General features: G+C 55.6%; 5 protein-coding genes across 22 annotated transcripts in view; 2 read left to right on the top strand and 3 right to left on the bottom strand.

The window, feature by feature from the left end:
* The window catches only part of MFSD3 (major facilitator superfamily domain containing 3), a 2,023-nt gene extending 1,048 nt beyond the window's left edge, over positions 1–975 (top strand). The window contains exons 2-5 of one of the 3 annotated variants that reach the window (XM_044244718.1): positions 56–203; positions 325–428; positions 496–605; positions 709–975. In XM_044244718.1, coding sequence (XP_044100653.1) covers positions 56–203; positions 325–428; positions 496–605; positions 709–882 — 536 coding nt within the window. In that variant the 3' untranslated portion in view covers positions 883–975. Of the gene's footprint in view, positions 1–55; positions 204–303; positions 429–495; positions 606–708 lie in introns of all 3 variants that reach the window. The other 2 variants (XM_044244717.1, XM_044244719.1) reach the window with 2 other exon arrangements.
* Positions 976–988: 13 nt separating this feature from the next.
* Positions 989–7,372, bottom strand: RECQL4 (RecQ like helicase 4). The gene is given in 23 exon segments (XM_044244716.1): positions 989–1,316; positions 1,408–1,516; positions 1,665–1,812; positions 1,896–2,076; positions 2,159–2,328; positions 2,408–2,537; positions 2,630–2,906; positions 2,997–3,259; positions 3,337–3,478; positions 3,551–3,730; positions 3,807–3,986; positions 4,062–4,145; positions 4,597–4,733; positions 4,813–4,905; positions 4,990–5,121; positions 5,224–5,319; positions 5,435–5,579; positions 5,653–5,826; positions 5,828–6,421; positions 6,710–6,853; positions 6,990–7,090; positions 7,191–7,224; positions 7,289–7,372. Coding segments are annotated over 23 exon segments (3,723 nt in total). The 3' UTR covers positions 989–1,191.
* Positions 7,373–7,604: 232 nt separating this feature from the next.
* On the top strand, positions 7,605–11,550 carry LRRC14 (leucine rich repeat containing 14). Of its 7 annotated transcripts, none has more exons than XM_044244709.1 (5): positions 7,605–7,640; positions 8,040–8,175; positions 8,291–9,647; positions 9,852–10,432; positions 10,525–11,550. In XM_044244709.1, exons 3-5 carry the CDS (start codon positions 9,201–9,203, stop codon positions 11,090–11,092), a joined length of 1,596 nt encoding a protein of 531 aa, XP_044100644.1. In that variant the 5' UTR covers positions 7,605–7,640; positions 8,040–8,175; positions 8,291–9,200; the 3' UTR covers positions 11,093–11,550. The 7 variants fall into 7 exon arrangements, with proteins under 7 accessions (XP_044100644.1, XP_044100649.1, XP_044100643.1 ...); XM_044244713.1 differs by lacking the exon at positions 7,605–7,640 and having other exon boundaries at positions 7,967–8,175; positions 8,291–8,336; positions 9,294–9,647; positions 9,848–10,432; XM_044244714.1 differs by lacking the exon at positions 8,040–8,175 and having other exon boundaries at positions 7,617–7,640; positions 9,294–9,647; positions 9,848–10,432.
* Positions 11,551–11,972: 422 nt separating this feature from the next.
* LRRC24 (leucine rich repeat containing 24) lies at positions 11,973–17,433 on the bottom strand. Of its 3 annotated transcripts, none has more exons than XM_044244705.1 (5): positions 16,732–17,433; positions 14,401–14,736; positions 13,983–14,261; positions 13,657–13,825; positions 11,973–13,014 (listed from the first exon to the last, which is right to left on the bottom strand). In XM_044244705.1, the coding sequence occupies exons 1-5, from the start codon at positions 17,362–17,364 to the stop codon at positions 12,080–12,082; spliced, it is 2,352 nt and encodes a 783-aa protein (XP_044100640.1). In that variant the 5' UTR covers positions 17,365–17,433; the 3' UTR covers positions 11,973–12,079. The 3 variants fall into 3 exon arrangements, with proteins under 3 accessions (XP_044100640.1, XP_044100641.1, XP_044100642.1); XM_044244706.1 differs by having other exon boundaries at positions 14,401–15,023; positions 16,732–16,791; XM_044244707.1 differs by lacking the exon at positions 16,732–17,433 and adding an exon at positions 15,336–16,470 and having other exon boundaries at positions 14,401–15,023.
* A 3,244-nt stretch (positions 17,434–20,677) lies between these two features.
* ARHGAP39 (Rho GTPase activating protein 39) lies at positions 20,678–113,885 on the bottom strand. 8 transcript variants are annotated; one of them, XM_044244704.1, is made up of 12 exons: positions 72,799–72,859; positions 70,951–71,128; positions 58,814–59,248; positions 45,226–45,309; positions 37,165–38,515; positions 35,155–35,716; positions 26,904–26,996; positions 23,765–23,838; positions 22,400–22,599; positions 21,694–21,785; positions 21,121–21,290; positions 20,678–20,927 (listed from the first exon to the last, which is right to left on the bottom strand). In XM_044244704.1, exons 1-12 carry the CDS (start codon positions 72,857–72,859, stop codon positions 20,733–20,735), a joined length of 3,495 nt encoding a protein of 1,164 aa, XP_044100639.1. In that variant the 3' UTR covers positions 20,678–20,732. The 8 variants fall into 8 exon arrangements, 7 of the variants coding, with proteins under 7 accessions (XP_044100639.1, XP_044100636.1, XP_044100633.1 ...); XM_044244698.1 differs by lacking the exon at positions 70,951–71,128 and adding an exon at positions 113,801–113,885 and having other exon boundaries at positions 20,679–20,927; positions 21,121–21,356; positions 72,799–72,963; XM_044244700.1 differs by lacking the exon at positions 70,951–71,128 and adding an exon at positions 113,801–113,885 and having other exon boundaries at positions 20,679–20,927; positions 72,799–72,963.
* Positions 113,886–138,098: the final 24,213 nt, after the last annotated feature.

Below are 138,098 nucleotides of genomic sequence, written 5' to 3'. Positions count from 1 at the left end.
CTAAAGGCCCCAAGGTGAAGGGAGGTGGGAGCCCCCGCTCACATTCTCCCCACAGGTGAGCAGGGTGCCAGCAGCTTGTTTCCGCTCTTCCTGCTGGACCACGGCATCTCCACGCCAGAGCTGGGGCTGTGGAACGGTGTGGGCGCCGTGGTCTGCTCCATTGTAGGCTCGTCCCTGGGCGGGGCCTTGCTGGCCAGGCACAGGTGAGCCCTCCCCAGCCTGGCTCACTCACCTGCGCCCACCCGACCTGGGCCCCACTCCCTGATCCCCGCCCTCCCACCCCCCGCCATCTCCCCACCTCAGGCAACCACTGGCCCTGCTCAGGTCAGTGCTACGGTTCCGTCTCGGGGGTCTGGCCTGCCAGACCACCCTGCTCTTCCATCTGGACACCCCCGGGGTCAGGTTGGGCCCCAGCACCGTCCTGAGAGGTGAGGGGCTGGTTGCGGGAGGGGAGGGGCCCCGTGTCCTGGGCCCCGCTGACCTCGGCCCTTCCAGGGGCAGCCCTGCTGAGCCTGTGTCTGCAGCACCTCCTCGGGGGCCTGGTCACAACCACCACGTTCACCCTGATGATGCGGTGCAGCCAGCGGGCGCCCCGGGCCCTGCAGGTGAGGGGGCTGCGGCGGGGACGTGCAGGGGGGCTGCAGGGCTGGCTGCGATCCAAGTGACCCCTCACCTGACCTCCTGCCCGGTCCCTCCTCATCCCCACAGGCCACACACTACGGCCTCCTGGCCACACTGGAGCTGCTGGGGAAGCTGTTCCTGGGCACGCTGGCTGGAGCCCTGGCTGACAGCCTGGGGCGGCCTCTCTGCTTTGCCTTCTTCCTGGTCCTCTCGGGCATGCCCGTGCTCTACTTGAGCCTGGCCCCGGGCAGCCTGGCCTGAGCTGGGTGCCCACCGGCCTAATAAAGCTGGGTGTGCCCGTGGCCCGGCTGGCTGGGCTGTGACACGGGCAAGGCTGTCCTCAGAAAAGAGCTACTATGAGTGACTTGAGCATTTTTTATTCTCCATTTTGGGGCCTCCTTGCCCTTGCACTTCTGATGGTGGGTTTCCCCCAGGGTAGTCATTGTCGTGGCCACCAAGGTCCCTGTCTCCTGACGCACAGCCACACCTGACCCCCTCCACACCGTGGCCAGGCCACAGGCTGTCTTGGCGTCTGAGGTGGGGGAGCAGGGCCGGCCCACAGCCCAGCGGTCAGTGGCCCCAGCGCAGGATCTCCTCTGTGGCCAAGCGCATCAGGGCGGGGAAGCTCAGGCACAGGTGTCTCCTCCAGAAGCGCCGGTCCCGCCCATACACCTGCGCTGGGAAGCGGGGGCTTCCTGCCGGGGAACAACGGGGCGCAGCGCCCTGAGGACTCTGGGCCAGGCCCCACCCCCACCCCCGCCAGAGACCAGCCTCCCGGGCCCTCACCGATGCCGTGGAAGATGCGGGCCACAGCCCTGCCTGAGAACTGCTTCTCCGGCCACGAGGACAGAAGGTGGCGCACGTCCCGGCGAACCTGGTCCTCCCAGTCCTGGATCTGTGAAGGGTGGGCACGTGAGGCCACTTCCACGGGGCCAGGTTGCACGTAGCCCACCGTGCTGCGGGCCAGGAGGCGGAGCGTGCGTGTGTGTACACGTGCGCGCGCTGGCTGGGCTCCCTGCAGGCCAGGAGGGGCGAGCTCTCACCCCTGCCTGTCCTGGCTCCGGGTCCCGATCGTCTTCCGTGTCCCCGGGACTCTCTTCCTTGAAGTAGCGGCCGAGCAGGGCCTTGAGCCTGGCGCTGTGCTCTTCGCTGGGCTGCTCCAAGCAGGGCCCGCAGCTGGGGAAGGCCACGCTGGGGCGAGAGGAATCTGTCAGAGCCGCCCCCCCTACAGGGCGGGGTGGAGGTGGCCCCGGGCCCTTCCACCCCTCCTGCACCTGTGAAAGGCCCGGAAGGTGCGGCGCAGGCCGGCCAGGGCCTCCCGCTCCCGAGCTTGTATGTGGCCGTACAGGAAGTCACAGATCTGGTCCCTCTCGGGGGCGGTCAGGTCTCCAGGACTGCGCAGACAGAAGGCGAGCTCCCGGAACTCCACCAGCACCCCCGTGTCCCGACGCGCACCTGCCAGAGAGCTCGTCACATGCGGGCAGGCTGGCGGCAAGCAGGTGCGGGGCCGAGTGGGCCGGGCGGGGGGAGGGCGCACCTGTCGTGGGCTCGGGCTCCCACCGCAGCTGACGCAGAGCCCGCTGTGCTGACGCCAGCTTCCAGCCCGCCGAGTCCGCCAGCTTCACGACGTCAAACTCCACGGAACAGCCTCCCCCGCCGGTGTTCTCCGGCGGCTGCTGGGCCAAACACACAGCCAGGAGGGGACACCTGTCCCGGGACGAGACACGTAATTAGCCATCCTGGCTCCAGGTCTTTAGCCCCAGCCTGGGGCAGGACGTGTGTTCACCTGTGGGCCAGGGCCAGGAGCTGGGGGGCACCCCCAGGGCAGCGCAGGTGGCACCGGGCGTAGGTGGGTCCCAGCAGCTCCAGCCAGCGTCGTGGATGTAGCTCCAGGTAGCACAGCAGGGTCTCAATGGCTGGGGGTGGGGGGCGTAGGGCAGGGCTCAGGGACATGGGCACGTGGGGACGCAGGTGTGTGGGGACGTGCCCACCGTCCCCAGTTCCTCACCCTCCTCGGGCAGGTCCAGGGCCTGCACCAGCGGCTGTACCGGAAGTGCCCGCTGGTGGCCTGGGCACCGGGCTGCACGCTGGCTGCCAGGCTGCTCAGCCTCCCTCAGGGACCCGGCCACAGGTGTCTTCTGGCTCCCCGCTCCGTCCCTCTCTGGAGGCCGTTGGGCTTGGGCACAGGTGCAGGGGGGGAACGCGCACTGGACCAGTTTCTTCACGGCGAGAAAGTCGGCTGCGTCGGCATACACGTGTCTCCGCAGCTCCTGCAGGTCCTGGCCCTGTGGCATGGAAGCCGTGACCGTGTGGCATAGTGGGGGGGGGGCTGTGGGGGAGACCGGGTGGGGGGCTCGAGCGGGGCAGGCAAGAACCTGGGGTTGTAGGAAGAGGTGGCAATGTGCTGGCTGGCCGTCACGCCCAGCCCGGCCCACAGCCTGCACGTAGGTCTCCAAGCTTGCGGGCAGCCCCAGGTGCAGCACAGCCCGCACGTCGGGCCGGTCCAGCCCCATCCCGAAGGCCACCGTGGCCACCACCACCCGCAGCCGGCCATCCATGAAGGCCTGCTGCACCTGCCGCCGCTCCCGGTGACACATGCCGGCGTGGTAGGCTTTGGCTATGGCCTCAGGGACCTGGCCTGCGGGGAAGACACAGACGGTTAGGTGCACTGTGTTTCTGGGGCAGGTCTGTGGGGCACAAGCCTGCTGACCTCACCTCTGGGCCCCAGGTCCCGGGACGCACGCAGGCAGGTGCGGAGCAGTGCGGCGACACGCTCCGTGTCCTCACGTCTGTTGCAGTAGACGATGACGGAGCTCAGAGCACGAAAGCGGTCACTCTGCAGCAATGTCACCAAAGCCTGGTGGGTGACAGCGGTCAGTAGGGGCTGTCAGAGGCCGTGCCTCTGGTGGGCCCAGGTGCGTGCACCTACCTGCTCTGGGTCCCTGTCCATGGACACAGAGAGGTACAGGTTGGCAGGGACGGTGACCGGCTCGCTGAGGACAAGCTCCTCGGCCACGCCTAGATGCTGGGCCACATCTCTCGAGGTGCTGCGTGTGGCCGTGGCCGTGAGACCCAGGAAGCAGCGCACACCCAGGTGTTCCCGCAGCACCTATGTGGGAGCAGAGCCGGAAAGGGTGCCCAAGCCATCCTCCCTGGCCTGCTCCCTCACCCCGACTCAGGCTCACCTTGCAGAGACGCAGGTAGCAGGGCCGGAAGTTGTGGGACCACTGGGAAAGGCAGTGGGCCTCATCGACACAGGCAAAAGCAACCGGAGGCAGCTGAGGGAGGCAGCCAGAGGGCCCCAGCCCAGCCCCAACCAGCGCCTCGGGCGACAGCATCAGCACGTGCACCTGGGCCGCCTGAACCTGAGAGCAAGGTCAGGAGCATCACGGGAGGGCCGGGCCGGTCCCCCGCCCGTCTTGCCAGGCCAGGCCCCTCACCTTCTTCAGGGCAGACTCACGCTGCTTCCTGGTCATGCCCGAATGGATACAGGCCACCTTCAGGCACGGGGGCAGGCCAGACACCTGCAGGGTCGGGGGAACAACCAGTGACAAGCCACCCTTCCTTGGTTCTCCCTCCAATGGGCTCTCCGAGCTGCTCAGCTTGACGGCGGCCGCCATCTCTGCTTTGGGCTCTCTGGGGAGAGAAAGCCCAGATGGCGGGGCCTACAGGACTCAGGGTCAGGGCTGCCCGTGAGCCTTGGCTCAGAAGCACTAGGAACGGACAGGCCCCATGGGGATGCCCACCTTCCCCAGCTGCTGCTCCCGGGGCTCGAGTCAGGTCAGCCCAGCTGCCAGGTCCCTGCCGCCCTCGGGCCACCACTAGACCCGGGGCTGTGGACAAGCTGCCGGGCTGAGAACAGCGGAGCTCCTTACGGCCCTGACTAGGTGACAGGCAGCAGCCCGAAGGAGCCAGAGGAGCTGTGGGCACCGGTTCCTGCCTTCTGTGTGGGGCCCAAGGGTCCTGCCAGAGCACCTGGTCATCCATGAGAGACAGGAGGGGAGACACGACCAGCGTGAGGCAGGGGCTTCGCCGGGCGTAGAGCAGCGCAGGAAGCTGATAGCACAGGGACTTGCCGGAGCCAGTGGGCGACACCAGCAGTGTGGACATGCCTGGCGGGACCGACAGTCAGTAGTGCCACCCTGTGGCCAGGCCTTGGTCCTGGCCCCTCCCGGCAGGAGCCAAGCTCACCAGAAAGGACCTGCATGATCACACGCTCCTGCCCAGGGCGGAAGGCTTGGTGCCCCAGCTGCTCTAGGGCCTGGAACACCTCAGCCGGTGTCTCTGTGGACACAGGTGTTGGTCAGGAGGGCCCCAAGTTGTCCCCATCTCCCAGGAAAGGCTCTGGGCCGGTCAGCTTCTGCTCACCTGCCACTTGTCCCGAGGGCCCCGGTGGGTAGAGCGGTGGCACCGGGCGGGGCCGGCAGGGTGCCCAGGGCACAGGCTGCTCCACAGTCCCCAACAGCTCAGGCCCAGCAGGCTCCGGGTCCTTCTCACTCACTGGGGTGAGACACAAAAAGGTGGTGTGGGAACTCTAGGCTAGACTAGAATCTTCCCGGATAAAACACAAGTGGCCACAGCCCGCCCTCCTCCTCCACTCACCGGGTTGCTGGCAGCCGGCAGTGCCCGTCCTCTGCACCGCCCCGTCTGTGGCGTCGTCTCGATCCTCACGGCTCTCCGGGGGACCCTGAGCAGGCTCTGTGTCAGGTGTAAGGAGCTGTTAGCTTCTTCTGTTGGAGGTAGGTGTGCTCCCCTGCCCCCATCCCCCCAAGAGTACCGCTGTCGTCCAAACAGCGCTAGGGCAACCCCTCACCCAGAGTAGAAGTTCCACTTGACTGGGGGCACTGGGATGACCAGTGGCCCAGCTGTCCACACCGGAAGCAAGAATTCTTGGCTGTGGCTCTGGGCTGACCACCTCCAAAACACTCCCCCTTCTTCTGCCACTTCTGCTTCCACATCTGTGGGGGCCGCAAAAGACGGTCACATGGCAAAAGGCGGTAGGGATGAAGGGAGCGGCCCCCGGCTCCTCACCTGCTTTCGCAGCAGCCTGCCGCGGAGCGCCGGGCCCCGCACGTAGCGTTTCTGCTTCATGTTGAGCCTCACGAAATTACCTCCGCTCTGGACAGCTGGCCTAGAAAGGAGGTACAGACAGGCGATGGCCAAAGCCGCCCCACCGTAGCCCGTGTCAAGGTGACCCTACCGGGAGGCTGAAGCTGTGGTACCCGGTGGCTGTGGGGCCACTGGGGGGCTGTGCCCCCACGGGTTCTGCTGGGCAGGCTTCTGCGTGTTCTGGAGCCCCAACTTCCTCCGGCAGCGGTCCCGCGTGACTGCTGTCCTGCTGGGCCTGTGCAGGACTCCCTTCTGGTTCCCCATTCCACGTCCACTTCTTGTCTTGACTGTTGCCAGGTTGGGGGCTCTCTGCATGGACTCTGGCTGTCTGTAGGGCTTGAGTCTCAGGGCCAGGGCCGGGACCAAGGACAGGCGGGACACCTGAAGCCAGAGGTTGTGAGTCCTCCACACCCAGGTTAGGCTGGCAGGCCTTGGAAGCCCCCAGGAAATCTGGGGCCCCGTTTTGACACCGCTGTAGCCAGTCAGGGTCTAGAGAGCACAGTCGTAGGCTCAGGGATGCCTGTAGCTGCTGGAGGCAGCCTGGCCTCAGCCGAGGCCCACGAGGCTGGAGGGGGACCTCACTGACTTCTGGAGAGACCGGGGCAGCCCCTGCGCCTGGTGGCCCTGGGGAGGGCGTCTTGGACGAAGGTCTTTGTGGAAGTCGGGGTATGCGGCCCAGAGCTGGCCCAGCCTGAGGGAAGACAGACCAGCAAGCGGGAACTCAGGTGTCTGGGCTGCTTCAGACTCTGAAAGCCGCCAGAATGTCCACCCTGAAGCACCGGTTGAGGCGAGAAGCCCCAGGCCGGCCCTGAGGCAGGAGTCCCACCCTGGTTAAGGCTGGAAGGGCACGTGTGACCCCGCGGGTAGAGCCGCACACGTTTGGAAGGGTTGAGGAGAAAGGTTCTGCGGGGACCCTGTGGCTGGGCGGAGACCGGCTCCGCATCCAGGAGGGGCGCGCTGCCTGGCCGGTGACTCTCACCTGCAGAGTGGCCTTCAGGTTGGCCTTGAGCCTCTTCCCGTAGTCCGGCACAGACCCCGCAGCGCTTGTCCCGCGGAGAGGAGCGGGTGGACTCTGGGCCGCAGCACGATTCAAGTGCGGCCCCCAGCAGCTGGGCTCCGGCGCCTGCAGGAGAGACGGTGGGCGTCCGCGCCCCCCGAGCCCCGCCCCTCCCCGGGTCCCGTCCTCCCCCGGGCTCTGCGCCCCCACAGAGGCCTGGTCGCGACTCCCGGCTCTGCCACAGGCGCCCGACCCTGGGTACCTGCGGCGCCGCGGCGGGAAGCGACTGCTCGGGGCTGCGAGGTCCCACGCCGCCGGCCCCGCCCAGGGCCCCCTTCAGGGCGCGGTACTCCCGGTAGAGCGCTGGGGGGTGCGGTCAAGGGTCACCGGGGGCCGCCCGGCTCCCTGCCCGCCCGCGCCCTCCCGGCCGCGCTCCCTCCCGCCGCGCTGTCCGCGCGCTCACCGCGGGTCTCCTCCGGCGCCGCCTCCACGTCCTCCTGCGGAGGGAGCGCGTCAGCCCGCGACCGCACCCTCCGCCCCCCGCCCCCGGGCAGCCCGCACCTGGCCCGGCCGCCGCCCGCACCGCCTCCGGAACGCGCGCTCCCACTCCCGCAGCCGCTCCCGCACGTCCCGCAACCGCTCCATGGCTCCGGCCCGGCGGCCCCGGGCCCCGCGAATCTCCCGCCTCGCGGGCGACGCCGGCCGCCGGCCAATGGGGGCGCCCGGTAGGGTCGGAGGCGGGGCGGCCGGGCCGCCGCCGCCGGGACAGCCAATCAGGGGGGCCCTGGTGGGGCGGCCAATGGGTGGCGGCCACGTCATCGCGGCGCGCGGAGGCGCTGGGCGGGGCGCCGCGGACGGCGAGGCGGGGCGGGTGGCGGTGGCAGCGGCGACGGCGGCAGCGGCTGTGGGGCCGGTGAGCGCGGGGCGCCGGCCGGAGAGGGAGCGGGGCGGCGTGCGCACCCCGGCCCTGCCTGGCCGCAGGAAGCGGGCGCGGGAGCTTGGGGCGGCGCCGCCCGGGAGGCGGGAGCCGGTCGGCTCGTCCGCGGAGTGGGGAAGGACCTGGAGCCCTGCGTCGGGCACAGCGACCTCGGGCCCCGGGGCGCGACGCACCGGCTTCGAGAGGCAGATCGCGTCGGGGAGGCGGAGGGCGTCGCCTCGAGGGTCTCCCGCGGCTCGAGGCCGGGAGGACCAGGGCGGGGGCGTCTTCGGGGAGACGCCGGGACGCGCGGGCCGGGCGGCAGGGGGCGGCGGCCCCTGCACGGAGGCTCCTCCCAGGGACCACACCGGCTGCTCTCGCTTCCTCTCGTGGCAGGTGCTGCTCGCTCGGTCCCGTCACAGCGAGGTATGAGTCGTCCTCGCGACGTTTGTCTCCAGGCAGCGCAAGGCCGGGGGTTGGCGTTCCGGGCGCCTCCAGAACCAGTGCCCTGAGGACTCGCGTTGTGCATGAGGTTGGGAAGCGCGGGGCCTCTGGAGCCAGACTGCTCCCCCTGCCCCGGGCTCATCGCCCAGGCTGTGACCTTGGGCTGGCAAAGCGTAGAGCTTCGTTTTCTAATCTGTTCCCAGGGGTAGGACCGGGAAGCGGTTTTGAGGATGAGGTGCTTGGCGCGCAGTAAGTCCGCTGAGTGTTGCTGCCGCCGAAGTCAGGAGTAGAGCCGGGGTCCAGGTGCCCCGCAGCCCCAGGCATCTCCTGTGTGCCTCTCCTTAGCCTGGTGCGCATTCCACGCTGTCTCTACGCCTCTGAGCAGCTCTTGGTCTGGGGCCTACTGAGTCCCGTGGGTCTGAGACTGGGTCTCTCACTGTGGATCTCGGAGGGGAGGGCGATGTTAAGACAGGTGGCGAGGACCTTGGTGCAGTAACAGTGAGGTTTGCTGTCCGTGGGTCTGTGGGGTCTCCATGCTGGGCTGTACTGCTGGACGGTAGTAGTTAGGACCTGAGGGTCAGGCCTGTCTGGACTCAACGTTCCCTGGGTGCCAGCCTTTTTTTTTTTTTTTTACCTTTGCTGGTGCTTACTAGACTGCACTAGTGCTGCTCCCTCCTGTCCAAGGACAACCTGCCAGAGCTGGAGGAGAGTGGGGAGGTGAATTGTGATGCGGCTTCCCGCCCCCTCGCAGTGTCCTGCCTCCTCCACTGCTCGTGTAGTGGGGGAAGGGCCTGAGCTCTATTCTTCTTTTGAGGAAGAGAGTGTTTCTGATAAACAGCTTTGTGATTTGGGAGGCTCAAGTACAAGTCGGGCGGAGGGAGGTTGTGCAGAGCAGTAGCCCTGAAAACCGCGCCGAGGCAAGCCGGTCCTCGCCGATGCCGTGCTGTTTATGTACTGTGTGGAGACTGCATTTCCGTAGAGTCCCCATGCTTCTAGAGGGAGGGAGCTAGGGGGTGGCCTTGTTCCCGTTTCCACTTCGCCCATCGCTAGGCACCTAGCACTTGGCCTCAGTGCCACGGTCCTCCACTGAGTGCTGGCGCTGTGCCAAGTGCCATGCTGGGCTTGCTCAATACCAGTGACGGAGGAGGCCGTGGCTGGGTGGTGGCCTGGGGTCTGTCCTCCCCGCTGAAGGGCCCTTCCCTGCAGGTGGCTTCCTGCCTGGCCCAGCACGATGCACACGCTTGTGTTCCTGAGCACGCGGCAGGTGCTCCAGTGCCAGCCAGCTGCCTGCCAGGCCCTGCCCCTGCTGCCTCGAGAGCTCTTCCCCCTGCTGTTCAAGGTGGCCTTCATGGACAAGAAGACTGTTGTGCTTCGCGAGCTGGTGCACACATGGCCCTTTCCGCTGCTCAGCTTCCAGCAGCTGTTGCAGGAATGTGCCCACTGCAGCCGGGCCTTGCTGCAGGAACGCCCCAGCACAGAGAGCATGCAGGCTGTGATCCTGGGGCTGACGGCCCGGCTCCACACCCCAGAGACGGAGGCTGGCACACAGCCTCTCTGCAGGTATGAGCTCACCTGAGGGGCCCTCAGGCCCTGGGCTGGGGCGGCATTGCGGTGGTGGTGCAGAGAGGTCCCCTGTGAGGCTCCAGGTTACTGCAAGAGCTCAGTGCAGTAACGGTCCTGTTGCTCCTGTCCCAAGACGGCTGGGAGTGGGTGTGGGCTCTGCTCCCTTGCCTCCTGCTTCAGCCTACCCGTGCTCCCAGGAAGCATGCCCTGCGAGTGCTGGACATGACGGGCCTCCTGGACGACGGTGTGGAGCAGGACCCTGGTACCATGAGCATGTGGGATTGCACAGCAGCGGTGGCCCGCACGTGCATCGCGCAGCAGCAGGGCGGGACTGTGGAGCCTGGGCAGGCCCCCCTTCCTGTGGAGGTTCGTGTGGATCTGCGGGTGAACAGGGCCTCCTATGCATTCCTGCGGGAGGCGCTCCGAAGCAGCGTAGGCAGTCCCCTGCGGCTCTGCTGCCGGGACCTGCGGGCCGAGGACCTGCCCATGCGCAACACTGTGGCTTTGCTGCAGCTGCTGGACGCGGGCTGCTTGCGCCGTGTGGACCTGCGCTTTAACAACTTGGGTCTCCGTGGCTTGTCTGTTATCATCCCCCATGTGGCCCGCTTCCAGCACCTGGCCAGCCTGCGGCTGCACTATGTACACGGGGACTCCAGGCAGCCCTCTGTGGACGGTGAGGACAACTTCCGTTACTTCCTGGCCCAGATGGGCCGCTTCACTTGTCTGCGGGAGCTCAGCATGGGCTCCTCTCTCCTCTCGGGACGGCTGGACCAGCTGCTCAGGTGAGCAGGCCCCACTACCACCCTACCCTTCCTCCTCTCCCCGAGACCTATTCCTGGTTCTGCCTGTCGGTGACCTCCTGTGTCCCCCATAGCACCCTGCAGAGCCCCCTGGAGAGCCTGGAGCTGGCCTTCTGTGCTCTGCTACCTGAGGATCTGCGCTTTCTGGCACGGAGCCCACATGCCGTCCATCTCAAGAAGCTGGACCTTAGTGGCAATGACCTGTCTGGCAGCCAACTAGAGCCTTTTCAGGGCTTACTGCAGGCAGCCGCGGCCACGCTGCTGCACCTGGAGCTGACCGAGTGCCAGCTTGCGGACACGCAGCTGCTGTCCACGCTCCCTGTGCTGACGCGCTGCGCCAGCCTCCGCTACCTCGGCCTCTACGGCAACCCGCTGTCCATGGCGGGCCTCAAGGAGCTCCTCCGGGATTCAGTGGTACAGGCTGAGTTACGCACGGTGGTGCACCCCTTCCCTGTGGACTGCTACGAAGGCCTGCCCTGGCCGCCGCCGGCTTCTGTCCTGCTGGAGGCTTCCATCAACGAGGAGAAGTTTGCTCGTGTCGAGGCTGAGTTGCACCAGCTGCTACTAGCCTCAGGCCGTGCGCACGTGCTTTGGACCACAGACATTTACGGGCGCCTGGCAGCAGACTACTTCAGCCTATGACCTCCAGGCAGTTCTGGGGTTCAGGGCTGCTGAAGACCCCTCCTTGCCTTAGGTAGACAGACCCTTCCCTGGCACCCTGCTGGAGGCCTGACACGAGGCCCTGGTCTCAGGTTTCCTTGCTCCTGGGCGCTGTGAGCCTTCTTTTGCTTTGGGCAGCACCGTGTGGTTTGCCTTGAGCCCGTGCCCCTGACTGGCTGACTGTCGGCTTCGGGGCTGGATTCCAGGCCTGCAGGGCCAGATTTGGTTTGGGTGCACTTGGCTACCCTTGGTGTTGTGGCCCTCTCAGAGCGTGTTCTCTCTAGGCCCTTCCCAAGAGTGGACTGCGCTGGGGCTGAAGCTGGAACACGGACCTGCTTCAAGGAGCGCTGGGTCTCCCTGCCCTGGCACCCAGGAGACCTCCTGGCAGGGCTTTGGAGCCAGAAGGTGTCGTTAAGGTACAACGTGCAGTGTGTTCGGAACTCGAATTTGTGGTGGTTTTTCTGTCCCGATTGGTCAGAGTGACTTGTCGCGGGCTCTGCGTCATCCCCAACCTGGCCGCTGTCTTCCGGTCCGCTGCCCGCGCCTTCCCTTCCCTGGGCACCCCACCCGCCTCACAGCCGGCCCGGGCCTTTCCGCAGCCCGTCGACCCCCCACCTGCGGGAGACCCCAGGTCCTGCGGCGGTCGGGCGGGGACCCCGCGGAGCTAGAGGGGAGGGCGGTTCTGGGAGGGCTTTTTTCTGGAGCGCCTCGGTAGGGGTGCGGGGACCCCCCCCGTCTGGCTGCCGTCCGTCCCCATCTTAGGCCTCCCGTGTGGCAGAGCTGGGGTCGGCAGGTGTCCGCGCCCCGGGGTCCCCCACCCCCCCACCCCACGCCTCGTCCCCATACACAGCGCGCCGCACACTGCGCAGCTTCCAGCCTTTACTGACTGCGCCTGCGCGCGGCGAGCCCGGGAGCCGGCCAACCCGCGCGGCCCACGTCATCAGCTCGCGCCCGCCCCCTCGGCCCGGCTCAGCAGTGAATCTCGTAGGCGGCGGGCGGCTGCAGCGGCAGGCCCGGCCCCGGCCCCGGCCCAGTGGCCGCGCCGTCCGCCGCCTCCGTCGGGCCCTCGGCGAAGAGCGGCTTGGAGCGGTCGATGACGAACATCTCGTGGCCTCGCTCGCCGCGGAGCTCCTCGAGCTGCGCGAAGCTGCAGGGCCCGTCCGAGTAGTCGTTGACGAACAGCGCGCCCTCGCCCGGCGGCCCCGGCGCCTTTTTCCGCTTGCGCCGCCGGCGGCAGATCATGGCGGCCAGCAGCAGCGCCGTGAGCGCCAGCAGCGCGATGGCCGCGGCGACGGCCGTCTGCGTGGCCAGGCCCAGCGCGCGGAAGGCCATGCTGCCCGCCTCCTGCAGGGGCTCGTGGCCGGCGGGGCCGGCGGGCGGGGGCGGCGGGGGCGCGCGCGGCGGCGGCTGCTGCTGCGACAGGTTGACCAGCAGCCGGAAGGGCACGCGGGCGGCGCCGCCGGCGTTGGAGGCCTCGCACTCGTACTTGCCGGCGTGCGCCAGGGTGATGTTGCTGAGGAAGAGCATGCCGCTGCCCGTGTCGGGGGCGCCGGGCCCGCCTGCGCGCGGCGCCCCGCCTTCCGGCCGCACCTGAGCCCGCGGCTGCCCTTCGCGGGGCTGGGCCACCTTCCTCCAGGTCACCAGGGGCTGCGGGTAGCCGGAAGCCTGGCAGGCCACGCGCAGGTCCTCCCCCAGGCTGGCCGTCACCTCCAGCGGCTCCACGTGGACGGAGGGCGGGATGCAGATGAGGCTGCTGCCGGATATGTCCAGGAGACTCTGGAGGGCCAGGCGCGGGGGCTCCGCGCACGTGATCTTCTTGTCCCTGGAGCTGAGCAGCCGCTGGCCCCCCTCCTTGATCCAGGCTCCCAGCCAGTGCAGGGCGCAGTCGCAGCGCCACGGGTTCTCTGTGGGCAGAGCAGGGCGGGCAGGTAGCTCGGGGGTGGCTGGCCAGGACGCGAGCCCCTGTCCCGCCTCCCACAGGGGGCCCCTGCCGCCTTTTCTCTGACCCCAAGCTCCTTGGCCTGTGGGCAAGCTCTTCCCTCCCCCTTCCTCAGTTCTGTGATGCAGGTTCCGGTTCTCTAGTCTCTAAGAAAGCTGCTTTTCTGAAGTCTCTCCTTGCAACAAGTCCCATCATTTTGGGGGAGCCCTGGTGTCCACATAGACGTCCCACACACTAAAACCTCGCGGGTCCTGTCAGCCTTGTTTCATTCAGGCCGTGTGTCTGGGAAGGGCAACCCTTCCAGTTCCTGCCCCGATAGCCCGAGTGTGCACGTGCGAGCCCCTCAGCTCCTCCCAGGGACTTCTACTTTAACTGTCTTCCGGAGGGAAGTTCCCTGAGCTGTGCCCCTTCCGGCACCCGCGTTCCCATCAGCCTCCTTCCACGGGTGCAGGCTGTGGTGTGGCCCTTCAGAGTGCTCCTGGATGGGATGCAATTCAGAGCCACCGAAGCCAAAGCCTGCTCCACGCCTGGGCCGGTTTGTTTCCTCCGGCCACCACTGTGACCAGGAATAACCCTTCGCGTGAGGCCCCTTCCCCCCAGGAGGTACCTGTGAGGCGAAGGACTTGCAGGCTGGCCAGGGGCTGTAGGGCCTCACGGCTGATGGTGCCCAGCTGATTCCTGCTGAGGTCCAGCAGTGCCAGTGAGGAGAGCCCCGCCAGGGCCTGGTCCTCCAGCAGCTCAATGCTGTTTTCCTGCAGGTGCAGCTCCTGCAGTCGCTGAAGAGAAGACACAGATCATCAGGGAACGGGGGCCCCGGGAGGCAGGTTCCCTTCTGGGCAGGCCAGACTGGGTTGCCTCTTCTCCCTCTCACTACTCCGGCCGCACAGGGCAGTGAAGGGAGGACCCTTGCCCCTGCCCGCGTGACCCCCTCACCGGGAGGTGCAGGAAGGTGAAATCCAGCAGCTGCACCAGCTGGTTGCCCGCCAGGTAGAGCGCGCGCAGCTGGCCCAGGCCGGCGAAGGCGCCGACGCGCAGGCCGCGCAGCCGGTTGCCGGTGAGCGCGAGCTCGAGCAGGCGTGGCTGCGCGCGGAAGGCGCCGGGCTCCAGGGCGCGCAGGCTGTTGTTGTGCAGGTAGAGTCGGCGCAGGGCTGCGAGAGGTGCCAGGACGCCCGGTTCCAGGCGCGCGATGCTGTTGTCCTGCAGGAACAGCGTCTGCGGGCCGGAGGGGGGAGGAAGGAGGAGTCTTGACCCCGCGGACGGAGTCTCCCTCTTCCCGAGAGCGCTCCAGCACCCTCCCTTCGTGTCGCGGGCACCTCTGCCCCGCGGCCCAGTGGCCCCGCGCGGTGCCCACCTGCGTCCCGGGTGGAATTCCGGGCGGAAGGACGCGCAGCCGCAGGGCGCCGCACTCCACCGTGGCGCTGTAGCAGCGGCAGGCGGCCGGGCAGCCGGCAGCGCCGGGCGGGAGGTCAGGGAACCACAGCAGCCATAGCAGCAGCAGTATGGGCGCCCCCGTGGCCATCTCCCGCGGGACCGGCCGCGGGCCACGAAGCTGCAGCCTCCTGAAGGGCTTCCTTATAGTCCACCCCGGATGTGATGGGCCTCCTGGAACACAGGTCGGCAGGCCTGCCCCTAACACTTGAGGGCCAGAGAAGGACATGGATGAAGGCCCACACCCTGTGTGTAGTTTCTGAAAAGTTATAAATCAGTTCAAGCAATTGGTTAAAAAAAAAAAATGTTGACTTCTTTCCTTTACAAAAACAGTCATGAAGATCTGGCTTCAATGTGGAATTTCAGGTTTCGATTTGGAATTTGCACTGTTCTTGGTCTTACTACACAGGCCATGTGGGGAGATCCAACCCTGCCTCACTCCCTTGTCTTCCCATCTATCTCCATGCAGCTCTGTAAGGGGCTTCCTGCTCATGCGTGTGCACGTCCGGATCGGGCTTCCCTCTTCATTCTAGCAACCGGCCACTCCTGGAATCCAAGGTGCAAGAGGCCCGTGTAAGGTGTGAGCCTGGGAACATGTAGCTGGTGAAGCCTCTTGCCCAAGCACAGGCTAAAAGGGCAAGAATGGGCTCTGGGGAGGCCGCCTTCCCCTCGTCCACATGGACTCCTCTCTGACACCTCCAAAAGCAGAGTCCATAACAAGTGCGCCCCATAAAAGGCCCGAGGCCGCACCCTGCCAGTGTCCTTGTCTTCACCTGCCCCTGACCCAGCCATTAAGTCTAGTCCTTTTATCCCTGGAACTTGTGCTGTGTTACCTGACCCTGGGAGCACCTGACATACCTTGACGGGTAACATGGGCAGAACTGATCCTGGAAGCCACCAGCTGTAGGAAAACGGAGGCACAGCTGCCCCTGCCCTCCTGGGGTGATGAGGTGGAAGAGTTTGCAGAGAATTAGGGGTATTTCTCAGGGAACTTGCTGGAGAATTGGGGGAATGTGGCACACAATAGGAAAGTCAGTTTAGAAGCCATGGCCTATGTTCGCCCTGCTGGCTTCCAGCAAGGTGCTTCTGCGTTTGGGCTCTGGAACAGCTGAGTCGTAAATGAGGGCCCTTGGGCGACCAGCTGGGTTTCTAGGGTGGTTTCCCCAGTGGGCTGTGGGAGCAGTGACCTCCTGAACTGTGAAGGAACATAGTGTGTTGGGCTTTATGCTCGTGCACCTGTGATCCTACAAAGATGGGAAGGCCTGGGTCCAGTTCTGGGCACAGGAAGTTGAGTTTTAAAGGTGGGGACTGGGGCTAAGAAGCCAGCTAGTCTGGGCCAGGGATGGCAACCCTGATGGGGTTCTGTCATCCAGCCTCCAGCCCTTTCCTCCAATGTCCCACTCTGAACCCCTGCCTGTTTACCAGGTCTCCCTGCTAGCAAGAGGGAGTCATGGGGAAAGGCACCGAGTGGCCTTGGTGTCTGTCCAAATCTTGCTCTAAATTGTAACACACATGATTATTTAAAGTCACTAGAAATGAGGTAGGCACAGCAAAAGTTTTAATGAAATATAGCTTTGGCCCAGGCAGAGGCAGTTCCCAGGTGTCTCAGGATGTGTGTGAACCCCAAGGACCTGAAAGCATACTTTGGGCTCCCGGGAGCCATTTCCCTGAGCCAAAGGGCTGGCCAAGACTTGCGCACCCAGCCTCCCCCCGCAAGTCCTCTCAAGTGGAGGAGCTTCTTGGCTTCCTCCTTAGGATTCAAGGCACTGCGGTTCACAGGGACACCCCCTAGACGCTGACTGGAATAAAAGGGCCGGCGTGAGCGGGGATGAGGGCCCAGGCGGGAAGGGCAGAGAAGGCCCGCCCAGAAATCCTTCTACCCAGCGGACAGCCCTCTAATCCTGTTGGGCAGGGGCGGGGCGTCACACACAGGATTCTGCGTTGGCTGTCACCGTCTCCAGAGCGCCGTCCGTGCGGGGACTGGAGGGGCGAGGAATGCGTTGGCTGTCACCGTCTCCAGAGCGCCGTCCGTGCGGGGACTGGAGGGGCGAGGAATGCCTGCGAGCCGCATGCTTCGACTCCCCCACGGTGTCACCTGCACCCCCTCCAGCGTGGGTCAGTCCTGGGCGGGTTCAGGGCAGGGCGTGGTCCCCGCCAGGTCTCCTCCCCTTCCGAGTGCGCGCGGGGCACAGAGCCGGGACGGCCCCCGATCCCGCCCCCAAGCCCGCTGACCTCGGGTCGGGCGCCCCCTCACCTGACGCTCCCGCGGCGCGGCTCCCCCGCCGAGCCCGCGGCGCCCCGGCCCACCGAGCAGCGCCGGGCGGGGGAGGGGGCGGGCGCCGCTCGCGCACGCGCACTGGAGCCCCCGCGCCTCCGGCCCGGCTTCCCCCCGCGAGCGAGGGCCAAACCAAATGAAAGGACGCCCCCGGCCCGAGGTGTGGGGAGGGGAGCAGAAGGGCCCGCGACCCCGCCCTTCCTCGCGGTCGAGGCTCCGGAAGGCGCAGCAGCACCTCGGACAGCGCCGAGCGGACCGGGGCCGCGGTGCACCTCTGCCGCGCACGCGCATTCGGCCGGCGCGCTCTTCGGGTGCGCGTGCGCAGCGATGCGCGGCCGGGACCCGCGAGGGGGCGGGGCAGCGGGGGGCGGGGCCAGGGGCATCTGCGACCGCCCACGGTCCAGCAGGCGGCTCAGGGCGGCGGGGTGACGAGCAGCAGCGGGGCCAGGTCCATGGTGAGGGCGAGGCGGCGGCCTTGCCAGCGCACGTGTGAGGGCAGCGCGGACGCGCCGGGCGGATACTCGAAGCAGGCGCTAAGCTCGAAGGCCAGGGCTGAGCGCACCAGGCCCACGCCGCCCGCACGCTCCGGCGCCGGGTGGTAGAGGCGCCCATTGGCGGCCAGGGGCAGCAGACGCGCCGGCTCGAAGGGCACGGTCAGGGCCTCCCCGCCGCCGCAGTAGGAGAGACGCGGGGGCCCAGGGCCCGAGGCCAGCAGGTGCGTGAAGACCACGGGCCGGTCTTCGCAGCGCAGGAAATTGCGCTCCCTGCCGCAGGGCGAGAGGAAGGGGAAGGAGGTCTCGTAGCGACCGCTGCGGTTGGGTCTCAGGCGGGAGAAGAAGGTGACCAGGAACTGTGGGTCTGCAGGTGAAGGGGCACGGCTGCTTACCATGCCACTCTGCGCGGGGCTCTGCTCCCCCAGGCAAGCGGCTCGCCCTGGGCAGCGCCAACGACGGGCACCGTTGTCGGTACGCCACCTTGGCCTCGGTCTAGACAGCGGGGCTCTTGGGCGCGGGATGCCCAGCGTCTGCTTCGGGCGGGCCAGTGGGCCAGTGGGGAGGCTGGGGAGCAGAGCGCACCAGGGCCTTGCCAAAGGGACTCGGAAGGTGGGGAAGAGGGTGCAGCAGTACCTTTGAAGCAGGTGATGAAGTTCTTCATTTTGGAGTCATCCAGGAAAAGCTGCGGACAGAGGGGCAGGCCATGGCCCATGAGTCCCCCCCCCCCCCCGGGAGCCAGACAAAGCCGCCCTCGGGCGGGGAGGCCTTGGGCAGGCCTGAGCCGGGGCTACGGTCCGCCTCCCTTGCTCGTCTGCACACCGTGTGCAGAGAGGCGAATGGAAAGTAAACCCGGGGCTCCCACCAACATCGCACGCCGGGCCTTGCGGGGGCCTGAGCTGCCGTGCTTTACCCGAGCCTCTCCCTTCCTCCAGTTTCTAATCAGGTGTGCCACCTCCTCCGCGGAGGCTCCCCGACTTGCTTCCTCCCGACACGGTGGATGTCCCAGCCAGGGCTCGCAAGCCAGGCGGGGCGGCCCCGGGGCAGGGGACCCCACGGAGGGGCAGGACCGGGGGTGCGGCGCGCGCGCGACGCAGCTGCAGCTCCGCGTGGCAGGCTGGCGGCGGCGGAGGCCGGGCGCCCCCAGCTCCAGGTCGCCGACATGGCGGGGCAGGCCCGTTTACTAACCTCGGGGACCCCGCCCCTCGCAGGCCCGCCCTCCGGCCCCACCTCTCCGACAGGTGCGCCCCCGCCGGCCCGGCTCCAGGCCCACCTGGCCCTGATGATCCACGTAATAAAAATACTCTCGCGTCCGGGGCTCCGGGGCCTGGCCCTGCGTGTAGGAGACGTCCCCGCCCCCGCCGCAGGCCCGGGTCCCCGGGAAGCGCGCCCAGGCCCGGGCGCCGCCCCGGAGCGCCCCGCAGGCCCGCCACATCTTCCTCCCGCGCCGGAAGCGGCGGGCCGGTCACGCGGGGCTGGCGCTGCGAGAACACGCATCCCCCGGCGACTGCGGCCTCACACTTCGGGTTCCGGAGACCAGCGCGGGGCTCGCTTTCCCCGGGCGCGGCGGACTCCCGCACGTTGGGGGCGCCCGCTCTGCAGTCCCGCCGGGCAAAGGTCGCCGGACGGAACCGCCGGGCAGCGGGGCGCTGGCGGGAACGCAGGCTCTGTCCCTCCGCCCTCGGAGGCGGCAGCCGGCACGGCACGGGGACGAGGTGGCCCTCGGAAGGCCAGCCCGGCTGGCCGGCGGCTGCGCGTTCGCTCTGCCTGGAACCAGGGCAGGTTGGCGGCAGGACGCGGCCCAGCCCGCTCTCCGCGCAAACGGGCAGGGACTTAAGGGTCGACACATAGCCCAGGTGGCCGCAGACGGCCCAGGGGACCTGACACCCAGCTGGTGCCCCCTCCCTGGCTCAGCTGCTCTCCCCCATTCCCAGGAAACAGCCTTGCTCGTGGCTCACACCCCTACGCCCCCTCTCCGATCCCCCATCTTCCCCTGGCCTGTCCACGTAGGTGACCATACTAGCAACAGACTGGCTGCTGGAATGGGCTGCCCAGCCCCCAGCCCAGCCCCCTGCAGAGACTGGACAGCACGAGGCGACAGGCAGTGACCACGGCTCGCAAGTGTCCATATGTATTTTATTCACACAAAGTGTCATCACCTCTTGAGTCCATGCGTCAGAGCTAGAGTGTGGCAGGGCCGTCCACCCAGGCCCGGAGACCACCCGACTGAGGACACGACCTCAGGGGACTCCCGGGCAGCAGCAGGGCTGGGCTTTTTTGTTTTTAATAATAAATAAAAACTCAACTCTAAAAAATATATATATATATATATATATAAACTGGGGAGAAATTAAGTTTTACAATTGGAACTCAAAATTCCAAAATGGAAAATGTACAAACTGAGAGTCTAGGTACCTCCTACCCCCAGCTCTGGCTTTGAGGAAGGGCAATCCTGGGGGCTCCCTGGTTCCCCAGCTTGGGGCTCCTTCCCTCTGTTCCACTGCAGATCCCAGAAGGGGATGGGGCAGGGCTTGGTTTTTGGTCGAAGCCAAGAAAGTGGCGAAGAAAATGAAGGAGTGATACCAACTTGCTCTGCACAGAGGACAGGCTAGGACGGCTCAGAGATAAATAGCATTTGGGTTAAAACTATGTCATTAGCAAATTTAGTTCTATCTTTTCCTCTATATCTTTATACACAGGCGGATTGGTGTGCTGGATAGAATCTGAATTTATAGTTACACGAAGAAAAAATACTCTTGCCCCTCCCCCACCCTGCCCCAAGAATGCCTGCCCAACAACCCTGCCCCCCACCCCAGGGGACTTTGGTTTGGGGGCCCCTCCCCACCCAGAGAGAGCCTGCAGGGCTCTACTCTGGTGGACAGTCCAGTGCCCTGGGACCCCCCAATTCCTGTGCAATCTCGACGATGGAGGCCACAGGTGCCAGGGTGCAGGGTGCGGGGTAGGGGGTGGGGTCGGAGGCTACGGGCCAGGAAGGAGACCGAGGGGAAGCGCCGGGCAGAGGACAGACGGGCAGCCAGGCCTAGCGCAGGAGCCCCGGCCTCCTGCGAGGCAGCTCACGGGGCGGGGGGGGGGGGGGGGTGGCGGGGAGGGGGGCGTGTGCTCTCAGGCCGGCCGGGAGGGGCAGTGTCGCTTGGCTCCAGGAAACAGAAGGCACTTTCTGGGGGCTGACCGGCCGGCGGTGGGCGGGGCGGTGCCCAAGGAACTGGCCACTAGGCAGGGGCGGGAGGGGGCCAAGGGGCGCCCCTCCCACCCGCCCTCTGGCCAGGCCGCGTCCACAGGCCCAGGGCCTGGGGTGGGGGGAGAGGGTGGGGGGGGGGTTTCCAGGGCTGGGGCGGGCATGGGCGGAGCCTGGCATGCTGCCTCCGCGGCTAGGGCGTTCCCTCCCCCCTCCCCGCGTGCTCCCCTGCCCGGGCGCCCCCCGAGCGTCGGCTCTGTCCCCACCCTCGGTCCTTGGGCCCCTCCCCCGCGCTATAGCACGCCCTCCATGAAGCTGGTGTCCAGGTGCTGGATGAGCACGCGGAGGAACGACATCTCCTTGCGCGTGTTCTCGAAGATGACGCGCGGGTCGTCCGATCGGCAGCGCAGGCAGTTGGGCGCCATCACCATGGCGAGGTTGCTGACGTCCATCTTGGTGACGGCCACGTTGGCGGGCTGCACGAACACCTGCGCGGAGGGGGCAGGAGGGTGCGTCGGGCCGCGGCGCGAGGCGTGCCCCGGGTGGCGCGTGCCCCGGGTGGCGCGTGCCCCGGGTGGCGCGTGCCCCGGGTGGCGCGTGCCCCGGGTGGCGCGCGCGCGTGCCCGTGCGCACCCCGGGGCAGTGTCCCAGGTGGGCGCGCGCGCCCCGGGGTGTGTGTACCTGAAGGAAGCGGATGAGGTAGCACAGCACCAGGCGGTTGATGCGCGGCAGCGCGTGCACCACGGCCACGGCGGCCTCGGGGTTCTCGTAGTGCGCGATGCACCGCTCGTAGAACTCGTGCGGGATCAGCGGCTCCTCCAGCTCCCGATACCACAGCTTCAGGAGCGAAGCTGCGGACACGGCGGCGGCGGAGGGGGGCGCGCTCAGCACAGACTGCTGGGTGGGGCTCCCCTGGGCTGCTCGGGAGCCAGGGAGTGGCCGGAGGGTTAGGGCGACACAGGGCGCGGGCAGCGTGTGGCGCGAGCAGGGGTGGTGTCGGGCCAGACTGGAAGCACCAGACCCTGGCGAGCCGGTGCTCCTGAGGACCTGGATGGACCCCGGGGGGGCTGGGGGTGATGCAGGGAGTAAGGGACAGTGGCAGGCGAGGCCCCAAGGACACTGTAGGAGGGGCAGGGGTTGTCTGTGCTGGAAACAGACCGGGAACCATGGCATCACTGGGGGAACGAGGGGGAGCCCAAGTGCTCCAGCTGCCTGCACCAGGCGGCTCCTGCGCCCCGGGGGATGGGGGCTCACCAGGGACGTGGGGGTCCTCCAGGCCGGTGGGCACCTTCCACTGGTCCACTTGCAGCTTCAGGGCGTTCACCTCATCAATGTCCCCAGGGACTCTGTGGAGGGGGGGGGTCTCACTAGGGAGGACTGTCTGCACCCTGACGGCTGTCCCTCTTCCCTCTGCTGGCCTCCCCCAGGCAGAGGCCTTCATCAGCAGGTCGCCTAAGTCTCAAGCCCACAGGCCTCAGCTTCCCCAGCTCTCTCCTTGGGGCCTGGGTCGGTGAGTCCCGGCAGCAGGTTGCAGGCTTGTGCTCCTCCCCACTGTCGACCCTGTCCACAGGTGAGCACCATCTCCTGGCTGCTGGGTGTCTTTCCAGGCTCACGGCTCAGGCCCTGCCTATGGCTGATGTGCAAGTGCCCTCTGGGACCCCGGTGGCCATTTTTACAGAGGCGCAGTCCCCAACCGACCCTCCTAAGTTCAGGCATACTGCCATTCGGGGGGGTATGATTCTCTGACTTGCCTCCATCATGGGCCCTCCCCGTCCACATGATGGCCTCTTGTGTGTGTGGGGGCGTCCTCTCTGGCTATACCCAGGCAGAGGCACGAGTCTCCTGGCCCCCAAACCCAGGGCTGGGGCATGGAAGTTGGCTCAATGGTCCCAGTGCCTGCCAGAGACACATGGTGGAGACGCCCACGGCCCCCACCCCCAGGACCCAGGACGCAGAGCACCTGAAGATGCCTTCTGTCTGGTCGCCGTTGAGTGCCAGCACCTCCTCAGACAGACGTGTCTGCACCCAAGGCAGCTGCCGCTCCGGGTACCGCTCCTTCTGCATGTTCATGACCTCCTGCAGGCCGCTGCCAAACATGGATGGGCTGAACACAGCGTTCTTGGCGTGCCGGATTTCCTCCACGTTGGGCTTCTTCAGCCCCTGCAAAGACAGCCCAGCTCTCTGTCCTGGTGCGGTCCTGCTGCCCTGCTTCCAGCCCCCCCCCCACCCCTGCCCTCTCACCCCTGCTAACTCCAGGCGCCTAGTCCAAGCTGGAGGCACCCCCAACCCCCTGGCCCCCAAATCACTGGGCGGGGGCACCCTGCGGAGCCACAACAGTGTTCTAGATCGTCAGGTGGCTCCACTGGCCGCCCAGGAGGAAGGTGGGAGCGACTCCTGGAGAAGTGCCTGGGGACACAGAGGGGCCAGGCTGGCTGATCTCGACCATGTGAGACCTCCGGGGGTGGAGGTGAGGGGAGAAGCCTGAGTGGGGGACATGCAGCTCCCAGGCACAGGATTAGTGCATTAGGAAGGAGAAGAGGAGAGGGGAGCCAGGCTCTGGGACAGTGGGGGAAAGTCCTGGGAAAGGAGGGCCCCAGGGGCTTCTTAGGTATGGGTGGTGGGCCGAAGTGGCCGGGGTGGGGGGACAGAGGGGAACATGGCCCAGAGCCACACATCCTAAGACCAGGGAACAAGGTCCAGCCGCCTGGTGGGACCGGCCTGTTCTCCAGAGGGGCTGCGGGAGGGGTGTGACTAGCAAGCTCTGGCGGACACTGAGAAGGCCCAGGGGCAGAATGGGTGTCCCAGAGGACCACCTGCCCGTGCGGCCCACCCTGGCTACCAGCGTGGGAGGAGCCCTGTGATGGGCCGGGCTCCTGGCCAGGACGGTGGGGCCGGGTGAGTGAAGGGGGCCATGCTGGTCTTCGGAGGCTGCCCTGCAGCCCCAGGCTTGGCCATCCCTGAGCCCAGGGCCGTCGGCCAGGGGGAGGGTCCCCGCTGGCAAGAGTCGTCTCTTGGCCTACTCACGGGCTGTGACCCTCCGCCAGCCCTCCCTGCAGCAGCCCTCCCTCGGGCGGCCACACGCCCCTCGTCGGTACTGGGTCCTGAACGGGGGTGCAGCCCCAGCCGGCCCGGGCTGCCCGCCTCGGTGGGCTCTCTGGAGCACCCTCTGAACCATGAGCCGTCCGCTCCCCCTCCGCGGCCAGCTGGGCCCGAGGAAGGCAGGGCACCCCCGCTGTGAGGGCCGCCTGTCAGGTCTCCCTCAGACCCAGCCAGGTGTGGGCTCTGCCCGCCCAGCCCCGCCGGCCATCCCGGGGGAAGCGCGTACCTTCTTGGCCCCGGTCAGGGCTGCCTTCTGCAGCTTGTGGTAACAGTACTTGGCGTAGGTGCTTATTGCCACCCCTGCAAGAGAACGGAGCCGGTTGGCTGGGGTGCGGGACGCAGGCGCCTAGAGAAGCGGCGGCAGGAGAGGGGAGGACAGGCGGCTCCAGCAAGAGCCCTGAGCGCCTGGGCCGGCCTGGCCCGCTCCTGGCTATCGCTTGCCTGGGGACAGTGCGTGCTCACACTCCTGGGCTACGTCCTTCAGAGCAGAAGCCCCCATGGACAGGCAAGGGGCACTTCCCTCCCCTCAAGGAGCCAGGCTTGGGAAGGAACTCCCCTGCCGACCCGCCCGCGTTTCCCCACCACCAGGAAGGGCAGGCCGTGGGCCTCCAAAACCCCTGCTCCCCCGGCAGGCTAGCCCTGGGGAGGAATTTCCACAGGCAACAGGCGTAGAGGTGCCCAGTGCCCTCGGCCTGGTGCTGGGGAGCAGGCCTGGGCAGCGGTGGGGAAAGGGAGGCCGAGGGCATGGGCGGCGTGTGGGAGGGGGTGGCCGCACCCGGGCCTAGGGCTCTCTGGGAGGCCCACAGCACAGGAAGACACCTTCGGGTCCTGCCCAAGAGGCTGAGGGCGACGGGGAGAGGACTGGGCTCCTTTCCCAAGGGAGGAAGCGTTCCTAAAACTCAGTCCTGCACAAGTTCCGGCTGCCGGTCTTGGGGGTATGGCCAGGGTGGCATTCTGAGGGCAAGGACCTCAGGGACCTTGGCTGGGAGGTTCTCCAGACACAGAAATGAGGGGAAGGAGAGAGAAGCCGAAGGGGGGTGAGGGGAGAGGGAGCGGAGGAGCCACTGCCACACGGAGGGGGGGCGTCCAAAATGTGTGCGGCATGGTCCCTGGCCGAGGCAGGGGAGAAGAGGGAAGGAGCGGCAGCCCGGAGACCGAGGCTGTGCACACAGGCGAAGGCGGAGGAGCTGTCCGGCCCAAGGCACCACAGCCCCCCAGAGACAGAAAGGCTGGAACGAGTGCCCCCAGGCTCAGAACCGGCCCCTTGTGGGCTCTGCCCCCACGGGGCCCACCTGCCCCAGGGCCTCCAGCCAGAGGGAGGCCAGGTCTCTGCACTCAAGTCCCCCATCAAAACGCCCCCGTCTTCTTCCAAAGGAAGCACCTTCTTGCGGACGGCTGAGCACGTGGAGGTGCTTAGACCCCAGTGGGAGCAACATACCATGACTCAGCCCCTCGGTCTGTTCATTTTGGATGATCACAGAGCAGCGTTGTTAATATATGTGGCGAGGGGATTCTTTTTTTACAGTGACCCAAGTGAAAACCAACACTGCCCCTTCTCCCTGGAGACGCTGCTTCAGGTCCCGGAGGAGCCGCAGACCCTGGCAGCGAGTCCAAGCGGCAGCCTCTGCTGAGCCAGGACAGGGCGTGGCCCCGGGACCGGTTTGCCCCAGGCTGACCTGGCCATCCTCGACAGGCTCCCGGGGACCTGGAAGGCAAAGGGGGCCGTGGGCTGCCCGCTGGCCGCGAGGAGTCGGCCGCAGACTGGGGCTGTGCCTACCCGTCCCTTGGGTGGGTGAGACCCGCCCTGACCCCCCATGTGACTGGGATCCGAAGCTCCTGGGGCTGCTGCCTCTCGGCTGGTGAACCTGGTCATGAGGCAGCCTTCTGGGGCCCAAGCTTCCTCCCCTGTAGGATGGGGACAGGGAAGACACCGACCACAAGCCCTTGTGAAGGGCTGATCTTGGAGGTGGCGCACAGCTCAGCAGATGGCAGCTGCTGGTACTGGCTCCTGTGGGTGGACTAGGACTGAGTCTGCGTGTGCCCAGAGTCCCAGGAGCTCCCCTATGCCCTGTCCTGCCACGGGTGTAGCTTCCTGGGCCTGACTGTGGGATGTCTGCTGAGGGCCTGCGAAGGCCAGCCCCGTGACACCCCCACAATGGTGTGGGGCGCTCCACGTCAGGACCACTGACCTGTCCAGGCCTGTCCAGGGCAAACCCATACCCAGTCTTCTAGGTGGGGAGTCAGCAGGCAGCACTCCCTGCTGAACCACTGTGCCTGGGGCCTGCGTGCCCCTGAGCCCTGCCTGGCTTTAAGCCTGAAAAGGTGGGGGGTGTGGCCACAACCTGCTGGTGCTCCAGGACACGGCTGGGTCCAGGACACGGGGGGGGGGGGGCGTCCTGGGGCTTCTAGCTCCCTCCTCACTCCCCAGCACTATCTGGGGCCGCAGTGTCCTGCTCATCCCCAGGCCAGACCAACCTCCTTGCTGCAACCCACCTCCTGGACAGGCTCCAGAGGGTTCAGAGCCTCTTGCACTCCTGTTCGAGATGGGTGTGGCCTGAGGGCAGCTGGGGATCCTGGACTCCAGCTGCCCACTCTTGCCGAGGGCAGTGGGCAGCCGGACAGCTTCCCCGGAGAAAGGGGTGTCAAGGCAGAGTGGTATCAGCGGGCGAAAAGTAGGGCACGTTTGGAGAGTGAGCTGTGTCCGAGGCTGGGGAAGCGCCAGCGGGGGCTGGTCTCAGAGCCCCAGTGCCAGGAGGGCAAGTGGACGTGGCAGCGGTGGGATCACCAGCTCCCGCAGCAGGGAGGGCACAGTCCTGTGTTGACAGGGCTTCCCTGGAGCTTGGCCGGCGCTGCGATGATGGTGTGGGTCTTTTCTGGGGGTGTGTGGGTCTTGAGCCAGGGCCCAGGGGAAGGGTACGGCTGGTGGGGGAAGTTGGGAGATCCCGGGGCTCCCACCAAGGAAGCAAGGCCAGACTCTGCGCCCCAGCCCAGGGCGGCCTGGGCTGGAGGTCAGGGCAGGAAGGCCCGAGGGCACTTCCTCCGCCCGCACTCAGCTGGGGGTGCACCCAGCAGGCCTTGCCCGGTTCGTCCTCACGCCCTTCCCCGCCGAGAGCCCAGGGTGCAAGCTGGAGACTGTCCCGAGCACCACAGAGAAAAGAGGCACAGGGCAGGTGTGGCCTGCCATGGAAGCCCCTTCGGTGACCTGCGCACCCGGGCGGCACAGAAGCCCGCAAGCCTGGTGGTTAGTACCACCCACCAACACCCTTCCAGCCCAGAAGCGGTTAGAGAAAGGAGGCCAGGCGGCCGAGGCCGGAGAGCAGAGCTGTGCAGACACAGCGCACAGGGGCTCTGGGGAGAGGCCCTACCATCCGGTTCCTCAACATAAGGCTTGGGTTTCTTTCTCAACTTGGACTTCTTCTTAGTGTTCCTTTCCAGGAGCGCTTTCATATGCCGCGTCACTGGGGAGCAAACAGAGCCATGAGGACCACAGAACGCAATGCCGGGAGTGCGCGCCCACGCGGGTCCCCATGCGGCTGGCAAGGAGGCCCCTGGGCCTGCAGGGGGCCGGCCCCAGTGGGCTGAGCAGGTATCGCACCCCTGCTGGGTTCCTCCAAGCGAAGCAGGGCCGTGGCCAACACCCAGCTGGGGCTGAGGAGGACGCAGCCCGGGATGCTGTGCTGTGTGTCCCCGTACGGACGTGCGGCTGTGCACGGGGGCAGGTCTGGACCACGGGGCTGGGGAAGTCCTGGGGCCCTTCTGAGCACTGCCGACCAGAAAGCTGGCTCCCCTCAGACGGGAGGTGGGCAGGACGATGCAGGGAAGGGCAAGAGGGAGGAGCCGCTTCGGCTCCGCGGGCAGGCTGGGTCCTGAGCGGTGCTGGAGGAGGTGCTGGGTGAGACAGCATCTCGGACCCACGTGGGCCGACCTCCCACCCTGCACAAAATCTCAGCACTGCTGACAGGCAGCCCTGTGTCCCCTGTCCGTCCTGTGCTCTCTGGAAGTCAGCCCACGCTAAGGCTGGGAGTCACGCTCTACTCTGGCTGGACCGTCTAGAGAAATCGGCTGTTACTCTTCTGCACGGGAACCGCGGCCTCATCTACCGGATCGTTTACTCTTAATCCGCACAGACTTGTGCATGCACCATTCTACAGTGTGGGTGATGATCCAACACAACTTCGTTTTTTCCTCAAACGGCTCCAGTTTTGGCCACCGGGAGCCCGTTCAGTCGGCTCCTGTGTCCTGTGACAGTCTCTGCCCTACACCCAGCTGTTTCTCCGAGGGGCCCTGGTTCCTTGAACGGAAAAGGAACCAAGCCCTGGGGTGAGGTGTGCTCCCCGTTGCTGGGGCGCTGACGGAGCTGGGTCAGGTGCGCCCGTGTCCTACGTGGACACGCGTCCCCCAGACAGCCCCGCGCCAACACCCCCAACTCTGACACGCCCCCACAGGACACTCCAGCCTCCTCTTCCTGCTTGTCTGAGACGGCTGCGTCTCTGCCTTCTCTTGACAGCGCCTCTTGACGAGCAGGAGGTTTAACTTTGCTCAAGTCCAACGGACCAATGTTTTCCCTTGTAGACAGTTACTGTCACACATGGAAACCTCGCCCAATTCAAGAAAAAACTTCTTTGTTTTGTTCTGGTTTTATAATTCTAAGTTTTATATAGTTTTATATAGTTTTTGCACTGTGTACAGTGCATACCCATACAGCGCATACACTGTGCAAAGCATGGCCGGAAGCTCATCTTTCTTTTGCATCTGGAATGTCAGCTGCCCTAGCAGCACCCGAAGAAGCTTCACTGAAGTGCCTTCGCATCTCCGTGCAAAGCTAACACCCCGTGTACGTCTGGTCCCGTTCTGGCCTCTGTGCTCCAGCCAACACTCATTCTCCTGCTACTGCAGCTTTACGACAGGAGTTGAGGTAAGTGGGGTCAGTCCGCCAACTTCGCTCTTGCTGTTCAAGCGGTATTTGGTCTATTCTAGACCCTCTGCATTTTCTATGGATTTTAGAATCCGCCTAATTAATTTATAAATTAAAAAAAAAACTATTAAGATTTGGTTAGCATTCCATCTACACATCAGTTTGGAAGGAAGTAAGAGGTTAACACTAATGAGCCTTCTGATTCATGAACGTGGTATTTCTCTCCATTAACTTAGGCCTTCCTGACTTTCAGTAATGTTTGGGAGTTTTTAGTGTGGAAGCCTTAGACATCTTTTGTCTGATTTATCGCTAAGTATCACATTTTTAAATGCTACTTTGGATTTTTAAAAAGATTTTATTTCAAAGTAATCTTACACTGAACGTGGGGCTCGAACCCACAACCCCGATACCAGAGTCTCATGCGCCTCTGTCCAGCTAGGCACTCCCAGACGGCATTTTAAAATGTTCCATTTGTGTGTTGCTATTACATGGGAACGCGCTGAGCTTTTCCTTATTGGTCTTGCGTCCTGCAAACCTGCTCAGCTCACACGGTATTTTTATGCACCTCACAGAAGACCGTGTTGTCTATGAATAAAGACAATCGCACACTTCCTTTTCCAGTCTGGATGCCCTTTATTTCTCCTCCATGACTCTGCCCTGGCAGGCCCTGCAGCATGACTCTGAGTTGGTGCAGTGCGGCTGGAGGGCCTTGCCTTGTTCCTGAACTTGGGGGAAAGCACTCCGTCTTTCCCCATTACACACGATGTTGGCTAGAGGGGCTCTTCGTTTTAATTGTGGTAGAATAAAAACATAAAGATGTAGCCATTTACCCATTTTTCAGCGTACAACTCAGCGGCATCCAGAACATTCACAACATCACGCAGCCTCCACCACATTTATTTCCAAATTTTGTACGTCACCACAGACGGAAACCCTGTCCTCACCAAACCAAAACTCCTCATTCCCCTCCTCCAGCTCCTGGTAACCTCTAATCTACTTTCTGTCCTATGAATTTCCTTATTTTAGATATTTCATATAAGTTGTACAGTATCTGTCCTTTTGTATCTGGTTTCTTTCACTTAGAGTAACTTTTCAATGTTCTCTCACGTTATAACATGTATCAGAATGTTACTCCTCTTTTTTTTTTAAGATTTTATTTATTTATTTATTTATTTGACAGAGATAGAGAGAGAGATCACAAGTAGATGGAGAGGCAGGCAGAGAGAGAGAGAGAGAGGGAAGCAGGCTCCCCGCTGAGCAGTGAGCCCGATGTAGGGCTCGATCCCAGGACCCGGAGATCATGACCTGAGCCGAAGGCAGAGGCTTTAACCCACTGAGCCACCCAGGTGCCCCGAACTTTACTCTTTTTATGGCTGCAAAACCTCCCCCTGCACGAACAGACCACATTTCGCTTATTCAGGTACGACTGGGCAGGGCTGTGCAAGTATCTGTTGGAGGGCTCGCCTTCCGTTCTTTTGGGTACTGTAGGGTTTTAAGAAAAAATATTTGCCTTTTGTCAGGGTGAAGAGGTTCCCTTCTGTTCCTAGTTTGTTTAGAATTTTTATCAGGCATAGAAATGTTGGATTTTTGCCAAATGCTTTTTCTATGCTTTCTGGAATGATCACATGGTCTTTCCCTTTTACTCTGCTGCTGTGGCAAATTACAGTGATTGATTTTTTTAATGTTAAACCAACCTTTCCTTCTTCAGATAAACTTCACTTATTCAAGATACATTATCTTTTTAATATATTGTTGGACTCAATTTGCTAAAATACTGTTAAAAATTTCTGCTCTCTCAGGGTGCCTGGGTGGCTCAGTGGGTTAAAGCCTCTGCCTTCGGCGTGGGTCATGATCCCAGGGTCCTGGGATCGAGTCCCGCATCAGGCTCTCTGCTCTGCAGGGAGCCTGCTTCCTCCTCTCTCTCTCTGCCTGCCTCTCTACTTGTGATCTCTGTCAAATAAATAAATAAATAAAAATCTTTAAAAAAAAAATTCTGCTCTACGTTCAGAAGGGATACTGTCTGCACTTTTCTTTTTTTGTAATGTCCTTTTATAATTTTGGTATGGAATGAATGGGGACATATTCCTTCCACTTCAATTTTCTCAATGAGTCTGTGAAGAATGGCCGAACAATGAACTTTCGGTAAAATTTACCAGTGAAGCCATACGGGCCTTTACATTTCTTTGCGGGAAGGTTTTAAGTATCAATTCAATTCCCTTAATAATTATACATTTTTTTTCTTGGTTGTCTATTTCTTACTGGGTCATCTCCCGTAGTTGGTGTCCTTCAAGGAATCTGTTTTCCTCTAAACTGTTCTATTTACGGGCATCAAGTTGTTCATCTGATCACCCTTTGACGTGCTGAGTCGGTAGTGATGCCATCTCTCATTCTTTACATTGGTAACTTGTGTTCTCTCTTTGTCCTCATCAGTCTGGCTAGAGATTCATCAGTTTTATCAATCTTCTCAAAGAATTAGCTTTTTGTTTCATTGATTCTCTGCAGTATTTCTGTTTTCACTTCACTGATTTTTTACTCTGATGTTTAGTATTTTCTTTCTTCTGCTTGGTTTTAGTAGAAATTATTTTTTGAGTTTCTTAGAATAGACACTGAGGCCACTGATTTGAGATCTTATTTTAGAATACAGATATTAAGGGGCGCCTGGCTGGCTCAGTGGGTTAAGCCTCTGTCTTCAGCTCAGGTCATGATCCCGGGGTCCTGAGATGGAGCCCCGCATCGGGCTCTCTGCTCAGCAGGAAGCCTGCTTCCTCCTCTCCTCTGCCTGCCTCTCTGCCTACTTGTGATCTGTCTGTCAAATAAATAAAACCTTTAAAAAAAAAGAATATAGATATTAAGATACTATGACTCTCTCTCTAAGAACTGCCCTGACTGCATCCCACAATTGATACATTTTGTTTTCATTTTCTTTCAGTTCAAAATACTTCCTAACTTCCCTGCAGGTCCCCTTGCCAACAGGTTTTTATTTGACCCCTGGGCTCTACAGGATACACTCTTTAGTGTCCAGATATGTGGGGATTTTCCAGATATCTTAGTGTTACTGATTATTAATTCAATTCTGTTGGGACTAGAAAACACACTTTCTATGATTTACCTTCTTTAGCATTTACTGAGATTTGTTTTACTGCCTATCTTGAAAATGTGGCTGGGATCTGAGTCCAAATGCTCTGGGTCCGGAATCTATGCCTTTACCTACTCTATGGTAGCTGCTTTGTTTCTTAAGCAAGACTCACTAGTCCTTCTGTTTTCAGCTTCCAGATCACGCACTTCCCAAAGCGCTGCTGGAGGAAGCGGGCGCCGCCCACGACGAAGCCACCTGCTTCCGCTGCTTGGCCAGTGTCTGCTCGGGATCCGTCTTTCTTGGTCTGCCAGGCCAGCTCCTGCCACTTGTTCATGGACTTTTCCGCTTCCAAAACACAGTGCTCACTCTCTCTGTCCTTGTGGGTGTTCTTATTTTTATTGTGGTAAAATAAACACTAGATAAAATTTACCACTATAACCATTCATCCTTGTAGAGTTCAAAGGCATTAAGGGCAGTCACTGTGGAGGGACTGGCAGCGTCCTCTACCTCCAGAACGTCTCATCAGGCCAAGTGCAAACACCTGTCCTTCCCCTCGCCCCGGCACCCACCATTCTTCTGGCTTCCATGAACAAGGATATCCGAGGCCTCTTAAGAGTGGACTCGTAACAGCACCTTTTCTGAACTGGCTTATTTCACGGACCATAATGTCCTCTGGTTTCATCCATGTTGTACATGTGTTAGAATTCCCTGCATTTTTTTAGGTTGAGCAATACTGCCTTGTAGGGACGGAGCACCTTCCGTTTATCTGCTCATCTACTGATGAACACCTGAGCCGTGTCCCCCCACTTAGCTGTTGTGAATCTGAGTGTACAAGTATCTATCTGTTCAAGTCTCTGCTTTCAATTCTTTTAGGTAAATACACAGAAGTGGAGTTGATGGATTCTACGGTAATTCTGTGTTTCATTTTTGAGGAGCTGCCAAACTGTTTTCCACAGTGGCTGCACCACGGTACATTCCCTTGTTGTTTTTCCCTCTCTCCTTAAAAAAAAAAAAATCCTCCCTGTTCATTTAGCAGGACTTCGGAGTAGAGTCCGAATAAATGTATGTGTTCCATCTGATACCTTTCCGTGGAAACCCGGAGTCTCACTGAGCACATGGATGGCCAAGGACCCTTCTTAGGGTCGGTGCCCCTCCACAGTGCTGCTGCGCGGGGCACGCCGTCTGCGATGTCTGCTGACAGCCTGCAAAGGGAGCCCTAAGGACACAAGTTGGGAAAGGGCCCCGCTGGCCGCTGGCACAAAGGTGTGGCCACGTATGAGGCAAGGCTGAGCCAGGGGTCCACAGACATGGGACCTGGGGATCACTGCATTGGTGCCTTGGTCCCTTGCAATGGTGACCACACACACAGTAGGTATCACACGTGTGACAGCAAAAAAAAATCAAAGACTTTTGAGGCCCAGAAGGGCAGCACCACTAGGGATCTGGGCTCAGTTCTGCCCTTGCCCGTGACCCTGAGATGAGCTGCAGGTTCCCTTTCTCCAAGAACAGGCTCCATCCTTGTGGGCCGACGGGAGGTGCCTTCCTGACCACCCGCCAGAGGGCCTGTTCCTGGCGTGCCGATGCGAGTGAGCACGAGGCCTCCCTCTGGCTCAGCCCCGAGCAGGGGCTACAGCACAGGCCTACCCAGCGACAGTCCTGGGGCTGGTTTCTGGCTGTGAGATCCGATCCCACAGCCTAGAAGCAGGCTCCTGTCGCTGAGACCACACAGACCCACGGTCCCTCTGCAGGCCGAGAACATGGGGTGCTGAGACCACCTGGGCCTCCCTCGGGGGGCAGATGCTCAAAGCCACATAGGTCCAGGATGACTACCAGCTCCCTCACATACTCCAGTCCCATCCCCGTGGTACAGACACTAGGACCAAGGCCCACAAACCTCCTGCCGGGCCCAGCACAGGGCCTGGAGCTCTAGCCGCCCCCCAGGAGCCCCCGCTGGCTGGCAGGAATGGCCTCAGGAGGCTCTGTCCACTCGCTCTTCACTCACCTTTTTCCTGAACAAGTGCTCCCTGGGGCCCCAAAGGCCATGTGCTGAGCAGTGGACACTCACTTTAAGGCCCCCGAGGAAGACTGACATGAACCATGAAGCAAACCGGGGCCCGCCCTCTCCTGGGAAGGCCTGAGAGACTGAGGCAGACGAGGCAGACGAGGCAGCCCCTCGGGCTACATAGTCTGCATGTCGGGAGAAAGCACCTGGGGCCGCCCACCAGCTGTGCTCAGAGCCCCTGCTTCAAACACCACACGCCTCAGTTAAGGGCGTCCGGGTGGCTCAGCTGGTCAAGCATCCAACTCTTGGTTTCGGCTCAGGTCATGATCTCAGGTCGTCAGAGCGAGTCCCACGTAGGGCTCTGCACAGGGGGAGATGCCGGAGGATTCTGGCCCTCTGCCTCTCCCCTACCCGGGCACTTTCCCTCTCTCAAAATAAATAAATCTTAAAAACCAACCAACCACCCGCAAAACCACATGCCTCAGTGAAAATCTCCTGGCTTCTAAGATCTGTGGCCAACTGGCCGACGGGATGGCCGGTGCCTGTGCTTGGCCGACCTTCCCGAGGACCCACCGATGCCTGGGCCACCACAGCAACCATGCCTCTGTGCACCCACCCGGGCCCAACATCCCTGAGCCGGGGCAGGGCCCTGGCTGGATCAAGGTAGACAGTCACTCCCATGGAGGAGCCCAGAAAGTGCGTGAGCGCGTGCATCCGGACACTGGCTCCATGGCCGTGCCTTGGGGACACCCGTGGCTGTCTGGGTGGCGGGCAGGTGTTGCAGATGCAGCTGTTGCCTAAGGCCCTGTCCCCATGCTCTCTCTAGTGGCACAGGACTGGGGTCAGCTGTGCAGCCGCTGTCCGGTTAGCAGGGCCGTGGCCCTGAGTCCTCCCTGAAGCAGCCAAGTGTGGGACCACACCAACCTAACCACGGCTTTCAGGAGCCCTTGGCAGAATCTGGCCCCATACTTGGCCCCGGACAGCCACTGGCAGGTGGCTACCCATGCTGGGCCAACCTCTGACTTCTTGGGGTGGCTCAGGGCGAGGTCAGCTTGCGGTGCCCTGAGGGCCCACTGCTCTAGCCAGAGCTGGTGCTGGGCTATGCCCGCCTGGCCCCCCAGGGTCCTCCCTGCTCTCAGGAACCCTGCTCTGGGGCTCCCAGGCTCCTCCCCCACCCCAACAGCAGATGGCCAGAGCCCGACCGGGGGACCAAGTCACCAGACCACAGCACGGCTGCAACCAAACACAGCGAATACACGAAGACCCTCATCAGGCAGAGGACCGGGTGTGGAGGAATCAGCAGAGAGGGGGCCAGCTGGCTGAGACACGGAAGCCAGTCCTCATCTGGCCCCTGCCTCTCTGACCCGTTGGCCTGTGGCTGGGAACCCTATCCCAGGACGGCCTGTCCTCCTCCTCAGGGCCTCAGTGGCAGGGAAGGGCTCCCCGAGGACCCCACGTCCCTGCAGAAACTTAGGGCCCGGCCCGTGGAGGACCCGTGTGTCTGCCTAGAGGTGCCGTGCCATGTCCCTGTGGCCCGCGCGGACCGGGATGCTCTCGCCACAGCCCTTCCTGGAGCTGGCAGCGGAGCCCGGGGCGCGGGGAATCTCGCGCACGGGGCCTTACCTTTGGTGTCATTGCCGGGCTCCATGTGCCGGTAGATGTAGCCCTCCAGGTAAGAGTGGAACCTGGGTGTGGGAGGGAAGAAGGCCAGGCAGATGGCCATGAGCTCCCAGCCGCGCGCCAGGCTCTCGAGGCGGAAGTTCGCCGTGGTCTGCCGGCACAGCTGGATGTACAGCTCGTCCCGCAGGCCCTGCACGCTCCAGCCCTTGGTGGCGATCTCCAGGGCCACGTGCAGAGGGTCGGCCTTGGCGCGCCGGTCGCCCATGTACATCTGGATCAGTTTGAAGATCTCACAGGCCTCCTTCTTCACGTGGCGGTCGCTGGTCACAATCATGGGCTTCTTGATAGACTCGCTGCTCCAGGCCAGCATGTTGGCGATGGACACCTTCCGCCGGAAGAGGCCCTGGGTGTGCGTGTTGAAGTGCTTGGAGGCCCAGTTCTCGATGTCGGTCTCCGAGGACGGCTTGCGCAGCGTGAATGGGGGGAACACACAGCTGGCACTGGGCATGACGCTGCGGGCCTGCCGGCTGCTCTCAAACTGGGCACAGGAGCCGAGATCCTCCGACTGGGAAGGACAGAGGGGCCGTGAGGGGTCGTGGGCTCCACGTGACCCCGCCAGGAGAGAGGTCTGGTCTCCGTGGCCTCCCGGGAGGCCGCTGGAGGAGGTCTGGGCCTCATCTGGTTCTACCCACCTCATAAACACATGCTAGATGCTCTCCCACGCTGGGAAGGGAACCCACAGGGGCCCTTCTTCCACCCTTTACCCAGAGGGGTCACGAAGCCCCTCCCTGTCCCTGGGACTGACAGCTGTGCTGGGTGGGGGAGGGTGTCCAGGGCAGGTCTGGGGGTGGGAAGAAACCACCCTCGCATGCTAGAAGGGCACTGCCTCCTGCGAGCCTCGCTCCTGCGTCTGGCTTCTGCTAGTTCTCTGAGCTCTGAGGCTGAGGAACGGATGAAAACAGAAGCCCCGCCAGATGCGAAAAACCCAAGATGCACGGTTCCACAGAGAAACACAGAGTCTCGTCCCGCACCGGGTCTGCTGCAGTGCCTGCCCCCTCCGTCACCCCCTCACCCCTCCAACAAAGATCCCCAGCTGGGCTGTGGGCAGGGTGGGGCTGGGCACTGGCATGGCCAGCATGCAAGGTGGCTCAGCTGCTTCCTACAAGGCTGGGAAGGGAAGGTCTGTCCCAAGCCCCCTCCCTGCTTCCCTAATGGCCTCAGCACAGCCATACGACACATCACTGGGGTAACTAGGCATCTTTTCTTGGCTTGGACAGAAACGCTGCTCTGGGCTCTCCAGCCTGGAGGGGCACCAAGGCAGCCCTGCCCAGGGACACTGGCCTCCCAAGATCACCGGGACCTCAGATAGGTCTTCCCTGGTGGGGATGGGAGCCCGACACCAGGAGGCCCTCTGGCCACTGCCAGCTCTTGGCAGATGCCAGGGCAGACCCTCAGGGCTTCATGCAGCAGAATGGTGTGAAAGGTCAGGGGTCAGGAGGTAAGAACGAGGACGCTGCCCCAGACAAAGTACTGGGACATCAAGCTCCAGCACATGAGCTAGACAGAAGTTGTGTCTGGGTTCACAGAGCCTGACTGATGCCTGTGCCTGGCGCTGAGCAGAGGGGACAAGCCAGGCCAGGTTTCGGTTTTGGCTCCAGCTGCAGCATGAGGTTCTGGCCCCAGGACCAGGCGTCTGGTCTTCCCTCCTCACTGCAGAAGAGCAGCACGGACCCTCCACCTGACCTTCCAGCACTGCCCCTGCGCTGACAGTCCACTCACAGGGGAGAACAGAGGCTCAGGGGCTGGGCGGCTGCCCCACTGTTTCCCGACGTCCTTGTACCCACGGCCTGGGCGGGGTCAGGGCACGGCCTCTGCCCCCCAGGTGACCGGCCACCACTGGCCAGGCCTTCCGAGGAGCTGAGTGCCGCACCCTGCCTTGGAACCACTGCCTGCCCCCCTACCTGCCCCCCACCGCCCCACCCCGGGGCCAGGGACCCTGGCAGCACCCCCTACCTGTGAGGGGTGAAGGTAAGGCTCTGGCGAGGCCAGGTTGGTCTGCACGGAGACGCTTTTCTCAAGCAGGATTTGGGGGAAAGCCAGCCTCTCCAAGGCGCCCCTCTGCCAGTGCTTGCCATCCTGCTGGGCCAGCGCCTCGTCCTCACTGAAGGCACGCACCACGGGCCCCGGCATGGGCAGGGGCACCGCGCCGTCGCTCTCATAGCCCGAGCCGTCCTGCTGCGAGTCCCAGCTGCCCCGCTGCTTCATGTGGAAGTGAGCCTGCTGGGCCTCCCAGGCCAGCCGCGCCTGCGCCAGGAAAGGCTCGGCCTCGCCCGTCTTGCCCTCCGCCCGCTTCACGGGGGCCAGGCTGGGCCCGCACAGAGGCCGCTCCTCGGCCAGGGGCTGCTCCCCGAGGAGGTCGCGGTCCCCGGCGCCTTCGGCGGCTGAGGTGCTGGGGGCGCGGCACAGAGAAGGGTTCCTGCTCTTCCTCTTGCGTGTGCCCGGGGAGTAGCTGGTTGAGGACATGGTGTCCTGCTGGCTGGACCAGGACATAGCGTCGTCCTGGGCCTGGGGCACCTGCATGGGTGGCTGGGTGTGCCGCGGCTCAGGCCCCTCCATGCTGCTGTAGTCCCCGGAGGAGCCCCCTAGGCGCTGGTCCCGCAGCAGGCAGGGGCTGGGCTGCAGGGGGAGCGAGCCTCCTCCGGGACCGGGCACGTACTTGTGCCTCGGGCCCGCACGCAGCTTGGGGCTGGAGCCTGCCTGCTCCACGTACACCAGCTGCCGCACGTACTCCTTGCCGGCGGGGCTGTACTCCAGGCTAAGGAAGCGGTCTGGGCACCTCTGCCTGGTCAGCACCAGCTGCTGGGAGGGCGAGGAGCCCTGCTTGGGAGCCTGGGGGAAGGGGGCTGGCTTGCGGCCTGGAGACCGCTGCGGTGAGGCGGCCTGGTAGCCCCCGCCGGCCTCGTACTGGACGTCCATGGGGGGCTCATCGTAGATGGGGGCCTGGTACTCCACAGGGGGCTCCTCGTAGAGCGGGGGCTCATAGGCGTAGCGTGGGGAGGAGGGCTGGGAGTCACTGGTGGGCTTGCGTGGCTGGGCCAGCAGTGGGGAGCAACTCCCCAGCTCAGCCCTCTTCAGGAAGGGCGAAGGCCGCCGTTCAGGAAAGAAGACGGGGCCGTCAGAGTCCTGGGCGAACGTCTGTAGGCTGGGAGAGTGTTGCCCACCCGAGGGTCTGCGGGAGCGGCTGCCGGCGTGGCTGTCCAGGGCATAGCCATTGCCCTGGGAGGAGAGGAAGCTGGGCTCCCGGTCAGCAACTTTGATGAGCATGCGCTCCTTGGTGCCCGAATTCCACCGAAGTGAGGAGGTCCTGGCGGTAGGGAGACAGGCACAGGTTACGGGGGGGGGGGGAGGCTCGGGGCGGGGGGGACAGGCACAGGTTACGGGGGGGGGGGAGGCTCGGGGGGGGGGACAGGCACAGGTTACCAGGGGGAGGCTCGGGGGTGGGGGGACAGGCACAGGTTACGGGGGGAGGCTCGGGGGTGGGGGGACAGGCACAGGTTACTGGGGGGAAGGCTCGGCGGGGGAGGGGGGACAGGCGCAGGTTACCGGGGGGAGGCTCGGGGGGGGGGGGACAGGCACAGGTTACGGGGGGGAGGCTCGGGGTGGGGACAGGCACAGGTTACGGGGGGAGGCTCGGGGGTGGGGGGACAGGCACAGGTTACCCGGGGGAGGCTCGGGGGTGGGGGACAGGCACAGGTTACCGGGGGGAGGCTCAGGGGGTGGGCAGGCACAGGTTATGTGCTGGGGAGGCGTGTGAGTATGGCTCAGCAGCCTGAACCCACTGGCCTGGGCGTCACATGTGTCTCAAGTCAGGGCCCAAGAGGCCTGGTCATTTCTCAGTGTTCTCCTCAATTCCCAAATGGGGGCTGTAGGCTTTAGGGGCCTGATACTTGCTGGGGGGGGTCCCCTGTAAGTGGCCTGACCACCCTTCATTGCTCAGGTCCTGAGCCCTGGGCAGTGCAGCCTAGGGTAGCGGCCCTCCTGTCCTCACACAGCACCCCCCCCCGATGCCCACCATGACAGTCCCTGCAAGGGTATGTGTGCACGCATCTCTGTGTGTGCACGCATGTGGAGGTACGCTCTGGCCACACCTGTCACCAGGCACAGAGCTATTCTACGGCAGCCAGGGGCGGCCCTCCCAGAGGCCTTCCTAACCCTGGCTTTGACATGCTTATTTCTCTGTAGGCCTCATTCCTCGGTCCAACACCTGCCTGTGCCCCTACCAGGTGGTGGGCTGCCTCTCACCCCTCAGTATCTCAGGTCCCATTTTCAACCAGAGGCTCCTGTGTGTTCCAAAAAGGCAGTCTCCCCTCCTAGGACTCTGCCCTCACATATACACACAACACTTTGCCCTGGGCACAGATGGAAAAACAGCTTTTAGAGCGAAATCGAGGGAAAAGCACAGTGATTTCCCGTGCAGCCCTAGCCCAGCTCCCGGGCACTCTCCCCAGCTACCGCCATCCCCGCCGGAGTGGTGCAGGGCAACAGCCCATGAGCCGCGCGGCTCGTTCTGCTCTCCCGCCGGCCGGGAGCGCCCGTCCCCGCTGCCCCGCGTCCTCGCCGGCATCTGGTGTCATGGGTGCTCTGGATTTTGGCCATCCCAGCAGGTGTGTCGTGGGATCTCGCTTCCCCGATGCATCTCCCCGATGACGTGACGTGGAGCATCTTTTATTTGGTCCTTCGCCGTCTGTACTCTGCTCTGACGCGTCGGTGAGCTCTCCGGCCTGCTATTTTTTTTTTTTTTTTAAAGATTTTATTTACTTGACAGACAGAGATCACAAGTAGACAGAGAGACAGGCAGAGAGAGAGAGAGGAGGAAGCAGGCTCCCCGCTGAGCAGAGAGCCCGATGCGGGGCTCGATCCCAGGACCCTGGGATCATGACTTGAGCTGAAGGCAGCGGCTTTAACCCACGGAGCCCCCCAGGCGCCCCTCTGGCCCGCTTCTTAACGGTACTGCTTGTCTCCTCTTCTTTGTATATTTTAGGGAATAGTCCTTTATCACATGTAGCTTTGTAAACGCTGTCCCAGGCTGTGCCTTGTCGTCCCATTCTCCTGCTACTGTCTTGAACAGCAGAGATTTTCATTTTCATGAAGTTGAGCTGATCAGCTATTTTGCTCGCAGATGGCGCCTTTGCTGCTATATCTGAAAATCACTGCCACACCTGAAGTCGCCTAGGTTTTCTCCTTTGTCATCTTCTAGGAGTAAGTTTGTGTGTGATCCATTTTGAACGGATTTTTGTGAAGGGTGTCAAATCTGTGTCTACACTCATTTTTTACACGCACTCATCCGATCCAGCACGTTCACTGAAAAGACTATCCAAGACTATCTTACTCCACTGGCTGCCCGAGCCCCCGTCAAAGTCGGCGACTCTACCGTCCGCATCTACTCCCCAGCGGTCGACTTCATTCCACCGACCGATTTCTCCTCTCTTTGCCAACACCACATTGTCTTCATTGTGGTAGCTTTGTAGTAAGGCTTTTTTTTTTTTTTTTTTTTTTTTTAAGATTTTATTTGTCAGAGAGCGAGCGAGCACCAGCAGGAGGAGGGGCAGACGGAGAAGTAGGCTCTCCTCTGAGCAGGAAGCCCGATGTGGGATTCGATCTCAGGACGCCAGGATCGTGACCTGAGCCAAAGGCTGTTGCTTAATTGACTGAGCCCCCGGGCGCCCCACAGTAAGCCATGAAATCGAGCAGTCCTCATCCTCCAGCCTTGTTCCCCTTGAATACTGTGTTGGGTATTCTGGATCTCCTGCCTCTCCATATAAATTTTAGACTGCGTTTGTTGCTGTCCCCAGAATAACTTGCTGGGATTTTGACTGAGGTGGCACTGAGTCTACGTGGCGTACGCTGGGAAGAACCAACACTTTGACAACACTGAATCTTCCTGTCCACAAAAACGGGACACCTCTCCGTTTATTCAGTTCTTTGCTATCTTTCCTTAGAGTTTTGCAGTTTTCCTCATATAGTTTTTTTTTTTTTAAGATTTTATTTATTTATTTGACAGAGAGAGATCACAAGCAGGCAGAGAGGCAGGCGGAGAGAGAGGAGGAAGCAGGCTCCCCACTGAGCAGAGTTGGATGTGGGGCTCGATCCCAGGACCCTGGGATCATGACCTAAGCCGAAGGCAGAGGCTTTAACGCACTGAGCCACCCAGGCACTCCCCTCCTCATATAGATTCTGTACATATTTTGTTAGATTTATACCTATGGGTTTCATTTTAGGGAGTACAAATGTAAATGGTATTAACTTCAAATTCCACTTGTTCATTGCTAGTATATAGGAAAGCAACTGACCTTTTAAACTTACCTTGTATCCTGAAAACTTGCTCTAACCACTTATTAGTTCTAGGTAGTGGTTGTTGTTGGGTTTTGATCAGTTCTTTAGGATTTTCTACACAGATAAATTTAGACTGAAATTCTGATGAAAAACTGTAGAGATCACTTGAGGCTCTGGATTTATTTTTGCTTCTGACAGGCAGCTGGGCAAAGGGCAGATAATCTGAACCCCATGTGGGACTGAGCTGACCGGAAACCAGGGTTGGGTCTGAGGGTTGGTCTACTTATGGCTCGTCCTGCTCCTGGGTGCAGCCTTTCCGGAGCCCGGGTGGAAACCTGAAGGTGAACTAGGGCTCTTTCCGTGGCCCCTGAGCTCTGATGGCTGGAGCCAATGGAACCACCCAGTGCCCAGTTTGGCTTCTCAGCCTCTCAGCGGTGCTGAGGGACAGGCAGCATCGTATGTGTGCTGAGTAGCACTGACCTCTCCTCAGCCCTAGTCTTCACTCCTTAGTAGATCTCTGAGGACTTCAGGACAATTTTGTCTATTTTATTCTCTGTGTGCAGGCTGGTCTCAGGTAACTCAATGCAGTGGTGACTGCAGAAGTGGAAATCCCAAGTGTTTAAGAATCCAGTTGTATGGTTTGCCACCTCTGGCCCTGTCCGCTACTGCTGGACCCTTCTGGACAAGGTCATGACTTCCAGGGACTGGGGCTGGGAGAGGGAGGCCTTGGAGAACACGGGCCAGTGACATGAGCGTGGCCTGAGGGCATGAAGGCCCTTGCCAGCTGCGAGGCAGCCCACCCCAACACACCAGGTGCCTGGCCCACCCCGCACAGCCGGGATCCAGCCGTACCAGCTGACAGAGATGCCCAGCAGCTCAGTCTCACTGTCCTGAGGCAAAGTCCGAGTGGCAGGACTCGGGGTCAGGCTGCCATTCCTGGGGACTCTGCTCCTTGCTGCTGGAGGCCGAGGGAAGGGTGGTGGTTCATGTGTCAGGGTCCAGCAGACCCTGAGGACTGGCTTGGGGATCCAGAGATCTGGGACTGGACTCCAGCCTGCCCGTCCCTGGCTGTGGGGCTTGGGAAAAATCACTTGCCATCTCTGACTCAGTGTCCTCATTTATTCTCAGGAGGGTCGAGTCACAGAATGTGATACCATCAAGTGCTTAGCTCAGTGCTGACGCGCAGGAGACGCTCAGCGGGGAGCGCTCTTTCCGCCCTCTCTCCCACCACTCCGCAGACGGTGACCCAGCCCTGGTGCCAGGGCCCTTGTGGGGCTGTGGGGTAAAGAATGATCCCTGCCTGCTGGACAGCGCTGAGGGCCCGCCCGAGGAGGCACCCTGCGGCCCGTCAGTGGTGGGCCATCAGAGCTGTGCCGGAAGATGAGGAGGGTGGGAGAGTCAGGGGCCAGAGCACACGACACGCTCAGATGACGCACCTGTTTCAGGACCCAAGAACGGTTCCATCTAGTCAGGGCAGAAACGGGAGAGACCGAGGCAGGGGGAAGGCAGACCCCTTGGAGGCCTTGGCCTCCACCATGCATACCGCGCCCCTGGGCCGAGCGAGAGGCCGAGCTCCCAGCACCGCAGCGTGCGTGTGCACCCCACGGAAGCCACGCCAGGCCTGCGGCCCATGCAGGAACCTCTGGGTCATGGACTCCAAGTCACACTTGGGAAAATGGGCCCAGAGATGGCCCTTGGTCACGGGGAGGAGCCCAGCAGCCAGGAGGGGCGCACCACTGTCAGGCTGCCCCGCACTGGCAGCTTCAGCTCTTGTCCTCAGGCCAGGCCCTTCCTGAGCCCCATACCCTGTGTTCCCACCTGACCCCACGGCTCTGCTCTTCTTCTGGAAGCCCTCTTTGAAGCCCTACATCCAGGTCCCAGGCCCTGCTGCTGCCTCCGGTGCGCTCCTCCACCTCTGACCGCTGGGTGGCCGCATGGCCCAAATGCCTGGGGCCAGCCTTTCTACCCAGTCCGACCTCCCTGGCCTGCCCTCAGGCCTGTGTCCTTATGGTTCCCCAAACCCAGGAAGCCTGTCCCTCACCCATGCCTTAACCCCACATCAACTCTACTAGGTCGAAGTGCCCAGGCAGAGAGTCACACCGTCTTTACATAGAATGAGACGACGGCTTGCTCTGGTTTTCAGTGACTCTTTCAAACCACGAGAGAAGGACGAGAACATCCACGCACCGGAAATGCTGGAGAGACCCCAGCAGGGCAGAGGTGGCATGGAAAGGGCAGGAGCAGGGAGGGAGGGCTCCATTCAGCTCAGACTACTTCTCCACGGCCTCTTTTCAAAAGGAGAACGGAGAGCCCCTCACACGACCACAGCCTGGGGAACTGAGGCCGTGTATGTGGACGCCGGACCCCTGTAACGGAACCTTGCTCATGCGGACAAGAAACTGTACACCTGAAGTTCTGTTTGGAAAACCACCTGAGCTGCGCAGCCTCCAACTGCCCCGCAGCGCTGCGGGTCTGCCACGCCCCTGCACCTGGAGCGGACGGGCTGTCTGCCAGGCATCCGGTCACTGCCCTTGCCCTGCTCAGGGAGCTGACCAGCACATGGCCTTAGGCGGGCAGCACAAGCCTCCCCCACTCCCCGTCCCCCTGGCAGACCCTGCTCACAGTCCTGCTTCCCTAGTCCGTGCACACACTCTACCTTCCCGTGCTTCCTACTCTGGCTGGTTAAGTACCTTTGTTCCTAAAACTGCAATGTTCCGTTTTCATATCCAGCTCAGGAGACCCCAGGGCAGCAGAGCCAGGGCCCCAAGAAGCCACCAAAGACCAGGTGGGCATGGGCTCCCTAAAGGGTGTGGGGGACTTGAGAGAGAGCACCGAACCCTAACCACTAGACCACCAGGGAGGTTGGGTGTGGGGGACTTGAGAGGCAGCCCACCAGAGCACCGCGCAATCCACAGGAAACAGGAAGTGTGAAGGCCTGCCCTGACCTACCTTCACTGCAGCAGGCGCACCGAGGGCCCACCCAGTCAGCCCCCTCTGCGCCCTGCTTTACCGAGGACACAGAAGCACAGGGCCTACAGAACCCACCCACCGGCACACGCCCACACTTGTGGACCCGGGTAGGCTCAGATCCCATTCCACATCAACAAACCCGCCAGCTCTTCCAAGATCAACGTTTCAGCTGTCTGAGTGAACCCCAAAGGCCTCTCAGGTCTTCAGATCCCTCCCCAACCCTGGTATCTCTCCTGCTGGTCCGTGTTGAGGGCTCCTAGGCTACTTGGAGGCACAGCACCCCACCTGGACCTACGAGCTGGCTGAGGATGGCCCCAGTCTGACAGAGCGTCGTGTCTGGAACCCTGCAAGGCCAAGCCAGGACCAAGAGAAACCAACGTCCACTTCCCTCCTTATGATGAACACCAACCTTCCCAACTTCACCCAGGAAGCGCTCTGCTCAGGCCTGGAGCTCCAGGGGAGAATTCGTGTGGCGGAGTCCCCCGGGGACTCAGCCCTGTTAGGGGCAATGGCTCCATGGCTCCCCAAACCGGTGGTGACAAGCTTCTTCCACCTTCCTGAGAGCTGCCACGTGAACCTGGGGACCACTCCAAAAGGCCTCTGCCCAGGTGCTGGTAGCCCCATAGCCTCCCCTTCTGTCCCTCTGGCCAGTACGGGACCTCACATGCTTCCGGACTCTTGAGCCAGACTCTGCTGCAGCATCCCCTGAGTTGCCAGGAAAACCACCCTCCAGTCAGGAGACAGGACCAAGTGTGAGCCACTGGGTTCTACCTGTAGTGAAGAAGCTGGCCGTCCACATTATAATCCCGGTAAATCTCATAGTCCTTCTCGAGGAACACTCCTGGTGGGGAAGAGCTGGAACACAGGAAAATGAAGACATGAGCATAAGTGAAATAGCTCAAAAAAACATGGTACATCCAAAACAACCAGCCTTTCACTTTTAAGTATGTAAGTGTCATTCTTTTAGTTTTTCAGGAAAATACCCCAGTGTCCAGCCCACAAAGCTATCCCCTTCATCAGGTCAAAGGGTTACTTCCTCTGCCCTAAGCCTGCCTCACTGCACATGGCCTGGACAAAATGGACTGGAGACCCACCTGCCCTCCAGCAGGGACAGCTCCACTGCAGCCCTGTCCACAGGCTGGGGGACAGGCAAAGACACTGACTGTCCCATCCTGAATTTTAGGAGCTCACATGACTTGGAACCGGGGCTTCTACCCTAAGACCCTACTGGTGGATTAGTAAGAACCATGACTTTAGGGGCGGCTGGGCGGCTCAGTCATTAAGCATCTGCCTTCAGCTCAGGCCATGATCCCAGGGTCCTGGGATCGAGCCCTGCATTGGGCTCCCTGCCCGCTGGAAAACCTGCTTCTCCCTCTCCCACTCCTTCTGCTTGTGCTCCCTCTCGGTCAAATAAATAAAAGCTTTAAACAATAACAACAACAAAAAAAACCACGTGACTTTGATCAGATGACCCGAGAAGGAAGCAGTGTTAGAAATACTCTCACAATGGGGGTAGGAGGGGGCGTGCCTGGGTGGCTCAGTCAGCTGAACATCCAGCTCTTGATTTCGGCTCAGGTCATGATCTCAGGGTCCTGGGATCGAGCCCCACGTCAGGCTCCACACTCAAGGGGGAGTCTCCTTGAGGCTCTCCCTCTCTCTATGCCTGTCCCCCTGTTCTTTCTCTCAAATAAATAAGTCTTAAAAAAAAATACTCTCATGGGGTTGATAAACTTCTTAAAAGTGGGGCTGTGGAGCATAACAGGCCCTCACTATCTGGGAAATATATTAGTGGGTGATTATCTTGGCAGATGTTCAAAGACGTGATCAAATTAATGTCTATGATTTAAAAACTCAGTAACGGGGCGCCTGGGTGGCTCAGTGGGTTAGAGCCTCTGCCTTCGGCTCAGGTCATGATCCGGGGTCCTAGGATCGAGCCCCACATCGGGCTCTCTGCTCAGCAGGGAGCCTGCTTCCCCCCCTTCTCTCCGCCTGCCTCTCTGCCTGCTTGTGATCTCTGTCAAATAAATAAATAAAATCTTAAAAAAACAAAAACCAAAACTCTCAGTAATTCAGAAGTAAAAGAAAATTTACTTGACTCGACCAAGAATACCCACATTAAATTCAAGGCCTTCACGATTTTAGTAGTGAAAGGCTGAAAGCACAAAGTCAGAATGAGAGAACACGTCCTCTCGGCACCAGTAAGTCTAGTCAATGCAGTAAGACGAAAAAGGAAAGAGATTTAAATATTTGAAAGAGATAAAATTGTCATTAGTTGTGACCCTAGAGAAAGTAAAGGAATCAACGGAACAACTACTAAAGGTATTAGGGAGACTTGTAATTTATCACTTGTGTGATAGAGGAGACCAACAGCTCTTCTGTGCATTAGCAGAAATTTCTAGAACAAAGCGCACCTTCATCACAGCAATAACCACAGAAATATCACAAAATCCCAGGCCCACGTTAAAAAGGAATACATTGGAGGCGCCTGGGTGGCTCAGTCGTTAAGTGTCTGCCTTAGGCTCAGGTCATGATCCTGGGATCCTAGGTTCAAGACCTGCCTGGGATCCTAGGTTCTTCCTCTGCCAGCTCTGCCTGTTCTGCCTACTACTCTCTCTGACAAATAATCTTTAAAAAAAAAAATCCTAAAATAACTAAATAAAAAGGAGTACATTAGGTCAGTATGAATAAAACTATAAATTTTGGGGCCCCCGGGTGGCTCAGTGGGTTGAGCCTCTGTCTTCGGCTCAGGTCATGATCTTAGCGTCCTGGGATCGAGTCCCACATCGGGCTCTCTGCTCGGCAGAGGGCTTCTCTGCCTGCTTCTCTGCCTACTTGTGATCTCTACCTGTCAAATAAACAAATAAAATCTTAAAAAGCAAACAAAAAACTACAAATTTTCTATTAAGGTACACAGAGGAGTCAGAATACATACAAGGTTCCTTGGACAGGAAAACTCAATAATTATGAAGATATAACTTCAAAATTGGTCAATACACTTAATGTAATTTTAATAACATTTCCAATAGGAAGGAATGTTTTAGAACTCAGGGTGTTTGGAAAGTTAACCCCCAAAAATAAACAAGTAAGAATAACTCAGAACAAGTTCAGAAATTATAATGGGAGCGATAACTTTTACCATTAGATACTTCACATGTATACTAGAAACAAACGTGTCCAGCAACGGGAGCTTGTATTCTCAGTATTGTTCATACTGAGAAACAGAATGTTTGTGGAAATACTGTTATAGTATTTAATTTTCTTTTTTAAAAAGACTTTATTGGGCACCTGGGTGGCTCAGTGGGTTAAAGCCTCTGCCTTTGGTTTGGGTCATGATCTCAGGGTCCTGGGATCGAGCCCTGCATCGGGCTCCCTGCTCAGCGGGGAGCCTGCTTCCTCCTCTATCTCTCTGCCTGTTTCTCTGCCTACTTGGGTTCTCTGTCAAATAAATAAATAAAATCTTAAAAAAAAAAGATTTTATTTATTTGGGGCGGGGGAGAGCGCAAGCAGGGGGAGCAAGCAGAGGGAGAAGCAGGTTCCCCCTGAGCAAGGAGTCTGATACCGGGCTCGACCCCAGGACCCTGGGATCAGGACCTGAGCTGAAGGCAGACGCTTAACTACTGAGCCACCCAGGCTCCGCTGCTGTAGTATTTTCAGAACTGCAAAGGTAAATGCCAGAGAACTGAGAGATAGCATTCAGTGGGTTTTTAAAATTTTTCTTCTGTCAAACTATATGTACTAGAAAGTACAACTAATGTGCATTGCTTCGCTAATACAAAAGTTATTTTAAAAGCTGAATAAATGAATGGCTAATGTTAACAGTGGCTGCTGGTGTTTTTGTAACACATAATCATGCTACAGAACAAACAGCTAGAAACATGAAAAATGATGTATCACGCAAACGCAGCTGTACGCCACCTGCATGTACATTTACATCAGCTGGTACATCCCTCCTCCTCCTGGTGGGCCGCCAGCAGCCGACAGGGGTCCTGCAGATCCGGGAGCACCTGACTGTTGGCCAGAGATGCAGCGACAACCCCGCCCGTTCCCTGTGCTCACAGTGCTTTGTCACATGTGCCCAGGCCAGGCTGGTACACATGGTTCTTTCTTCAAAGTTAAAACCAGCAGTGTTTCCACCACCAGACTGCCACCTTGGCCGCCTGGAGATACTCCTTTTAAATTTTGTGCTGTCACAGACCCCTGGGCCCTGACACTTCCCTCTCTGTTTCCAATTCCAGCCACCAGTGTCTAGGGCTGTCACCTCTCCTCCAGACTGCTGCTAAGCCAGGGAAGCACCCACTCCATGCTAGGTCTGGGCTGGGGGCAGGGAGACGAGGCAGGGGAGGCAGACACACTTCTGCCGCCAGAGCTCCCCCTTGGTGCGTGGCCCACAGGGAACGACCCAGAGTTTCAGGAAGCAGCAGGAGCCAGACAGGGAGCAAGCCCAAGGAGGGAGGCCGGGAACAGCTCTCTGAGAGGGGCATTTGGGCAGCGAACAGGGCAAACAGGAAACTAGGCAGAGGGATCTCAAAGGAGGGATAAGCCTGGCACCCCGCAGGACAGGAACGCGGCCTCGGTGCTAAGGTGCGGTGAGCTCTGAGTGAGGGTACAAAGGGGCGCTGGAGACAGATCGCACGGGGCCCTCTGGGTGGGCCACATGGAAAGCCTGCCAAGCTACAGCCCCCGAGCCAAGAGCAATCTGCTGCCTAGTTTGTACAGCCGGTTTTGTGGGCTAAGAATGGCTTTTATATCTAAAAAAGAATTGCTAGCAAAATGTGAAAATTACAAGAGCTAATTTAAATTTCAGTGTCCATAAGTAACCGGTTACAGGAACCGAGCCCTACTCACTGGTTTCTGTGTTGTCTGTGGCTGCTTTTGCATAGTAACAGCAGAGTCACGTCACCCCGCCAGAGGCCAAAAGTGGGGCTCCGAGCGCTTGGTGCTGGGGCTCAGCAGAGCACAAAGGGCAGAGACGTAGCTGTAACCCCACAGGGTTGAGGGCATTGCACATCACCATCTTGAACAGCCTTTGTTACGTTTTTTAAAGATTTATTTATTTGAGAGGCAGGGGGCAGAAAGAGAGAGTCTTTTCTTTCTTTCTTTCTTTCTTTTTTTTAAAGATTTTTATCTATTTGTCAGAGAGAGAGAGACCGCACGAGCAGAGGGAGAAGCGGACCCCCCGCTGAGCAGGGAGCCCTATGCAGGGCTGGACCCCAGGACCTCGGGATCATGATCTGAGCTGAAGGCAGATGCTCAACTGAACCCCCCAGGCGCCCCCGGGGGACAGAGTCATAACCAGTGTCTGCACTGAATGCAGAGCTCGACGGGGGGCTTGATCTTACCACTGAGGTCATGGCCTGAGCTGAAACCAGGAGTCAGACATTTAGCCGAGGGGGCCACCGAGGCGCCCTGTGTTTGTTACATGTTTACTCCGTGTGCACGCCCGCACCACCGCAGTGAGAGAAGCTGGCCCTGCCGGTTACCTCCCTGTCCCCGTCGGCACTGCCAGACCAACTGCTCACCACAACACCCCGACTCAGGCACCAGTCAGAGGAAGTTTAAACAGACACTGGAATGGAAATCTCATCGCAGCGGAACTACTTCACAAAACGAGAAGGACTCTTCCGACAAGTCAGTTTCCAAGTGGCTCATTCATTAGCTAAACAAGGAAAACTGTTCACTGGTGACTGGTTAAATTCTTATTTTTGAAGATTTTATTCATTTATTTGACAGAGACAGAGAGAATGGGAACACAAGCAGGGGGAGTGGGAGAGGGGAAGCAGGCTCCTCGCTGAGCAGGGAGCCCGATGTGGGACTGGATCTCAGGATGCTGGGATCATGACCTGAGTGGGAGGCAGAGGCTTAAGGACTGAGCCGCCCAGGCGCCCCCAGTGACCGGTTAACTGACTGCAGCAGAGAACAGAACCCTGCGGGAGTCTGTCCGCCTTTCGGCAAGGACAGCTGCTTGCAGAGCTGCGGACAGTCCGCTGCAGCAGGAGCCCGGGACTCACGAGGGTTTCTTGGGCTTTTGGCGGTGTCTGGGCGCCACCGACACTCCCCTGCCCTCACAACGGAGTCGGTGGGCAGTGGGAAGCGACGGAGGAACCAGCCTCCAGGCTAGGAAAGACCCTCCCTCTCTTTCTGCTCCTGCCTCTCAAATAAATAAGTCTTTTTTTTCTTCTTCAAATAAATAAGTCTTAAAGAAGCGTAACAAAGGCTGTGCGGGAGGAACCAGCACAGCTGAGAGTGTCCCAGGAGCCGAGGAGACGCACCGCAGGGGTGACCAGGCTGGCGGTGCAGCCGGGAAGGCTCGGCCGCAGCGCTCCCCGGCCCGTGGGACGGAGCTGAGGGGCCACGGCTGCTCGGCGTGCGGTCCGCGGGGCTGCTCTGCGGGACACCCTGGCCCGCACAGTGGTGCCCACTGCAAGCTTCATGTGCTCTCCTGGACTCTGCCAAAAGCAGAACATCCTGACCTGCCCACCAGGGGCGGCTCCACGGCAGAAACTCTTCTCAAACTCTGTGCTGAGACAGATTTTCTATTTTCTTTTTTTAAGATTTTATTTATTTATTTGACAGATCACAAGGAGGCAGAGAGGCAGGTGGGGGGGGCAGGCTCCCCGCTGAGCAGAGACCCCCCCCCCCCATGCGGACCAGGACCCTGAGACCATGACCGGAGCCGAAGGCAGAGGCTCCACCCCTGACCCCCGGGCGCCCCAGACTTTACGTTTCTTAACGAACTCAAGCGAACATCATTTCTCTGTGCAACGGACACCGGTGGCGACCAGCGTCTGAGTCGCCGGCGTCCCCGCGGCCAACGGCACGAGCCGGCGCGGGAGAAACGCCCCTGTTCGGAAACGCACCCTGTGGCGCACGAGGCCCCTCACCCGAGCCGGTTCGTCGTCTGCAGCGTCGTGGCTCGCGACCAGGCGACCCTCCAGAGGAGAGTCGGCGAGAACCGGTGGACGCCGCCCACGGACGGAAGCCCCAGAGCCGCGTCACCAGCCTCAGCAGACGGGCGCGCGCGGTCCCGGGCTCGGGGCGGCCCCCCCGGCCCCCCCGGCCCCCCGCCTCCGAGGCCCCGCGGAAGGTGCGGCGCGCGGAGGAAGACCCGCCGGAGGCCGACCCAGAGCGGACACGCGGTGGCGGCGCCGCCGGGAACAGCGCGTGGCCAGGCCCGGACGCGTGGGCCGCGAAGCGAAGCAAAAAGGCTGACCGCGTAGAGCCGGGACGACGGACGTGGGAAGCGCCTGCGGCCGGAGCCTCGGGGAACCGGGCAAGCTCGGGGGCGCGGCGCGCCGGGTCCGCGGGGACGCGGGAAAAGGAAGAAGAATCCGAGCGCCTCCGTGAGCCGCGGCCGGACGGACCGGAGACCCGGGAGAAAGGTCCTTCGAGAAAGGCCTCGACGGACCCCAACCGCAGCCCTAGCCCAACCCTACGGCCTCGGGGCTGCGGAAGCTCCCGACAGCCCGAGGGAGGAACACGGCGACCGCGTGCGGGCGAGCCGCGGGCACAGCGAGGGGAGCACCGGCGTCCGGGCAGCGCGGTCGAGGCCCAGGAGGGCGGCGGCGCGGGGACGCCCGTCCGTCAGGGCCCGCGACGCCGCCCTCACGCTCTTCCCGCGGCGGGAAGACGTCCTTCCTCAGGAGCGGGAGCGACGGGCTGCGGCGCACACGCGCACGGCCGGCGTCGACCCGGAGGGCTCGGGCCCAGGGCGTCCGGCCCGCGAAACCGCGCAGACCCGAGGGGCACCGGGAACCCGAGACGGCGACGACCCACAGCCTGCGACACGCGCTCCTTCTCCTCACGCCTCGTCACAGCGTCCGGCCGCGCGGAACCGACCGCGGCGTCTCAGGAGCTTCGCCGGGCGCGGCCCACCCAGACCAGGAGGACCCGGCACGGCCCCGACGGGGCGGCCGGACCCCGCACCGAGGAGCGCGACACAGCCGGGGTGAAGCGGAGTCAAAGGAGGTCCGCCCGGCCCCGAACGCGAAGCACAGGACACGCAGCCTGGCGACCGACTCGGCCTCGCCGGACCCGCCGCTCCACGGCCGCGAGCGCCCGCAGTCCCCGGCGGCGACGAGAGGAGAGGCCGCGGGGCTACGGAGGGCGCGGCCCGGAAGAAAGCCCCAGTCAAAGCCTAAAGCAGGTCAAACGGTGGGAGGAAGCGAGCCCGCGTCACCACCTCCCAAGAACCTGGGGCGCCTGCATCAATCCGAGCAGATTCCGCAGCAAAACACCCTGACAGCCGCCGAGCGCGCCGTTTTCGGAAGAAAAAGGGGCCCCTTCGCCGAGCGGCGCCGCGCGGACCCGGGAAGCCCCCCGGGCCGGCCGCGCTGACCAGCCGCACGAGCGCCGCCCGAGGAGCGCCGGACGCGCAGGGGGTCCGCCGGGGCCGGGCCGCGAGCCTCCCGCCGCGGACGGCGTCTCAGCCCGGCCGGGTCCCCGTCCTCGCCCCGGCGCCGCGGAGAGCCCCGCGCGGAGCTGCTCGCGAGCGGAGGAAGGAGGCCGGGCCGCAGGCGGAAACCGCGACCGGAGGCGCCGAGGGCGGCGGCGGCGCTCGTCCGCGGTGACGGCGAAGGGCGCACTCCGCGCTCCCGGTCCCGGCGGCCGAGGGGAGCCCCCGCGCGCGCTGCTGCCCTGCGGGGAGACGCGGCTCTGGCTTGGTCTGCGCTCCCTGGACGCGGACGCAGCGTCGCACTTCCGCTCCGGACTTCCGCTCGCTCTTCCGCTCCGGACTTCCGCACCGGACTTCCGCTCGCTCTTCCGCTCCGGACTTCCGCTCCAGACTTCTGCTCGCTCTTCCGCACCGGACTTCCGCTCCGGACTTCCGCGCGTCACTGCCCTGCGCGTCTCCACGTCGGACCCACAGCGACTTGCGCTCGCTCCGCGACAAGGAACACGAAGGGCTGGGGACTGACGACCGCAGGCCCCTGGAGCGGCCCCGCACTCACAGGGGACCAGCGGCCCGGCAGGGTGGGCGCTCCCCAAAGCCCAAGTCAGGGTCCCCTGGGAACGCCGCCTGGACCTCCCGCGACCCCGAAGACGACCGGGCTCCCGGGGCCCGGGCCGCTGCGAGCAGACACGCGGGCACCAGCATGGCCAGGGCGGAGGGGACAGTTTGGAAGATGAAGAGCGAGTCCTTCCTAGTGCCCCAGGAAAGGAGCCCCAGACAGATTCAGGCCTCAGTGTGAAAATAAAACTGTGAGGTAGGGGCGCCTGCGGGGCTCAGGGGGTTAAGCCTCTGCCTTCAGCCCAGGTCATGATCTCAGGGTCCTGGGATCCAGCCCCGCATCGGGCTCTCTGCTCGGCGGGGAGCCTGCTTCCCTCTCTCTCTGCCTGCCTCTCTGCCTCCTTGCGGTGTCTGTCTCTGTCAAATAAGTAAATATACTTAAACAAAACAAAACAAACTGTAAGGTGAAGGCGGGACATGCAAGGGAATGGGTGTCGGCCAAGGAAGAACTTTTTATTTAAAATATTAAAAGCGAAAAAAATAAAATAAAATAAAATATTAAAAGCGTAAACCACAAGGACAAAAGACTGATCAACGTGGCTGCATGAAAATCGAGGACAAAGGACCCAGTAAGCAGTCAGGTGACAGAGGACAGGACGCCCATAACATCTACGAGGATCAATGAGCAATTGATATTAGCAACATACAAGGAACTCCTGCAAACTACCCAGAAAGTAAACCAGCAACTCCAGTGGGAAAATGATACCAAACTGGAAGCAACAAATGGTGAACGCGCTCATGAGGAGAGAATGAGCCTCAGAGGCAAAGAAGAAATGAAAACGAGTGGGCTGGTGAGACCCCCCCCCAATAAAGCCGGGTGCTGGGATCCTGTGGCAGCCGCACAGACCCCAGGACCCTCACCCAGACCCCTGGTGGTGGAGCTGCAGGGCCACCCCACAGTCGGAAGAGCAGCACCCCAACCGAGGACCCACACACGATGAGAGCACACGTGGACCGCAAGACACACGCCAGGTGCATGGGGTGTGAGCAGCCTGCGGACAACCGCGGGACAGGGCCACAGAGAAGAGTGTGTGCCTCAAAGGACACCGAGACCATCAACCAATCCCTTTGCTGGGTCAGTGATCTAAGGAGACAGAACAGCAAGTGTCCTGCCAACCCAGAGACAGGTGTCCAGAACTGGCGTCCAGTAAACCCAACAGCTATCAATTATTTATAAGAAACACACTCAAAGTATAAGGAAAGGACTGTAGTTTGGGGAGACATGTTCAGAGGTCGAAGCAGCAGTGTTACGTGATACCAATCTGACTTCAAGGCAAGGAGAGGGAAACCACTTGACGACAAAAGCAGTTAATTCCCCAGGAAAACCTAACAGTCCCAAATTCATGCACGACCAACCCACAGCTCCAACACAGAAGCAGCAGTGCCGGACAGATGAAAGGAGAAACAGATGAATCTTAGCAACCCAGGAGCCTCAACCTCTTCAGAAGTGACACACCAGGCAGACAAAAAATCAGTAAGAAACTTGACTGATACCAACAGATCTGACCTTACCAACACACAGAGAACCTTAGACCTAACAAACGGGTAAGAAATTATTTTTTAAATATTCACAAAACCATTTATAAAATTCAGGATTTAAGCCACAAAGCAAATCTCATAAACAATACTAACAAAAGCCACCCCCCTATGTTTTCTGACCAAAATGAAATTACGTTGGCAATGAAGAACAAGAATGAAAAATAACCCATAGTTTTAGAAATTAGGACATTTATAAGTTACAAATCAGTCAAAGAAGAAACCATAATTAAAACCAGAAAATATTTGGGGCGCCTGGGTGGCTCAGTGGGTTAAGCCGCTGCCTTCGGCTCAGGTCATGATCTCAGGGTCCTGGGATCGAGTCCCGCATCGGGCTCTCTGCTCAGCGGGGAGCCTGCTTCCCCTCTCTCTGCCTGCCTCTCTGTCTACTTGTGATTTCTCTCTGTCAAATAAATAAATAAAATCTTTAAAAAAAAAAACACCAGAAAATATTTGGGGCGCCTGGGTGGCCCAGTCAGTTGGGTGTCAGACTCTCGGTTTCGGCTCAGGTCACGATCACAGGTCCTGTCGAGTCTCACACCGGGCTCCCTGCTCAGTGGGGAACCTGCTTCTCCCTCTCCCTCTCCCTCTGCCCCTCCCCCATGTGTGTGCGTGCACCTGCTCGCTCTCCCCCTTTCCTTGCCCCTCCCTCACACTCACGCTGTCTCTCTCAAATAAATAAAATCTTTAAAAAAAAGTTAGCAATCTCTATTTTGAAAAGTACACAGAACAAGTATTTTAGGAATGCAAGGAACACAGAACTGAATGCCAATTGCAGGAGTGTCCCTGCTCCAGAGGCCAGAAGTCCAAACTCCAGCTGTGGGAGGGTCTGGCTCCTTCTGGAGGCTCTGGGGGACAACAGTCCCAGGCCTTTCTCCAGCGGCTGGTGGAGCTGGCAGTCCTGGGCATCCCAGGGCTTGCGGACACATCGCTCGGTCTCTGCCTCCGTTGTCATTTGTCTTCTCCTTATGTCTCTGTTCTTACGAGGACATCCGTCCTACCTGGTTAAGGCCCACCCTCTCCGGTGTAACCTCACTCATCACATCTGCAAGAGCCCTATTTCCAAGTTCCCAGGTTGAGCTCCTGGGGTTAGGACTTCAGCCGATCTCGGGGGGGTCACAGGCCAACCAACAGCAATATCAATAGACTTAGCAAATATACTTGATAAAACGGTACATCCATTCACAAAAGCCTGACAACAGAAGGGGGTACTTCTTGTGCCCGACAATGTCACCACATCATCAGGACAGCAGGCACGCAGGCTCAGCCCGGGGGCAAGGCCAGGCACTGGGGCTAGAACAGCAGGCGCCCAGCAAACGTGGCAGAAACAAGACTGAAACATACGAGTCGACCTGCATGTTAACAGGAAAGATCAGAAGACCGGACTTTAGGATATAAAGTAGATACAGCACCTGGAACTAAGCCTTAAAAATATGCAAGTCCAAGGGGCGCCTGGGTGGCTCAGTGGGTTAAAGCCTCTGCCTTTGGCTCAGGTCATGATCTCAGGGTCCTGGGATCGAGTCTTGCATCGGGCTCTCTGCTCAGCAGGAAGCCTGCTTCCTCCTCTCTCTCTCTGCCTGCCTCTCTGCCTACTTGTCATCTCTGTCTGTCAAATAAATAAATAAAATCTTTAAAATATATATATGCAAGTCCTTTGCAGAGAGAAGTGCTAACACACGCCATCTTATTGTGGGAAAAGACAATGTAACAGAGATGCCCATTTCCCCTGAGCTGACCCATAAACTCAGCACAATTCTAACCCAAATCCAAACAGGACTTGTGCTGGAAATCCTGACCGGGAGCTGATGCAGTAACCCCCCATCCCCACGGAACATGCGAGGCTCCGGAAGAGGACAGTCCCGCCCCGGGCAGCACAGCACAGAGCAGAGAAGGGCCGCCAGAGAGAGGGGGCGACAGACACATCTGCTTACAGAACCCTAAAAAGAATCCAATCTCTCCACCTAATTACAGAGATGGGTCAGCAACCAATAGGATAAAGAATTCAAAATCATCACACCCCGATGAAACGGAGACTCTGTGTGGTGAGCCCAGAGGCTGCGGAAGCTGACCCAACAGCGGGAGTGCGGCTGGGTCGGGGCACAGCGGGGGTCCCACAGGGACCCAGAGGCAGAGCCCACACCCATTTGCTTTCTCCTGGGTGCTCACCCCGGGAGCTCCGCAACCAGGGGAAGTGCTACTTTCTGGCAGCGACCCCCCCAGCGTCTCCTTAGGCCCACCCGGCCACCGCCTCTTTGGCTTCTGACCTCTGGGGAGAGTCCAAGGTAGGGGCCAGGGCAGGCCACCCCAAGATCTGTCACCACAGCAAACTGATTATTGTGCACGGAAGCCACTTGGGAAACCACTGGAGCAAGGTCAGACCCCGCTCTGTCCCCCGAAAGCTGAAGTAACCCTTCCACGTGGAGAACACCCTCCCTGGAGGGGCGGTAAAAAGACACACTTCTTGGGCGCCTGGGGGCCTCAGTCATCAAGCGTCTGCCTTCGGCTCAGGTCATGATCCCGGGGTCCTGGGATCAAGTCCCACATCGGGCTCTCTGCTCAGAAAGGAGTCTGCTTCTCCCTCTGCTGCTGCCCCTGCTTGTGTTCCCTCCCTCACTGTCTGTCAGTTAAATAAATAAATAAAAATCTTAAAAAAAAAAAAAAAAAGTCTCCCTTCTCACCAGAGGTAGGTGCTTCTTCACGGAGCGAGCCGGACAAAGAGACCTTGTTAACATCACCTCAGTCCAGACTCTGCGCAGAGTTCCTCCTAAATAAAGCTCCCAAAGGTCTGCTCTCTTTATCCTGATGATTCCTCACTAATTCACTGTCTCCTTGTCTAAAAAATATAAAAACTACCTGTGTTGGCCATTTCCTGGGGTCTCAATTTCATTACTGGACTTCTATGCATGGAATAAAACTGTTTTCTTCCTCCTGTTAATCTGACTTATGCCAATTTAATTCCAAACCCAGCCAGAAGAATCCCAGGAGGAAAGAAGGAGATTTCTGCCTCCCCAGTGCCAGCATTCCCACTGATCCGACCCATGGACATGCCCCACCTTCCTCAGCCCACTTAGGAGCGCCACAGCCGGCTGTCCAGCCCCCACAGGACCCCAAGCCTGCCGGTATGCCCATCCAACTGTTCCATGCAGAACAGCGGGGTCCAGCTCCCACCGATGGCGCCAACCACCCGTTTCCATCCTGGGCCCCTCGGACGCCCCCTTCACAGGAGCGAAATGGACCTGCAGCATCAACCAGGCTAGATCACTTTGTGGTTCCCACTGTCCCCGAGTGAGATCCAGCATCTCCACTCACACCCCATCCTTACCATCCTGTCTGGCCCTGAGGCCAATTATCCGTGTCCCTCCATGCTCCTGGGCTTCTTGTCACCTCCTGTCCCCAGGGCATACTGTCCTAGCACCTTCCTGAGCAGCCGATTCTTCTGGACTGGGCTCCCTGAGCGCTGGGCCCAGAGTCGAGCCAGCCAGGTGTGGGCACTGGGGTACACGGTGCTTCCGGGCGTCTGCCTCCAGTGGGTCTAACCCCACATCCATGCCCCCCCAGTGGACAGAACCAAATGATTTCATGGTCACAAGCCGGAAAACCTCCCGCCCCAGGTGCCTCCCAGCAGCCCTGCCTGGGAGAGGAGAGCCCTGCAGGGGGCAGCTCCCGGCCGCCCTTATCACCAACACGCGCCCCGGCCAGACGGCAGCAGCGAGGGCGTCTGGAGGACAAGGGTGGGAGCTGCTGGCACGAGGGTCGCCGCGGCCCCCTCCCCTCCGCGCCCCTCCGGTCCCCCTCCGGCCCGCCCGCCCGCCTCACCTGGCGCTCTCCTCCCTCAGAGCCCCAACGGCGGCCTGCCGGCCGGCCCTCCCCACAGGCTCCTGCGCCTTCTCGCCGGCGTCCGGCTCAGGCTCCAGGGAAGAGCTGGTGCTGCCCTCACGGCTGGCGCTGCTCGCCCTCCCGGGGCTGTTCTCCGCCGAGGCGCGGGGGGACTCGCTGTTCTGCTTCAGGGTCTGCAGCTTGGCGAGCGGGATGATGTCACAGTCCTGCGGCCGGTGCCACACGGTGCGCTGGGAGCTGGCGCTGTAGTAGTAGAAGCGCGACGTGCCGGGGTCGAACAGCTCCCACCACTGGTTCTCGCTGCAGCGCTTGATGCGGACGCCCGCGGGCGGGTCCCACACGCACTCGCCGGTGACCAGGTTGGCGTACATGCGCTCGCGGGTGCGCGGCTCGATGATCTCCACCCACTCCAGCCTGAGGAAGAGCAAGAGGAGCGTGAGCAGGCTCGGGCACGGCCTCGGGAGCGAGGGGCTCCCGCAGCCTGGCCCGGGACAAGGGGGCGGCCTCCAACCGCCGGCCCGCGGCCCACCCCGGGGCACCGCGCCTGTCCGCCACGTGCTGTGCCCCGCGTGCGCCAGCCGCTGTGCAGGCCCCTCCTTGCGGAGGGTGGTGTTTGTAGACCCTGTCCCCCATCTGCCGTCCCTCACACCAGGGCACCAAGCCAGACTGAAGCCCCATCCCTGACCCTCCAGAAGCTTGTTATTGACCGGGAGCTCGCCGTGGACACTTGGCCAAGCACCTCCCCGCTGGCCTCCAAGGCTCTAGCTCCCTGTCCTCAGAGGAAACTGCACACAGCTTGGCTGCGTCCGGCAGGGGGCCCTGGCTGCTCTCAGTTGGCCTGGCCACCACGGGCCACCACTGGCCGTCCACCTGCAGCAGGAATGGACGCCCCGTCTTTACACCGGGCCCAGCTGAGAAGCCCGGCCGGGCTGGGGTGTGACTTGTGCTCTGGTCCATGTTCTCCCTGGGGCTCCCAGAGCGTCCCCCACCTTAAGGACACTGTTTGCTTTTGAAGATTTTATTCATTTATTTTAGAGAGAGATACAGAGAGAGCCTGAGTGGACAAGAAGGGCAGAGGGAGAGGGAGAATCCCAAGCAGGTTCCCCATGGAGCGCAGAGCCCCACGCTGGGCTGGATCTCATGACCCTGAGGCCATGACCCAACGCCCAACCAACCACGTCACTCAGGCACCTCACCCCACCGTGCCGTAATGAAAACTACAGCTACTCAGAACAAGCCACTTTTAACATCAATATAGCTGATATCAGGGTGTGTCTGGCTGACATGCAGCACATTTTTATTCTGCTCCCAAGTTTCTGCATAATAACAACCCTTGAAACGCCGCGGACGGCTGTGCAGCGTGGGGGCTCTGTGTCCGTCAGCCCTTCTACTGTTCGGGAACCGCGTGATGGGCACGTCAGCATCACAGCGCTGGCCTCCGAGAGCCGACCTGTTCAAGGCCAGATGCCCCGCGCTGGAGGGAGAAGGACATTACGTACTGTCCGCTCCGAGCAGCTCGGAGGCTCTGGGGCCTCCTTCGGGGTCAACAGATGCTTCCAGAAGCTGGTGAGGAGGGCTGGGTGAGTCCTGGGTCTGTCTCGGCCAGCACCTGGACGTGGGCACCCGGCACAGCACAGCAAGGCCAGGTGGATGGACACTATGTGCACCCCGTCTGTGGGAAAGGGTGCCCCTGTGTGGGCAGGCAGTGAGGGGCAGTGGAGGCATGTGGAGCCATGGAGAGTGCTGGAGACGGGGGCACAGGGAGAGAAGGGAGCACGGCAGGACGAGGTGCAGGACCTGCCTACGGGGCCCACGGACCCCGAGAAGGGCCAGGCGATGCAGGCATACTCTCGAGCAGCAGGGTGCGTGAGAGAGAGCGTGGGGAGGAGTAAGCAGACATCTCTCCCAGCCGGACCTCGCCTGGGAAGCCAAGAGGAGCCAGGAGCAGGCAGGGAAGGTGGCAAGGCCACAGTGTGGCCTGTTCCGTCTGACCCGAGGGTAAACAGCCGCCGACTGGATGCTGGCAGAGCCGCCCTGCGGTGACGGGGTGGGGGAGTCGGGGTCATCGGCTAGGAGGAGGCCAGCGGACGGCGAGGTGAGTCCTGTCCCATACCCCCCGGGACCGGGCACAGAGCGACCCTTTCCCTCCCCCCCGACCCTCCCCAGCTGCCTGGCCCACAGGTCACATCCCCACCTCTCTGAGGGGGCCAGTGGGGGCCCCCACAACTGCACTCCTTAGTCCTCAATGGAACTGGGCCACTGGACACTACCGATCACCCCCTTTCACCTTCAAAGTTTTAACTTTTCGTTTTGAAACAGTCTTAGGCCATCAAGGCTGCTCTAACAGAACACGGCAGACCGGGCAGTTTACAAACAACAGACGTTTCTTGTTTGCAGTCCGGAAGCCGGATGTGGGAGTTCAAGGTGCTGCCGGGTTCGGGTGAGAACTGTTCCGACAGCAGACCGTGCTTGTCCCTGCGCCCTCGCACAGACAGCAGATGGGGCGGCGCGCTCTCCTGGGCTGCCGGTCCCATCACGGGTTCCACCCTCAACATCCTGTCCCCCCAAAGGCCCTGCCTCCACGCGCCGTCAACACGCACAGCACGGGGGGAAGCACTCAGCCTGGAACAGAAACACGGGAACAGAACAGTTAAAGCGACGGTGTTACTGCCCACGGGACACCGGCAGAGACCGCTCAGGGCGCCGTGCTCGAGCCTGGCAGGAGTGTGCGGCCGCGGCCACGGCAGCACCCCCATGGCTGCGGCCCCCTCCCTATGGTGAGGACGGGCCTCATGGGAGCCGCTTCAGGCACCCATGCGAGGTATCTGGCCTCTCCCACTGAGGACCGGGCTCTCCTCCGCGCCTCCTCGCCAGGACCCTGTCCCGGGGATCCCCGCGTCAGACCAGTCACAGTGCGGGGAGCAGGAAACCCGTACTTTTTCTCCTTCCCACCTTCCCTGTTTTCCAAGTTCCACAATGTGTTTTCCCCCCACGGTGCCTTCTGCTTTTTTGGTGGGAAGTCTAGATTTTAATGTTCAACTCCTACATCTTTGCTTTTCTTCCCCGATTTCTCCTCTTTGTACCCTGTTTACTTCTAAGTCAAAACTCCTCTCTGAAATCGACTTCTCACAGCTGTATAGCTTTGCCTCCTCTTGAAGTCGTTTCTGTATCTGGCCCTTCGTTGACTATATGAAATGTCATTTTCCTCACGCAGGTCACTGGGCCTCTCACGACGGTCTGCACACGGCTCCCCTCCGTGCACGACAGACCATGTCTGAGCGAGCCGCCAGCTGCGTGGGTCAGTATGAGGCTGCCCAGCACCCTGTCGTCCTCCCCAGGACAGGTGCGGACAACCCACATTTGCTGGAGTCCCACCCGGCTTCCTCCTCGCGGGTTTCTTGGCCGCTCCCGGCCCACACTCTTCCCTGCACGCTCGGCTGTGTAACCCAGGAGGGTCGCACGCACCTTCCACCCAACCACGGCACACCCGCTCGTCCAGGTCTCCGTTAAAGGCTGTGTACGCCTTCTGTCAGCCTTATTCCCCGGCTTCACACACACACACTGTTGTAAATGATATGTTTAAGCTTTTAAAAGACAAAACCGTGGGGCACCTGGGTGGCTCAGTGGGTTAAGCCTCTGCCTTCGGCTCAGGTCATGATTCCCAGGGTCCTGGGATTGGGCTCTGCTTCTCCCTCTCCCACTCCCCCGTGCGTGTGTGCCCTCTCTCGCTGTGCCTCTGTCAAATAAATAAATAAAATCTTAAAAAAAAAAAAAGAAAAAGAAAGGAAAAAAAAAGAAAAGCACTATAACATACACCGAGAAATGTATAGAACTTAGAAATAAGTTTTTTTTAATTTATTTATTTTCAGAAAAACAGTATTCATTATTTTTTCACCACACCCAGTGCTCCATGCAAGCTGTGCCCTCTATAATACCCACCACCTGGTACCCCAACCTCCCACCCCCCCCCGCCACTTCAAACCCCTCAGACTGTTTTTCAGAGTCCATAGTCTCTCATGGTTCACCTCCCCTTCCAATTTACCCAAATTCCCTACTCCTCAAAAGACTCCACCCCCAAACTACTAGAACTCATACAGCAATTCAGCAACGTGGCAGGATACAAAGTCAATGTGCAGAAATCAGTGGCTTTCTTATACACTAACAATGAAAATACAGAAAGGGAAATTAGAGAATCGATTCCATTTACTACAGCACCAAGAACCATAAGATACCTGGGAATAAACCTAACCAAAGAGGTAAAGGATCTGTACTTGAGGAACTACAGAACACTCATGAAAGAAATTGAAGAAGACACAAATAGATGGAAGACCATTCCATGCTCTTGGATCGGAAGAATAAACACTGTTAAAAATGTCTATACTGCCTAGAGCAATCTATACTTTTAATGCCATTCCGATCAAAATTCCACCGGCATTCTTCAAAGAGCTGGAGCAAATAATCCTAAAATTTGTATGGAATCAGAAGAGACCCCGAATCGCTAAGGAAATGTTGAAAAACAAAAGTAAAGCTGGGAGCATCGTGTTACCTGATTTCAAGCTTTATTACAAAGCTGTGATCACCAAGACAGCATGGTACTGGCATAAAAACAGACACATAGACCAGTGGAACAGAGTAGAGAGCCCTGATATGGACCCTCAACTCTATGGTCAATTAATCTTCGACAAAACAGGAAAAAATATACAGTGGAAAAAAGACAGTCTCTTCAATAAATGGTGCTGGGAAAACTGGACAGCTATATGTAGAAGAATGAAACTCGACCATTCTCTTACACCGTACACAAAGATAAACTCAAAATGGATAAAAGACCTCAACGTGAGACAGGAATCCATCAGAATCCTAGAGGAGAACATAGGCAGTAATCTCTTCGATATCAGCCACAGCAACTTCTTTCAAGATATGTCTCCAAAGGCAAAGGAAACAAAAGCGAAAATAAACTTCTGGGACTTCATCAAAATCAAAAGCCTCTGCACAGCAAAGGAAACAGTCAAAAAAACAAAGAGGCAACCCACGGAATGGGAGAAGATATTTGCAAATGACAGTACAGACAAAAGGTTGATATCCAGGATCTATAATGAACTCCTCAAACTCAACCCCCATGAAACAGACAAACACATCAAAAAATGGGCAGAAGATATGGACAGACACTTCTCCAATCAAGACATACAAATGGCTATCAGACACATGAAAAAATGTTCATCATCATTAGCCCTCAGGGAGATTCAAATTAAAACCACATTGAGATATCACCTTACACCAGTTAGAATGGCCAAAATTAACAAAACAGGAAACAACATGTGTTGGAGAGGATGTGGAGAAAGGGGAACCCTCTTCCACTGTTGGTGGGAATGCAAGTTGGTGCAGCCTCTTTGGAGAACAGTGTGGAGATTCCTCAAGAAATTAAAAATAGAGCTTCCCTACGACCCTGCAATTGCACTCCTGGGTATTTACCCCAAAGATACAGATGTCGTGAAAGGAAGGGCCATCTGTACCCCAGTGTTCATAGCAGCAATGGCCACAGTCGCTAAACTATGGAAAGAACCAAGATGCCCTTCAACGGACACATGGATAAGGAAGATGTGGTCCATATACACTATGGAGTCTTATGCCTCCATCAGAAAGGACGAATACCCAACTTTTGTAGCAACATGGATGGGACTGGAAGAGATGATGCTGAGTGAAATAAGTCAAGCAGAGAGAGTCAATTATCATATGGTTTCCCTTATTTGTGGAGCATAACAAATAGAAATAAGTTTAATGAGCAATTGTGATCCAACACTGGTGTGGCCCACACTCCCCAAGAAATAAAACAAGGCAGCATCGGAGACATGCCCGCTCCCCACCTCGGCTTGCCCTGAAGACACCACTGTCCTGACTTTGAAGGCAATGGCTTCCTTGGAAGATACCTAAACAAATTCATTTAAGTATGGCTACTTTTTAATCATATAGTTACCCAATAAAACTAATTTTTTTGTGTGTTTTGTTTCTTTCACTTGCCACTGACACTTGCCGCTGCCGTCTGCTCGCTTGAGCCCCTGGCCCCCAGCACTGCCCAGGCAAACCCCTGACACGGTGTTCTGTTTTGGTTTGTCTTAGTCTGTGTGTGTGTGTATGTGTGTAACCTCTGCACCCAAGTGGGCTCAGACTCATGACCCCAAGATCAAGAGTTTCTTGCTCCAGTACAAGAGCCAGGCAGGAACCTGGGTCACACGTCTCTGATCGATTCTGCTGACAGGTTTTTGCCATCCGGAACCCTCTCTCGCAACCACGCTGTGCACACCCTTATCCACGAGCAGAGGAGCAGACGCCTGCAGTGGCGGGACGCTGGGTCCCAGGAGGGCGCCTGACTGTCCAGAGGACCCCAACTTGCTCTCCCCGGAGCTGTTCACAGCAACACTCCTGTCCCTCACCCCAGCCTGCCTCACGGTGTTCAATATTTGCATTGTTGACTTTATAAATTCTTTGACCAGTGCTGGTAGGTAGAAACACAGTCTATTTTGTATAATCGTTTTTAAGATTTTTTAAAAAATTATTTATTGGAAAAAGAAAGACACAGATAGAGAGCACACAAGCAGGGGGAGCAGCAGAGGGCAGAGGGAGAAGCTGGCTTCCCGCCGTGCAGGGAGCCCAACTCAAGGCTCGATCCCTGCATGGGATCATGACCTGAGCCGAAGGTAAACGCCGAATGACTGAGACACCCAGGCGCCCCAAGATTTTATTTTAGTTTGTATGCAGGGCTCAAACTCACAACCTCGAGATGAGAAGCCACACACTCCACCGCTGGAGCCAGCCAGGTGCCTTGCCTCATAGACCTTTAAACACGGATAATTCCAATGCTGGCATTTTTGGGGTCTCACTCCTGATGTCCTGTTCGTTTCCTTAGGTGTTTATTCTCAGGGTCCAACTCTTCTGAGGTCCCTCTCTGTGCCTGCGACAGAACTGCTAAGCATTAGTGGAAGAAACCCAACAAGAGGGAGGGTGGGCACCACAGCGAGAAGAGAAGCTCGGCAGGGTCCACCCCGGCCCTCACCAAACTGTGCACGGGACGCGGCAGAATGCTCGGCGCTTCCAGGCCTCACCTCGCCCTCTTGCCTCCTCTCCGCGGACGTCCCGTGCCCGGCCTCACAGAGAACTCTGAGGGTGCATCTCCCCCTCGAGACCCTCCATGCGCACACGCTACGCCCCTCACCCAACCCACTCCCTCTGCCACGCGCCCATCGCTTCACACCGCGGGAGACTGGCTGATGCCCCTTCCACAGGCCCGCAGGACCCCAAAACCCCTTCAGGGAACCTCTGCTTCTCGGGCTGTCACTGCCTGAGCCTCGGCCCCCAGCCACGACACCCCGGGCACCTGGCCCAGGGAGAAGCGGCACATGGTGCGCAGACGAGCGGCTCCCTCTGCACGCGCAGCCTTCCCGCCTCTCCCGGCCGGCAGTCACACCCGGCTGCCCTCGGGGGAGGCCACGGGGGCTCCGGGACTGCCTGCAGCCCCACCCGCCACATGCCATGGTCCCGTGGAAGGAGAACAGGGGTCCTGGGGACAAGAAGGCCTGAGGGAGCAAGGCTGGCCGAGAGGCAGAGGCTGTCGCAGAGGGTGAGGCCAGGAAGCAGGCCTGTCAGCGGTGCCATCCAGCTGTGGGCATCCCTGGGGCCCCTGAGGTCACATGCGGCTTCTGACCACAAGCCACGGTGCAAGGCAAGTGCCTGCAGAAGGCAGGTCAGGAGTCCCCTCCTCATCTCCAGGGCTGCCCTCCCCCCAGGACCAGCCTCCACGACCATCACATCACCTTCCTGCTCACGGGGCACTCTGCTTCCCCACGGTCACAGCACCGAGCGGGGCCAACCCTGCCTCCCCACCCAGACGCAGATGCCCGGGGCGGCCCTCTTCCCTGCCATAGGGTGTGTACTGACATAGCACCGAGCCCCTTACCTCTGCCCCCACGGCCTTCACCTACCCGGATCACCCGGCCGGCGGCCAGATGGCCATTCCCCTCGCCGAGGATGGAGCCAGTTCAAGACCCGTGAAACTCTCGCCCGCTTGAGCCGTCGCAGGACTGGCACACACTCCCAGCAAAGCCTCAGCTCCCGCTCTCAGCCTCCTGATCTGGCCACTCTCCTCACAGCCCAGCCACCCCCTGCACCTCCACCCACAGAGCCCCTTCCACGGGGACCTCCTCCCTCCTAGCTGGCAAACACCGGGGTGCCAGCGGACGACACCCAGTCCTCACTGATGCACAAGGGCCACAGGACATGAAAACGTGCCAGGGACCTGTGCAAGTGTCGAACACAGGCTGGCTGACCAAGGGCTCTCTGCCTGAAGCAGAGAAAGAAGGGAAGGACGGGGGGACCCCAAGAAGGTGCCTGGAGGCAGAGGCCTGGAGGCCAGGGCAGGAGCTGTGGGTCCTGCTCGAGTGCAAGAGAAGGCACAAGAAAGGCTCTGGACGGGCTGCTCTGGGCAGGACTAACGTGATCTCACTCAACCTGATCTATAGGAAACAAGGATGGAGACTTCTGGAAGGCCAGGCAAGCATCTGCCCCAAGGTCAGGCTGGGTGTTCCCCGGGGGCTAACACCCAGCAAGAAGAGATGGAAGGGGGGGCCTGAGAAGCCGGGAGAGGGACAGGCCCCCCGGTGGGCAAAATGCTGCCAGAGGTGGGGACAGAGGGTCGACCAGGTGCTCAGCACCGGCGCCCTCTGCATGAACAAGACATGGCCTTGCCCCACAGGCAGCTGCCCTAAGCAGGGGTGGTGGGGGGGCTGCATCCCACCTCCTCACACAGCTCTGCTGCCTCTCTATCCTGGCTCCCGGAACTGGGTTCGACCAGAACCAAGTCCAGACACTCCCAAAGGAAGGGCTGTTCTGGCACAGAAGCTGAGAAAGCACTGAGCTGAACATTCTAAGCCCTAAAGAAGCACTTTCAAGCGAATAAAACGGCGATAATTCTTTCTAAACAGAGAACAGCATCTGTTCCCTTTCTGGCGCGCTCCTATGTGTGCGTGGGTAGAATCCCTGGTTTTTCAGAAGAATGTTCTGGTCACCCCTGGGGTACAGCATCGAACCAAGACCCTCGGGGCACCGGGGGCAGAGAACGCACACGGGACGCGGATCCCCACACAGAGGAGGGAGGAGACACAGCAGAGCTGGCCTGGGCCTGTGGTCCCCTCCCCCACCCAGACCCTCCCCGAGCACGCTGGGGACAGGAACTTTGTGCGGACTAGAGGAAACGCAGCTCACCACTGGGGTTCGCGCTGTCTGCGCGCAGCAGTCGGACAGACGGACCGCACAGTGCCAGGACGCTCAGTCACCGGGCTCGTGACCAGAGACCGATCCAACTGCCCCCGGGGGGCTCTGCTGCCGGAGGGCCTGGGACGCCGCTGCGACACGGTGGCAGCAGCACCGGAGGGGAGTCGGTGAACAGGAGCTGCTTGGGGACAGGCACGAGGACACGAGGCTGGGCTGAGACGACGGTGCGGACACCTGAGGGCGGCCCGCGGCCCTCGCCGCGCTGGGCCTGCACCCAAGTCAACGTGAAGGACCCTTCTTGCCTTCGTCAGTTCCTGCACAGGCTCACCTGCAGACAACGATGTGTTCAGGTATTTCCTGGAAGAACCTCATGAGCGTCAAACACGTGCCGGGCAATCTACCAGTGGACACGAGAGTGACCGAGCACATTCTCTGCCCTCCAGATTCTTACAACAAGGGCGCCAGGCCCACTGAACTGGGGACAGGACAGTCTTTGCAGCGGCACGTCCACACGCGAAAGGGAGCTGGACCCCGACCTAACACCACCGACGAGAGTGAACTCAATATGGATCAAAGGCCTAAATGTAAGAGCTGGCCCTGCAAAACTGAGAAGAACTCACGAGGGTGGATCTTCATGATCCTGGATCTGGTCCTGGATTCTTACACCTGACACTGAAAACGAGCACCGAAAGAAAAACAGGTTAAATTGGACTTGAGCAAAATTAAAAACTTTTGTGGCTCCTGGGTGGCTCAGTTGGTTAAGCGTCTGACTTCAGCTTGGGTCATAACCCTGAGGTCGAGCCCCGCATTGGTGCGCAGCAGGGCGTCTGCTTCCCCCTGCCCTCTGCCTCTGTGGTCTCTCAAATAAATAACCAAAATCTTAAAAGAAAAACCCAAAAACTTTGTGCTACAAACGATACCATCAAGAAAGTGGAAAGACAACAACAGAATGGGAGAACGCACTGCAGATCGCGGCTCTGATCAAGGACTTGTATCCGGAACATATAAAGAACTCTTGCAAGACAAACAGCCAAAGAAAAAAATGGGCAAAGAATCTGAATGGGCATTTCTGCGAAGAAGATAAACAAAGAGCCACCAAGCGCATACAAAGGTGCTCAACCTCATCCGTCACCAGGGAAATGCAAATCAAAGCACGAGACTGCACACTGACCAGCGCGGCTTCGACAGTTTGGTAAAACCACAGCAGGCACCAGAGAGGACGCGACAGACTGCAGCCTTCATGCTCTGCTGCTGCGAAGCCGCTCTCGGGAACGGTCTGGGTGCTCTTCAGAAATCCCCAGCATTGCTCTGACCAAGAGAAACAGAAGCACGTCCACAGAGACACCTGGGCACAAATGTTCACGGCAGTAAGAGTCACGACACACGGAGACATGACCAGATACAACGCGCGGTACAGGTATGCGATGGCCTGAGCCTGAAACGCGCCACGGCACGCACGAACCTCCTGGGGAGAAGCCAATGATAACAGACCACCTGTCGCGGGATTCCATTTACGTCAAGTCAGGACAAGAAAGATCCAGAGAGAGAGGGTAGATGAGTGGGCACCAGGCTGGGGGAGGGGGTGGCGGCAGCTGCTGATGAAACGGGGTCCCTTTATGCGGGGGGACAATGTCCCAGGTGCAGACAGAGCTAAGAGTCGCACAACCTTGTCAGTTACTGAAACACTGACTGTCCACTGTTTAAGGGCAAATTTTATGTGAATTTTATCTCATTTAGAAAAAGGGTTGCCACTTCTGGGGAGCCTAGCGGGTCAGCATATGGGCTGCAAAGTGAGGTGCTCCCCAGGGAAGGCAGAGGGAAGACAGGGGCTGGGGTATAGGGGGGCTGAGACTTCCTGCAGGGTGGCTGGAGTCGAGGACAGAGCACATGCCACCCGGACAAGCACAGAGGCAGGGATGACCTTGGGCTCCAGTGTGAGTCAGCCATAGCCCGAGTGGGTATCAAGACCCCACAAGTGCTCAGCCCCGGGTCATCCCCGCTGGCTCCTTGCAGGCCTGGCTCTCTGGGACCCCCTCCAGGCCCTCCTTGGCACCGGTCCCCACACCACGCACACCTGTCCGCCCCAGGGACCCATGCCGCCCCCGCGCTATGCCGCAGGGGCCTCACCTGTCCTCGGACTCCACGGGAGCCCTCTGTCCCAAAGTCCCACCCCCTCAGCGGACCGGCCGCATGCCCTGAACAACAGCCTTCTGTGCAGCTGCTGTCTTGTCTCCTGCTGCCCCCAGCCGGCCAGTGTGGCCATGAAGACGCCGAGTCCTAACGCCCAGAAGGCACCGAACCCACCCTCGCTGCCAGATGAACGCGTCAGCCCAGGCGGCGGCTGAAGAGCGCAGGCACGGCCGGGCTGGAGGGCGCCGCGAGCCTCGGAGAGAAGAGTGCCCGAGCCTGCCCTGCCGCCCTGCCGCGCCCGCCCGTCCTCTCCGGCTCCGAGCCCAGCCCTGCCCGGAAGCCACTCCTCTGCGCACAAGAGCGAAGCCGGGCGCGCGCTCCCCACGACCACAGCGGACGGGAAGACTTTCCAGTGGCGCCCAACAATCCCGGTGCGCTAGAAGGCAAGACTGACAAAGTATAAAGTAAACGCTGTTTTCCGGGGCTCATTCGGTGAAAACGTTCCACTCGCAATATAAATTACACGTAAGGGGCTCGTACCCTTCCCATGCAAACCTGAACCCTAACCCCACAGAAGCACCACAGAGAAATGGGAAAACGAGCTGTCCCACGAGTCCTGGCATCAGACATAAACCCAAGCGGCACTGAGACCCGGGCCGCCCCGAGCGCCGTCCAGGGGAGGCTGTGGGCAGCTGGCCGACACCTACCACCCTGTGTCCCCTCACCTGGATGCACCTGAAGACGAACCTCCAGCAACACCGGCGACACGGCCGAGCACTGCGGTGCACACGCTCCCAAGGAGGGAGGCCCGGAAAACCGCCTGCAAGGGGCGTGCGGGGGCACAGAGGTCTGCATGTACCTGATGCGGTTTGTCTCCTGGAAGCACGTTCATGGCTTCCCTGTCTAAAGACAAACGAGGTCAGTACGGAAAGGGAGAGTGAAGGGAACGCTGACCCTACCGTATTTCAGGGACCAGCGTGACCCAACAGAGGGGAGAAGGAGCCGCGCCCAGAGCGGGACGAGACCCAGAACCCCTGTGCCTGCGCAGACCGCACTCGGCGGGGCGAGGTCCGAAGAGGCCCGCCTTCTCTTCAGCGTCACATACACGGTCGGCCAACACGGGCAAGCAGCTCGCCAACGATTTTCGGACACGTCACCGAACGAGCACGTGAGGCAGCGCGCCGAAGCTCTGGGCAGCAGGGTGGGCTGCGGAAGGGGAGGGGCCTAGAGCCCGAAGGAAGGGGCACCGGAGAGTCGTGGGCACGCGGGGGCGGGGCTCGGCGGCACAATCGGGGACAATCGGGGACAACGCCGGCGCCGGAGGAAGCTGTGCGGAACCGACTACAAACCATGCAAAGCAGAAAGAAATGTAGGAGTCTGCGGTGAGAAGGAACCAACCCGAGCACGAGCAGAAGGGGGCTCTTGTTCTCACGGGTGCCGTGCACTGGCTGGGAGGTGTGGGGGGGCTGTGGCTGGGAGGTCAGTCGCATCCCAGGAAAGACCACGTGGGAAACAAGCAGAACACCCACACAGTGAGGAGCAGGTAGGCGGACGCGCCCGCAGAGGGAGACTCTCAGAAGGGTGAGACACCCCGTGCGACATTCTGCTGAGAAATCGTCCGATCCAACCCAGCTCTCCGTTTGAGAAAGGGCCACTAATGGGGAGTGTAGGGGGCTCAGTCGGTGGAGCGTCTGCCTTCGGCTCAGGTCATGATCCCAGGGTCTGGGGATGGAGCCCCGCGTCGGGCTCCCTGCTTCCCCCTCTGCAGCTCTCCCTGTCGGTGCATGTGCGCCCTCTCTGGCAAATACATCAAATCTTTGTGAAAAATAACAAACGATTTTTTTAAAAAAAGGGCCACTACTGAGTGTCAGCGTTGCACGGGCAGAGAGAGGACGGCTGTGGGAAGGAGCACGCACGAGCACTGAGCTGCGCAGGGTGGCGTGTGCAGCCCCGGGCAGGAGGACCCAGCGGCTGAAGGGCGACCGTGAGGCAGAGGACACGGGAGACCTGCAACCCGCCCCCCACCAGATTCACTCACAGCGTCTCTCTCCAGCCCCGGGAGACTTGGAGACGCGGCCGTGTGTGACGGGAGGGGAGGTATACAGAGGCCACGAGGGTGAACAGGGCCAGGGGACACAAGTGTTCAGTGCCGCGTTTCTGCTCCTGCAAGTTTTCTGTAAATACGGAAGTATTTCCAAATAAAGCAAAAATAGGAGAAACTAAAAATGAGGAACTATGGTAACAGGCCTTGCCGTGGACTGAAGCCCAGAGTGGGCCCGTGGACTTGGGTCGAGCCATGGCCCGCAGGGCATCTGAGGCCCCGCACGAGAAGGCCTTCCCTCGGGGGTGCGTCTGTGGCAAGAAGCAGGGGCCACCCCCGGGGACGGGGCTTCCACGGGAGGACGTCCGCTTCAGGAGCAAGCACAGAGCGCGGCTGGGAGCTGCGGGTCCCGCTGGGAGCAGGTGGGACAGCAACACCCCCCACCACACAGCTGGTCAACGGGCCACCATCACGTCCCCGAAAGGCAGGCAGGCAGCCTGCACCTCGGCCCGCGCAGACGGCCTCTCCTCACCTCGTGCTCGACCCTGCGACCCGGGGCTCCTGCGCTCCAGCGTCATGGCTCTCACATTCATAATCCCTCGTCTGGGACATCGCAGGCTTCTCCTGGCGACCCAGGTGGACGGAAGTCAGCGGCTCAGCGGGGCTCCCCGCCAGCGTCAGTCAGGAAGGCACCACCCTGCGAGAGAGCAGACATCTCTAAGCACAGACGTTCCGGAAGCATCTTAGCGCAGCCCCGCGCACCGCTGACCGCGAGGCACGGCCCAGCCCGCGCAGAGCCCCTCAGCGGCCGGCCCGCCGCCTGTGCCAGGGTCCGCCGCTCGGACGGGGACGGGAACGGCAGCAGCTGCCCCGCGGGGCAGGACGCAGACACGTCTGCAGACAGCCGAGCCCCGCGCAGGCTCCCGACCTGTGACAAGGAGCGGACTTCGCAGACGCCGTGTCGTGCTGACGAGATGCACGCGCGGAACAGACGGCCCCGACCCCTGCCGCAGCTCGCCCACAGGAGTCTGCTCTACGCGGACGCCGAGACGAGCTTGCGAAGAGTGGAACCACCGGGCTCTCGGCAAAAGTGTAGAAGAAAATGTCTGTGGTCCTCCAGCAGCTTCTGGTATCTTAATCAGACATCAGAAACCCACTGACCACAAAGAAAAATTAATAAATGGACCACAGTAAAATTAAGAGCCCCTGTTTGTCAAGACAGCTCTGAGTAAAAAGGCAAGTCCGGAATGGGAAGTGTCTGTAGGAGCGCGCACTTATCCCATCCGTCGAAGGGGACGCAGGACTAATCCAGGACACATACGACATTCCTAGAAAAAGGCAGAATCCAGTAGAAAAATGGAGAAAAGAAGTGAGCACATACTTCAGAACAAAGCCCAGTACCTATTGGTTAAGAACACACGGAAGCCAGCTCGACCTCTCCAGTTAGCAGGAAACTGGTCTGCGATCCACAGCACAGCGGCGAACTGTATTTGAACTACGCCAACCAAAATGGCCAAAGTGGGAAAGAAAAACCACCCCGTGCTGGCAAGGGTGTGGAGGCTCATCAGGGCCTCGGGAGATGCGCTAACCCGCTCAGGACCACAGTGGGCAGTACTGGCCAAACCCGCACATACCCCGGCCCCCACGGAGGGCTTCCCCTGCCCGCGGCAAGGGCTGGCAGAGACCCGCACACAGCGTTCCCTGAGCCCCGGTGCCAAGAGCCCACATGGGAAACTGCCCAGTGTTCATCACGGCAGAACAGACCCTCCGAGCTCGTGCAGGCGTCTCTCGCCGGGAGATGACAGTCCGAGGCCGAACACAATCAGATGCACATCAAGTTCCCAACCAGGCAGGGAAGGCTCCAGGCCGGGGACCGACGGCGGGGCCCAGAGGGACGGCCACGTGAGGTCCCGCTTGGGGCCGTCACGCCTGTGTTGGTTCATGAAAGCTCAGGGGCTTCGTGCCCAGGCTCTCACGTTTTTGTTTTTTTTTTTTTTTAAGATTTTATTTATTTGCAGAGAGAGAGAGACCGCACAAGCAGGGGGAGCCGCAGGCAGAGGGGGAAGCAGGCTCCCTGCTGAGAAACGAGCCCCACACAGAACTCGATCCCAGGACCCTGAGATCATGACCTGAGCCGAAGGCAGACGCCCAACGACGGAGCCCCCCAGGCGCCCCGCTCACACTTTTCTGTACACACGCATCACTTCAGGAGAAAGCCCGCAGGAATAAGGAGCAGAAGAGTCACTGGAGACCGTCCGCACCCCAGCTGGTACCAGGACAGGACCCTCCCAGCAGAGGCTGACCCACAGATCCCCACTATGCTAGTCAAGGGGAAATAAAACAGATTCAAAGTACCAGGTGGGGCACAGCTGGCCAGGGGCCCGAGAGGGGAGATTACAGACCAGCCGCACACTTTCTCCAAGGCCCAGAGAACGTGACACCACAGGTCAACCTGACCGTGCCCGGCTCATGAGCCGGAGATGACCCACCCGGAGGAGAAGCTCTCAGCCACTTGAATATCCACACTTTTTATTTAAATACTTAAAACTACTGGGAATGCCATTTTTAAAAAAGAGAGAGGGCATCACGCCTGGGTGGCTCAGTTGGTTGAGCCACTGCCTTTGGCTCAGTTCATGATCCCAAGGTCCTGGGATCAAGTCCCACATCAGGCTCCTTGCTCGGCGGGGAGCCTGATTCTCTCGCTGCCTCTGCTGCCTGTCTGCCTGCTTGTGTGTACTCTCTCTCTCTATCTCAGGCAAATAAATAAAATCTTTTAAAAAAATGAAAATAAAGAGAGCAAAAAAGAAACTTAAGTATTTCTGGGGCGCCTGGGTGGCTCAGTGGGTTAAGCCGCTGCCTTCGGCTCAGGTCATGATCTCAGGGTCCTGGGATCGAGCCCCGCATCGGGCTCTCTGCTCAGCAGGGATCCTGCTTCCTCCTCTCTCTCTGCCTGTCTCTGCCTGCTTGTGATCTCTCTCTGTCAAATAAATAAATAAAACCTTAAAAAAAAAAAAGAAACTTAAATATTTCTAAGTCCCTGTCTCTCTGGGCAAAAACAAATGACTTCTCATATGGCTTCAACATTTAAGAAAAATACTGAGCAGTGTTAATAAAATGCTGAAAAACTAAAAATTATATGCCATAACCTGAAAGCAACTCAAATTAACCATCTCCACCTGTGTCACCCTCTCAGTCCCTGTCCTACCCTTCAGGGCTGGTCCAGAGCAGAAGGCACAGCAGGTGGCAAAGAGACCCTCCAAGGCACGTGACCGGTTCTCCTCGCTCCGGAATCCACCCTGTGTCGTCCCCTCCAGGAAGCCTCCTCCAATCTGGGACACATGCCGTGTCTCGGGCTCCAAATGCCCCAGACACCGGGGCGCCCACCCAACTTTGCTCTTCATTTCTGAAATTGTTTTAATTACTCCAGCTCATCTGCATTTCCTTGTGAATTTCTTCTTTACCACCTCTGCCTGCTTTCGCTCTCAGGATAATACTAGCCGAACAAAATGAACCCCCACTCAATTTTCTGGGGGTTCGTGTGGACCGGCTGTCATCTGTTCCGCAAATGTTTGGCAGAATATGACTGCAGGGCCGTCTGGACTTGTCCTTTCCTTCGTGGGAAGGATTTTAACCACGATTCTGATGTGCTTGGTAAAGACAGAGCGGACCAGGTCTTAAGCTTCCTGAGTCAACGGCAGTGGTTCTGTCTTTCGAGGCATTTGGCCGTTTCCAGCCGGCAGGTTACCGGCACGCAGCTGACACGCCATTCTTCCAGACCCCTTTTAGGGGCAGTGTAATTCGAAGTGACGCCAGCTCTTCCGTTCCTGATGTCAGTGATTCATGTTCTTTTCACTCTTCCGCCTTATGTGGCCGGCCAGAAGACTGTCAATTTTGTTGACCTTGTTAAAAAAAAAAGTATGTGGCTACGTCAGTTTTGTGTCTTTTCTGCTTTAGTTTCCACTTTGATCTGAATTATTTCCTTTCTTTGCAGTCTTTCGGATTTATTTTGTTCTTTTTTTGGGGGGGTTTAAGGTAGAAGTTGAGTGTTTGGGACCTTTTTTTTTTTAAGATTTTATTTATTTATTTGACAGAGAGAGATCACAAGTAGGCAGAGAGGCAGGCAGAGAGAGAGAGGGAAGCAGGCTCCTCGCTGAGCAGAGAGCCCGATGCGGGGCTCGATCCCAGGACCCTGCGATCATGACCCGAGCTGAAGGCAGAGGCTTTAACCCACTGAGCCGCCCAGGCACCTCTCATCCACTAATTTCTGCCTTTTATAAAAGATTTACTCGAGAGAGAGCGAGCATGCATGTGCACACAAGTGTGGGGAGGAGCAGAGGATAGAATTTCAAGCAGACTCCCTGCTGAATGCAGATCCCAACGTAACACTCCATCCTACGACCCTGAGATCATTAACTGAGCCGAAATCAGGACCCAGACTGACTGAGCCTCCCAGTCACTCCAATTTCTACCTTTCACTGGGTGCTTACGCCATCTAGATCTGGGATCATTGACATGGCTGGGTTGGAATCTACCATTTTGCTACTTTTTAAAATTTGTTTCATCTGTTCCTTGTTCCCCCTTTCCTCTTTTTTGCTTACTTTTGGATTAAGTATTTCATGTGATTCAATTTTATCTTGACTGTTAATTTATCAGCTGTAGGTAATTTATTGTTTTGCTATATTAGTATATGCTTTTGGGTTTACAGTGTTTGTATTTAATTTATCATAATCTACCTTCAAGGGAAATCACACCACTTCAAACGTGGGTTTGCCATTTCTCCTGTCCCACACCGCCCGCCATTCTTGCCACAGACCTCACTCTCTCTATATTATAACCGCACCCCTACTCTTATTGCTCTTATTTATTTATGTTTTAAAGAGATTTAAGTAACAAGACAGTATATACATATCTATATTTAGCCACATGACTGCCATTTCCAGCGGTCTTCACTCTTTTGGGTAGATCTTGATTTCCACACGGTTTCATTTCTCTGTGGTCTGAAGCCTTTACTGCAGTTACTGTAACCCTGCCTGTGGTGAAGGTCTGCTGGCAATGAATTCTTTCAGCTTTTGTACATCTGAAATAGCTTCATTTCGCCTTCATTTCACAATGTATTCACTGGCACAGGGTTCTGGGCTGGCTGCTCCCAGTCTCCTCACCCACACTTAACAAAGAGAGACTGCCATTATTTGCAACGTTGCTCCTCTGTATATAATAGGTCTTGTTTTCTAGCTGCTTTTAAGACTTTTCTCTTCATCATTGGTTTTGAGCAATTTGATTATGATGCACCTTGTGTAGCTGTGTTTGTGTTTCTCGTGTTTAGGGTTTGTTACAATCATTTAGGCTTTCTAGTTTCCACCAAACTGGGAGGCATTTTAGGCACTATTTATTCAGATAGTTTTTCTGCACCCTTCCCTTCCTACTGGAAACTTACACAAATCTTAGTTTCTGCCAGGTTTCCCACAGTTCAGTCTTGCCCTTCTGTTTATTTAAGAGTACATCTCCTCTCCTTTAGTTTGGATAGGTCTTACTGCTTTGTCTTCAAGTTCAGAAAGCTTTTCTTCTGCAGTGTCTAATCTGTTAATACCATCCCACAAGTTGCATTCAGATATTTCAATTTCTTTTTCTTTTCTTTTTTTAAGATTGTATTTATGTGTTGGTGCGGGGAAGAGAATGCAAGCACACAGGCAGGGGAGCAGCAGGGCAGAGGAAGAAGAAGGCTCCCTGCTGAGCAAGGAGCCTGAGGCAGCACCCCATCCCAGGACCCTGGGATCATGATGCGCTGAAGGCAGACACTTAACTGACTCAGCCACCCAGCGTCAACATCCTCAGACCTTTTAGTTGCAACTCCGTAAGTTTAATTTGGATCTTTTTGCAGTTCAGTATCTTTACCATGTCCCTACTCAACATGTCTAGTGTTTCCTTTAGCTTCTTGAACACACGGAATATAAGTATAATAACTTCTGAATTCCTATAACTATTCTGGAGCTGTTTTGGGATATGGTTACTTGGAAACCATGTAAACCTTCAGTTCTTGCTTCTAACACTGGTTATGAGCACCAGAGCAGTATTTATTCAATGGCTAATTACTCTCCACTGAGTAGTCTATCCCGTGCCCTGTGAATTATGAAGACTTCTGAGCACCATCCCTCCAACCCTTCTCTGGGATTCTCTCTGTCTCTTGATAGCTTCCTCATACCCACGTGCTCCCTGCCACTCTGTAGGAAACTACTGGCACTGTCCCACAAGCCTCTGAGTTCTCTGCTTGTGGCATTCTTTTCTGCTGCTCTCCCCTGCAAACTCCATTGCCATGGCCACCTGAGACTCTAAGCTCCATCTCTTAAACTCAGAGGCTCTGCCAGACACTGCATCTCTGCAACACAACCTGGAAACTCCCTGCATGCAGTGACCTGGGAAATCATTCAACTCACCCCGTTTGACTCTCACCTAACAGGAATCACTGTACTTTGTCACCTCATACCCAAAAGTTAGAAAACCAGGGTTTCATAAATATTGTCCAGTTTTTTCTTAGTTCCTGGTGAGGGGTAAATATTACTGTTACTCCATCTTGTGAACAGGAGGATGCCCAAGTACTTTTGCTTGGTATTGCATAATTACACAGATTAAGCATGACAACTGTGATATTTACTTTCCCTCTCTCACCAGAGAAGAAGCAACATGAGGGCAGAGATATTTGTTCTGTTAACCACTGCATCCTTGACACAGAATAATCAAACATTTACTGAATAAACACACTCTTTAATCACTTGGAATTTACCTTAACAAACTATATAACTAAGGAATAAAAATGTTTGTTCTACACTATGCAATATAGGATTCCAAATTCCAAATCCAGAAAACACAAAACTATATTAATGGTACAAAGACTGCGGCTACCAGTGATTCAGGGGAGGGAGGAAAGTTGAATGGGGGCCCACAGGGGTTTTCTTGGGGGTGGGGGGGTGAAACTATTCAGCACAATACTGCCTTATCTGACACTATACATTTGTCAAAGCCATGGAAATTTACCGCAAAAAGAGTGAACTTCAACATGTGCAAGTCTGTTTATTTTTTTTTAAGATTTTATTTATTTAGGGGCGCCTGGGTGGCTCGGTGGGTTAAGCCGCTGCCTTCGGCTCAGGTCATGATCTCAGGGTCCTGGGATCGAGCCCCGCGTCGGGCTCTCTGCTCTGCGGGGAGCCTGCTTCCTCCTCTCTCTCTCTCTGCCTGCCTCTCTGCCTGCTTGTGATCTCTGTCTGTCAAATAAATAAATAAAATCTCTCTTTTTTTTTAAAGATTTTATTTATTTATTTGACAGAGAGAGATTACAAGTAGGCAGAGAGACAGGCAGAGAGAGAGAGAGGAGGAAGCAGGCTCCCCGCAGAGCAGAGAGCCCGACGCGGGGCTCGATCCCAGGACCCTGAGATCATGACCTGAGCCGAAGGCAGCGGCTTAACCCACCGAGCCACCCAGGCGCCCCTGTTTGTTTATTTGTTTTTAAAGATTGTATTTATTTATCTGACAGAGAGATAAAGAGAGAGAGCACAAGTAAGCAGAGAGTCAGGCAGAGGGAGAGAGAGCAGGTTCCCTGCTTAGCAGGGAGCCCAACACAGAGCTCAATCCCAGGACCCCAGGATCGTGACCCGACCTGAAGGCAGACGTTTAAGGAACTGAGCCACCCAGGCGCCCCAATGTATGCAAGTTTAAAAGAAAATAATTTAGGAGGTCAAGGGTTCTCAAGATGCAGCACAGCATAGGACAAAAAAACCAGCTGTACTGCGAAGGAGCGGGTGGAGGGAAAGATGCTGACCTGAGTAACTGTAAGATTTCTTGATTACAGAGAGAGAGTATGTAAATGCATGCACACACAAATGTGGGGAGGGGAAGAGAGAGAGAATCTTCAAGCAGCTCCCCACTGAGTGCAGAGCCGGCCTTAGACCTTGATTCCAGGACCGTGAGGCCTGAGCTGAAACCAAGTCGGCCACTCAAATGACTGAGCCACCCAGGTGCCCCCGGTTGACTTTAAAGAATAAGTTGGTTATAAGGTTCATGGAAAAGGAACTGCATACAGGCACCATCTTTAGTTCATAAAGTCACTTCCCAGGAGTATGGGTCTCCAATCCTGATCCAAATCCAATCCCAGGAGATATGGATCTCCAATCCAAAGCGTGGAGAGGAGCCTGGGATGACCGTTGTGGCGATGAATCAGGGGAGACGAGAGTCAGAACTCTTGTTCAGAGTAAAACACATACAGATAGCGGCACTAGGAGAGATCTGTGTGTGCACACAGGTCAGTGTGCACACGCGGACGGCTATGCCTGGAGAGAGGTGTGTGTGTGCAAACAGGTACACGGCTCACACAGAGACGGCTATGCCTGGAGAGAGGTGTGTTGTGTGTGCGCACACAGATTTCCTGGCTCTGTCAGCTGAGAGGACCTAGGAACAACATCTGCCCGTGGCAAGGATCATACCCAGTGCCCAGCTCTTGGCCCTAACAGCATTCTCCAGTAAAAGGACCCAGGAATCCTTGGAGACAAGATGAGTCTACAGCATCCCTCTGAGGCAGAAAGTAACCAAGAGCTAAAATGAAAACAAAGCCCACAGTGACAAGGTCTGTTAAAGGGCTGACAGAGCTCCCAATGACCAAAGCTGCAGCATGGGTTGGGGGGGGTACATCCTCGTGGGTGATAACCTGAAGGATAAAATAAACATCTGCAAGTCCAGACGGATATAAATAAATGATCAAATTGGGACACCTGGGTCTCGCCCAGTTGTTAAGCATCTGCCTTTGGCTCGGGTCATGATCCCGGGGTCCTGGGATCGAGCCCCGCATCGGGCTCCTTGCTGGGTGGGAAGCCTGCTTCTCCCCCTCCCACTCCCCCTGCTTGTGTTCCCTCTCTTGCTGTGTCTCTCTCTGCCAAAATAAATAAATAAAATATTCAAAAAAAAAAAAAAAAGACTAAATAACCAAGTAGGGAAAACGGACAAATGTCCAGCAGAAGAGCAGTCTGGGTAGACACTCTGCTTCCAGGTACATGACCTTCCTTCTAAAGCTGCTGAGTGGAACACCTGGCAGACACCTTCTCCAGGTGGGCACCCACCCTGAAGCCATGCGGGCTCAGAACAAAGTCCTGGAGAGCCTTTCTTCACCCCCCACCCTGCTGCCTTCGCTCCACCGCCTTCCAGAGCCGAGCGGGCGAGGCGGGCGGGACAGCGGACTCCGCTCCTCTTCTGCTGCTGGTCATTTCAACATCCCTTCTGTCCAGAAACCTGACGTGCCCTCTCCGTGTACGCCAGCCTTCCTCCCCCGCCAGGAGGCCTTGCCTCGCCCGTCCCACGCACCCTGGATGCCGTCTCTGCTTGGGACTCCGCACACCCATCGTGACCCACACGGAGCCTCCCCGCAGCCTTCCGGCGCAGGCACCTTCTCTTCGGCCACCTTTCTGTTTTGTTCTCTCCAAGCGGCTCATTCTTTCCCAGCAGCCTGTCCGCTGGAGGACGAAGTCTCGCTCAGCAGCGTCCAAGCCGTCAGCTGCTGTTGGTGCTCGCGGGGCGCTCGTGCTGGTGATGGGCTGTGTTCAATTTCCCTTCTCAGCTCTGCCAGCCCACTTCCCCTCCTGCTATCTCATCTTTTCTTTGAGCTCTTTGCTCATGTAGTTTAAATTTTCCATTTTTTAGTATACAGAAAATATTGCCTGAACTTATCTCCCAACTTTTGTTTTCTTCACCCACTGTTCAATTGTGCTCATTCCCTCCTTCCTTTCTTTCCTTAGTCTCTACATAAAGGCCCACGTTGTTCCCTGATTACTGCTCATTTTTTTTTTAAGATTTTATTTATTTATTTGACAGAGAGAGATCACAAGCGGGCAGAGAGGCAGACAGAGAGAGGGGGAAGCAGGCTCCCCTCTGAGCAGAGAGCCCGATGCGGGGCTCGATCCCAGGACCCTGAGATCATGACCTGAGCCGAAGACAGAGGCTTTAACCCACGGAGCCCCCCAGGCGCCTGACTGCTCATCTTTTAAACGAGAAAAGGAACAGCCTCAAGCCAGGGTTAACATTCCAGAATCCTCTATCACCAACTTTTCTTTTTCCCCAGCCCTGCCCTGGATGAGGTTCTGGTATTAGGACGTTTTTGGTTTTCAAGGGGCAGAAATGGCTGAGACCCGACAAACGCAGGGCTCCCAAGGCGGCCTCGGGCCACTTCCTCTCTGTGCCGTGCTCAGGCCTGCCACCCTTTCGGGCAGGCTGGCTCTGTGGACACACAGCAGCACCCCCAAGCTTCTTCCCTGGGGTCTAACAAGAGTCTCCCAAAGGCTTCTGAGCAGCAGCAGGGTGGCGACAGCCCGAGGGAGTCCCGCCTACTCTCCTTCAGGGCTGGGCATCCGTGTGCAGCCAAGGCCCAGGGGAGCCGAGGTCTCTCCTGGGCCCACAGTCGGTGGGAGACAAGACCTGAGGAGTCACGAGGGGTCAGCACCCCCTGGTGAGCTGCAAATTGCCCTCTTCTTCCCCACTTCACTCCTGAAGAGTCCGGATCTTGTAGGAAATGGTGGCCAGGCACCTGTGCCCGTGCCAGCTTGCCTCCCTCACCAGATGCCCCCACGTGGGGTCCCCCCACAGCCCACAGTGCTGTCCGCAGTGTCCCTGAAACCCTCTTAGTGAAGGACGAGCTGATCAGAGCTCTGGCTTTCACTCCTCCTCCCCGTCTGGCGATGTCCTCCTCCGGCTACGGCCAACCCTTGAATTCAATGTAGATTAAAGCTGGTTCTCTGTTTTTCATTCTTTTTGTTCATTTCAGGGAGTTTCAGGGAGGGAAGTAGAATAAACAAGTCTTCAGTCAGCCATCGTCTCCAAAAGGCCCAAGTTCCATTCTCAATGCTGTTTTGAAGACGTTTTCCAAGCTGGAACAATGAGTGCATCTCAGTCTCATGTTCTGGAAGCTTGGCTCTAAGCTGGAAGCACAATGGCCCATTCTCCACCCGCAGTGACCAGGACAGGCTGGCATTTCCCGTCTGTGCCCCCGCACGGCTCATCGACCCCCTCCAAAGGAGGGGCCACACTGTCACAGCTAAGAGACCATGACCCGACCTGCCAGTCGTGGCATCAACTTGTGAGTCAGGACCAGCTTTTCAAACTTCTGGGAAAGGGCGTCAGACCGCACCCCCCCACCCCAGCAGGCACACTCGTTTGGAGCCCCTTGGCTGCAACAGAGCGGGGGTCCCTGAGGTGGTGCTGGTCTGAGGGCGTGGAGAGCGGCCACCCTGGGGACAGCACTTGGCAGCGCCGAGCCGCAGGAGGCCACGCGACTGGCAGTCAGGACACAGAGCCGAGCTGGGGTGTGGAGACCCTGCGGTCCTTGTTGTCCTGGGCTTGTCCCACCAACAAAATGGCACTGAGGCCCCCAGAGGACGTTGAGAGACAATAAAATTTGTATCACACATGCATGTGCTCGTGGTCAGAGCTGAGAAGCCGGCCTATGACCAGAACTGCCCGATGCCCGGCTCCCACTTGCTCCCAAGCCATCCACGAGCACAGATGACCCCACCGGGTTCTGAGAGGGACGAGTACAGCTGGGAAGGGGCTTTGTGACACATGGGGCAGCAGCTCTGGGTCCTTTGGTCACCCTTCCTGAGCCCACAGGTGGGGGCGCCCGTCGGCTACCAGGTGATGGAGACACCAGCCAATGGCCTCAGCGCCCCCCACCCCCACCAGCAGCTGGGGTCAGCACAGGATGGTGATGGGGTAGATGTTTTTCTTCTTACTTAAAGCTTGATTTTGAAAAAATACCCTAAACTAGGGGGTGCCTGGGTGGCTCACTGGGGTATGCACCTGACTCTTGGCCTCGGCTTGGGTCTCAATCTCCGGATCGTGAGTTCAGGCCCCATGCTGGGCTCCGCGCTGAGCGCAGGGCCCACGTGACGCACACTGGCCAGCAGGGCCGACCTCGGGAGGCCAGGCTCGCCTCAGGCCAGACCCCGAGAAAACAGGAGGAGCCACAAGGGAAATAAACTCCTACAAATACTGCAGGACAACTGGAAATACAGAAGGGCGGCCGGCCACCTGGCCCTCCCGGTGCGTGGGCACCACCGCACCGGGTCCCAGACCCAAGGGGGCCTCGCCTCAGAGCGGCGCAGTCTGAGAATGTCTTCTCACGAAGGCTGTTTCTCCACCTGCTTTCGTGTGTTCCATTTCTCTAGTTCTGTGGTTTTCTCATCTGCACTTATTTCTAAAGTAGTGTTTCCCACAGAACACCATGTTTTCGTTTCCACTAGGGAAGCCCTGACACCGGGCAGCTGCAGGCCCTGGTGCTTCCTGGGGCGAAGTCTGGCCCGTGCACTGGGGTGCAGCCGGGGCCCAGGCCCGCTGGCCCTGCTCCTCTCTTCCCCGCTCGGGGACTCTGCAGGCCCCTTAGAAGACAGCTGACTTCACCACGTGTTCACGGGCCTTCTGGGACTCTCTCCAGGAGTACGGAGGGGGCGGAGGGGCTCCCGGCGCTGGGGCTCGGTGCTGTCCTCGTCCTACCTGTGAGCTGCTCGCACACTGTCCCGAGGCAGTCTCCCCGCCGCCCCCTGCAGCAGGCCCAGCGCCCGGAGGACGTCAGAGCAGGCATACCTCTCACCAAGGCCTTCAGCGCACAGCGGCCCACAGCTCGTGCAGACGGACGGCGGCCCCTGCTCAGCAGGTCCCAGGAGCCAGGCCAGGCAGACCGCAGTGTGGGTGACAGGATCGCCACGCAGAGAAACGGTGCCTGGTGCTCACTGAGGGTGCCAGGGCTGGCCCCACAGCCTGGACTGCGTCCTGCTCCTCATCAGTGCCTCACTGCCCGGCCTGCGGAAGAGGGCCAGCACAGTGCGGACAGTGAGAATGTATGTGCGAAGACCCACCATGAGGTGACGACAGGTGTCCTTGGCTGAGTTCCGGGCAGCAGCACGCACGTCCCCCCCCCGTGGAGCCTTAACCATGGAGGGCTTGACTGTCCTTCCCTCCACCTCAGGAGTCAGGTCCTGCTCAGTCCTCACCCCACAGATGAGCGGAGGGTGGCCCAGAGTCACCCGCTGGCCCCGGCCTGCCCCGTGCAGACGCTTCGAGCCGTGGGCGGCGGGGGGGGGGGGCCTGACGCCGCTAGGCGACTGGTGGGCGGGGGCACACCCAGAACAGGACAAAATGACGGCACCCGCACACCGTGTTGTGGGGGGGCCCCCAATCGCGCTATAGGCCTCCAGCCATCCCCTCCCCCCAAGGGCAGCTGCTCGCTCCTCTCCACCCCATACTGCAGGGAAAGTTCCAGGCATGAGTGGGTGACGAGGTTCTCGATTCCAACTTCCTACATGAGCCCCGGAACAGAAGACGCTCTGTGCTGGCTCTGGCTGGGGGCTGAGAAGGAGCCCCAGGACGCGGCAATCTGCTCCTGATGCCGGCAACGCTCCGAGCTCCGAGCTCGGGCACCTCTGACGGCGTGCACAGAGCAGCCCCACACACGTGCGCGTGCGGCCCAGGGCAAGGAGGGTGCACCTGCAAACTGCTCCTTCCTTCCTCGGGCACCCCTGCACCCGGTCCTGCCCCCAACCTCTCCAGGAAAGACTTCCATGCCTGCGTCTTGGAGGGGACGGTGACTGCAGGAGAGGGCAGAGGCCACGGCAGTGCTGGGGGTCCTGAGGCTCCCCACAGCCACAGCCACCAGTGGGACCCTTGCGTCAGAGACACTAAACAGCATTCTCCATTCACTGGTTCTCGTCCAGACAGAAAATGCCCAAGACAGGAGCCCCCTGCCAGGACGTTGCCCCGCCCCACCCACCTGGCCTGTCCCCCCGGTGAGGACACCCGGATGCCACTTGGAACCAAGCAGCTTGCATGGGGACCCTCTCACGCCCTGTGAGTCTGTGCTCTAGAACAGCCTCCCTCAGTACCTCCCCAGCCTCACGGCTGAAAGGCCAGCAGACATTCCCGAAGGCCACGCTCGCCAGTTCCCACACACAGACCAACCCGCGCGGCTGGCCAGAGCCCCGCAGAGCGGACAGTCAGCGGGGAAACAACATCTCACAAGCGGCCACGACGGGCGTCTCTGTGGTGGGAAAGTTTCCCCAAAACTGAGAGAACGATGAGCAGCACCAAGTTCTCGGGTCAGCTAAACCATATTTCAGAAAGAGGAGTAAAATAAAATCCTGTTCAGACACGGCAACAACAGCAAGACGTCCCACGCACAGACTCCACAAGCACTGACTGCTGAAGTCCGCGGCTGACCCGGGGGGAGGGCCGGGACAGAGGACCCTGGGAGACACTGACCACTGGCTACAAGCTCTCCGAGGAGGTAAAATGACATTTCTGTCCAAACCATGACAGCTGATTCGGCCAATCAGAGTCATTCTCAGGCCCCAAAGCAGACCAGAGGTGCTGAGTGGCCACAGACTTCCTTATTCGCAGGATTCAGAGTGTACAATAAAACATTAATCAAACACCAGAGAAAACCGGTAATCGATCCAACAGAAAGCAAGATAGAAAACACTAGAAGGACGTAACCAGAAAAGAGACCTGAGCCCTGTCCAGCTGTGTGTGGTGCTGGCCGCCACTGCTAACGACTCCGCTGGGGTCCGCACAGGACCCCAAGTGCAGCGGGGCCTGGGAGCCACACCCTCCGCCCTGAGTGGGGCTGTGGGGCTTCTGCTGCCTCGGAGGGAGTCGCTTCCAGTTCCTCGCTGGACGTTCCAGAAAACCACAGAGAAACCTGAGAAACATTTCACCAACTGAGACCATCAGAGGCTCCTTCCTGCTCCGTCCCAGTTACAGAAGGGAAAGCGGCTTCCTGGAAGCAGAAGGGCCAGACTGAGCCGAGTGTGGTGCCGGACGACCGTGCCCTGGGAGAGGGAGCCATGCCCTGCTCCGACACAGAAGACCGGCCTGCAGCACCTACTAGAAACGTTTTTACAGGAAAGACTTCCATTTTTGTCAGAATGATGAGCCAGACAGCTTGCTCAACTCTCTAGGAGAGACCAAACAAACAACATTATGAGGGTTTTAAATGAGGTGAGTCACCTGCGTCCAGTGCTTAAGATGCCGGTCTCCTTCTATCCAACAAAGAAAGAGCATTCAGTGGCCAAAATCCTTGCCAAGAACAACTAGAAAACCAAATTAAAAAACGTTTTTTTCAAAGATCTATTTATTTATTTGTGAGACAGCATGTGGGGAGAGTGGGTGGAGAGAGGGAGAGAGAGAATCCCAAGCCGACTCCCTGCAGAGCAGGGATCCTGGCTCAGGGGCTCGATCTTCTAACCCAAGATCATGACCTGAGCCAAAGAGCCAAGAGTTGCTGCCCAACCAAGTGTGCCTCCTTGGCAACCCCCAAATTTTTTTAAAGAAGTCTATTTAAAGTCAAGGAAATGCTACAGTGCAGGCAGGACCCAAGTGGCCAAGAGCCTAGGAGACCACAGGGGAAAAGAGGGGGCTCCTGCTCAAGGGGGCCTGGGCATCGAGGGTGGAGACCGACGGGACTGCAGCACTGCTGTGGCCGTGTGGCATGCGGGGAGCCTGTCTGGGCCACACAGGGCAGGCCTGGGCTTTAAGGTAACTGTGACTAATGGATTCAGGAAAACAGAAGACAAGATTTAGAATTTCAGCAAAGAAATGGAATCTAAAGGAAGGGCTCAAAGGCAAATCTGAGAGCTGGAAAATACAGAAAGGGAGGCTGGCCCCACCAGCTAGCTCAATGGTGGACGGATACAGCAGAGACAGCCCTGTCCACTGGAAGAAAGGCCACCCACTGGATCTACACAGAAGCAGAGAGAAAGGGAAAAGCCAGAGAGAAACGGACGTGTGGAAAGACACTGCGCCTAACAGGAGGCGCACAAGGAGACCAACGCAACACCTAGAAACATGGCGGCTGGGGACCTCCCCCAAAGACGAGACGTGGAGCTGCTGTGAACGCCACCGGGCACGTGAAGAGCCGGGCGAGAGCCACAGAGACCTCCAGGCTCCATCTGGGCGGCTAGCCACACTCGACCGGGGCCGTCCCACCTCTCCTGGAGCGGCACCCCTGAGGACAGGCTGTTCTTAGCTACGCTTTCCAACCTTCTGTTCAAAAGCTTGCCAGTCCTTCTAGGGAGACCCAAGTATCCCCAGCCTCTCCCAGAAACCCACTCAGCCCCCGCACACGGGTGCTGTCCGCACCCTGTCCCCTTCTCACTGTGCCCATAGCGGCACCCTCGATTCCCCTCTCCCACCTCCCCTAGCACCTGGCTGCTCACCAAAAATCTCAAGTTCCTTCTGTCTCCTCACCCCAATCATACCAACCCCAGACTGCTCAAATACCAGCTGATTTTAGTGGAGAATTAGCAGTAACATGGGAAAGGGCTGGGGAACGCAAAGGAAACAGGGCGAACCTGCAGCCAGATCACCTGGGCAGGTGTGAACCGTTCTCACGGCTGGGGTCGGGGTGGGGGCAAGGGACACATCAGGACGGGAACAGGAGACCGAGCAAAGGGGAGCTGCAGCCTGGGCCCACCCGGCTCCCTCCAGCGAGCGCCTCACGTCCCCCGCGATGCAGAGGACGTGGAGGCTCCCAAAGGCCAGGTGGGCAGCAGCGCCAGAGAAGGTGCCGGAAGGAGGCTGCGGGAGCAGACCGGTCGCCTGAGGCCTCTCCCGCGATCCCGCGCACACGCCCGACGCCCCTGTCCCTCCCCAAACCGCCCTCTCCTGCGATTAGAGGACCAAGCTGCCACACACCTTGCTGGGCTTGAGCCTTCTCCACTGACTACCTTGTGTCTGTCAAGAAGGATGGGGCAAATTCTGAGGTATCTGATGGTTTCAATGGGTTGAAAAGACACTTCACTGGAAGAACTTCCATCATCATTGTTAACAGAGCTTCCCGGACTTCTCTACGAAGTCCGAAGTCATCCTGATGCTTGATATGCAAAGTGACCTGTTTCTCTTTCCCAGCGTCGGGAGTCTCCTGTTTGTCCTTGGTCTTGGGGGGTTTCAGGCCGACGGGTCTGACTTCACACCGCGTTGGGCACGTGGTGGCTCTGCAGCGTCTGCTTCTGACTTTGCTGGTAACTTTCCGTCACGCGCAGTCTCTCTCCTGCCTCTGAAACGGCTGCCATCCCAGGGCTGTGCCTCCCAGCCCAGCCCTGAAACATGCTTCTCTCCCAGCCCCAGCTCTACGTCCTGCTTTCTGGGAGACTTCCAACCTCGGCCTGCCGCCTATGCTGCTGTGGCTCAGTCTCCCTGTTTCCGAACCCCACAAAGGCTCATCATTTCATGCGGTGCTTTGATTTAGACACATGGTTATCCCTGTTCACATCTCATTCCTTCCACAATCACTTTCCCGGGTGCCGGGAGGGGGGGCGTGCTCAGTGGGTCAAGCCTCTGCCTTTGGCTCAGGTCATGATCTCAGGGTCCTGTGATCGAGCCCCAAGTTGGGCTCTCTGCTCAGCAGGGAGTCTGCTTCCCCTCTGCCTGTGTCTCTGCCTACTTGTGATCTCTATCAAATAAATAAATAAATAAAATCTTAAAAAAAAGATACGTAGTTCAGTTCATGGTTATAGGTGTAAATTTGTACTTACGTCAGAAAACCCAATCAACATTTTCCTCAACACAACACGCAGGAAAACACTTCAAGATGCATTTCAAATCCAGCTAGAAGTCTCAATTGCACATGCATGTCTGAAAAGTACGCCAAGTGCCAAGTGGGACTGTGCTGCGTAGACTCTGCTGACACGGCGCCCCCGGGGCCACCGCAGGGAGGGCGGGAGCACACGGCACGCCTACCAGTCGTCTGGAGGTCAGGGACCCGAGTTTCACCACCTCACGAGATGGCCCGCTTCTTGTGTACGGGTGTTTTAACCAGACTTTTAATTATGTTTTAGGAAACTGGTTGATTGACATATGAATTACTTTTTCCCATTAAATATGACGAAAAATAGTGTTTTCATGCAGAATGTCTGATTTTCAGGATAGGTTACCAGTGTTAAGTGAAAAAACACCTGACTACTTGCTCTGTGTAGAATATATCCCAAGTGTTACATGAAAATACTGAAAACCATCCCTGCTAAAAGAAGATTCAAGAAATCCATGCCCTGTTAGAGGTTCCCTGACACCAAGGACTTGCAAAATTCAGAAAAGGTCAAACAAGCTGCCCTTGCTTTGTTTTTCTGCCCGTGGCCCTGCTCAGTGTCATACAGAAGTTGATCAAAGAGACAGCAGTTTTCACGGCAAAATTACAAAGCAACATTTCGGTACAGATCTAATAACAAAAAGTGTGTTAGTATTGCAGGACGGAACAGTGGTTTTTTTGTTGTTGTTGTTGTAAAAGACTTTTATTTATTTGACACAGAGACAGAGAGACCGTGAGAAGACAGTCGGGGCAGTCGGGGGAAGGGCGGAGAAGCAGGCTTCCGACGCGGCTCCATCCCAGGACCCCGGAATCATGACCTGAGCCACAGGCAGCAGCTCAACTAACTGAGCCTCCCAGGTGCCAGCCCCCCGCCCCCCATCCCCGCCAAAAAGATACTCTTAAAAACTTAGCCCAACTTTTCATTTCACTGTTGTTGATTTTAGTATGTCCTTAGTGTGGTTTTCCTCATCAGACTTTAGTGCATGGGACAAAACGGTGGGACAATCTCATTCTTCGTCTATACTGGCATTACTCTATTTTTTTTTTTAAAGACTTCATTCATTTATTCGACAGATCGAGATCACAAGTAGGCAGAGCAGCAGGCAGAGAGAGAGGAGGAAGCAGGCTCCCCGCCGAGCAGAGAGCCCGATGCTGGGGCTCGATCCCAGGACCCTGAGGTCATGACCTGAGCCGAAGGCAGACGCTTAACTCACTGAGCCCCCCAGGTGCCCCTATTTTTTCTTACTTATAAAAATTAAATTCACAATTAACTGTATTTTTCTAACTTCCATAATCTTTGTACTCATCCCACTTAAGTACAAAAATTCAAAACACAATTCTTCTAATAAACCATAAGAGGCATACCTCCAGAACAAAGCAAGTATCACACAAAAGTTAATCCAGTGAATATGTGTTTCCCAGTTCATATAAAGTTATCTTTACACTGTACTGTCATCTATTAAGTATGCAGTAGAAATGATGTACATAACCTGACATAAAAAATACCTTAAAGCATCTGCCTTCGGCTCTAGTCATGATCCCGGGATCCTGGGATCGAGCTCCATGTCAGCTTCTCCCCCTGCTTGTACTCTCTCCCTCTCTTTCCCTGTCAAATAAATAAAATCTTTAAAAAAATATTTTATTGTTAAAAAAATGCTATTATCTGAACTTTCAGGACCTGTCATCACTGATCACAGATCACTGTAGTGAGTATAATGGAAAAGTTTCTAATATTGCAAGAATTATCAATATATGACCCACAGACAGGAAGTGAGCAAATGCTGTTGGAAAAAAATGACACAGATAGACTTGCCTGATGCAGGGTTGCTACAAACTTTCAATATATAAACAAAAACAAAAACAAAAACATAGTATCAGCAAAGTGCTACAGAGTGAAGATGAGAAGATAAGATGTTCCTATATTTAATTTTAAAAGTTAAACGCTAGAGCATCTGAGTGACTCAGCTGGGCATCTGCCTTCCACTCAGGTCATGATCCTGGGGCCCTGGGGTTCAGTCCCACCTCAGGCTCCCTGCTCAGAGGGGAATCTGCCTCTCCCTCTGCTGCTCCCCCTGCTTGTGGCTCTTGCTCTCTCTCTCTCAAATAAATAAATATCATTTTTAAAAATTTAAAAATTAAAAGTTAGATAAATATGCAGTTTTGGAGATGCCCTTCTAGCTCAGAAACTGGTTCCCTGTGTGCATGTGCACGGGCACCTCAAGAGACCGTTGGTAGGGGGTCATTTACCTTTGGGGTCTCCCTGGGCACCAACTCTCACAGAAATTATCTGGGGGGTGGCATGTCAGAGGCTCCTAAGGCACGGGACTGCACGTGGAAAGCCCACACCCCTTCCAGTTCCTGGGGCCAGCCTGTGGCATGGGGATCCCTAAGTGGTGAGCACTGGCCCACAGGACCTCCAGGCAGCAGAAACTGGAGGTGATGCCCAGGAATACAGGGAAGGCCCCTCTGGGAGAAAACACCATGTGGCCTCCATGCCCACCTGGCCCTTGCAGGAACAAAGGCCACAGCGTGAGCAGATACCTGTTGGGTCCCTCCACCCCAGCTGTGCTCACATGTGCACATTCCCTGACCTCACTCACTGCTGCCCGACGCCCCACCACCCCCCTTCCCCTTAAACCCGGCCTTTGCTCCTCTAAAAGCAGGTTGGGAGGGTTTATTTAAGAAGCAAACCCAGGAACCCAAGCTCCCGCCACACACAGAAGATGGCTCCACGAGACTGGACAGCGTCCCTGAGGCAGAGGCTGGCTGTCCCCAGGACATGGCTGTGGTAGGAGACCAGAAGCCTGGGGATGCCATCGGCCACAGCTGCAGTCTGCAACCTGGAGGGTCACAGCTCCCCCACGTGTCCCTGTGACACCGGCAGCCGCCCGACGCCCTTGGCCTCTCCAGCATGACTTCCACACCACCAAGCAGCTCTCCAATTCCTGCAGACCAGTGCCCTACAAACCTGACTCATCAGATCCATCAACCTGCCACGGGCTTCAGATCCCACGGATTTGGTCCCACGAGGCAGCCCGCACTTCAGACGCCAGCTGCAAGTCTGGGTTATCACCGAGTCTTCTGACCAACTGGGCTAGAATATAAGCCGGAGGTCCCCATGACCCCCTCCTCAGGTTCCGCTAACCCTAGAGGGTTTGGTGCTCGAGGGTTTGGTGCCAGAGGGGCCCAGAGAATGCAGGAGCCAGTCTACCCACTAGATTACCAGCTTACTACAAAGGATAGGAATCAGTAGCCAGATGGAGAGATACACCAGGCAAGGTCCCAAACGAAGGAGATTCTGTCCCTGTGGAGTCTGGGGTGTACCACCCTCCCGGCACACAGATGCATCCCGGTTCACGCACTCAGAAGCTCTCCAAAGCCTGTCCTTCTGCGTTTTTAACGAGGCATCATTAGCAGGCACGACTGATGAAATCACTGGCCATCGGTGACTAGACTGTAACTCCAGCTCATCTCCCCTCCCCTGAGGTCAGGGGTTAGGAACCGAAGTTCCAACCCTCTGATCCCATGACTGGTTCCCTGGCCACCAGCCCCCATCACGAGGGGCTTTCCAAAAGTCCCCTTTTTAATGCCAGAGGCCCACTTCACCTTGACAGCCCCGAGGCAATTTCAGGAACTGAGCGCAAACACCAAACATGCAACCAAAGATGCTGCCACTACTTACTGCTTCGGAGATCCCAAGGGTTTTGGGAACTGTGAGTCAGAACCCCAGAGATACCAAACGTTTATGATGGTCAGTCACGGCGACAGCACGTTCACCACACACCCGCCCCGCAGGGACTGAACTCTCTCGGGCCTACGATGGCGGCTCAGTGCTGTCTCCGGCTGCCGGGGCTGCGGTAACTTGTCACAGCAGCACAGAACCAGGGAGCAACCCCTCCCCCTTGAGAAGTTTTGCCGTTGTCATTCCTTGTCTCTCTTATGTGCTATCCCTCTCTCGTTACCCCTTCCCTTCAGATATCCCCGTATTAAAAACCGCGACTGAGCGCGCCCGCCCCTTTGCTCTGGCTGATGCAGTCCCCACATGTGCCATGACCATGGGCTCCACTTCCTCACCTTCCCCGGTCCCAAACCCTCACCTGTGCTGCCACCACTCCGCAGGCCCAAGAACTTCAAGCTACTGACTGGCGTTAATGTCACTGAAGGACCAAGACCTCTTCAAGGTGATGCTTCACGCACATGTGACAGAAGACAAAGCTGGTAAAATGGACTTCATCAAAATTCAAAACTGTGGGGTTGCTGGTGGCTCAGTAGGTTGGGCGTCTGCCTTTGGCTCAGGTCATGATCTTGGGGTCCTGGGATGGAGCCCTGTGTCCGGCTCCTGCTCAGCGTGGACTCTGCTTCTCCCTCTGCCTCTCCCCCTCCCCACCCAGCTCGTGCTCTCTCCCTAAAAAAAAATTCAAAATTGTGCTTCAACTGACATCATTAAGACAGTGAAAAGACAAGCAACGGACAACAAAAGTACCTGCAAATCACGTATCTGGTGAATCATCTGTATACACAATGTGCTGAAGACTCAGTAACAAGAAGAAAAACAGCCCGGGCAACACTCCTGGGTCCCCTCCCTCTTCCGGAGCTTTGTACTCTCAATAAACGTGGCTTCACTATCACTCACAAGAAGAAGAAGAAGGAGGAGGAGGAGGAGGAGGAGGAGAAAAACTCAATTAAAAACCAAGCAAAGGGTGCCTGGGTGGCTCAGTGGGTTGGGCCGCTGCCTTCGGCTCAGGTCATGATCTCGGCTGCTGGGATCGAGTCCCACATCGGGCTCTCTGCTCAGCGGGGAACCTGCTTCCTCCTCTCTCTCTCTCTCTGCCTGCCTCTCTGCCTACTTGTGATCTCTGTCTGTCAAATAAATAAATAAAATCTTTAAAAAAAAAAAAAAAAACAAGCAAAGCGTATGAATAGACATTTCTTGAAAGAAGACATACAAATGGCCAGAAAGCAAATCAAGATGCTCATCATCACTGGTCATCAGGGAAATGCAGACCAGAACCACAGTGTGATGCCAGCTCATACCCGCAGGACGTCTGTCACTAAGCAGGTGGACGATGACAGGAGTGGGGGGATGTGCAGAAGTGGGGGCGCCCGTTCACAGCTGGGAGGCATGCACGACGATGCGGCCTCTTTGGAAAACAACTGGGCAGTTTCTTAAAAAGTTAAAACATAAATTCACCACATGACCCAGCAACTGCACCCCCACGTCTGTAGGCAAGACCCAGGAACACAGGTGTTCCCACGAAGACTGAGCGCTCACAGCGACACCACGCCCCAGAGCCAAAGCCTGGAAAACCCCGTTGTCCGCCCTGCTGAGGACGCACAACCACAAGATGGATATCATTACAACAAGACGCTCGAGAATCACGTAGCCCTTCACCAAAGAAGTGCCGTGTGGTGTGACCGCACTCACACCAAACGTCCAGAACAAACACGGCTGCAGAGACAGAGGCAGGGAAGTTGCTGCCTGGCCGTGGCGGGAACGAGCCTCGCACCATCGTCTGGGTCCTGCGGATGTTCTGAGACCCGCTGCGCACAAGTCTGCATTTACTAAAACCACTGAATTGCACCCTCAAAGCTGGTGGATTCCGTGGTACGTGAACTATAAGCGGATGAGGCCGTTAAAGGCATTACGGGACGATCGCTGGCTCTTGGCAACTTCCTTCCCGCTTTCACGACACACTTCAGGACTCCCTGCTGGCATCTGACGCCCCTCTCTCTGCAAGCACCCCGAGGTGGTGTCGACTCCGGCCGGTGGGCCCCATCTGTGACCTCGCATCGGGCTTTTCTCTGAGCGCCACCTGCATGCACAGCTCCGCCAGCTGCCCCACCGCACAGCTGCGCGCTCAGCAGGTCCTCTGAGCCTCCTCCACGAGGGACCAGCTGTCGTCCCCATGTACCGACGAGGGAGCGAAGGCAACACCCAGTGGGTCCAGCTCTGCGACAGGGAGAAGGGACCCTCTACTCAGCTGCAGCCAGTCCGCGCGCGCGGCAGACACCTGTGTAGGTCAGGGACCCAGCAAGACGCAGTGCTCCTGGCGGGCATCCGCCCTGGAAGCTGTGGGACCCCGTCAGCGCCAGGGACCAGGTAAAGGCCAGTCCTGAGGTCAAAGATCTGGACTGGAAACCCTCCTTTGGTGGGCACACTCCCCGCCGCCCCGACTCCGCGTCTGCACTGCAGGAACAGTTCTGCTCCTCTCGACCGCCCATTGCAGTGGCCTCGGGGCCTTTGCTCGTGTTGTCCTTCCTTCCCAGAACACTGTCCAATGAGCAGGGCATGGCGTCACATCTTCAAAGAGCCCTCCCTGGAAATACACGCCCTGGCTTCCTCTGAGTCACGGCTGCAGCAGACGCGCGTCGCCAGGAGCAGGCGTGCCCAGCGCCTCCGGCACTCCGGGCCAGGGTGGCACGCTCCCCTGTCTCCCTCTTGACAGAGCACAGTCTGGACGCGTTTGTGCTGATCCTTCTTCAAATGTGAAAATTCTGCATCCACATGGGTAGGGAGGGAAGCAGTCCGTCCATACGTGAAATTTCATAGTCGCCATGCTAACGGTGGCAGTGTGCCAAACACGATCACCTGTCCTCATCTGCACTGTTACAGACCCCCCAGGGGCGCTTCCCCCCGTGCCACTGTGCAAGAGCCCCTGCTCGCTGTTCCCACCGGACCTAGGATGTCGGCTCTCGGCAGCCTGCAGCCGTACACCCACTAGCCTGGAACTGTGTGTGATGTATGTGAACGTGGAGGGAGGTGTTCCTCACAAAACAGCAACCTGGACACAACTTTAAACTCAGCCAGGGTAGGAATTTCCAAGGATGCGGGAAAGAATAACACTGCAAAGACTCTGAGAACTTACGTGAACCAGAGGACAGAGTGCATGAGCAGCGGGACACACTTGCCAGCTGGGACACCCAGGCAGCTGCCGTATAGCCAGGGACTCCGGAGACACAGCCGAAGCCTCGCCGGCCAGTAACTATACAAAGCCAAGTAGCGGGAGTAAACGCAGATTCTAACACTGCTCAGCATGAGAGTACTGTGCCACGGACGCGGAGTATGGTTCCTACTGAGCAGCCCTCGTGACCACAGATTTACAAATCCTTAAATTAAAAAAAAAAAAAATTTAGCAAACTGAACCCAAGTGTAAAGGATATCAAATCACCCCCTACTAGGGTTTATATCAGGACTGCAAGGTTGGTATAACATTCAAAAATTAATCAGTATCATTAACCATATTTTTAAAAAGACCGAGAAAAGAAAAAATACATGATCATTACAGTGGAGGCCAAAAGAGCATCTAACAAAATCCACCATTCATTTTTAATAAAATCTCAAAGCAAAGTAATAACAGAAGAAAACTCCTCAACCTGAAAAAGGGTATTGATACAAAACCTACACACAAACTACTGAATGCCTCTCCCTCTGATCAATAGCAAGAACAGGACAGTCACTCTCAGACTTCCTTAGGACATTTTACTGGATGTCCAAGGCAGTGCAATAGGCAAGAAAAAGAAAGAAAAGGCATCTAGATTGGAAAGGAAGAAATGAAACTACCTTTAGTCACAGACAAAATGCACATAATTAAAAAAATAATATATTGTGTTTAATATCAGTGGTAAGTTTTAATATTTAATATTAGGGATAAATTTGGCAAAATATATGCACTGACTGCTATCAAGTACTGATGAAAGAAACTTAAGTGGCTCTCGATTTATGGAGAGGTATACTATGTTCATGGATTAGAAGGTTCAATCTATCTGATCCCATGCAACTCACTCTTCCCACAGGTGTTGACCTCAAAATCAGTCCCCGGGGGCGCCTGGGTGGCTCAGTGGGTTAAGCCTCTGCCTTCGGCTCTTAAGCAGGTTAAGCCTGCTTCCTCCTCTCTCTCTCTCTGCCTGCCTCTCTGCCTACTTGTGATATCTCTCTCTCTCTCTCTCTCTGTCAAATAAATAAATAAATAATCTTTAAAAAAGAAAAAAAAATCAGTCCCCGGTAAACTTTCTGCAAATCTCCATCCTAAAGTCTGCTTTCCAGGGAACCTAACATGGATAGTAATTAAAACTGACCCTTGAACAATGCGGGAGTTAGGGGTGCCATCTACCCCAACTTGAAAATCTGCATGTAACTTTTGACACTCTGAAAACTTACTACTAAACCCTGTTAACCAGAAGACTCACCAATAACATTAACAGTTAACACAGATTTTGTAGGGCATATGTATTATATTCCATATTCTTACAATAAAGTAAGCTAAAGCAAAGAAGACGTATTAAGAAAATCATAAGGAAGAGACGCCTGGGTGGCTCAGCAGGTTAAGCGTCTGCCTTCGGCTCAGGTCATGATCTCAGGGTCCTGGGATCGAGCCCCATGTCGGGCTCCCTGCTCATCAGGGAATCTGCTTCTCCGTCTCTCTCTGCCCCTCCCCCTCCACTTGGGTGCACACGTGCGCTTTTTCTCTCTCTCAAATAAATAAAAATATTTTCTAAAGTCATAAGTAAGAGAAAACACATTTACAGTACCACACTGTATTTATTTTTTTTTAAAACCTGCACAAAGTGGAACCTGTGCAGTTCATACCTGCATTGTTCAAGGATCACATTTATAAATGTGTAAAGGAAAGAGAGGAGCCGAAAGTGTAGGATATAATAATTACAGCTACTAGACGACCAGCAACACGCCGAGACAGTTAAAAGTACAATGTGCATAACTGCATTAACACAGCGAAGGCAGGAGAAAAACAACCAGGTAACCCCCACACGTGCTTCAAAGGTGTGCTTTTGAAGAATGTGGGTTTTTTTTTTTAAGATTTATTTATTTATTTGAGAGAGAGAGAAGGTGTCAGTGAGTAAGAGGAGGGGGAAGGGTCTCGAGCCGACTCTGCACTGAGTGCAGAGCCTGATGCAGAGATCGAGCTCACGACCCTGAGGTCGGGACCTGACGGAAACCAAGAGTCAGAGGCTTCACTGAGACATCCAGGCGCCCTGAAAAATGTTTTCTTTATATAATGGAAAAAATCATATAAAATTGCCATTTTTCAGCAATTTTTCTAACCTTACAAAAACGGTAATTTCCCATGGTTCCCATGGTTCAACTTTGTATTTCCCCTGAGTCAAACCCAATCACAACAAAACATGAGTCAGGCTAACGAATGCTCCATTTTCAATCACCTCCGGCCCTAGCATCTAAGTGTGAAAACACTAAGTTCAAAATTCAAGAGTTTAAAATGAAGACATTTTCTAGACTTTTCATGGGGTCTGATTCCAAACAATCTTCTGAGGAACTCTGGCCTTGGCTCATTCTCTGGCGTCAACCTCCCCATGTTGATAGGGGACTCACCAACCGCACTGGGAGGCTTGCCAAGCTCAGGGCCACACGGCTTCCGCACCACTTTCCCCGGCTGCCTCAAGGGCTCCACACGTTCCGGCCCTTCCAACTGGGGGCCCCCCCAGGTTCTTTTCCCTCTACACCGTACCCTTTGAGCTCCTGGTTCTTTTCCCACTGTTTCCACTATGCCTTCTCCGGAGCTAAGTGCAGAACCTCTGCTCTGACCACTTCTCACGCAAAGGCCAGGAGGCCCTGCCCTGGACGATACTCCCCACAGAACTCCCCTGCTCAGATCTCCTTCCCAAACGCTGCACACACCTGCGCCGCACAACCATCCTGTTTGTGGCAGCAGCACGTTGTGCTGCCCCTGCTCAAGCATGTGGGGCGCTCCTGGGCCCTCCCCCTCACCTGAGACCAGGTCGCCCCTACGGGTCTCAGCAGCAGACACCAGTCCCGTACTCCCGCATTTCACAGCCTCTCACGCACACTCAGGACTGAACTCCCTCTTGCTGGCCGTGGGTTAAACAACAGAAGACTCTCCATGCTTTCGGCCTCCTCTCCCCCAAGCCATCTCACCCCTTGGCCACACTCAAGAATCTCCCACAAGGCCAGCCAACATCACCTCCCATGGTATCCCCCAAATAAAGGGCTGCCCCTTAGACTAACACCTTCCAGACCTGTGCTGTACAAGACCGCTGCTACGGGCCACTGCGGCGATCTACGTTTAAGTTCATCAAGATTAAACGATGTTTAACATTCCAGGCCACCAGCCACACTTCAGCCCTCGACAGCCACGTGAGGCTAGTGACTCGTGTCCGGAGAGTGGCCTGTCTAGAACCACTTCCCACTACTCTGTTCCAATACAAACATTTTGCTAACTGCTCCCCAATTATGCTTCCCACTTGCCAGTCCCCACTCTTATTTTTGCTGTCCTTCACAGAGGCCTCCAGGAGTCCCCCGGGGTGATATGATCACCAGCCCCCGGGCCCACTTGCAGATATCACGGTCCAGCCAGGGTCCGGGAGCCCCAGAACCGCACCTCCAGACGCACCCAGTTCGAACACAGGCCCCCCCTACTCCTGCACCGGCAGCGCCTCCTTCACGCACACACGCTCACTCTGACTCACGCACGGTGATATACACACGCACACACACGTGCACACTCTATCTTCCCACAGTAGTAGCCAAAAAGACTTCTCCTAAGTGTCTATTAAATGTGACACAATGATTTATAAGAATACATTTTTGGTCTTCATCCACAGTTCCTAAAAAGCCGCTTCAGAGCGAAGGTGAAATCAGGTCTTATTATTGAAGGCGACTTCCGGGCCCCTCCCAAGGGGACTTGGTTGCCCGGAGGACCAATCAAGTGATTAAAGGGCTAGAACTTTGAGCCCCACCCCGGACCTCCAGAAGAGGGAGAGAGGCTGGGCCGACTCCCTCTCACACCCCCTCTCCCAAACCTCCAGCGGCTCCTCCCCACCCTCAGCAAGAGCAGGCTTCCTACTCCCCTGAGGAAAGCCTCAGACCCCCCTGGACCACACCTCTCGGCCCTCTTGCCAACCACCACCCACGTGCGCAGCAACAGCCTCTCTTGTAAGCCTTCTCCCCGAGATGTCAGCACTGCCGGCACGTGACTGGTTCTAATTTCTTGCATCTTAAAAAACATGTGAATAAACAATCTTCTGTTGCCCCTTTGCAGCAAAACCCTTGCAACAGAGGTCTGTGCTCAGCAACTCCGATTTCCTCCGCCCAGTTTTTCTGTTAAGCACACTCCCCACATTTTTGCTCCCCACCACATATAAACCCCAGAATCTGCTCTTCCAAATCACCAAGAACCTTGACCTTGAGCCCGGAGTACTGAAAACCACTCCCTCCTCCCCATTATCCACCTGGATCACCTCCTCCTCCCCAATGCCCTCCCCTCACTGGTCCCACCCGCACTCCCCCCCCACGTGGCGGCCCAAGCTCAGCGCCTGCACTACCTCTCGGTCACACGCCCAGACTCAACTCCTGAGCTGGCCCCTGTGACTCCACCAGGGTCTAACCTCAAAACATGCCCAGAACCTCAGGAAAGAAGACAAAAATGACCACTTATAAAAACCTATCTCTAGAACACACATACACCTCGCCAGACTCGAAGGTCCTATCGCCCCCACTGCCACCGTCTCGCGCCTGGCCCGTTGCGGCTGGGCGCTCCGAGCCAGTCTCCTCGCCTCCCCGCTGGTCCCCAACGGCAGCAAGCGTCGCCACTTCTCTGCTCCAGACGCCCGCAGTCGCTGACCCCCTCTGCTTCTCTCCACACACACTGGCCCGGCCGCCCTCAGGCCTCTGTGCCAGCTCGGCTCTCAGCCTGCTTTACACAGGGCTCCCACGGTTCGCATTCCTCCCCCACACGGGACTGACCTCTGTCACCCGCTCCAACTCAGATTCTCGCCGTCTGCAGACGAGCCCACCTGACCCCTTCCTGAGGCCCACAGCCCAGCGTGCGAGTCCCCTCGGCTACCCCCCCAGTGTCTCTGCAGCACCGACGCTCCTGACACGGGACGGAAGTCACTTGTTCACGTGTGCTGCTTGTGACCGCTGGCCGCGCGGGCAAGCACGGTGCCAGCTCCCGCGGCAGCACCCACACACAGTGAGTTCCGTAAGGACTGTGTTCGCCCCGCGGTCGGGGGAGCCACGTGCCACGAATGGAAGTATACCTCTATGGTCAAGAAGGAAAACTCTGGAGTCAAGACACCTGGATTTGCACGCCGGCTCCGCCTACCCCCTAGGTAAGCTGCTGGACTCAGTTTCCTTGTCCGCTAACGAACCAAGGGTACTCACCACCGATGGCTCAGACACGTAAGTTAGACGAAGCACAGAATGTGTTCAGAACAGTATTCAGAACACAAGCATCAAATCACAAGTAGTAACAGGTGACATGTAGCTTAAAAAAGTTATTTTCCCGGGACGCCTGGGTGGCTCAGTGGGTTAAGCCTCTGCCTCCGGCTCAGGTTGTGATCTCAGGGTCCTGGGATCGAGCCCTGCATCAGGCTCTCTGCTCAGTGGGGAGCCTGCTTCCTCCTCTCTCTCTCTCTGCCTGCCTCTCTGCCTACTTGTGATCTCTGTCAAATAAGTTTAAAAAATAAAAAAATAATAAAATAAATAAATAAAAAAGTATTTTCCCAAGGCACCTGGGTGGCTTGCTTAGTTGAGCATCCGACTCTTGGTTCCGGCTCAGGTCATGATCTCAGCGTGCTGGGATCCAGCCTGCAGCAGGGTCCCCAGACCCCACTCAGTGACAAGTCTGCTTCTCTCCCTCTCCTTCTGCCCCCCTCCTGTGTGCGTGCAAGCTCTCTCTAGATATATAATAAATAAATGTATTTAAAATATATTTTTCCGGGCGCCTGGGTGGCTCAGCGGTTAAGCCACTGCCTTCGGCTTGGGTCATGATCTCGGGGTCCTGGGATCGAGTCCCGCATCGGGCTCTCTGCTCGGCGGGGAGCCTGCTTCCCTCTCTCTCTCTGCCTGCCTCTCCATCTACTTGTGATTTCTCTCTGTCAAATAAATAAATAAAATCTTTAATAAAAAAAAAATAAAATAAATAAAAAAAAATAAAATATATTTTTCCTAGACTTTACAGTCAGTAGCAGCTTCTTAGGTAGGCAACATTCAAACCACTGAGCAAGACGAAGATACCAGGTCGGCACATCAGGAGAAATCAGTCGCAGCCTTTTAAAAAAACTTTTTCTTAAAACCTACTTCTGGGGGCGCCTGGGTGGCTCAGTGGGTTAAAGCCTCTGCCTTCGGCTCAGGTCATGGTCCCAGCGTCCTGGGATCGAGCCCCGCATCCGGCTCTCTGCTCTGTGGGGAGCCTGCTTCCTCCTCTCTCTCTGCCTGTCTCTCTGCCTACTTGTGATCTCTGTCTGTCAAATAAATAAAATCTTAAAAAAAAAAAAATTTAAACCTACTTCTGGAACTCGAAAAAGCTAGTGAATTGTCAGTCCCATGAAAACTGACAAACTAGAGAATGGAATTTGTTCACTCACCACCATTTTCAGAAAGACTTTTGTAAAATAAAGGCACTAAAATGTTTTTAAGTATTTAGTTTTTATTGCTTATTCAGAACTATCAGTCCAGTGGGGAAAGAGACAGTATGTATACGCATGTACTTATCCATGCACTGAACATCCCTGCTGGAAGGCCCAACAAGACTCTAGGGCAGCAGCTGCCTTCAGGAAGGGACCCTGGACAGCTGAGGGGCGAGAGTGGGAGGGACTTTTCACTCTGTACTCTTCAATGCCTCTTCAGTTTGTTCGTTTTTTTTAAGATTTTTCTTTATTCGACAGACAGAGATCTTAAGTAGGCAGAGAGTCAGGGAGAGAGAGAAGGGGATGCAGGCTCCCTACTGTGCCTAGAGCCCAATGCGGGACTCAATCCCAGGACTCCGAGATCATGACCCAAGCCGAAGGCAGAGGCTTAACACTGAGCCACCCAGGCACCCAATACCTTTTCAGTTTTGAATATTTGTTCAAATAGAGAAAAAAAATTTTTCAAAGACTCATTAGAACAAGAAACCTGAAAATACAATTAACAAGGTAATTCCATTTACAGTAACATTGAAAAGAATAAAGTGTTTAGTAATAAATTTACCACAAGAAATGCAAGACCTATACACTGAAAACTACACAATATTGTTAAAGAAATCAAAGACCTAAGGGTAAGATATCCCATGTTCATGGAATCTTCTTCTTCTTCTTCTTTCTTCTTTTTCTAAAGATTTTATTTATTTATTTGACAGACAGAGATCACAAGTAGGCAGAGAGGCAGGCAGAGAGAGAGGAGGAAGCAGACTCCCTGCTAAGCAGAGAGCCTGATGTGGGGCTCGATCCCAGGACCAGGATCAATGACCTGAGTGGAAGGCAGAGGCTTAACCCACTGAGCCACCCAGGTGCACTGAAAAAAAAAAAAAAAAACCTTGAAAAGGAAGTGCAGGGTGCCTGGGTGGCTCGGTGCGTTAATCCTCTGCCTTCAGCTCAGCTCATGATCTCAGGGTCCTGGGATGGAGCCCGCTTCTCTCCCACCCCCCGCCTGCCTCTCTGCCTACTTGGGATCTTTGTCTATCAAATAAGTAAATAAAATCTTAAAAAAAAAAAAAAGAGAACCCAATTAAAAAGTGAGCAAGGTGGGGAGCGCTTGAATGGCTCGGTTGATTGATTAAGCATCTCACTTTGGCTCCGGTTATGCTCTGAGGCTATGACTGAGCCTGCAGGCAGACCGCACACTCCGTGGGGAGTCTGCTTGGCCCTCTGCCCCCCGCCCTGCTCATGTGTGCACGCTTACGCACTCTCTCTCAAATAAATAAAATCTTTTTTAAAACGTGAGCAAAGGATCTGAAGAGACCTTTCCCCAAGCTGACACATAAACTACTGACAAGCACGTGAGAAGATGCTCAACATCATCAGCCGTCAACGAAACAGAAATCAAAACCACAGTGAGATACTACTTCACACCCACTGGTTAGCTATTAAAAAAAAAAAAAAAAGACACACAAGGGTGGCTGGTGGCTCAGACGATTGAGTGGTTAAGGGTCTTACTCTCGATTTCTGCTCAGGTCATGATCGCACAGTTGTGAGCTCAAGCCCCGTGTCAGGCTCCGTGTCAGGCTCCGTGCCGGGCAGCGTGGATCTGCTTAAGATTCTCTCTCCTCTCACTGTTCCCCTCCCACTGCCCTCCCCCAATCACACGCACATACACTTTCTCAAAAAAAAAAAAAAAAAAGTAGGGGCACCTGGGTGGCTCAGTCAGTTTAGCATGGTTTCAGCTCAGGTCACAATCCCAGGGTCCTGGAATCGAGTCCTGCATCGGGCTCCCTGCTCAGTGGGGAGCCTGCTTCTCCCTCTGCCTGCCACTCCCCCTGCTTGTACACTTGCTATCTTTCCCTCCCCCTGTCAAATAAATAAAAATCTTTAAATAAAAATTAAAATTTAAAAAAAGACCCACAGTAACAAGTAAGAGAGAGGCTATGGAAAGCCTGGAACCTTTACGCACTGGTGGCAGGCATATGCATCTAGTGGACTAGTGCATCCACTCTGTCCCTCCAAAAGTAACCCTGGAGCTACTGGAAGATGCAGCAATTTCACCCCCAGGTAAGCACCCCAAAGAAATGAAAACATATGTCCAAACGCTGGTTCTCAAAGACGTACAAACATGTTCACAAACAAGCACAAACAGCAGCATCACCCCCACAAGCCGAAAAGTGGAAATAATGCCAATGTCTGTAACCGACGACGACCGCAAACCCAACGCAGGCGGTCCTCCGGCACGTGCCACAAGAGCTGCCCAGCAGCGGAGCAGCGGCCGCGGAGACCAGTCGCCCAAGACTACCCATGAGCCTCCACATCTAACCCGTCAAGGCCCATCAACCAGACCCCTGTGCTGACCTCTCAGCCTCCACCCCCTGCTCACTCACCTACACCTGCTTCTGCACTTCTGTCCCTTCCCAATTCACTCCCGATAGGACAGCCAGGGTGACGCTTCAAAGAGACGAGCTTTTCAGCTCAGTCTTGTGACATCTCCTGTAGTTGGTGGGGTCCGGCTGGCCGCCTCCTTGCCCCATCTCCTACCCTACTCCCGGCTCCCACTCCATGGGCCCTGCTGCCCCCAGGTGCCCCATGAGCTGATCCCTCTCCCCACTCTCCATCCACACTGTGGCCTCAACTCACTCTCCCCCGGAGGTGTTCTCCCTGACCCACCGTCTGAACAGGCTGCCCAAGGTCCGCGCTCAGCACGCCGCCCACCATCTTTCAGGGGATGCACCACAGCTGTCAAATGATGCTCTGAGCTACAGGAGGCAGGGCCTCACCCCTGCATTACCAGCCCTAGTGGAACGGACGAAGGGCAAGGCCTGAGCACGCCACCCAATTCCAACAACGCGGCCAGTAGTGCTCCCTCCTTCCACACCAGAGACGGCGCCTACCCACCCGTCTCGTACTCAGAAGTGGAGAGTGTGGTGAGGCACTGGGCGGCCGAGCTTTCCAAATACCCACCAGGGTCCTCCATATGCTGAGTGCACGCCGAGTCCAGTTTGTAAAGTTTGTTTTTTTAAGATCCTATTTTTAAGCAATCTCTACATCCAGTGAGGGGCTTGAACTCACAATGCCGCTACCGAGAGTCACACGCTCTGCCGACAGAGCCAGGTGCCCCTGCTTTGTCCCTTAATGTTGGCATTCTTTAGGGACTTCATAGTCAATACGAAATGGGGCCCATGTCATACATCTTGTCCCCCGTAAGGGCCACCACACCAGGCTCAGAGGGGCACGGACAGAGCCCCTGCCCCAAGGCATTTCTCTGCCAGCTGTGCAGAGCCACCAACAGGCACGCAGTCCAACTCCCACAAATGACTTTATCACGTAAAATTCGTCAGGGTGGTTCGAAGATGGGTAAGTGCTGGTGTGTTCTGGAAAGGAGAAATGGGTAAAGCCAGAGCTAAAAAAAGACTCTTGCGAAACTCCTTGCTGGACTTCCCTGCTTCCTGACTGTGGCAGGTAGGACCCTAGATGAGGAGGGCACCCCTTCGGGAGGTACTCCAAGCTCTCGGCTTTGCAGACACGTCCCCGCTTGCTGAACTGCTGCTCTGCCCAGCCCTGTCTCACTGAAGGCGCCCACCACAGAGCACAGCCAGAAGTTCTCCAGGAACCTGCTGTTTCCTGCCGCGTGCTGCCCCTTCCCCGTGAGGGTCACTGTTCCTGTGCCTGGTTAGCACCCTTCAACACTTGGCCACAGATTCCCCTCCTTTCTAGATGAGATACCCTTTCTTCCAGAAAGCCTACCTAAACTCTGTTCACACCAGGCTAGGCTAGTCGCCACTGCAGGGGTCCCCCCTAAGCCCCCACACTCGCCCCACAAAACCACATAAGAGTATCACGCCCATGTGTGTCCCCCACCAGCAGTCTGGTCTGGATCCATCGCGGGGCACCCGTGCCTGGCACACAGCAGGTGACAGGAGAGGCCAGGAGCAGGATAAACAAGGGCGGGCCTGGGAGACAGAAAACCAGACGTCAGGTCTCGACAAACCAATGGAGAAAGGCTCTCCCTGTGAGCAATGGCCATCCTGGACCCCAGTGGCCACGGGCAGGAAGGTCCACACTGTTCCTAGAGAGCCACCTGTGATTTCCAAAAATCCCTGAAAGCCACAGTGTCACTCCCTTCCAGCTTTTAGGAAAAGAGGCTACTTCTTGGGTTTCTCAGAGCTGGAACAAATTGGAATCCTAATAGCAAAGCTGAATTGAGAATACTAATACAGCAGCCAACACCACAATTAAACAGAACATCAACAGAGTCCAGAAGCTGCTTCAACTCTGTTAGGGACATACATGATCTGATGCACAATTAACATGAGAACAGGGGATTGGGGAAATTTATATTGTATATGCTTCATCACAACCCTAAGTGCAAGGAAGAAAGGGCTGGCCACCAAACCAGTCCCGGGGAATGGTTGAAGGGACTATAATCGAAAACCACCAGCAGCATCCTGGGGACAGTATTACTGCAAAGCTCAACCACGAAGGCAGCACCAATTACACTGGGGCCTCTCAAATCCCCAAGAAAAGACCGAGAGAGATACCCGTGCCCAGTCTGCTGACTGAAGGGGAAGATCCAGTTTTGTCATGTGTAAAACGGGGGTGGCAAGGAGGGCCTCTGCGGACTGCTGTGGGGACAGGAGGTACAGGTGCATGCAAAGGGCATGGGGTAATGTGTGGTGTTCACTCTACCGCTGCAGGATTCTAGGCAGCCCCCCTTATCCACAGAGAGTTGCTCCAGACCCCCAGAAACGAATCACGCTTTTTCCCATACAAACATACCTATGATAGAGTGTACTTCATAAATTAGGCATAGTAAGAGATTAACAACAATAATAATAAACTAGACCAATTTTTAATACACTGTAAAACTTTTATGTCAATGGGCGGGGGGAGACCAAGAGAGAAAGCAAGACAGACAAAGGCACACAGTCAAGAAGGAAAATCACCTGGAACACCAGAAGTCAGATGAGGGCTCTCAGGCCTGGCTGCCAGTGAGGGCTTCAAGCTGGGGTGACTGGTTCACGCCACAGCCAGAACACTTGGGGTCTGGCCTGTCTTCAGCCCGTGTACATGAGGACAGAAAATGGGCTCTGCTGACTCGTCAGCCTCTTGGTGTTAAACTGAAAAAAATTTTTTTAAATATTTATTTATTTATTTATTTGACAGAGAAAGTCCACAAGTAGGCAGGAAGGCAGGCAGAGAGAGAGGGGGAAGCAGGCTCCCGCCGAGTAGAGAGCCTGATGTGGGGCTCAATCTCAGGACCCTGGGATCATGACCTGAGCCAAAGGCAAAGGCTTTAACCCACTGAGCCACCCAGGTACCCCTTAAAACGAATTTTTAAAAACCTTATGGGGGTGCCTGGGTGGCTCAGTGGGTTAAAGCCTCTGCCTTCGGCTCAGGTCATGATCCCAGGGTCCTGGTATCAAGTCCCACATCAGGCTCTCTATTCGGCGGGAGCCTGTTTCCCTTCCTCTCTCTCTGCCTGCCTGTCTGCCTACTTGGTGATCTCTCTCTGTCAAATAAATAAATAAAATCTTAAAAAAAAAAAAAGTTGTTTAAAAGAAAAAAACCTTATGCACGGGTAACACTTGGTAATTTACAGAACCCTCCAGGACTCAGTCATGCTGGGGCAGGACAGACATCATCTAATCCCCACACAAAAGCCCAGGCTTAGGTGTTAAGCAATTTGTCTGTGATCAGGTGCACAGGCCCGGGATTGAGTCAAAGCTCAACCCGCAGCTGAGCCAGGGCCGCACCAGCTACACCAGGCAGCTCAGAAACCCAACATGGATTTATTACTCACTCCCCGGGCTGCCCACTGGACTTCCCCCCACAATCCCAGGGCCGGGTCAACACCAAGACTCCCTGCGGGCGCCACCCTGGAATGCTCTGAAAACCCTAGTCACGCTTGTGTGTAACAGCTTTACTGAGACAACCACATACCATACGACTCACCCACTCAAACTGCACGATCTACTGATACTAACATAGTCACAGACACGCACAGCCTTCTCCATGGGCAACTACAGGGTACTTTCTTTACCCCCAAATAACCCCTTATCTCTTATCTGTAACCCCAGGCTCTGGAAACCACTAACCTACTTTTGACCCATGGACGTGCCTGTTCCGCGCATTTCACACCAATGAAATCACACGCTCGTGGATTTCTGTGTCTGGCTTCCTTCACTGACCACAGTGTTTCGAGATCCATCCCTGTTGTCGCACGAATCAGTACTTCTCTCCTTTTTATTGCCAAATAATATTCCATCCCATGGAAGGACCACACTTTATCTATTCATGTGCTGATGGACATGTGGGTCATTTCCAATTTTCCGCTACCACGGACAGTGGCCGCTCTGAGGATCCATGCACAGGTGCTTGAGTGAAGGTGTCCTCCTAGTCACTCCTGCCCATGAGAACACATGAAAATGGGCCAATTTCCAGTGAAGAAACTCATTTAATCTGATCATACCATATTATTCAAGATATAGGTAGTTGGGAGAAACAAATGACCAAAGGAAGTGCAGAGCTAAAGACGTGGAAAAGCAAGAGGAAAACCTGACCTTAGCAGCAGAAGTGCTACTTCTGGGACAGACCCCACAAGCGTACCCTCACACTACCCAGCGCTGTACAAAACAAACCGCACAACACACGGTATCCAGCAGCACGGGGCGACTTACACACGTCACAGCACCTCGTGGCGCCAAACACAAATCCGCCATGAAAAAGAGTGAACTGGGAAATTTACCAATATGGGATGACTTCCATACACATTTCGTTAAAAAAGGCAAGGTTCAGGAACTTTTTGAAAAGGGCAGAAAGAGAAGAATTTGCTTCTGTAAGTACCGATGTCTCCAGAAGGAGATACAGCAGTTGCCTCCAGGGGACCGGGCTCCTGCGGGTAAAAACAGGACAGAAGCTACTCTGTGCACTATTTTCCAGCTGTGACTGTGAATGTGTTACGGATTCCAAAGGAAAATTTTTTAACCTTTTAGGAAGCAAAAATAGAGAGAATCTATGAGAATTTTTTTAAAAAATTATACTTAAGAAAGCAAGAGACGAGAGGCCCGGATAGTTGCAAGCAGCCAAAATGGAGGAAACAAGGGAGCCGCTCCGCTGCTGCGCTAACCCTCCTCTGGGGTGAAACCTACCCAAATCCACCACTCCTACTGAGGTCAACGTCCTAAGAAAATGTTGCAAAGAGACACTGAGGACACAAAGGTCTCCTTTGCCTTCAAAGACCTCCCAGTGCAGACGGGAGCCAGCTCTCACGTGGCCAGTGGCCAGAGGCCCGGCTCAGAACACGAGGAGGCACAGAAGTTGCTGCGTGAAGGGAGGGGTCAGGACAGGCTCCTCCTGGGGCAAGCGCCATTGAGGGTCCGAGGAGATGAAGGGGCCACCCGAGCCTTGCTTGTTTTGCAGGGAGGGGGACGTGGAGTGGGGCTCGGCCTCGGGAGCACTGGCTGGCGTCAGTGCAGAGCAGCACGCGAGTCGGCGCACAGGAAAGAGCGGTCCAAGGAGCATGTGAGGCCGGGGAGGAACGCAGGGCACATGAGCAACCAGCTGGACGCACTCTGGGCCCTTCAGCCTGGCCTCCTGGCTACAGGACCGTCCCGCCAGTGGGGTGCCCAGCAGCACCCCTAGTCCCCACACATTCAGTGCCAATAGCACCCAAGTCAGAACAACCAAAGACTTCTCCAGACCGGTCACCTCTGGGCGAGCACCACTGCTCCGCACTACCCCACCTGAGCAGCTATGTGGAAGACAGAGAGGAGGGAGCCCCCGAGCAGGCACAGCCGTAACGCAAAACCGCACAGGCCCCAGACAATAAATGTAAGGGAGGAGAAATTTGGGAACTACTCAGGAGGGACGAGTAGGACCTATCGCGAGGACCTGCAGCTGGGGGAGGACCCAGGACACGAAGCTCTTCCAGGCAGCAAACAACCCAATGATGGTCCCAAAGCACCAAAGGGCTGAGGTCAGAAGTAGAAGAGGCAGGGTCTAGAAGCCCACAGGGCTTCTGCATCCAGAGGCTGGCTGCAAAGTTCGAGGCTGAGGGGAGAAGTCTGGCTGGCACCACTGTCCTGGGGGAGACCACCCAGACAGGGCATGAAGCAGGGTCTTTTTTTTCCTTGGAGGGGAATAGCCCACCCCAGCATGCGAGCAGCAGAAAAGGCCGGGACGGACATTTTTAAATCTATCCTTAGATATTTTGCATTTTGCTCACAAAGCTGTTTCATCACCATCTGTTCTGAACATTAAACCTTCTCACCTTAAACCCCACAAATGCCCAAAGACTCTATTTTAAAGGGGAAGGATTCCTCCCCAAGTCTTAGTGTCAGAGATTTAAAGGAGATGAGATGTAGTTATGTAGGGTAAGTCTAAGATATTCTCCCGACGTCTGATTTTTTAAAAGAGATTTTATTTATTTATTTGAGAGAGAAACAGTGACTTAGATAGCAGGAGAGAGCACAAGCAGGCAGGGGGGAAGCAGGCTCCCACTGAGCAGGGAGCCCAATGCAGGGCTCGATCTCAGGACTCCAGGATCATGACCTGAGCTGAAGGCAGATGCTTCACCATCTGAGCCACCCGGGCGCCCCTCTCCCCAGATCTGAGAAAGAGAATCATCTCCTTGGGAAATGAAGATTCTTCCTGCTTTGCTCTGAAGCAAGTTAGGTCTTATTTTGTTCTGGAACAGGTAATTCCAAGTTCTCACTCTGTTGCTTATGTCTTCACTGTCATCTGAGTTTGTTAATAAGTTATCCTTCCTAGTCCAAGGATAACACTGTTAAGTGAAGTGTAACAACAATTGCTTCAGTGGTCTAATTCGGAGCATCACCCAAGACCTGCTCTAACTCTCATCGCTGTCTGCAACAACACTACCCGCCCCCCCAGGACAAGTACTACAGGATCTAGCGTGCCTCGCTAGCAGCTTGCTTCTTCTAAGCAGATTCTATACAGCAACCTACAAATTACAAATCCATAATATCAGATGTAGAATGCATCTAAGCACGTAAGATCTGTTCCTCATTTACCTTTGTAAGAGACTTCGCTTTTCCCAACTTGCTCGTGTAAGAAAATCGTCCAAGACTTCAAGTTAATGTAAAACCAAGATCTAGGAGACGCTAGTAGACAAGGGCAGAGCCAGCAGCCAAGCAGCGGGGCCCTGGAAACCAGCTCCCGGCACTGGCAGTCCCCACCACTCACATCGCACCTGACACAAACGGCCTGAGTGTTCGCTCGCTGAGTCCTCACGACCACCCCCCAGGAGGCCAGGACGCCGGTGCTCCCGTTTCACCGACCAGAGACCAGAGGCACAGAGCACGAAGCCGTAAGCACAGGAGGCAGGACTCGGAAGGCAGGCCGTCTGGCTCCAGAACCCGCCCGCTTCTGCGCTCTGCTCGCCGGCTCCTTGGCAAGACGCAAAGTGCAGCCAGAGGCCGGCTGACCTCTGCTCACTCGGCGAGCAAGCCTTTGAGGGTCATCACGTCTGCGCCCGGACGCTTAGGAAACGAGCCTCCTGCTTCCCGGCCGCACCCCCTATCGAATCTCCTTCCCCTCCCCCAGCGGCAGAAACACACCTGCTCATTGTGAAACGGGAGCCGCTGACCGGGAACCACCTGCTGTTTGCAGAGGCGCCCTGGACCCACAGGGTCTAATTGCTCTCGCCGGCTTCAAAGACAAATCTCCTATTGTCTACACCGGCGGAGGAACACGAAGCCTTACAACTGGCGGTTTCTGCAGAGGTCACCGGAGGTTTGGCTAAACCCTACGACACCGAACGGAGGCGGGGGGAGGGCGCCGCGTTTTCGCGGAAGGTTGCGCAGCGCCCACAGCAGCTGCCGGAGGGAGCAGCACGGAACACACCCACAGCTGCCGCGGCCTCGCAGCGCGTCGCCCGGGGGAGATAAAAGACGTCCTGACCCCCACGAGGCACGGCCGGCCTCCCGCGCGGCCCTCGCCACGGAACGCGGCCCCTCCGCCCCCGCCACTCCCGCCACCGGGAAGCCACAGAGGCACTTCCAGGTCCCGGAGGGCTGCGCCCGGGAGCGCCCCGACCCGCCGCGCCGCAGAGGCCGGTCGGCGAGGCCCCGCGGCCACGGCCCGCACCCAGAGCCGCGCGTCCCGACTCCCCGCGTCCGGACAAAGCGCCCCCGCACCCCGCCCCGCCCGAGCCCCGCGAACCGCGCCGACGCCCCACACCCAGGCCCCTGCACTCCACTCACGGCCCCCCGCGGCCGGGCACACTCGCCCGCACGCCCACCCTCGGGCCGGGCACACTCACACCCACCTCACGCCCGGCCCCCGCGCGGCCTCGGCCCCTCGCGCCCCGCGCCCCCGCCCAGTCCCGCCCGGCCCACCCACGCGCCCTCGCCACCCCGCCCCCGCCGCGGCCCCGCCCGCCCCCTCGGGCCCCGCGGGCCCGGAGCTTCGCACGGCGGGGTCCGGGACCTCCTCGGGGCCGGGCGGGGGCCGCAGAGCCGGCCTCTCCGCCATCTTCCTGGCCCGCGCCGCCCACCGCCCGCGCTCTCACCGGCCGGCTGCTCGGGGGCCGCGCCGCCACAGCCCCTCATGTCGGCCCGGGCGCCGCGCCCGAGCTGTCGCGGCTCTCCCGCCGCCGCCCCGCCGTCAGCGCCGCAGCCGCAGCCGCAGCCGCAGCCCGCTCGGTCCGCGTCCTGCGCCGCCGCCGCCGCCGCCGCCAGGCCAGTGCGCCGCAGCCGCGCGTCCTCCCGTCACCAGCGCAACCCCCCGCCTCCGGCCCCGCCCCCGCGCCTCCCTGCTCCGGCCGCCAGGGGGCGCCGCCACGAACCCCGTGCGCCTGCGCCGGCGTGCGGCATGCCGGGAGCCGGAATCCGGCTGAGGGCGCGCGGGGCCTGCCGGGAGGCGGGAGTGCGGTCCTGGGGGCTCCGCCCACACAGGCGGGCGCTGGCCGGCGCGCGGTCTCCGAGGGCCCCGAGGGCGGGGTCGGCGGGGCGGGGCCGGGCGTCCACTCCCCGCGGGACGCGGTCGCACTCGCTCGCGTCGCTCGGACCGCAGCCGGCCGGGCCCTCCTGCCCGACCGCCCGGCAGGGCCTCCTTCAGCCCTCGGGCCGCGCGGCCGCCGCTCGGACGTCTCAGTGCGGACCGGGGGGAACCAAGCCCCGAAACCGTCGGACCCCGCGAGGCTCGGGTGTCCCTCCTCGCGGACTCGGAGTCGCGGAGAGCACGGGTCCTCCGCCGGCGCAGTCTGTCGCCCGTTCGCTTAGCGGTCGGACGGCCCGTGCCTCGTCCCGAGCTCCCGGCGACCGCGCGGCCCCCGCTCTCCGGCAGCTCGTCCTCGCGGACCCTCGTCCGGCTCGAGAAGGCGCGTGGGACTTGTGCTTGGAAGCTTCGCCGCCCGAAGCTCCGGCAGCACGCGAGACCGCGGCGCCCAGTGCGTGGCCGCACCCGCGCGCTCCTCTTCAGAACCGCCAGGGCTGGAAGCTCCGCTGGAAGCGCGCGGCCGAGCTCTGCCCTGCAGCTCCCCGCTGCGCCCAGCCGGAGCGCCTCAGCGGCTGGAGCTCACCGCTCCTGCCCCCCCTTCGCTCTGCCCTCGCACCCCACGCCCGCCCACGTGCATGAGCCGTCACGCCGCTTCGTTGCTAGTCCCTGTCCACAGTGGGCATCGGAGAAGACCCACCCCGGCTGAACCCAGCCATGCCCCATCGTGACCACTGCAGAACCGGGCAGTCAGCTGGCTTCACCTGAAGCTTAAAATGAGTGCCTCGCTCTCCCTTGTGATCTTGTGATTTTTCTCTCGCTCTCTGAGTGACCACCAGAATTTCTCAGGCCTCTCTAGTTGAGCCACCCAGATGAGACCAACACTCTTCTTATCACCGCATCTGAAGGGCCACCCACGTCCACCCTCTGCCCTTCACCTTCCCTCCTGGTAACCTGCGACTTGTCACTTCCCTGCTCCTGCATAAGACAGTCTCTCCCCTGGGGCACTGGAACCCCTACCCTCGTGAATTCTCAAAGGCTCTGCTTTGCCATCTCCTCTCCTAATCTGTTTGTCTTTCTCTATGTAATGATTTCCATGAGCACAAGATACACTCTGATAGTTTTCACTACTAAAAAAAAGAAAAGAAAAGACTCCCCATCCCCCTCAGACTCCCTGGTGACTGTGCTGCTCAAAAGGCTGAGAAGGCTGGCCTGTGTCTTTTATTTCCTTCTCTTCTCGTTCTCCAGTTCCATGGAACACATCCCTGTTTGGGTCACTGGTTCCTGACTCCAGTGTACTTGTTCCTGTTGTCCTCTGGTTGCCCTGTCAGCATCATCCAACATGCTGAGTCTGAGCTGATTTTACTGATGGGATGTGCAAGTTTGAGGCTCAGAGGATGTGACTTTGTGTGCCATCTGCATGTAACACAATAGGATGTCAATATTTTGGCTAAGGACAGCAGATAGCATATGTCCACATATACTAAAAATGTGCAAACACCTATTTTCAGGGCTTCTAGGAGGTGGCCAAAGACTGCTCCATACTTCTTTGCCCTTTACCATTGTAGGTAAATGAAGCTAGGAAGTGAGAGGATGATGGAAGGTTTCCTGGAAAAAGATGTAGTCCTACCAGTGTGTTTCCATTCTCCATCCCACCTCCCGCCAAACCTAGGTGGAAAGTATTTATATAATGGGTAGGATAAAATTATCAAAAAATATGTTAGAGGGAGAAATGATCCAAAATAAAACCAAGATGGAAATTTAACATCAGATGAAACAGTTGAAGTGCAAGTCATTACCAAGGCAAAATGGAAATTACATTATCTTAAGTAAGAAATTACAAATAATTAACAAGTGTGTTAACTTTAAAACTGTCACTTATTTGCCAGGAAAAATGGGTTTACTTAGTAAAAGCAGAGAGTTGCAATTCAGGATAAGCAAGCTCAGACAAAACTATAGGCAAGTCCGCAGAGCAAAGGAGAGCAAAGCTCTCATATAGAGGAAAGAGGGTAGGAAGTAACATCTCCAGCGAGGTGCAACCTCTTCTCTGTCGGTTCTCCGAGACGCGGCCAGGGTGGTGAGCACCCTCTGCTGGCCGCCCATTGCCACCTTCACGGAGTCTCCTTCATCCAGTTTCACACTTGACCCCTAAACAACACGGGCTTGAACTGTGCGGGACTACTTATCTGTGAATTTTTTTTTTCAGTAGGTGTATTAAAAATTTTTTAAATTTGTGACAATTTGAAAAAACTTGCAGATAAACTGTGTAGCCTAAAAGTATTAAAAAATTCAAATGTTGGGTATGTCAGGAATGTATAAAATATATAAAAGTACTAGTCTATTTTATCATTTGCTACCACGAAATATGCACAAATCTATTACCAAAAGTTAAAATTTGCCAAAACTTATGCAGACAAATACTCATAGACCATGCATGTGCCATTCGTTGTCAGGAGAAATGTAAGCAATCTAAAGATGCAGTATTAAATCATAACTGCATAAGATTTACTGCAGTACTGATAAAAAAAAAAAGGAAGCTACAGGCTCAAAATGACACCTTAGGTCCAGTCCCCAAACTGGGGCTTAATACCTAACCTAATACCATTGTCATCCTACCCCAGAAATACAGCCTTAGTCAGAAATTTTCTGCTTAGCACCAATAAGGAGCTCTGTCACATGGGTCTTTCCGTCCCCAAAAGGAAGATGAGATAATCCACATACTAAGAACTTTTTGTCCCCAAATGAAGGTGACCTAACCTAAAATAATGCTTTTTTCCTGTTCATGACTTCCCTGTTCTGCTTTCAAAAACCTTTCCCTTTCTGTAACCCTTTGGAGCGCCATTCCCCTTGCCACATGCTTGTTTCATGGATCACCTAATAAAGCCAATTAGATCTTCAAAGTGACTTGGTTCGATTCTATTCTTTACCAGTACACACTGTACTTCTCTGATAAATAGGGGCCACCTCCTGTGCTATTGTGCTGAGCTCGTGTTTTGGGGACCCACTGAAAACACCCTGTGACATTAATCATCCGACATCAGCACACCATCTCTCCAGTAAATTATGTATCACAATAGAAGTGATCTCTCGTGGTTCTCATGAATTTTGCATTGTACTTAGTGCAACACTGTAGCCTATGTGACCTGTACGAACTGCCACTAATGATGCCACATGTGCTCCCAAGAAGCAGGAAAAAAAATCACGATGTTAGAAGATGGAGTTGAATTGCTTGGTATGGGCTGTAGACTGAGGTCTGCAGCGGCAATTGCCCACCATTCCAAGCTAAATGAGTCCAGCATAAGGACCACATTAAAAAGAGAAAAGGGGGGACGCCTGGGTGACGCAGTTGGTTGGACGACTGCCTCCAGCTCAGGGCGTGATCCTGGAGTCCCGGGATCGAGTCCCACATCAGGCTCCCAGCTCCATGGGGAGTCTGCTTCGCTCTCTGACCTTCTCCTCGCTCATTCTCTCTCTCACTGTCTCTCTCTCTCAAATAAATAAAATAAAATCTAAAAAAAAAAAAAAGAGAGAGAGAAAAGGGGGGCACCTGTCTGGTCCAGTCACTACAGCATGTGACTCTTGATCTCAGGGTTGTGTGTTCAAGCCCCACATTGGACATAGAGCTTAACGTAAAAAGAGAGAGAGAGGGAAATCCATGGAGCTGTTGCCACAACTAGGCCAGAAGGAGTGAAAATCTTACGATTTTTGTGAAATACCTTTTTAAAAATCTCATATTGAAAATGCAGCCTTTATGTGGGTACAAGATTGCTATAAGGCATACCTACAGACAGACTCTGATATGATTTGAGAAAAAGGCATGTCACACTATGACAACTTAATGCAACAGGAAGCTGAAGGATCTAAAGCTGGAGAATTTAATGCCAGCAAAGGATGGTTTGACAATTTTAGAAAGAGGTTTGGCATAGAAAATGTCACGATAACAGGAGAAGCAGCTTCTGCAAAGCAAGCAGCAGATGAGTTCTTAGATGCCATTAAGAAAATCATCAAGGGAGTGCCTGGGGGGCTCAGTCATTTGAACGGCTGCCTTCAACTCCGGTCGTGGTTCCCAGGGTCCTAGGATCGAGCCCCACATTGGGCTCACTGTGCAGTGGGGAGCCTGATTCTCCCTCTCCCTCTGCCTGCCTCTCTGCCTACTTGTGCTCTCTCTATATATGTCTCTGTCAAATAAATAAATAAAATCTTTTTTAAAAAAATCATTGAGAAAGGATATCTGCCTGAACAGGGTTTTCATGTAGATGGAAGTGTCTTATCCTGGGAAAAAAATGCCACAAAGAACATTTATTGGCAAGGAAGAGAAGCAAGCACTGGAATTTAAGGCAGGAAGGGAAAGGCTAACTCTCTGGGTTTGTGCAAATGCAGTCTGGTCTATGTTCAGGACTGTCCTTATCTATAAAGCCACTAACTCCAAAGCCTTAAGGGGAAAAGGTAATCACCAGCCACCAGTCTTTTTGTTGTACAAGAAGGCCTGGATGAGAACTCATTTTCTGGATTGGTTCCACCAATGCTTTGTCTGTGAAATCAAGAAATACCTTGCCAGTAAGCGACTGGTTTTGTTGTTGTTGTTGTTGTTGTTGAATAGGCTGTGGAGCCTGATGTAGGGCCTGAACTCAGACCCTGAGATCAAGACGACTGCTGAGCTTAAAGTCATATGTATAACCAACTGAGCCACCCAGGTGCCCCAAACAACTGCTTTCTAAAGTTCTTTTCATATTAAACCATGCCCCAGCCACCCAGATCCCCATGAGTTCAACACTAAAGTAATCAAATACAGTGTCTCTACCACAGCCTCTAGATCAGGAGGTCCTGAGGACCTTTAAGGCTCATTACACATGGTACCCGACAAAAAGGATTGTCAACACTATGGAAGAGAATCCCAGTACGAACTCAGCGTGAAAACCTGGAAGGATTATACCATTGAAGATATTGAAGATGCCATCATTGTTACAGAAAAGGCTGTGAAAGCCATTGAGCCGCAAACAATAAATTCTTTCTGAAGAAAACTATCCACATGTTGTGCATGACTTCGCAGGATTTACAACAGAGCCAGTCAAGGAAATCATGAGACTGTGGATATAGAAAAAAGGCGAGGGTGAAAGTCTTCAAGACATGGGTCTTGAATTCAAGAGATAATAGACACCATCCCAGGGGAACTAACAGAAGACAACATAATGGAGATGAGTGCTTCTGAACCAGTGCCAGACGACAAGGAGGAAGATGTCCCAGAAGCAGAGCAGAAAACAGACTGACATTAGGAAATCTAGTGGAAGGGTTCTGACTATTCAAGACTGCTTTTGACTTCCTTTACAACATGGACCCTTCTGTGATATGGGCAATGAAATTAAACAGTGAAGGAAGGATTAACACTTATACAAAACACTTTAAAGAGATGAAAAAGCCAAAAAGTCAGACAAAGTATGATGTGTTTCTGGACGGTCTCACTGAGTGTGCCTCCCTCCCCTCCATCCCCTTCTAATTCCTCCGCCTCTTCCACCCTGAGACAGAATGCCAAGCCTTCTGCTGCCCCTCCTTGTCAGCCCACTCAATGTGGAGTCAAGATGAAGAATTTTAGGACAACCTGCTTCCACTGAACGAACAGGAAATAATCATCTTGCAGTACAGTTAACAAACCTGTCCGGTGTGCACGTGTCCTCCCGTGAAAATCTAATGCCTGTACAGTAGGAGCTGCATGAGATATTTGTGTCATCGTTGTAATTAACTAGGTGGCCATCAAGTAGAGTATCGTGGGCAAGACTTGCATGGAAGCGGAGAGCCAGTCCTTACAGAGGCATAAAGTGAGTGATATTTAATATAAAATTAATGTGTCAGTTTTCTGTTTTAGAACATTGCTTTCAAAGAATTACATTACTGTATGGTATACCCCTTCCTCTCCCCTAATTGGAGAAAATGCGTATCAGCCTATCATCACAGGTAAGTGTTTTTTCTTTAACAGTTTCCAATGCTACATTATGAATAAGACTTTAACACTGTACACCGTACAAATTTTACAACAATCCCCTTACTGGTGCATAGGCTCGGCTACTGTAAAGCCATCACACTGCTGCTTTGTCACTACCAATGCATAGATTGCTAACCCTGTAAATAAATATGAATTTCTGGGGCGCCTGGCTGGCTCAGTGGGTTAAGCCTCTGTCTTCAGCTCAGGTCATGATCTCAGGGTACTGGGATCGAGCCCCACATGGAGGGAGGGGTCTCTGCTCAGCAGGGAGCCTGCTTCCCCCTCTCTCTGCCTGCCTCTCTGCCTAGTTGTGATCTCTCTCTCTCTCTCAAACAAATAAAATATTTTTAAAAAATAAATAAATATGAATTTCTTTTTCACATTATCTTTTCATTGTTGATGTCTAGCATTAGTAATACATATAATATCTACAGTGTATTGTATAAGAAATATCAATGTAGGTCTGACAGATGATTCATCTTGTTACTGGGCAATGTAAACACAATATCAATACAGTACAGCAACAAATTTATTTTCCCTTCCTTATAATTTTTCCTTTTTATTTATTTTTTACAAAGATTTTATTTATTTATTTGACAGATGGAGATCACAAGTTGGCAGAGAGGCAGGTAGAGAGAAGGAGGGGAAGCAGGCTCCCTGCTGAGCAGAGAGCCTAATGTGGGACTCGATCCCAGGACCCTGAGATCATGACCAGAGCTGAAGGCAGAGGCTTAACCCACTGAGCCACCCAGGCACCCCAATTTTTTCTTTTTAAAATTAACAGTGTTGGGGAGCCTGGGTTGCCATATGATCCATATCATCCAGTAATTTCACTACTGGATCATATGGATAAATTCACTATTATTAATTTCACTAATTTTTTGAGGAACTTCCATACTATTTTCCACAGTGGTAGCACCAATTTGCATTCCTGCCAACAGTGCACAAGGGTTCCTTTTTTTTTTTCCCACATCCTCATCAACATTTGTTATTTATTGTGTTTTTTTCTTGTGTTTTAAATTTTAGCCATTCTGACAGGTGTATGGTGGTATTTCATTGTCATTTTGATTTGCATTCCCCTGAGGATTAGTGATGTTAAGCATCTTTTCATGTGTTGATTGGTTATCTGTATATCTTCTTTGGAAAATTGTTTATTCAGGTCCTCTGCCCATTTTTAATTGCATTACTTTGGGGTTTTGTTTTTGATGTTATAATATGTAAGTTTTTAAGGGGCGCCTGGGTGGCTCAGTGGGTTAAGCCTCTGCCTTCGGCTCAGGTCGTGATCTCAGGGTCATGTGATCAAGCCCCACATTGGGCTCTCTGCTCGGCGGGGAGCCTGCTTCCTCCTCTCTCTCTCTGCCTGTTGCTCTGCCTGCTTGTGATCTCTGTCAAATAAATAAATAAAATCTAAATAAAATAAAATATAATTTGGGTAGTAACCCTTACCAGACATAACATTTGCAAGTATCTTCTGTTCAGAAGGTTGCTTTTTGTTTTGCTGATGGTTTCCTTCCCTGAGTAAAAGCTTTTTATTCTGGTGTCGCCCCAACAGCTATACTTTATGATTTTCTTAATGATAATTTATTTTCTCTAGCTTACTTTATTGTAAGAATACAGCAATTAATAGTATGACATACAAAATATGTGTTAATTCATTGCTTGTGTTCTAGGTAAGGCTTACAGTTAGCAGCAGGCCATTAGTAGTTCAGTTTCTAGGGAGTCACAAGTTATATGTGGATTAGCTGTCCTGGGAGCTGGTGCCCAGCCCTGGTGTTGCCCAGGGGTCAGCCGCACGGACGGAGCTCTGCACTGTGTTTACAGTTGGAACGCGCCTCCCGTCCTTTCACTCACTCGTGCAACAGATGCTTTCCGTGTGCCGCCATGTACAGGCATTCTTTTAGGGGCTGGGGTTAAGAACGAGCAAAGCCAAGTCCTTATCTTTGTGGCATTTGTGTTTGGGCTTGGGAAAACATTCCAGTTCTCAAAGGAATTTTCTGCCCCTACCTGATCTGTGGTCACATGTTCGTTTATTGTCCGTCTCCTCATTAGAATGTTGGTTCCAGGGGGCTGGGTCTTCCCTCATCACCAAATCCCTGCACCAGAGCAGGGCCTGGCACATGGAAGGCACTCAGCAAGCATCTGTTGAAATGTGTTTGTGTGCTTCTTTGGAGTCAGCACCTGCTTTTGCACAGTGTCACTGAGATGCCATAGAGACCAGTACGGAAAGCACCTGCCATCAGAATCTCAGATCCAGCTACAGTGATGGGCACAGACAACTAACTGCGATTCAGCATAAAATGGAACACGGCCTTTAACAGAAGGGATGAAACTCTGCTCAGGCTGATGTACAAGCTGCATGAAAAGTTCATTTAGCTTAATTATAAGAGTAACTACTTTCTCCTTTCACAAGGAAGCTTTAATTTTTCATTCTTTGTTTGAGATTCTTGGGTCAAGACAAAGCACAAACAGTCAACTCCAAAGCAGAAATCTTCTAAATCAGAATTATAAGAAGTAACTCACAACAGTTTCCTAATGGTCAATCCAGAGTGTTTGAATTTCAACAAGCTTGTGGGGGCTAAGACACGAGCAGAACACTTGTGGGAAAAAAATCACAGTAGAGCCCAGGAGGAAACTCTTCTTCCCAAAAGAGAGGTTCTGGGGAAATGTTCAGCTTCCCTCTCAAAATGAATAGACCGGGGCATCTGGGTGGCTCAGTCACTTGAGCGTCTGCCTTGGGCTGGGGTCATGGTCTCAGGGGCCTGGGATGGAGCCCTGTATTGGGCTCCCTGCTCAGCAGGGAGTCTGCTTCTCCCTCTGCCCCTTCCCCTGCTTGTGTTCTTTCTCTCTCTCTCTCTCTCTCTCTTAAATAAATAAAATCTTTTTAAAAAATCAAAACAACAAACAAAAAGTAATAGACCAGAGAAATACCAGGAATGTAGCTAATTGGGGGAAAATAGGACCCTGGGCACAAACCTGTTGCACCTTAGAGGGACAGAGCAGGAGAGAGAGATTATCAACGAGGCGGGGGAGGGGGGTAGAGAGCAGATGCTCTCCATGTGGTTCAAGCAGAATGCACATCAAACAGGTCCCAGGGGTTTAGGGCTCAGTGGACATAATCTGTGTGCAAAGTCTTTCAGCAAGTACTCACAACTTACTCAGCATCAGAAAACTCATACAAGGAAGAACCCCAAGGGCATATGAAGTATGGAGAAAAATTAATCAAGACTCAATCCTCATACAACATCAGAAAATTCACAGCGGAAAGAAACTGTGTGTAGTCAATGTGACAAGGGCTTTGGAGAGACATCAAAGCTTGTTAAACATCAGAGAATTCACACTGGGAAAAAGCCCTATAAGTGTACCAAATGTGGCAAGGCCTTTGGTGGGAACTCAAACCACATTATTTCTGGAGAGAAACCCTATAAATATAATGAACATGGGAATGCCTTTAATCAGAGAGCAAACAGCATTACACATCAGTAAATCCACACAAGAGAGAACACTCTTGAATGTAAAGAGTGTGGGAAAAGCTTCAGCCAACCATCACCGTGATTCACCATCAAAGTATACATTCTGAAGGGAAACCCTGTAAGTGTGATCGGTGTAAAGGACTTGGGTCGCACATCAGACCTGATCAGTCGTCAAAGAATACACACCGAAGAGAACCCTTACATGTGTACCATGTGCAGGCGACGCTTTGTTCAGAGATTACACCTGATTCACCAGCACAGAACACGCTCTGGAGACAAGTCAGTGCTCAGTACTTACTAGTCATCAGGTCATTCACACCATGGAGGAAACGTGTGAACTCACTAAATGTGTCAAGCCCTCAGTGTGAGCTAGCTTCAGGCACTACCCCGATTTCTCCTAAAGGGAAATTCTTCACACAGGAAGAAGACACACCTGGGAAGAATAGAGCAAAGGCGGGAAAGCCTTTCACTGTTGCTTGTTATACATCTCAGAGTTCCTACTGGAGAGAGCTCTGTGGACGTGGAGAATGCCAGGAGAGCATTTACTTGGAACTCATACCTTTGCAGTCAGATAATTCATTGAGGATGTAATGGATATGAGAGGCTTTTCTTGTTTTTGTTTTGGGTTGCTTTTAAGAGAGGTTTGGTGGTGTGGGCAGAAGGTAAAACTCGGGTACCCACCACTGCAGGCTGCTCCCTTTGAAGAAACTGTCCAGCAGTTCTCATCCCTAAGGGACCATGCTCTGTAGGTGGCCTGTTGCCTTTATTTTTTTTTTTAAGATTTTATTTATTTATTTGACAGAGATCACAAGTAGGCAGAGAGGCGGGCAGAGAGAGAGGAGGAAGCAGGCTCCCTGCCAAGCAGAGAGCCCGATGCGGGGCTCGATCCCAGGACCCTGGGATCATGACCCAAGCCAAAGGCAGAGGCTTTAACCCACTGAGCCACCCAGGTGCCCTGGCCTGTTGCCTTTAGACCCCAGCCCAAGGACAGCCTTATTCTCATGCTAACTGGCAAATAAAACTGCCGGTTACTTGGCAGCAGAAGCGGGTTTTTCGGGGACAGCAGGGACTCGCATCCTGGAGCCAGCAAGCCGGTCTGCGGAGCGAAGGAGAGCAAAGTCTTTCACGTGAAAGGGGGACCTGGCAGGGGCTGCTGTCAATGACCGGTCCAGGAGGAAGCGGCGGGCCTGCAATGTAGTGGCTTCTCCTCCTTGGCTCCCGGGCTGCGGGCAGCAGGAAACCTTCCTCCTGCGGGGGGGCAGGGGCAGGAAAGTGGCCCCTAAAGTAGTTGCCACTTGGAAGGTCCCCATGGGGCTGAGCATGAGGGCAGAGCTCCTCCTGCTGGCCGCTGACTCCACCCAAAATGAGGTTTTCTTCACTGATTTTCACACCACCTCTAGGGGAGGGAGGCTCGTAATGTATGATGTGCTGATCCCACACAGCAGAGAATACAATGTGCAGAGAAAAGCACAGAGACCAGTCTCCAAGCGATTCATAGAAAAGGGCAAAATCATTAGAGTTAGGGTTAGGTCCCTGGAGCTTCTTTTTCATCCCGAGTTAACGATGAGCAAGGACTCAGGGTCTTCATGAACCCTACACGAGGACTGCCCGGGACAGATTCCAACACGTCTGTACACGTTTCTGAAACCTGCAAGCGTGTGGAACGGGCTGACCGCCCCCCCCACGTAGCCCCTGGGTTTTCATCAGGGCAGTCCGACGGGCGCCGCCGCAGTGAACTGTTCACTCCACATGAAGCATCTGTGAAAAACGGTTTCTCACACCTTCCCAAATAAACCGAATTAAATGACATATACAATAAGGTCATTGAAGTAGAAAGTAATGGTTGTAAAGCCATCATGAATTCCAAACTACAGCTATAACTAATCAGTTGGTTGTTTATACAAAATGGCTGTTGAAAACTTTCAGACTTTTTCTGCAATGAGTTTGCTCGCAGAACACAGGCATCATGAAAACCACTCGTAAATCGAAGCCGAAATGGGGGTGGGGAGGAAGACGCCTATCAAAATCGTCATCTTTGCATACGTAGCTTTAGGCAAGTCCCCCACTCACGGGCATCTGATCCACGAACGTGCTGGGATCAACAGGAGAACTGCTAACATGGGAAAGGGCTCAGTGAGGATGCCTGGGTCTCGGGCACACTGAAGGCTGCGTGTGAGTGTGGTGCCACCATGGGTATCTCCCTCTGGAAACTTGAGACCAGCAAGTTTTATATGACCATCACTGATGGCCCAGGACAGAGACTTCAACAAAATCATGATTTCAGGCGTGTCTCAGGCTGTGCTTCCTGACCATTGCTGCTGGAGGTGATGAATTTGAAGCAGATATCTCCAAGAATGGGCAGGCCTGAGTGTGCCCTTCTGGCTTACACGGTGGGTGTGAAACAAGTAATTGTTGCTGTTTAGGATATGGGTTCTGCTGAGCCACCCCACAGCCAGAAGAGACAGAAAGTCACCCGCAAAGATGGCAATGCCAGTGGAACCACATTCCTTAAAGCTCAGGACTGCATCCACCACCAACTTGTTCAACCGACAAGCCCTGTGTCTGCCCCTCCAGGATGTTAAAAAATCAGAGCATTGGTACTCTCCCTGGGAGCTGAGTGGAGGCTAATGTTCTCCAGCCTGGCTTGGTGCTGACCTTTGCTCCAGTCAATGTCACAACTGAAGTCAAGTCTGTGGAACTGCACCACCTGGCTTTGAGTGAAGTTCTTCCTGAGGACAGTGTGGGCTTCTGTGTCAAGAACCTGCCTATCAAAGCTGTTGATCCCAGCAGTATGGCCGGGGATGGCAACAATGATCCACCAATGAAAGCAGCTGGCTTCATGGCTCAGGTAAGAATCATGAACCATCTGGGCCAGATCAGTGCTGGCGATGCACCTGTGCGGGGCTGTCACACAGCTCATTGCTTGTAGGTCTCCTGAGCTGGAGAAGATTGATCAGCATTCTGGGAAAGAGCTAGAGGATTGCTCCAAATTCTTGAAATCCGCCGGTGCTGCCATCACTGATATGGTTCCTGCAAGCCGTGTGTGTTAAGAACTTCTCCGGCTATCCCCCTCCAGGTGGGTTTGCCATTCTTGACACGAACCAGTTGCTTTGGCTGTCATCAAAGCAGTGAACAAGGAGGCTGCCGGAGCTGGCAAGGTCACGCAGTCTTCTCCGAAAGCGCAGTAGGCTAAGTAAATATTGTCCGATACGTGCAAATCCACTCTTGACCAGTGGAGGAAGGATGTCTCAGAACTGCCTCAACTGGACGTTTAAGTTCAGTGGCCAAAGACTGGTTCGTAATTACAATGATTCATAAAACCTTAAAGAGGAAAGAAAAATGTTTTGTGGACCTTTCTTTTCAGGACTTTTTAATGGAACAACTCGACCAAAACTCTGTCACAGAATTTAAGACAAATTTTAATGAGAGAAAAAATAATTTTTGTGGTTGTTATCTGTCTGTCTGTCTGTCTATGTAAGCAATCTCCCCCACCATGGGGCTCGAACTCACAACCCCAAGATGAAGAGTGTCATGCTCTTCTTCTTCTTCTTTTTTTTTTTTTTTAAGATTTTATTTATTTATTTGACAGACAGAGACCACAAGTAGGCAGAGAGGCAGGCAGAGAGAGGAGGAGGAGGCAGGCTCCCCGCTGAGCAGAGAGCCCGATGTGGGGCTCGATCCCAGGACCGTGGGATCATGACCTGAGCCGAAGGCAGAGGCTTTAACCCACGGAGCCCCCCAGGCGCCCCTTGAGTAGCAGGCTCTTCTGACCCAGCCAGCCACGTGCCCTCAGAAAAAATGGTTTCAGATTAGATTTCCCCCTTTAGGCCGAATCCTAGGACAAAGGAGGAAAGCCTTTGGAAGGGAACCTAGCTGTGAAATACATGTGCCCAGGCCTCCTTCACCACCAGGCAGTGGCACAGACTGACCCAAGTGCACCTGTCCTCAGAGGCCTCCTCTCCAGGAGCCCAATAAGAGCAAGCAGGCCCACACCACACGTCCTTGAGGGCTCCACGTTCCCAGTCCTGGGTGGAAAGAGCAAGCTGCTGCCTTACACTTGTCGAAAAGGAAGGAGGAGGGGGGATTTCCGAGTCTTGTCCTCAACTCCGCGTTCCTCACAGGGAAAGGGAAAAGTAGATGTCACCAACAGGTACCTCCTTGGGTCACTGATGGAGGGCTTGCTTCCTCCCCTCCATCTGTCCTGCTGTGTGTACCACAGGAGCATAATGGGACTGGTGGCTATAGTCTGGAAGGCTTGATGAGGAAGAACTAGAACCAGGCCTTGAAGGACAGGTAGATGACCGCAGAAGAGGGCAGAAGTAGCACAAGAAACGATGTAAGGTAGAAAGAAACCTGTATTCCCAGGTGTTGGCAAGGGGGGAACGTGACTGGGAAGTGGGGCAGGGCCTGGCCTTTCAGGCTCTCCTGGAGAGTGTGGATTCAGTGCCAGAGCCAGTGAGCCTTGGGAGCCTGGGGATGAGGAGGAGGGAGGCATTGTCCACGGACGGTTTCAGAGTTCATACTCAGGCGGTGTAGGGCTGTGGGCTGTGGCGCATCTTGGGAGGGACTCTGTGCAGCTCCTCTGACCTGCTACGTGCCCAAGTGTAACACGGAGGCTTCTCTGTTACTCGGATTGTACGCCAGTTTCCTGTAACCCAAACCTCGTGCTCTGTTTCCTTCTCAAGGGACTTGAGAGTAAAGATCTCATCCAGGCTGTGGCTGAGTGGGGCCCACTCTGGTCAGGAGCACAGGGAGCCGGCAGGGAGGCCGTCCGGAGACCTGCCACCAGCTCGGGTCAGCTCCTCGGCTTTGCACACTCAGGTTCATCCCTGTGCTGAGGTGTCTCCTATACTTGCAGAAAGCAGACGGAGAAGAGCAGAGGAGTGGGGCACCAGTGTGGGTCCTGCTAGAGCCGTTGGGTGTCAGCCGCACCTGTGTGGCATGGGGACTGCTTTCCTCTTGGTACACAAGGTTCAAGGGAAGCTGGGGAAGCAGGGAGTCCGGACGTGGGAAGTGGGTCTTGGGACTCAGCTTTCAGTGGCTCCGAGCACTGACGGTGCTGCTTCCGTCTCCGCAGGAAGAATCAGATCACACGTGTGGTCCCTGCCGTCGACTGTGCAGCCACAGCTGCCCTGGGACAGAGCCCGGATGGTGTCTGCACATGTCTGGCTCTCTGTGTGTCTGTTTTCTTTCCTCCGAGGCGTGGAATCTACGCTGAATGTAGGTTTTCTCAGGCTTTCTGTAATGAGTGATCACGCTTTCAGTTACTAAATTTAGAATTACATTCTCTTGTCCTCTTGGGCAGTGAGTCTGGGGTTGAGGAAGGTTTAGAGTGACTCGAAGCTATTCAGTAACACACGCGCAGTCTCTTGTTCTGTCCCCACAGATGACCGGCTATACCCGCTGTGAAAGTCTGGGGCTTTGGGTCGGGACAAATGTGGCTCGGTCACGAGGCCCCGGACGCGGCTCGGTTCGGTCACGCGGCCCCGGACGTGGCTCGGTTCGGTCACGCGGCCCCGGATCACCTGGCCCAGGGCCGGCGCTGCACCGACGGCCGACACGGTCATCATCGTGGCGCGTCCTAACAGGCTAAAGCCCGAAGGGCAACACCAAGCGCGTGAGCGCCGAGAAGATCGCGATCCGTGAGCCGCGAGCAGAGCCGGGCCGGGCCGGGGGCTCCTGAGCTCGCGCCGAGGGTCTCAGCTTCTGCCACCACCGCGCGGCCGCGCTCCCGGCGCCTCCGGGTCCCGCCGAAGGTCTGTCTCGTCATTCTCCGCGGACCCCAGCGGCCCTCGGCGACGTGAGGGTCCCTCCGGGAGGGTCTCTACAATAGCGGCCGCATGGGCCCCCCAACAGGCCCCGACCCCGGGGCGTCCCCTTCTTCAGCGGCTCAGACCCGGAGAAGCCCCGACGGCCCTTCTGGCTTCTGCTGACGCCACGAACAAAGGCCGGGCCACATTGTCTGCGCTCGTGAGGATTCCCCAGCCCGAATTCTCCGTTGCGGAGTGAGGGTTGACCTCTGGCTGAAGGCTTCCCCACAGACCACATCGTAGGGCTTTTCTCCAATGTGAACTCGGGTGTAGGGCAGGTTCTGGGCTCCGACAAAACTTTCCCGCATTCGGTGCACGGATAGGGTTTCTCCCCAGTGTGACTTCTTGATGCCGAGTGTTGGCCTCCAACTAAAGGCTTTGCCACACTCATTACAAATACAAGGTTTTCCTCCAGTGTGAATCCTTATGCGTCCAGGAAGCTGAGTTAAAACCAAAGGTTCTCCCGCACTCGGTACATTCCTAGAGCTTCTCTCTAGCAGGAGCCCTGTGCTGGAGGAAGAGGCTTGAGTCCCGACTGACGGCCTTGCCACACTGATTACATTTACAGCCACTGATGCTGTGTTAATCGTGGACTCTGGCTGAAGGCTTTTCACTTTCTTTCTTTTTTTTTTTTTTTTAAGATTTTATTTATTTACTTGACAGAGAGAGCTGACAAGCCGGCAGAGAGGCAGGCAGAGAGAGAGAGGGAAGCAGGCTCCCCGCTGAGCAGAGAGCCCGATGCGGGACTCGATCCCAGGACCCTGAGATCATGACCAGAGCCGAAGGCAGCGGCTTAACCCACTGAGCCACCCAGGCGCCCCCGGCTTTTCACTTTCATGACGTTTGTAAGGTTTCTCTCCTGTGTGAATTATATGATGTTGAGTAAGTTTTGAACTTCAACTGAAAGCCTTCCCACATTCACTACACCCAAAAGATTTTTCTCCCTTTTGAATTCTCTGATGCAGAAGTAGGTGAGAGGGGTGCCTGGGTGGCTCAGTGGGTTAAGCCGCTGCCTTCGGCTCAGGTCATGATCCCAGGGTCCTGAGATTGAGCCCCGCATCGGGCTCTCTGCTGAGTGGAGAACCTGCTTTCCTCTCTCTCTCTCTCTCTCTCTCTCTGCCTGCCTCTCTGCCTACTTGTGATCTCTCTGTCAAATAAATAAATAAAATCTTTAAAAAAAAAAAAGAAGTAGGTGGGAATTAAGATCAAAAGTTTTCCCGCATTCATTACATTTAAATTGTTTCTTTCCAGTGTGAACTCCATGGTACAGAATAAGGTTTGGGTGTGCTGACACTGACCACATTCATAAGGCTTTTCCCCATTGTGACTTCTCTGATGTCTGGTTAGGTCTGAATTATATTTGAAGGGTTACATTTAAAGACTGTCTCTCCTGTGTTATTTCTTTGAAGTCTAAAAACATTTTGGTATAGATTCAAATTTCTATCAAATGCACCACACACCTGAGTTTTTTTCTCCTGGAGATCTTCTATACACATGAAAATTTCTTTCCTAAACTCTCTTGTGAAGATGGGGTTTCTTCAAATTCTGCCTAACAGAACTCTCATAGTCCCAAGCTTCCTGAAACTTGAATCCCTGTGGATTACACCTTGAAAGTCTTCTTGATATCAATTCTGGGGCTTTTATAACAGAATATTTCTGGTTTAGAATAAGTAGTTCCTTCTAATGCCCAATCTCAGAATCTGTTACACAAAACACCAGGAAATTACTACAGAAAATCACCCATGAGGGATAATATCCATAATGTGTTAAAAGCTCCTATAAATTGTTATGCAAAAGATAAATGCTCCAATAGAAAAATAAGTTATAGGCAGAAATCAGAAGTAGAGATGTCCAGTCAACAGGGTACAAATTTAAGAAATTTAAGTTCCTTCAGTAATCAAATAATTATCTTTTATTATATAAAATGGCAAATTAATCCATTCAACAAATATGTAAAAGGCCAGGCATGTGTTATGTAGAGAACATCCTCTTTAGGAAACAAATACAGTCCTTCACCTCATGAAGGCTACATTATATTCAGTAGACAATGAAGCAGGCAAAATTTTTAACAAGAATGATAAACCACGTGGCAGAAACTATAGGGAAATATGTGAAAATAAGTCATGGGCTTCAAGCTAGTCTACATGGTCAGAGAAGACATCTAGGAGGAAGTGAGGTTTAAGCTTAAACCCAGAAATGACACAGTTAGCAATGGCCTGCAGTGATGTGTGACAGAATGACGTTCCAGACGAGAAAGTCTTGAAGAGGAAGGCGGAGAGCGTGGGAAGGCGAGGTGAGAACGGATTCGGAAGGCCCCCCAGTAAAACCCCACCCCAAGGGAACTTTCTGAGTGACAATGTTCTATATCTATAGGTTTGGTTTATATGGATGCGCTTAATTGTTAAAAGTCAACAAATTTACACTTAGATTTGTACATTTCACCTCAAAATGCATGTTGGTACATTTTACCTCAAAAGGAAAACTGAAGAAATACTTCTCTCCAATTAATGATACATTAATGATAAAGGAAGTGAGCTGATGTCTGCAATTTACTTTGAAAAGCAATGACAGAGGCGCCTGGGGGGGGTCAGTGGGTTAAAGCCTCTGCCTTCGGCTCAGGTCCTGATCCCAGCGTCCTGGGATCGAGTCCCGCATCGGGCTCTCTGCTCAGCGGGAAGCCTGCTTCCTCCACACTCTCTGCCTGCCTGTCTGCTTGTGATCTCTCTGTCTGTCAAATAAGTAAATAAATCATCTTTTTAAAAAGAGAAAAACAGGGTGCCTGGGGGGCTCAGTGGGTTAAGCCTGTTCCTTCGGCTCAGGTCGTGATCCCAGGGTCCTGGGATCGAGTCCCGCATCGGGCTCTCTGCTCAGTGGGGAGCCTGCTTCCTCCTCTCTCTCTCTCTCTGCCTGCCTCTCTGCCTACTTGTGATCTCTCTCTGTCAAATAAATAAATAAAATCTTGTCTACGGCCATACCACCCTGAACGCGCCCGATCTCGTCTGATCTCGGAAGCTAAGCAGGGTCGGGCCTGGTTAGTACTTGGATGGGAGCTCGGGTCCTGATCTAAATAAATAAAATCTTTAAAAAAAAAAAAAGAGAAAAACAAAGGCAAATCATGTGGACTGGTGGTTTGACAGAGGGTGGAGAGATGCGTAAATCCAGCACAGGGATTGTTAAAAGGCAGAATCCAGGTGGTGGATATGGCAGTGTTTACTAAAAATTCTTTCCACTTGTAAAGTTCCATAAGATGTTGGGGAAAAGTGCTGCATATAAATTCTAGAGAATCCAGAACCTGTGTGTGATTGACAGGTCACAGTAAAAAAGAAAAAGTTGGCCAATTGCATCAGACCAAATGTTAGGACCTATCAGACCACAAAAGAAAATTATAAATTATACTAAATAACAATACTAGTGGTAATAACAGTTAGCCTGCATGTAACAGGAACGTTGATAGAATGTTATGTAAGCTCACGTCAAAAAATCCCAAAGAAGCTCATTATGCTGGAATACTGGTTAAGTAATAGATAACACGTAAATAAAACAGATAACATGAAGATGAAAATAGATTAAACATTATGAAACATTTATAAATTCAAGCATCTAAATGGGTAATTGTGGAGAAAGGTATATATAGATTCCTTTCCCCATCCCAAATGAGAAGGGACTATAAAATCAGAAATTTCAATTTTTTTTAAAAGATTTTATTTATTTGACAGAGAGAGAGATCACAAGTAGGCGGAGAGGCAGGCAGAGAGAGAGAGAGAAAGAGGAGGAGGAAGCAGGCCCCCTGCGGAGCAGAGAGCCCGACATGGGGCTCGATCCCAGGACCCTGAGATCAGGACCCGAGCTGAAGGCAGAGGCCTTAACCCACTGAGCCACCCAGGCGCCCCCAGAAATTTCAATTTTTTAAAAAGATTTTATTTATTTATTTGACAGAGAGAGATCACAAGTAGGCAGAGAGGCAGGCAGAGAGAGAGGGAAGCAGGCTCCCCGCTGAGCAGAGAGCCCGAAGCAGGGCTCGATCCCAGGACCCTGAGATCATGACCTGAGCCAAAGGCAGAAGCTTTAACCCACTGACCCCCCCAAGGCACCCAGAACAGAGATAGTACTTTTAAAGGATTAAAGACCAATTGCAAACTCTAAAAGATAATGAACAGTTCCTGGAAGGGAAGGTGTCAGAAAGGGGAACCCCAAACTCTACACCCACATCTCTGACTGACCCTTGAACCACATGTGCAGAATACAGACTCAAAGAGCCCAGCTAACAACAAAAAACAGGAAGATACCAGAGATGCTGCGTAAGAAAGTTTTCAGTTCAAGCTCAGCCATGAAAATTAACTGTTAACACAAAGAAATCAATGCTCATCAGAGAAAAATAACAATCCATAATCTCCAAAATTAGCTGACACACGAAGAGCCAAGAAAACACAACACATTTGCATGAGAAAAGAAAATCAACCAAGTTAGATCCTGACATGAACCAGCTGTTGGAATTAATAGATAAGAGTTTTAGAGCAATTGTAATTAACTTCAGTGAAGTAAAATAAATTATGAAAATCTGCAGGAACTGGGAATTCTCAGCAGAGAATTATAAGCAATTTTAGTGGACATTTTAGAACTCAAAAATACAATTTCTAAACTAAAAAATTAATTGGTGAACTTAAGAGGTGAATAGACACGGCAAAGAGAGTTAAGTGAACTTGGATCCGGATTCACAGAAATTATCTCAATAAAGATTCTTAAACAGATAAAAAAATTTTTTTTAAGATTTTATTTATTTCAAGAGAGAACATGAATGGGGTGACAGAGAGGAGCAGACAGGGAGGGAGAAGCCGACCCCCCACTGAGCAGGGAGCCTGATGTGGGCAGGACCCTGGGATCATGCGCTGATTGGAAGGCAGATGCTTAGCCGACTGAGCCACTCACGTGCCTAAATAAAAAAGATTTTAAAAATGATAAACAGGGGCGCCTGGGTGGCTCAGTGGGTTAAAGCCTCTGCCTTCAGCTCAGGTCATGATCTCAGGGTCCTGGGATCGAGCCCCGCATCCGGCTCACTACTCAGCGGGGAGCCTGCGTCTCTCTCTCTCTGCCTGCCTCTCTGCCTACTTGTGATCTCTGTCTGTCAAATAAATAAATAAATCTTAAAAGTATATAAAAATAAAAATAAAAAATAATAAACAGAACCTTGGGTACCTGTTAAATGAAATTGGATATATAATAATATGTATTTATATAGCTAGAATCCCAGAAGGAAACAAAAAAGAGTACAGAACATAAAGAAATTCAGAAGAAATAATGTCCAACATTTCCTGAATTTGATTAAAGACAAAAATTGCAGAATCCAGATGCTAAACAACAACAAGCAAAATAAACACAAAGGCCCATACTGAGGCATGTCATCGTCAAACTATTGAAAAACAAGCCTAAAGAGCAAATCTTGAAAGCAAGAGAATAACTTATTACATACCCAGAAACACTGTTGTAATTAATAACAGTCCTTATTGAAAACCACAGAGGCCAAGAGAGAGGGAAACGTCTTTAAAGTGCTGCATGCGGGATGCCTGGGTGGCTCAGCTGCTTAAGCATCTGACTCTAGGTTTTCACTCAGGTCATGATCTCAGGGTTGTTGGATCAAGACCCCATGTCAGACTCGCTGTACTGGGGGTGGATCCTTCTTAGGATTCTCTCCTTCTCCCTCTGCCCCTCCCACTCCCTCTCTGAAAGAAAGAAAGAAGGAAGGAAAAGAAAAGAAAAGAAAAGAAAAACTGCATGATAAACACTGTAAATACAGATTTCTATGTCCAAAGAAAATATCACCCAGGAATGAAAGAAAAATAAATGTATTTGCATAAAAATAATAAAGAACTGCTGCAGCAAATGTGCACCACAAGAAATGCCAAAGAACGTTCTTCTGAATGAAGGGAAATAACACCCAGGAGATACTCAGACTGTCAGAGAGGAATGAAGAGCACTGGACATGGAGATATTGGGGTAAATGAACAAAACTGCTTTGGGGGACCTTTTTCTTCAAATTTTTTGTAAATGATATAACTTTAAACTAAGCACAACATTTTCTTGTTGAGTTTAAATATGTATATAGATGTAATACATAGCACACCCATAACAAGGATGGGATGCAAGATTTCTGGATTTTATGAAATAGTACATGATGAACCATTAGTAGACTGTGAAACTTAAGTATGTACATTGTAATCCCTAGGGGGAAAAATTACTATTTAAAAAATGCAAAAAGCTGGGTGGCTCAGTCAGTTAAATGTCTGTCTTTGGCTCCGGTCATGATCCTCTAGTCCCAGGATCAAGCCCACCTCAGGGCCCCACTTGGTTGGGCGTCTGCTTCTCCCTCTGACCCTCCCCCATGTCATGCATTCTCTCTCTCTCTCTCTCTCTCTCTCTCTCATATAGAAATAAAATCTCATAAGAAATAAAATCGTAAAGAATAAAAATAAAAATGAAAAAGATAAACAGCAAATAGACAAATTAAAATGGAATTCTAAAAATATTCAAATAACCCAAATAAAGGCAAGAAAGAGGCACAGGGGAACACAAAACAGAGATATTTGTAAAATAAGAAATAAGATATTATTCACAAACACCTTTATGGAATGTATCAATGATTACATTAAACATTAATAGGCAAAACACCTCAATTAAAAGGCAAGGATTGAAAAAAAAAAGGCAAGGATTGTCAAGATGGACTAAAAAAATAAAAATAAAAATAAAATTTAAAAAGGACCCATCTGCATGCTGTCTACAAGAGTCACTTAAATTATAGACACAGCAAGGTTAAATTACAGTAAGTGTAAGGAGGCTGGAGTTGCTATGCTAGTATCAGATAGAATATATTTCAGAACAAAGTGTATTATCAGAGGATAAAGAGGGACACTTGATAATGGTAATCATTAACATGAATGAGCCAAATAACACAGCTTCAAAATATATTAGCCAAATAGAAAAAAAAGGGGGAGAAAGATAATCTTACAACCATATTTGGGTATTTCAACATCTCTCTCTCAGATGAAAGAAAAACTAGACAAAATCTTGCTAGGACATAGAAGCTATCAACACCTTCACTTAATTGATATTTACATAGCCTCATAAAAGCAGAATACTCATTCTTTTAAAGTTTACATGGTACATTTACCAGGATAGACCAAATTTTGGGTCCTAAAATGAGCAAATACATGTAAAAATAATGAAACCACACAAATTATGTTTCTGACCACAAAAGAATTAAATTATAAATTAATAACAATAATAACTAGGAAAACATTAGCGGTTTGGAAATTAAATACATATCCAAGCAATCAGGAGGTCAAAGCAGAAATCACAAGAAACATTAGATAATATTTTGAACTAAAAGATTAGGAAAATACAACATATTAAAAATCTTTTGGATGTATCTAAGGTATGCTTAAAGAAAATGTGTAACTTTAAATGCCTGTAAGAAGAAATATCTTAAATCAGTGATCTAAGCTTCTACCTTTGAAAACTGACAGCTTCATCAAATCAATTCTGAATGCACACAAATTTGGGACATACGACTCATAACAGCCTTTCTAAGTAAGTGACTATAAGAAAAACTCCAACCAACCAAGAGATGATGGCGAACACTTCGGGGGGATTACCAAGGTAAACAGGTAATATACTTAACTGCAGATCTAAGGCACTAGCAAAGGTGAGGGTTGAGTTACAAAGTGTTCTTTGCTGGTCTTTGTAATAAGCACCCTCCTTTCAGTGTGTCTTCCCTCTGCATTCCTGCAGTATCTGCTATCAAGAGGCATAGTTTCAGCTTTCCCTCCTCTCTCTTCTTATGGAGGCAGCCAAGGGACACTGGATTTTGTGCTCAGGGTTGAGGGGACCCAAGTCCAGCCCCTGGTCTGTCTCAGAATTACTGGATGACATTTTTAATTTTTTTAATTTTTAAAATTTTTTAATAATTGCCCCATTTACACTTGTACCAACAGTGCACAAGTTTTCCAATTCCTCACATTCTTGTGAACATTTGTTCTTGTCTTTCCTTCTTTCCTTCCTTCCCCTCCTTATTCTATAGCCATCCTCATGGGTGTGGGCTTGTATCTCAGTGTGGTTTTGATTTGCAATCCCCTAGTGGTTATTGACGTTGCTCATCTTTTCATGTGCTTATTGACCATTTGTAAATTTCTTTGTAGTAAAGCCCTTGTAGTAATTTCTTTGTAGGAATGTAGTAATTCAAGTCTTTTGCCCATATTTTACTCAGGTTGTCATGTGTTTTGTGGTTGTTGAGTTTTAGGAATTAACCATATGATCTGGATATCAATCCCTTATCAGATCTATGATTTACAAATATATTTCCCATTTTCTGTGTTGCCTTTTTACTCTGTTGATAGTGGTGTTTTTTAATTAAAAAACAATTATTTTAAGTATGCTCCACACCCAACATGGGGCTTAAACTCATGATCTTGAGATCTAGAGTCACATGCTTTACTGACTGAGCCAGCCAAGCACCACTATTGATAATGTTTTTGATGCATAATTAACAAAATTTTTTCATGAAGTCCAGTTTGTCTATTTTTCAATTTGTTGCCTGTGGCCTCTGTTGTCATATCCAAGAAATCA

Source organism: Neovison vison, chromosome 4 (genome assembly GCF_020171115.1).
Source record: "Neovison vison isolate M4711 chromosome 4, ASM_NN_V1, whole genome shotgun sequence".
Taxonomy (NCBI): Eukaryota; Metazoa; Chordata; class Mammalia; order Carnivora; family Mustelidae; genus Neogale; species Neogale vison.
This window is presented reverse-complemented; position numbering and strand designations above follow the sequence as displayed.

What these genes read in the sequence shown, in the direction of transcription:
- LRRC14 (XM_044244709.1), top strand. Translation starts at nt 9,201, where the DNA reads ATGCTGGGCTTGCTCAATACCAGTGACGGAGGAGGCCGTGGCTGGGTG. An exon ending in GGCACACAGCCTCTCTGCAG is followed by an intron (nt 9,648 to 9,851) that starts GTATGAGCTCAC and finishes GCTCCCAGGAAG; the next exon opens with CATGCCCTGCGAGTGCTGGA. An exon ending in CGGCTGGACCAGCTGCTCAG is followed by an intron (nt 10,433 to 10,524) that starts GTGAGCAGGCCC and finishes TGTCCCCCATAG; the next exon opens with CACCCTGCAGAGCCCCCTGG.
- LRRC24 (XM_044244705.1), bottom strand. Translation starts at nt 17,364, where the DNA reads ATGGGCGCCTCTACCACCCGGCGCCGGAGCGTGCGGGCGGCGTGGGCC. An exon ending in GAATTCCACCCGGGACGCAG is followed by an intron (nt 14,262 to 14,400) that starts GTGGGCACCGCG and finishes TCCGGCCCGCAG; the next exon opens with ACGCTGTTCCTGCAGGACAA. An exon ending in GCAAGTCCTTCGCCTCACAG is followed by an intron (nt 13,015 to 13,656) that starts GTACCTCCTGGG and finishes CTCTGCCCACAG; the next exon opens with AGAACCCGTGGCGCTGCGAC.
- ARHGAP39 (XM_044244704.1), bottom strand. Translation starts at nt 72,859, where the DNA reads ATGAATGTGAGAGCCATGACGCTGGAGCGCAGGAGCCCCGGGTCGCAG. An exon ending in TTATGTTGAGGAACCGGATG is followed by an intron (nt 23,839 to 26,903) that starts GTAGGGCCTCTC and finishes GTTCTCTTGCAG; the next exon opens with GGGTGGCAATAAGCACCTAC. An exon ending in GGAGGACCCCCACGTCCCTG is followed by an intron (nt 21,291 to 21,693) that starts GTGAGCCCCCAT and finishes CCGTGTCCGCAG; the next exon opens with CTTCGCTCCTGAAGCTGTGG.